The following is a 121,896-nucleotide window of genomic DNA, read 5'->3' on the forward strand; positions in this document are numbered from 1 at the left end:
CCACTTCATGGAAAACAAACACTTAGCACTTACCTGCTATGGACTAAGTATTGTGATAGGCACTGAGCAGAAAAGGCCACCTGAAAATCAAACAAGCAAATGATAATATACAGCCCCTGGTCTTTAGACCCTTACAGTCTGCTGGGGATGAAACATTAATCAGAGCCAAATAAAATTATGAAAGTACACCACTTCCCTAGTGGTCCAATGGTTAAAAGTTCACCTTCCAGTGCTTGGTTTGGGTTTGATCCCTGATTGGGGAGCTAAGATCCCACAGACCTCATGGCCAAAAACCCAAAACATAAAAAGAAAAAAGAAAACAGAAGCAATATTGTAACAAGTTTAATAAAGACAAAAAAAAAGTACAGGAGATTAAGAATTTAGTGGGAGCAGAACTTGATCTGGTCTAGAAGAGCAGGTATGATTTCTCTAAAGAAGCTACTTTATAACAGAGATTTAAAAGATAAATAGGTGTTATCTAAGCAAAGCAGAGAGAAAAATGCATTCCTGGGAGAGTAAACACCACTTGCAAAGGTCTTGAGATAGGAGGAAGCTTGATACTCTAGTGGAACTGAAAGATCAGTGAGAAACAGCTGTGAGCTGTCTGCTTTGACTGGGGTCACCATCTGGAGGTGAGAAGGGCCATGACAGACAATAGCAAGACTTGGAGAGTGTTGAGAAGTGGATTTAGATAATCAGATTTGTGCTTTTGAAAGCTTGCACTGGATCCAGGGAGTGACAGAGAGAAAGAAAGAAGAGATCTTGCATAAGCCCAGTTAGGGAGCCAAACATGACAATAGCTTGCACTACAGCAGTGCAATTACTTTGCCAAAAAAGGTCCATCTAATCAAAGCCATGGCTTTTCCAGTGGTCATGTATGGATGTGAGAGTGGACTATAAAGAAAGCTGAGTGCCGAAGAATTGGTGCTTTTGAACTGTGGTGTTGGAGAAGACTCTTGAGAGTCCCTTGGACTCTGAGGAGATCCAGCCAGTCCATCCTAAAGGAAATCAGTCCTGAATATTCATTGGGAGGACAGATGCTGAAGCTGAAACTCCAATACTTTGTCCACCTGATGCAAAGAACTGACTCATCTGAAAAGACCCTGATGCTGGGAAGGATTGAAAGTGGGAGAAGGGAACAACAGAGGATGCGATGGTTGGATGGCATCACCGACTCAATGAATGTGAGTTTGAGTAAACTCCAGGAGTTGGTGATGGACAGGGAGGCCTGGCGTACTTCAGTCCACGGGGTCACAAAGAGTTGGACACGACAGAGTCCAACTGGACACGACTGAACCGACTGAATTGAACAGCAGTGCCCTGGCACTAGAGAGGCGCCATAGGATGTGGTGATGTTAGCAGTGTCTCCTGGTTTGGACAGAACACTCCTTGCACTGTGGCATTGTTACTAAAGCATGAACTTCTTTTTTTTTTTTCAGAATATATTCGTTTTTATTTTATTTTCATTCACTTTTTTTTTTCTTTTCTTTTTTTTTTAAATTTATTTATTTTTTCAGTGGGTTTTGTCATACATTGACATGAATCAGCAATAGATTTACACATATTCCCCATCCTGATCCCCCCTCCCACCTCCCTCTCCACCCGATTCCTCTGGGTCTTCCCAGTGCACCAGGCCCGAGCACTTGTCTCATGCATCCCACCTGGGCTGGTGACCCATTTCACCATAGACAATATACATGCTGTTCTTTCGAAACATCCCACCCTCACCTTCTCCCACAGAGTTCAAAAGTCTGTTCTGTACTTCTGTGTCTCTTTTTCTGTTTTGCATATAGGGTTGTCGTTACCATCTTTCTAAATTCCATATATATGTGTTAGTATGCTGTAAATGTTCTTTATCTTTCTGGCTTACTTCACTCTGTATAATGGGCTCCAGTTTCATCCATCTCATTAGAACTGGTTCAAATGAATTCTTTTTAATGGCTGAGTAATATTCCATGGTGTATATGTACCACAGCTTCCTTATCCATTCATCTGCTGATGGGCATCTAGGTTGCTTCCATGTCCTGGCTATTATAAACAGTGCTGCGATGAACATTGGGGTGCATGTGTCTCTTTCAGATCTGGTTTCCTCAGTGTGTATGCCCAGAAGTGGGATTGCTGGGTCATATGGCAGTTCTATTTCCAGTTTTTTAAGAAATCTCCACACTGTTTTCCATAGCGGCTGTACTAGTTTGCATTCCCACCAGCAGTGTAAGAGGGTTCCCTTTTCTCCACACCCTCTCCAGCATTTATTGCTTGTAGACTTTTGGATAGCAGCCATCCTGACTGGCGTGTAATGGTACCTCATTGTGGTTTTGATTTGCATTTCTCTGATAATGAGTGATGTTGAGCATCTTTTCATGTGTTTGTTAGCCATCTGTATGTCTTCTTTGGAGAAATGTCTGTTTAGTTCTTTGGCCCATTTTTTGATTGGGTCATTTATTTTTCTGGAATTGAGCTGCAGGAGTTGCTTGTATATTTTTGAGATGAATCCTTTGTCTGTTTCTTCATTTGCTATTATTTTCTCCCAATCTGAGGGCTGTCTTTTCACCTTACTTATAGTTTCCTTTGTTGTGCAAAAGCTTTTAAGTTTCATTAGGTAAGCATGGACTTCTTTTCTTGAATCTGGAGCATAAAACCTTTTTATTCTCACTTTCATAGTGTCAACAACAAATTGGTGCTTGCAAAGGGCATTTTCCATCTGCCTCTACAGAGATTGGGCTTCCCAGGTGGCACAATGGTAAAGAATCTGCCTGCCAATGCAAGAGATGCAGGTTCAGTACCTAGGTCAGGAAGATCCCCTAGAGGAGAAAATGGCAACCCACTCCAATGTTCTTGCCTGGAAAATTCCATGGACAGAGGAGCCTGGTGGCCTACTGTCCCAGGGTTGCAGAGAGTCAGACACAACTTAGCGACTGAGCCCACACACACAGCAGAGATGGAACCCTGTGTCCCTGCAGCTGTTGACCTTCAACACACTCTGAAGGCAGTTCGGGGTGGAGAGTGAGGCACTTTGTGCTCCAGGGAAACTGGTGGAACAGGTCTGTAAGGAACTGATTTCAAGATTCCAATCTTTGCACCTACTCATACCCAAAAGTACTAAATCCCTTCAAGGTGACATCAGCTCCTTGTGACTAGCAGAAAACCTTTTGTAAGATAAGTGCTTGATTGTGTGAACTCTCCCTTCAACCAAAAGCACCTATATGAACCTTCCCCCACTGACTCTGGAGAATTTTCTCAGAGCTATCTGAGGTGCTGTCTCCCAGGCTGCAATTCTCATTTTGCCCCAAATAAACATTAACTCGCAACTCTCATATTGTCTTTTGTTTTGTTTTAGTTGTCAGTAGGCACATACTCACACTGTTCCTGCCTCTTCAAAAGTGGAAGTGTCTGGTTTCTTCTGAAAGAATTTGCATAAAATTTGTCTCCTAGGGTCTTCCCTGGCAGTCCGGTGGTTAAGACTCTACTTCTCCACTGCAAGGGGCACGGGTTCAATCCCTGGTCTGGGAAATAAGATCCCACATGCCACATGGCTTGGCCAAAAAGCCCCAAAATAAACCAAACCAAAAATTGTCTCTTACTGAAAGATATTACTAAGAGACTCTCATTAGAAATACAGGGCTTGCAGAGTTCCCTCACCTGCCCACTTGCATCTCTTACAAGTGTCCTATATTAATAAATCTACTTCTTGCCTATGGAAAAAAAGAAAGAAATGCAAGGATCTTATTCTTGCCTTGAAACCCCATGAACAGTATGAAAAGGCAAAAGGATATGACACTGAAAGATGAACTCCCCAGGTCAGTAGGTGCCCAATAGGTTACTGGAGAAGAGTGGTAAAATAACTCCAGAAAGAATGAAGAGACAAAGCCAAAGCAAAAACAATACCCAGTTGTGGATGTGACTGGTGATAGAAGCAAAGTCCAATGCTGTAAAGAGCAATACTGCACAGGAACCTGGAATGTTAAGTCCATGAATCAAGGTAAATTGGAAGTGGTCAAACAGATGGCAAGAGTGAACATCAACATTTTAGGAATCAGTGAACTAAAATGGACTGGAATGGGTGAATTGAACTCAGATGACCATTATATCTACTACCATGGGCAAGAATCCCTTAGAAGAAATGGAGTAGCCCTCATAGTCAACAAAAGAGTCCGAAATAATACAGTATTTGGGTGCAATCTCAAAAACAACAGAATGATCTCTATTCGTTTCCAAGGCAAACATTCAATATCACAGTAATCCAAGTCTATGCCCCAATCAGTAATGCTAAAGAAGCTGAAATCGAACGATTCTATGAAGACCTACAAGACGTTCTAGAACTAACACCCAAAAAAGATGTCCTTTTCATTATAGGGGACTGGGATGCAAAAGTAGGAAGTCAAGAGATACCTGGAGTAACAGGCAAATTTAGCCTTGGAATACAGAATGAAGCAGGGCAAAGGCTAACAGAGTTTTGCCAAGAGAATGCACTGGTCATAGCAAACACCCACTTCCAACAACATAAGAGAATACTCTACGCATGGACATCACCAGATGGTCAACACTGAAATAAGATTGATTATATTCTATGCAGCCGAAGATGGAGATGCTCTATAAAGTCAGCAAAAACAAGACCAGGAGCTGACTGTGGCTCAGATCATGAACTCCTTATTGCCAAATTCAGACTTATATTGAAGAAAGCAGGGGAAAACCACTAGACCATTCAGGTATGACCTAAATCAAACCCCTTACGATTATACAGTGAGTGTGACAAATACATTCAAGGGATTAAATCTGACAGGCAGAGTGCCTGAAGAACTATGGATGGAGGTTCATGTCATTGTACAGAAGGCAGAGATCAAGACCATCCCTGAGAAAAAGAAATGCAAAAAGGCAACATGGTTGTCTGGGGAGGCCTTAAGGAGAAACTGAAAGATATACCTATTTGAATACAGAGTTCCAAAGAATGACAAGTTAGAGATAAGAAAGTCTTCTTAAGTGATCAATGCAAAGAAATAGAGGAAAACAATAGAATGGGGAAAACTAGAGATTTTTTCAAGAAAATTACAGATACCAAGGGAACATTTCATGAAAAGATGGGCACAATAAAGAACAGAAATGGTATGGACCTAAGAGAAGCAATTAGGAAGAGGTGGAAGAATACACAGAAGACTATACAAAAAGATCTTCATGACCCAGATAACATGATGGTGTGATCACTCACCTAGAGCCAGACATCCTGGAATGTGAAGTCAAGGGGGCCTTAGGAGGCATCACTATGAACAAAGCTAGTGGAGGTGATAGAATTCCAGCTGAGCTATTTTAAACCCTAAAAGATGATACTGTGAAAGTGCTGCACTCAATATGTCAGCAAATCTGGAAAACTCAGTAGTGGCCACAGGACTGGAAAAGGTCTGTTTTCATTCCAATCCCAAAGAAAGGCAATGCCAACGAATGTTCAAACTACCACACAATTGCACTCATCTCACACGCTAGCAAAGTAATGCTCAAAATTCTCCAAGCCAGGCTTCAACAGTATATGAACCATGAACTTCCAGATGTACAAACTGGATTTAGAAAAGGCAGAGGAACCAGGGATCAAATTGCCAACATCTGTTGGATCATAGAAAAAGCAAGATATTTCCAGAAAAACATCTGCTTCATTGACTATGCTAAAGCCTTTGACTGTGTGGATCACCCCAAACTGTGGGAAATTCTTCAAGAGATGGGAATACCAGTCCACCTGACCTGCCTCCTGATAAATCTATATGCAGGTCAGGAAGCAACAGTTAGAACTGGACATGGAAGAACAGACTGGTTCCAAATTGGGAAAGGAATACGTCAAGGCTGTATTGTCACCCTGTTTATTTAACTTATATAGAGTATATTGTGCAATATGCTGGGCTGGATGAAGCCCAAGCTGTAATCAAGACTGCCAGGAGAAATATCAATAATCTCAAATATGCAGATGACACCACCCTTATGGCAGAAAGCAAAGAAGAACTAAAGAGCCTCTTGATAAAAGTGAAAGAGAAGAGTGAAAAATTTGTTTAAAACTCAACATTCAGAAAACTAAGATCATGGCATCCAGTCCCATCACTTCATGGCAAAATAGATGGGGAAACAATGGAAATAGTGGTAGACTTTATTTTGGGGGGCTCCAAAATCACTGCAGATGGTGACTGCAGCCATGAAATTAAAAGACACTTGCTCCTTGGAAGAAAAGCTATGACCAACCGAGACAGCATATTAAAAAGCTGTCTTTTTAACTTTGCCTGACATAACTTTGCCAACAAAGGTCCGTCTAGTCAAAGCTATGGTTTTTCCAATAGTCATGTATGGATGTGAGAGTTGGACTGTAAAGAAAGCTGAGCACTGAAGAATTGATGCTTTTGAACTGTGTTGTTGGAGAAGACTCTTGAGAGTCCCTTGGACTGCAAGGAGATCCAGCCAGTCCATCCTAAAGGAAATCAGTCCTGAATATTCATTGGAAGGACTGATGCTGAAGCTGAAACTCCAATACTTTGTCCACCTGATGCAAAGAACTGACTCATCTGAAAAGACCCTGATGCTGGAAGAGATTGAAGGCGGGAGGAGAAGGGGATGGCAGAGGCTGAGATGGTTGTATGGCATCACCGACTCAATGGACATGAGTTGGAGCAAGCTCTGGGAGTTGGTAATGAACAGGGAAGCCTGGCATGTTGCAGTCCATGGGGTCACAAAGAGTCAGACACAACTGAGCAACTGAACAGACTGATGTACAGATGAAATTCAATAGGGGCCTTTGGAAGTTAATACTCATGGGCATCTACTGCTACTGAGGATTTCCCCATTCATCAACATTTATCAGTGTTGACTTGTTTTGATTCTGTTTTTCTCTGTTAGCTCAATGAGTTATTTCCATGTCACAAGCTCCAGGAAATAAAAGGGGCAAATAGGAGATCAAAGCCTTTCTCTGTCAGATTTCTCCTTGTCCCTATAACTTATACCCATCACTGAGGAGCTCTATGGGTTCTTTGAGAGAGGACCAGTCACAGCCCTAAGTCCACCTAGGGAAAATTTTGGAGATGGGAGATGGTCTTAACCATGCTGAATGAGAGTGTAGCCATGACCATATGAAGGTGGCCATTTCCAGGGAGGAATCCCATGTGGACCAAGATGACAATGACAAGCTGTGGGTACATATGTTCACTCTATTAGTTGTGCACATTGTTTTGTGTACTTTATTAAAGTTAATAATTCACACACAAAAAAAGGAAATTATAACACTAATGAGGAAGGAACAAAAAGATTTTTTTTTACATTTGCTTTTTGTTTCGTTACGAAGCAGAGGAAACCAGGGTCCACATTTAGCTCAGTCAAGCATTCCACTGATTTCTTCCCAGAACATAATATCATTCTCTAGGCCTCTTCTGGCCACAGGGTCTCTTTTTTTGAATCCAAACTCTGTTAGGCTTCCCTTGTGGTTCAGCTGGTAAAGAATCCGCCTGCAATGTGGGACACCTGGGTTTGATCCCTGGGTTTGGAAGATCCCCTGGAGAAGGGAAAGGCTACCCACTCCAGTATTCTGGCCTGGAGAATTCCATGGACTATGTAGTCCATGGGGTCGCAAAGAGCCGGACACAACTGAGTGACTTTCACTTCACTCTCTTTGTTAGACAAGGGATTTCCATTATGCCTATGCATCCTCTGAACCTCCTTTTGGGCAAGGCATTTTTGCTGGGAATTCTTTCATGTCTCTTTCATTCTGTTGATAGGAGAAAATGAAGCCAGAACTAAAGTTTCCAAACCTTCTCCATTAATAGTTAACAGCTTTAGAATGACATGTATCTGAGTCCTGGCTCTGCCACTTACTAACCTTGTGATTTTGCACAGGTCACTTTCCCTCTGAGACAGTTTTCTTACTACAGAACAGGAATAAATACATTTACCTTCATAAGGCTGTTGTAGTAAATTGAGTTATAGAGTGGTTAGCATAGGGCCTGGTGTGTGGGATGCTCAAAACAGTCGATGTCATTGTTAACTTATGACAATTAGTTGTCTGATCCTCTGAACACATTCTTCAATACCGTGGCTTGCATCTCATCTCTCCACCAATTTCACAGTAACTGGCTATATTTGACTTCCCATCTCCTGTTGGCTCAGCAACTGGATCCAGTGCCAGAAATAATCTCATTTTCTACTTAGGCAGAATTCAATAGGCTGTAATTTAAATGGAATGTGAAAATAATTCAGCACAGAATCATCAAGCACTAGATAGATGAGATGACTCCTATCAAGTTAAGCAGTACCCTGACTTTGAGTTATACATCATCTACCAAAAATAAAGTGATTAATTTCAAAGAAATGATAAAATAACCAACCCCATTCAGAGGGCATAGATTTTGTCATAAAACTAATGTTGCCTTTGCTACCGTTGCAGAAGAATCTTCCCAGATGTCTACAGCACCAAGTCTTCAAATTCCCACAAAAATCTCAGATTAGACATCTCAGCCCACTGAAATGGTAAGCCAGCTTTGCTGTATCCTCTAGTTCACTGATTTTCAAATAGTTCGGAGAAACACAATGTGGTCCTGTTTTAGTTTCCTCCTGCTGATGTAACCGATTACCACAGATGTTAATGGTTTAAAATAACAAAAATTTATTCCAGGACCTTAGTCTAAAATCAAGGTGCTGGGACTTCCCTGGTGGTCCAGCGGCTAAGACTCCATGCTCCCAATGCAGGGGACATGGGTTCCATCCCTGGTCAGGGAACTAGATCCCACATGCCACAACGAATACAGAAGACCCCACGTGCCACAACTAAGACCCAGGGCCATCAAATAAATAAATATATTTTAAAAAATAAGTTAAAAACATAAAATCAAGTTGCTAGCAGGGCTGGCTGCATTCCTTCTGGAAACCTCAGGGGACAAGCTTTCCTTGCCTTTCTGAGGCCTCCTGCATTCCTGGGTTCCTAGCCCTTTTCTCACTTTACTCCAAAATCTTGCTTCTGTTGTCTCCTATCCTACTCTTAATACTGAGGCTGATCCACCTGGGCCCTTTTCATAAAGGCCCTGGCAACTACACTTAGGTTTATCTGAACCATCCAGGATGATCTCCCCATCTCAAGATGCTTTTACCATGTAAGGTAGCAGTCACAGGTTTTGGGGAAAGAATCAGTACTTCATGTGAGCTAAAAGGAGTGCCCAGAATCAAAACAATCCATCATGTTGGTACCTGGTCACTTTTCTGACTCAATTGTCATTTGGGAGAGTGTAGGTTAGTAACCAAACCACTGACCAGAGCTCTCTAGTTTGGTTTCCCAGCAGCTATTGCTTCCAGAAGATTCTCTGCATAATCAGTCTAATTGGAACCATCCTGGATTTTGAGATGGTAAGTCAGAGAACCTGTTCTGCGCTAGTTAGTATTTACATTGGATTTTAGGGACTCCAAAAATATGTCTCTAGTTAGTTGATTCCTGTCTTTGCAATCCACTGTGTATTCCATATTTTGATGGGCCAGAGTTTTAATAAAGTAAATTAACCTAAAACTTAGAAATAAGGTAAAAAGATTACCATACACTTTCAAAGTCATACTGTGGCGTTGTCCACCAAGTCCACTGAAAGTTCATCTGATTTCCTAGAGGAAGACATAAGTGATTTTTGCTTACTATCATTTAGGCCCCAGACTTTTTAAGTTAGATGGTAATGTCAGAAAATTAGCTTGCAAGTTTTTCAGATGTGTACTCCTTTGAATCAGCTTTGTAGCCTGCTGGTTCCTTAACCACTGACTTAAGTCTTTAACAAGTGATCACCATATAATTATATGAGTTATTTTTTAACTTTTTAAAATTATACTTTGACATCAGGCTTCCATGTTAAGGGAAAACAGACAATTTTTCTCTATGAAGCAAACATGTTCATTCCAAGCAAGCTTCAGTTAACGATTAGAAAACGGCATGGACTATATAAAAATTGCGTGCAGAAGCTATATAGGAATCTGTTAAGTATATTCAACCACATAATTAGCCAAAACCCATGTATTGATGCTCTTGTATTTTGCCATCTGTAAATTAAGTAGTGTTAAAAACAGGCAGAATGTTAAAAGGACATTGTTAAGAGAATAAAAAGGCAAGCCACAGACTGGGGGAGGACTGCAAATAACATCTGATAATAGCTTCTATGCCGAATAAGCAACTCTCAAAACTCAATCATAAGAAAATCCAATAAAAATGTAAGCAAAATATTTGAAAGTTTGCCAAAACAAGGATGGCAAACAAGCACTTGAAAAGATGTGCATCATTAGTCATTATAGAAATGCAAACTAAACTCACAAGATACCAATTACAATGTCTAAAATCAGAGTGACCAAACCAAATGTTGGCAAGAATGTAGAGCAACTGGGACCCTTATATACCAATAGTGGGAATGTAGTAGCACTTTGAAAAAGCTTGCCAGTTTCATAAAAAGTTCAATGGACACTTACCACATGTCCCAGACGTACCACTAATTTTCTTAGTTTACCCAAGACAAATGAAAGTAAATGTTTACACAAAGACTTACACGTAAATGTTCTAGCATTCCAGCAGTTTCATTTGTAATAGCTAAACCCTGGAAACCACCCAAATGTGTACTGACAGGGAGTACATAAACAAATTGTGTTACCTCTATACAGTGGAGTACTACTGAGCAATAAAAACGACTGAACCACTGATAGAATAAAATAAAATGGTGGTTTCTATTTTCTTAGGCTCCAAAATCACTGTGGATGGTGACCGCAGCCATGAAATTAAAAGACGTTTGCTCCTTGGAAGAAAAGCTGTGACAAACCTAGTTGTTGTTCACTCAGTCAAGTCCGGCTCTTTGAGACCCCATAGACCACAGCACGCATACTAAAAAGCGGAGACATCACTTTGCCAACAAAGGTCTGTCTAGTCAAAGCTATGGTTTTTCCAGCAGTTGTGTATGGATGTAAGCGCTGGACCATAAAGAAGGCTGAGCGCCAGAGAATTGTTTTCAAACTGTGGTACTGGAGAAGACCCTTGAGAGTCTCTTGGACAGCAAGGAGATCAAACCAGTCAATTTTAAAGGAGATCAACCCTGAATATTCATTGGAAGGACTGATGCTGAACTGCAATACTTTGGCCACCTGATGCAAAGAGCTAACTCATTGGAAAAAACCCTGATACTGGGAAAAACTGAGGGCAAGAGAAGGGGGTGACAGAGGATGAGATGGTTGAATGGCACTATCGACTCAATGGACATGAGTTTGGGCAAACTCCGGGATATAGTCAAGGACAGGGAAACCTAGTATACTGCAGTCCATAGAGTCACAAAGAGTTGGACATGACCTAGTAACTGAACAACAATGATAATCTGATGTCTCCGTTTCTTAAAGATAAAACTTTGGGAGCTATTATAAACTTGGACATTATATGGCTTGGGACTAGGAAACAGAAAAATCCAGTCTAGAAGTGGATTTGAGAAAGAAAAGTAAGAGAAAGGCAAGCTCTTGGTTTCTCCTCAGTGTTTCTCGGTCTCCAGTTCCAGGCTGTTCCAGAAGTCCAAGTGTATTGCTGACCTTGGGTTCCTTGAGAGCCTACCACCTCATTGTTTTGGGTTTTTTTTTTTCTTTTTTTGGTTATGCTGGGTCTTTGTTGCTGTATGCAGGCTTTCTCTAGTTGCAGCGCATGGGCTTCTCATTATGGTGGCTTCTCAGCTGTGGAGCATGAGCTGTAGGTGCCCGGGGTTCAGTAGCTGTGGCATGTGGGCTCAGCAGTTGCACCAGCACCTCATTTTGAATTATAAAAATTCCTCTACGTTTGCTTAGGTGAGTTTCTATCACCTGCAGCAAGACTATTAAATTTTATCTTAAAAACAACAACAAAAACACTGGGTTCATGTCATATTGGAAAAGTAATTATTTATTATGACAAAAATAAAACTGTTGACTGAAAACAATGTTACACTGTATTGCACCATGATTGCAAATGAGCCAAAACCTGTCTAAAAGATGAACATTCCAGAGCAAACAGCATCCTTTCACTTGGATAAGTAGGCATGCAAGCAATGTATTACAGCATAATTGCAGAAATAAAGTCATGAGTACCAGTAACCTAACCTTAACATATAGAAGCATTTTATGACAGTAATAAAACTATTAAAAATTTAAAATGTCTTTAAAACCCCACCATTAAAAGAACATGTTCTGAACCACTTTCAAGAAGTGATGATGTGAGTGCATTAAATAATTTGTTTGCTCTTTTAATTTTATGAATGCTTATATACTGAACCAATAGCACACATCTCAGTTGTTTGGTTGGGATTAAGAAGCAAGTTTGTGGCATGAAAGACATTTTTTTCCTCTGTACAATACCAGTGGACCCCCAGAGAGATCCAAGTCATAATTTTGGCCTTATTAACACCATCTTCATTTTACCAAGCTGATTAGCTAAGATATTGTTACAATGTTTGCAGAAAGCCTGAAGCTTCATGGATAACAATTTGTATAAATCTTAAGAAATGAACATAAACATACAGACACTTTAATGTAGTTTTACATTCTGAGGCAAGAAGTATATTATATAGGGCCTGCTGTTTCCTCTTTCATGCTCTAAAGCACCAAATATGTTAAGATGGCAATGTGCAATTATAATCATTATATTCTCATCAGAACTAACACAAAGCAAGGCTGAATGATTATTAGCTTTATTTTTTTTTTTAACCATCCTCTGTACAGTGATCAATAAGGTAAAATTTATAATAATTACATAATGGAAAAAAATCATAACCATCATTTTATTTCACACTTTTAATGAAATAGCAGCTCAACTTTTAAGAAAAATCAAAATGAAAAGTTTTCCTAACTACACTGAATAGTTTACTCCAAGAGAACAAAATAGGGGCTGCAGAGTCCCTGAATTTCCTGAAGGAAAATATAAGAAGATTAAAATGATTATAGTCTTTTATGAATATGGCCAAAAGATGAACCAATAAATGATATATAACCAACATCAACTGATAGTCATTTGATATCTTACCAACACTGATGCAAATATATTCACAGTATAATAAAAATCAATTAAATTTTAAAGTTTTTCCTTTCCCTTACTTGGTTTTAATTAAACTGATTAAATATTGACTAAGCACTTGGCCATGTGCTTTAATGAACAGTATGTGGATCTGCTCCACGTTAGTCTGCTGGTGGTAAACTAGACTAAAAGAAAACAGTCTTTGAGGAATGTTATCCTTTAGCTGTGAAATCTGTCTATTTCAATCCAGTCTGGGGGAGGGGGATTTAATGGGATGGTGCCACACCACATAAACTGGAGGACGACACCATATGGACTGAAAAATGAGATAATTTTTAAATTAAAATTTTACAAGTTTGTGCAAGAGAACATTTTTATTCTTCTAGAATTTTGTTTTCTATTCCAGAAGACATGTACAGCACATTATTTCTCCATTTCTAGGGGGAAAAAAGGCAGATTACTGGTTTATAAAAATGCAAAAGGGGCTTTTTGTGACTATACTCTCAAATTCTAGAAACCCGATCAGTCTCCAATCCTTTGGTCACATTAACAGGAATATAGGCCATCTGGTTCTACAGTAAGACTGAATTTTCTAGTAGTTTTAAGTGCCTTGAATGGGGGCAGTTCACTGTTTCCATTCAAATTTTCTACTGAAGATTTTAACCTCACATTATATCAAGTTTTCTGACTTTTGTTTCTACACATGCTTCTAAACCTCTAAATTAACATTTCTCAAATATCTCACAAGACTTTATATATTTAAAGCTGATTTTAGGTCTGTGAAACACATTATTTTTTCTATCTTGAATTTAAAACAAAGCAGCTAAAAAAATTTTTTTTTTTAAATTGGCCTTCTTCTGTATAACTCTGGTTACCTGAAACTCTTAAAATATACTTTTTGGGGACCTGGCTTTTAGATGCCAGTCTTCACAGTAATGCTAAATGAATAAGGATGAGACATTACTGAAAAAACTGACTTTGAATATAAACTACTTACAGATTTATAAAGACATTTGTAAAATATTGACATCCTGGCTGCACTATCCTTTCAATACTGGAAAATCAACACAGAACTGGAGTTTGGGGTAATCCTCTAAAGCCAATAAGCTCTGAACAAACTAACCACTTCCATCCAATTAGTAAAAGCCAGGAAAATAAGCAAGATATTTTCCAGAAGAGAGCACTTCCCAGTATACACTGGTGTTTTGTAAATAGCTTAAATATCTTAGCAATATGTGGCTCATTTTCTGTTTTGCATTTTCATTAACTATTAGCTCAGTTTAAGCGGAGTAGCAGTTACTAGTTAATTCTTTGCTTTCTTATTTGATTGTATCGATATACTAAATGAAATAATAATGAGGTGGGAATCAAATAATAGATTAAAATAAATGCAATTTCATATTACATGTCCTTCCTCTGTCTGGTTTGTTTCTTTTTTGTTGTTGTGTTTTGGGTGTTTTTTTCTTCCTTCAGTTTTTAATAGTAGTATATAAACTTTCAGAATTTTAAAACCAAAAGTTGCACTGCTGCTGTAGTTTTCTTCAGTATGGGAAAAATAGTAAGAAGGCCACAAACAATAGTAATTGTCCAAGGTCAAACAGGTCACGGCCAAATTGAGATTCAAATCTACTGCTTTAGATAGCTAGCCCTACATTCTACTGGCTACAAGCCATCACGCAGTATCATGAAGTGACTATACCCTGACAAGATAAAAAAGATCCTTTAGAACTGAACTAAGTATGAAATATGTTTTCGATCCAAAGCCAGTTAGGCTCAGAAAGTTGGTCTTCAAAGATAAATATCAAGGGAATTAATCTATTCTAGGAATAATACCAGTACATTTTTTCAACTGGTATTCTTTTACATAGTTAAGAATTCAATGAGCTCTAGGCAGAGACAAATCCATTTATAATTCATCCTAAGATACTACATCAAAAATACTTTTTTAAAAATAAAGCTTTCATTTTTTTAAAATTTTCTTTGCTTTGTGGCTCCCCATAACTCTTCAGAGAATAATGCTTACAGCACTGCCCATATCACTCATGGTTTCCATAGGAAAATAATTGTTTTCTCCTTAGGTTAAAGATAATGAAAGTTAATTTATGCTTAATCAAAATGACTATGGTTACAAGAGTAGCATCCGTTTAAAAAATAATTTTTAACAATGAAATTTCAATTTATCATCATTCCTCTAGTGAAGCTAGAATAAAATTATACCTTTAAGCATACTAACAAAGAACCTAAAAGCAAAAATGTGTACTTAATCACGTTATTCAATAGATTATAGATATATTATTTCAAAGGAATTAAATTACATTAACAAAATACGCAGCTATGTTCCCATATAAAAAGGCTTATTAATTCTAAAAGTTCTCAAATGGGATTTGATAAGAAAGATCGGTTTAAACAGGAAGAATGCAACATGTTCAGTATTAAGAATAATGCCTTGAACTTACAAGGGTAACAGTTACATTTTAGCTATAACCAAAGATTTGTTTAAATTTAGTTTCTTTATCTCAAATTAAAAACAATAGGTAGAATAATCTCCCAGAAGTAACATGGGTTACTTCTACCCCCTGCCTTCTACCACTTATTAGAAATTTTTCTAAGCAACTAAGGGATTGACAGGGAGGGTGAAACCTGAACTATTGTTAAATTAATGAGCTGCAAGTATGACTTCTAAAGAACAGGTATAATACAAAATTGAGAACTTATCTCAAAATACAGATAAAGGCACTAATCACAATTTACATTTTTTCATCAGACAGTATCTTATAGTTGACTGATTTTCAATAAATGTCAGAATCAATGCTTCAATGTTAAATACGTGCTTGGGTCAAAACATTCTCTTGGAGTAAAGGATAATCAGTTTTCATATTACTACAAGAGGAACTATCTAATGTGAACCCATAAAAAAACTTAAAAAGTCTTACATGAATTTTCTAATTGAACTTTTCCCAATCGTTGGCACAAAACTTAGCTGGACATCTATTTCATCTTCAACACACAGCTGACATAAATCATTTATAATCCAGAACCAACAAATATTTTTTAAAAAGCATTTAGAAAATAAAACAAATTGTATTTTAAAGATCAAATAGAAAACTTGAGTCTACACTAGTAGTCTGACAAAATACAATCGACTATTAACACTTTCAGTATAATGCTGATGTGGTAATATAAAAAAATAACCATATAATTTGATAGAAGAAAATGGAGCCAGCCAATCTTATTAGATACAAGAAGAAAGATATCACAATAAGAACAAATACAGGAGTATTAAATATGATTTTTCTCAGGAAAGAATTCAGAGAATTATCCCCAGTATTCATGGCTAAACTATACAACCCAAGATAGAAATTCTGGCAAAGTGTGCTTTAGGTAAATGGGATTTTCATAATTTCTCCTGCCCCTACTCTACCCCACATACACACCATGCTGATTCTTGTCTATTTTTCTCTCCTGTTCCTGATTACATATTATATTAAAACCAAAATTTACCCTCTACCTGGTACAATATCACTTAAGAAAAAGCTTGAAAACAAGTCCCAACTAGGTCCCAAAGCCCAGAGAGTTCTCCTCTGGTGATTTCCAGTTCCAGGGAGTACTACTACTAAACAGGAGTCAGAAAAATGTCACCACATTCAACTAAATTAATTAGACTATAACAAATCCAGTATACCTGAAAACAGCAAAATTTAAACAACCTACAGTAAAAATATTAAAATATCGCTTCTGAATAGGTATTGATATTTTTATGAACACTGAATCCTATTTTTGACCCAAATGAAAGAATACTGCAAAAATAAAGTATTATTCTCTATGTGTGTGTTTTATCCCTTTCATCATAGCAAAAGCACACATTTGAAATAAAGAGGATCAAAACTACAATACTTTTCCCCATTCTCTTAAGGTATGCACTATGTAGATTACTGTTCATATTAGACCACTGCCTTAAAAATGTTTTAATGCTATCCAATAAAATAAAGTTTTGCTAGATTATGAGTTTTTAACTAGCAAAAAAATCTTTTAAGTTGTTAGTGTATTAAACTTGAGTTTCATAGTAATATTCTAACAGCCACGATTAAGTTCAGCGGTTTCCTATAATCCAGTAAAAGATTTTAGAACACAAGGCATAATTACACAAATGGCAATTGTTTCAAGCCTATTACACTACAACAGATTTAAGGAAAGTCATACGGATTTTTTAAGTAATATACTGCTGGTGGTAGAGACACTATCATACAATTTCAAATTCTAAGAAATAAAATGAACTGTTTATTCTTCTGCTTTTTAACTATTGCCCAAAGCAGATGTGGTACCCTTGCAAATGAAACAGGTGAACTTTCTGCTGATAATAAAGTTGTTTGTAATTGATAGTAAAAATATATTTCAAGTGCCTTGTTATATTTTCAGTGCTGGTATACTTTAGTAATTTCTGATAGTTATACATGCATTGAATAATGTGACATTCTTAAAAATATCATATTTAATCAAAGTATTTACTATTGAAGTTGGGCTTTGAAATAAATATTTTACTATTATTAATTTTTAACCAAAACCAATCCTGTGTTGTAGGCTGAAAACTGAAGTTAATTCTTCTAAGATAAACAGCCTTCTTAATTGAGATGCTAATAGAAACTTAAAATTATTCCATGACTTGCAATAATGTGGGGTAAAGCAACTCATTTAAAAGGCAGGTCTCATGATGTTTCATCCACTCCTTAAATATATTTCTTTTAGGCATACTTCTTTCTCTATAATAAAGTTCTGTCCAAAAGTAAGTGGTTTACAGAGGGAGCAAATATTTAGTGCTGGGTAAGTTTGCAAACAGTACCTGACAATTTCCACAACTGGTAATTATCTGATGGGGGAGGGGGCAGTCAAGAAATGAAAAGAAAACTGGTCATTAAAGTTATTACAATACTTCAGAAAACATTAAACATATGACAAATATTTCTTAAAAGGCAGTCGTTGAATAATTAGAATAAGAAGTCTGAAGAATTCTGTTGCTGAAAACAGTTATACATTATGTTTATCCAACTGAAGATTAGTGCATTAAAAAAAAGTTAAAAAATCTTTTATGTTCCAGTTCAGCTGCACTTGATTCAAGTGTTGCTCACAGAGGTTTGTGTTGTTATAAATTAATTAAACATGCTGCTGCTTTAGCAGCCAAATGTACTAGGTTCATGTCACAGAATAAATAGAGTCTCTTTCGAGCAAAAAAGTTATCTCACACCAATCCGGGAGGTCATCCACTCTAGACCTTGGCATAACCTGAAACAGAAAGCAAAAGTCATTTCAAAATAAAGAAACTATGTATTAAAAACTGAAAGCATCCTTTAAGTCTACTCTAAGTATATTTTTACAAGTATAGGTCCAAACATCAACATATAGCTACTATATTACAAGTTATTTCTAGTATGAGAAATAATGAGAAGGTCAGTTTGATTTGAGGATAAATAAGTTCCTAGAAATAAACCAGGCAGTCCATATGTAATACAATGGGTTCTCCTCAGCCTACTATGCCCAAATGGAAGTTCTTTGAAAAGGAAGAATACATTAGAATGGCATTTTTCTTAATTGTTCATTGTTTAGAAGTGTGCCTTCCAAAATGACTCCTGATAAGAAAGAGACGCACTCTTGTGGAAAGCTGGGAGTTTAGACTTAATTTCTTTGACATCTCCTCTTTTATTCAGGTTACATTAGTTTTCTCCCAGTTAATGAATGACACAAGCAAGAAATGAACAACTGAAAATCTAGATTGTAAAAACTTTCTTCAAAAGTTTGTTCTTACCCTTTTTTGGTGAAACATTCCATTTATAGTAACAGTTACAAAAAAAAAAATTGTTGGTAACTTAGTTAAACTGTAATTTAACAGTAGCATTTGAGTAAAATTATTTCAACCTGAGACACCATAAGAACAAAAATGGAACAGGATTCAAAGAAGCAAGCAAGCTGGTGGAACACACTTGGGAGAAATGTGAAGGAAGCCACACACTCACCCTTCCCCTGTTAAAGCGCAGCAGGACTGGATGTGCCACGGATGGTCCTTAATTGAGCTGAGGGTGAGGTATTTAGAGATTTCAGCTGCAGTCATACACCCTTTCATATCCTGTTTGTTGGCAAAGATAAGGACTGCAGCCTTCCGTAAATCCTGCAATCAACATGAAATCTTCTATTAACTTTTAAATTTTATATTGGCGTATAGGCAATTAATAATGCTGTGAGAGTTTCAGGTGGACAGCAAAGGGACTAAGCCATATATACACATGTATCTATTCTCCCCCAATTAAATATTTATGTCAAATATCACAATTCAAAATAAAACTAATGAAGCAGGAGAGTAGAATAGGCCCTATGGAACAATTATAATGAAATCTCTGTACTTTAAAATAATCAGGCACTGATAATTTAAAATTTTTGTTGAAATAAAAAATGACTTCAAAGAACCATGATTTAATGATTCACTCTAACAAAGACATTAAACTAATATAAGCTAGATATTAAAAGTTATTTTTCTGTTGTTGGGCCACATGGGTCAAGCTAAAAGTAAAATAAACCTGAGTCTGAAATAATGACTTAAAATTATCTGAGCAATATTCTAACAGGTCAATATAGTATACTATAGAATCTCTCCAGAATTTAAAGGAGAGTACTGAAGGTGAGGGTTGGACAATAATACTAATTAGTCTGTTCAACTGAAGCTCACTGATTAACATTCACTGCAGAACTGGAAACACTGGAAGTAACTTTAATGTTCATTAACAGAAGAACAGATCAACTGTGGTAGATACACTAAGAGTAAAATACTATATAGTTGTTGATGGGTACACAAAATTGTAGTAATAATGTGCACAGTGACAATATGCATAATATTCATCACTTTTAGGATGGTGTAATCTTTCAGGGTCCTCTCAGAGAGAAGAGAAGAAAATCAGATTGGAGAGATCTCACAAGGTATTTAACATCTTATATTGAGTGGCAGTGACATAAATGTTTTACTAAGTCTTTTGTATATATGAACTATTTAGAATTAAGCAACCCCATGGATTGTAGCCTTCCAGGTTCCTTTGTCCATGGGATTTTCCAGGCAAGAATATTGGATTGGGCTGCCATTTCCTCTGCCAGGGGATCTTCCTGACCCAGAGATTAACCTTCACCTCCTGCATTGGCAGGAGGGTTCTTTACCACTGAGCCACCAGGGTAGCCCATTATAAACTGTAGGGATGAAAAGATCTTAAATTTTCCATTCTCTTGCCACAATTTATCAGACTTACAAGTAGTTTTAACTGTGAAAACTATTTTCAATTAACAGCATCAGTCTCCAGATTAATGTGTTGGGTTTTCTTAAGTTTGATAAAAGTATTAAAATTTTCTGACTTCATGACTTTCATCAGTTTGATATATAAAACTTTGTTAATGAAGAAATAACCAACAGCTGAGCACATTAATCTTTGTGAAAACACAAAACCAGTAAAGAGATACCTTACTCCATTTATGTTTGTTTTCAAAATTTACCTCGTGAGCCAACATTCTGTATAATTCTTCTTTCGTAATAGCTAGTCGTTCCCGGTCAATGCTATCAACCACAAGAATGATGAACTAGAAGACAAGTAAAAAGAAAGAAAATTGAATGGGATGTTCATGTTTTCTGCAAAACTACTCTATTGCTAGAAGTACTTTCTACTATGAACATCATCACTATAAAACTGGTATTTTTCATCATAAAGAATTTGTATTATACTGAATCACATCAAGCAGTAAAATCCAAATGTTAATGAGAAACATAACACAACTTCAACAAATAAAAACCATGCTGGAGTTTATTTTTTTAAAGTGATATTTGAATATATAATATGCCCTTAATATATATACTAAGATTTATTTTAAAATGCAGGTAGTAAAAGGTATTTTTAAAAAAGAAAGCCACAGTCTTAAAAAAGTCACAGTAATTTAAATAACTCACTAAAACTTAAAAGAAAAATTTTTTACATAAAGTATCAACAATAGAAGGGCAAGAAAAATGTGTTAAATGGAAATATATATACACACTTGGATGTTACTAATAGTCTAAGAGAACAGGAAAAAGCTATTGATAACAGTGTAAATAAAGAAAGGTGTGTTACATATTCAAAATAAAGCATCTTTGATAAGAAAAATAAGATACAATGAGAAATCATTCCTAACCTGAACATCTTATACAGAAGAAAAAGAAATGAGACTAAACACTTTGAGGGTTATAGAAGAGGAGTCAAATACACAGGTGGGGTAGAGTCATATTGTCCAAATGACTTTACAATTAGGGAAAAGAAACACCTAGAGCAACCCGAGCACAAACTAGCAAGAGCTTATAGAGAGATAAAAGGAATCTAAGAACAGGGGACAAATGTAAGAAATACAATCAGAATAGACAGAATATGGGAAGTAACTCTGTGAAGTTAAAGAAGGAAGGTGTCAGAAATTAGTCAATGACTGTGTAACTTGCTGTACTGAAATGGAGACATTTCAGCTTTTAAATGATGTAAAGAATTTAAGAAGCAAGATAAGAAGGGTGAACAAAGTGAACAAAAATCACTATGCAGATAAAATCTCTACCTAAGAACCTAAAACTGCAAATGCTATGTGCTATGCTACTGTGCTACATTACATGGAAGGTCAAAAAAGTTCTCTGTGGTAATTTTGATATTCTTGTAGAAATAGTTTCTAAGGACAATTCATGTAAGTGGAGTCACTAATAATGGATGTCTTTCTGGACCAATGTGAAGTCTTTTTGTGTCAACAAATTGAAAAACTACCATTTAGGAATGTTATCAATACATATGAATCAGCTGGAACCAACTCTGATCTATTCACCAAATGTAACTGCTCCCTTCAGACTTGGAGTTAACGGTAAGCTTTGACGAAATTACAGCTATGTTAAAATGTTGTTCTTCCCTTATTCTAACACATTTTATTTTCAGAATGTTATTTTACTATGTTATATAGAAATATATACTAATCTAACCTATAACTGTAAATATTAGCCTATCAACCTATCCTCCCCTTGCAAATAAAAATAATTAAGCACTACTACAACTGCTAAATATCTATGATATGCCATTATGGTTTGACCAGTCACACACTGCACTAGAATATATACACACATACACATAGGCTATTATATTATAAATCTAGAGGAATATTATGTTTTTTTTTATTTTAAAAGACAAGTTATTCACCAAAAATTCCTTGCATCAATACTCCCACCTCCTCTGCAACTCCTTCTCAAAAAAAAAAAAAAAACTCAATTTTTAAGAGGTTTCATTACAGAAAGAGTAACTGGTTTGGTGTACCTCTTTGTAAATAAAAACTATAGATGCAATTGTGCATTAGTATTCCTGAAGATAAACCTCTCTCAATAGCACTGCACTTTTAAAAAAAAAAAAAATTTGCCTCTAAAAAGATTAAATAAACACAAATATAAAAGATACTCCAGATTTGCTTCCTGGGTTGACTCAAATAATGAAATAAGTGAAAGCAAATGCTGGGAGGATGGCTTGCAAATCATTTGCTTTTTATTTAAAATATAATCTCATCAAAAATGTGAATGCTCAATTTATGTGATTTAAAAATCCTATATTAAATTATGCTTAAAATACTGTATTTCCCCCTAACCACAGCCTCTTTTAAGGTTGGGAAAGGTAATATAGCTCATCCTAGTGTCCACTTTCTCCAGCAATGGAGATATTACAGTATCAGCCTAAGGATGAATTGAGAGAGCCGGACAACAGTAAGCACTCCACTATAATAGCTCCCATTATTCTCCCAACTTGCCTTTCCTCTTTAATTTGAAAACCTCAAATTCCTTACAGAGAAAGAATCTTATTAAAAGGGAACTGTCACTATGCCTTCTGTACAGCCTATCTGTTTTCTGGGTTTACTCTTTGGTTCTTCTCATTCAAATTCAGAAGTAACCTCAGTATACCTCTGTATTTGAGTAATACGTATTCCAGGATGATCGAAGTGACTCTTGACCACCAATATCCCACATAAGAAAATGAGTGTTCTTCACAACTATTTCTTCAACATTGCTTCCTATGGTTGGAGATGTATGAACCACTTCATTCATTAAGCTGTTAAAAGACAGATACCATAAAAACCCTTGTAAATCTTGAGAACCCAAAGCAACTGTTATTTCTGTATTTTCATATAAATCAACCTTTTTTACTTGCACCAATGACGGTAATCACTAGCGACAAAAATAGAACCTTGCAGAACATTTGTAAAAACAAATACCTAGACAAACAACAACTGAAGGAATGCTCTTTGGTTCTTTTAATAGAATAAACTACAGGCTTGATCTGGACAGAACTGTGTGGTGTGAGAGTGCATTTTTGTGGCCAGAATTCCAATAGTTCCATGTCTTCTTATCAGTTAGAGGAGAACCAATCCTCTACGCTGAAAGAGCAAATTTCTAGGTGACTGTGTCATCTATACTTGTAAAGTAGTAACCAATGAATAGTAAGTAGGCTATCATTTTTTAAAGACTGTCTACATGAGAAAACTGACACTTGGTTCAGCCATAAGATTACTGGATGTCTATTAACTAAAACTACAGTCGATGTGCCATCCTGTTCTGGGCTTGAGTATGGTGGTTGTTTAGTCACTAAGTCATGTCCGACTGTTGCGACCCCACAGACTGTAGTCTGGCAGCCTCCTCTGTCCATGGGATTCTCCAGGCAAGAATACTGGAGTGGGTTGCCATTTCCTTCTCCAGGGGCTCTTTCCCACCCAGGGATCGAACCCGGGTCTCCTGCATTGTGGACAGATTCTTTACCAACTGAGCTACAAGGGCTTGAGATCATTTTAAAGACTGTCTATGCCAAGAAAGCTAAAACTTGGCTCAGCCATAAAGATTACTAAATGTCTATTAACCAAAACTATAGTCGATGGGCAAATGAAAATACACTGATGCTCATATCACGTGTATTATCATAATCATCAGTTAAGCTAAATTAATCAATTAATTCAACAAAATTTATCTGCCTATGTCAGTACTGTGTTGGAAGAAGCCTGTAATTCTCCCCTTGGGTTTAATGTACGTATTTTTGAAGCTATATGCAAAATTACTTCAACAATGACGACAGGTTTCTGAAATGTTTATTTCTAATGGCCAAAGGCTAAGGCATACTAAATTACATAACGACCAATGGATGAATGTTTCAAAGAAAAACAAGTAGTTATTCAACTCTGAAACAACAAGCCGTAAGTTGGTAGCTTTTCAGAAAAGCGGCCGAAAAAAAAAAAAAAAAAACATTAAGCATTGCTTAAGTGAAGTATTTCTGGAGAGCTGTCAGCTGATGTACTTAAGATGAGGTGGGAAGAGACAAGAAGCACACAATGGAGCACTGTATTTTATAATTATGTGTTAAAATGCCTGGGACACAGATCCATTTCCACTGTTTAACCAGGATCACTGCATTGGCACTGAGAGGATAATGGGAGGCAGTCTGACAAGTGGATTGATGGGCTGTTAAAATATCCTGAAAGTAGTAATGTATCTCTCTGGAAGTCTCACGCCTCTTGTTGCAAGCTGCTAAAGCAGTATTTTCAGGTGCGATCTTCATTTCTTTTGATTTGACAAGTCTGGGTATGTTAAACAATTCCTGAGCTATTAGTCAGGAGAGCAGTAATAGCTTCAAGATATCACTCTGTTCACACGGACTCAGAGGAATGACCTCAGCAAAATGCACTTTAACCCATCCTTCCCTCACAGGAATGTGTGCTTACATTATTTTTAGTTTAATATTAATTCTTTCTTTCAAGGCTGGAAAAAAATGAGTGTAAGGTTGTAGCAAACATACAGCAAATTTACCTTAAAAACTGCTTAATAAATTTTGTGTTTGGCTAAATACAAAACCGTATGTTTAAGTTTTCCCCTTATAATGGCATCTCATTCTTATTAATTATACAAAATTAGCTCCAATATTGAAAATAAAAACTGCTTAATCAAACACCCATACTTACAATTGATAAAGAATGGTGGTTTTCCCTGCGTTATCCAGTCCCACTATAATTACTTTGTGTTCTACAAAAAGAAAGCAAACCAGAAACATTTAACACTGCTGCACACTTCAATTACACGCTTTCAACAATGATTATTACTTAGCTCTCTAATGAGAATCATTCACTGGATATTTATTCCTGGATTAAGAAACAGACAGAAAGAAAGCTTTACAATATCAAGGCTACTTGCATTAAGTGAGGCAATCTGTTATGCCGTTCTCTCTCTCTTATAAAACAATCTGGGCGATGGGTAAGATGCAGGCACAAGAGAACTTTGTCACTTATACTGAGTTTGGGGAAAAAACCCAAATAGTAATCTTGACGAGACAGCATGACTTAGAATGTAAGTTTAAAAAAAAGCGTTGTACACACCTGCTTGCCCTCTCTACCAATCAAATTAGTTTTTTATCAAGTTGTTTTTACAGTTGGATGTTTTCCCATCTACACATACCAAGATTTTTTTTCCTTTCCACTTAAAAAATCAAAAAAACTGAAAAGTATTCCCTGTCAATAACAAGATGTACAGTTTCTTTAAGACACATAATTTCAACCAGACTTTTTTCCTCATGTTAATTTACAGACAAATAAGCAATTACTGAGTTTTTCATGCTTTTTCAACTGTTTCCACTCTTCATACAAGAAAACTCTTCAGTTCCCCTCTTCTGGTGCCATGCATTAGAAGTGTCATTTCTTTCATAACACATTTTTAAGGCCCAGCTAATTATTCTGTTAAGTAGTAGATATTTGGGAACTGCCTTAGAATTCAAAAAATACTTTACATATCATCTTTGCTAGACTTTTAACCTATACAGAATGTATGATTCCTCTTTCCCAGGGCAGAACGTTTAAAAAGTTACCAGCGAACTCAACAGGGTATTTAAGGAACTTGCCCTAAGAACAGCCACATAATCAACTGATTTGTAGTAAATCTGCTACACTTCATATCAGATCCCTGATGCTCTTGGTAACCTCTGATGAATGTCAAAATTCTGATTATACATCTAATCAAACAGTATCAATACTGCACCCGTCAAAAAGAGGAGCCATAATTCACATACGAGTTCTCATGTGACAAAACATGTCTATCTCCTCATGACCCGCACGCTACACAGGCACTGTCTATGGTACTGCAAGACAAACGACATGGTCCTCTGGAAAGCCTATTTTCTCTATGGCAGGAGTTACTTTTTAAAAAAAAAATACAACTTCTTTCCTTATCTTAACTCACTATCATTCTTTTTCTTTTTTTGACTTTTGATTTGTGTCCCGTAATTTCTGATGGACTCAATCTTCAAGTGTTGCCCTGCTTCTGTCCCTGAGAACAGTACAAGAATGACAGCACTCTTTTTAGTGAAGGAACAGAGATCCTAAATTTTGGCGACAGCTGGAAACTCCACCTGCCCCGGATCTGGAGACCACGTGGCCCTAGCGGACATGAGAAGAAGCCTCTAATATAAAGGTGCACTCAACCTGAACTGGAGAAGGGTATGCAAAGACAGTACCATCATTACTGAGCAATTCAAGTGAACACACAGGGCCATTTACAAACAGGCCTGCTCTCGGCTTTACAGTTGTATTATAATCACTGTTATGGTACTGAAGACTTGTAATGGTAAACTCATAAATAACCCATCATTTTGAAAAGACTGGCCCCGAGTTTAAACTGTTAGGAAAGAAAACACTGAAGGTAGATGGAGTATGAACTTCATTAAAGTTTCAAATGCTTAATTAACTTAAGGTTAATCAAGATTAACCTTTTCAGACTCCTTTCTCCCTCAATGATATGGAATTCTAGCAATTAAGACAAAACATAAAATTTCAACTCTGTCTTATGATGAAGGGACGTGTATCTATCCTTCAGGCAAACTGAGACTATCTTCTGAGGTTAAAATTGAGCCTCTATAATAAAGCACCATTAGGAAAAGAACGGCGAGGTGCTTTTTAAAAGCATGAAATCACCAAAAGTTTATCTGAAATCTTTTCTTTGAAAAATCTCTATAGCATTATCTATAAAATAAGAATAAAATCAAGTTCAAAGAGCATTTAGTAAAAAGTATAAAATAAAAGCTGTTTGTATTCTATGCACACCTGTAATTCCTCCTTCTTTCAAATGCCTCTGCTGTGTCTAGCTGCTACTTGAGTATGTCAATGACCAAAGATTGAATTCAGTTTTCAAAGGAATACTGAGAAAAATATGGAAAGTGACACATATTCTCCTTATCATAGCAGAAAAATTTAACACACTGCTTTAAATGTCCAGCAGTGGGTGTCTAGATTAATCAAGTATAAAGTTTCTTGAAACTACTGAATCACAGTGCTCTATCAAATTTTCAAATCAATACATATCAAAAGCCTAACTACCATCATAACTACCATAGTGTATGGTATGACCTGATGTTAAAAGGGGGCCATCACGCTTGCAAAATATGACACAGGGAGTTTGTTCTGTACTGCTGTCTTTTTGGTTAGGCATAATCAACAAGCCATATACAGTTCTTCTTTTATGTGCTGAAACCCAAAAGATCAGCTAAGAGACTAAGCTATGTAACTGTCAGTGATTTCCTGTAGAGTAGCTTCGATTAAAAACAATTTCCTTTGCCTTTCATTTGATGTGCTTTTATTATTTATTTACCTAGTAGGCTGAAAAAATAAATTTCAAAATATATCAGTTATGGTTCCAGCGAGTCTCAACTTAAGGTGAGAAAGGATTTATGCCAAAGGTTGAACTGCAAACTGCTGCCTCTGAGATGAACTTGAAATATTTTAATGTCATTTTTATCTACAGAGCAGGGAGTAGAGATTTCCATTTCACTAAAATTGCTATTTCTCAAGTTATGAGGAGAAAATTTTACAATTGTATATTTTTATAACTGCAACTTCTCCTCAACATGTATATGTAAGCCATATATTCTTATCTTCCAGCTCTTCAAACTACTCTCCATGAATACAAAAGTTAATTTTCAGTTAAGCTTAAAGAGGACAAACCATAAGATGTATGACACTAAATTCTTTATTTCAAATGGACTTTACAAATGTAATTAAATTAAGATTTACTGTCTTTTCCCCAATGTTTCCGGATAGCATTATTTATTTAAAAAAACATGTTGTCATAGAGTAATAGGCTGCCCATGCTTAGGGAAAGGAATGTGTGTTTTGAGCATGGTTATGTGTGGAAAACCAAGTAATTCTGGGGTTAAGCCATAACAATCAGAATGATAAGGAATCCAAATGTTTTAGAACTGTGTCACACCCCATGAGATGGTCTCTGTGGGCATCTTACTTCACTAGGAATCTCTCCCAAGTGACCAAGCTGCACCTCTACCCTCAACAAAGGTCTGCGAATAATTGTTTCCAATGCTACTAGCTGATGAATCTCCAGAGCCCAGCACAAAGCAGGTTTATCTATATTAAATGAAGGAAAATGCTCAATCATAGAACTTTTGTTTAATTTTGACCAAGTGTTTGCACAGAAGTTTTTCGACAGGCTTGGCTTTGGTGTTTATTCTCTTGGATTTCCTTAAAAGCTGGCTCCCCCCAACCCCCCCACTCCCCAGTAAGGAAGACAAAAAGACTATACAGGATGAGGCTTCAAAGAAAATTAGTACGCACACTGGCTTGTAGACAAATACAGGTAAAATGGCTAACAGGAAAAATATGATGAAAAAGGAACTTCAAAAAAATAAGTAGGAAAAAGAAAACAAAAAAGTTTCTTCCAACTAAAAAAATTTTTATATACTCAATTTGTAGTTTTAGTAAGGATAACAAATAGAATTTGTAGTTTTAGCATAGACTATTAAACAATGAAAATGGACTAACACAACAAAAAGTATTGGAGAGGCAGTAAATATTGACAGTTAATAAACAGTGAAATAATGTTAATATTTTATCATGCTAAAATTGGATATTATTAAAATATAACTGATAAAATGACCAACTTTTAATCTTAAGACAAAAGATAGCCACCTAAATATCATGAAATAGGGATTGCTATCTTCTAGATACATAACATCTGCGCTAAAATTGTCATATAACCAGAACAAGCCCTCTAGGAACACAGAGAATGTGAACAACTATGTAACTAAACAAATAAAGATGCACTATGCCAAAATTCAGTGACTTGGACATTTAAAATACTGCATGTATAGAAAATAAGTTTCCATTATTGAAATAGGTAGGGAATAAAATGTCAGAGGACACGATGTCACAACCTGAGACCTGAAGGCCTGGACAGCAATGAGGCACAGTCTGCCTCTTGGAGAGGGCAAAAGAGAGAGCCTAAAAAACCCTGTCCTATATTATACTATTATAGAATCATAAAATATCATAGCTTTATCCACTCCTTCTCTCCCACCTCTTCATTAATGAATGTGTTACCTCTACGGCAAATCTGAGGAAACCAGGTCTCCAAAAATGCACAAAAATACTGACCTGGGCCACCTTGCATACTTTATAGATTAAGAAATTACAGGCCTATGAAGTTAAAAAAAACTCAAGATTCTATTTTCTGCAAAAATACACTTTAGGAATGAAGGCAAAACAGACATCTTCAGATGAAAGAAAACTAAGAGAACTGATTTACCAGCAAAACCACACTACAAAAATGGTAGTGTAGTTCCTTTAGCCTGAAAGGAAATTATACAAGATGGAAATTCAAAACATGAAAAACAGGAATGTGGGTAAATATAAGAGAACATTTTACCCTCTCTTAAAACTGAATGCAATACAATATATTAAAATCTGTGAAATAAAGCCAAGGCAGTACATAAGAGGAACATTTACAGCTTTAAGATGTTTATATATGAAAGGAAAAAGATAAAAACAATGACACCCTGCTGCTGCTGCTAACTCACTTCAGTCGTGTCCGACTCTGTGCAACCCCATAGACGGCAGCCCACCAGGCTCCTCCGTCCCTGGGATTCTCCAGGCAAGAATGCTGGAGTGAGTTGCCATTTCCTTCTCCAATGCATGCATGCATGCTAAGCAGCTTCAGAATACTGGAGTAGCACCCAACCAACCCTTAAGAAGGTGGGGATAGGGGAGGAAAGGAAACTCAAAAGTAGATAGGAGGACATGAAAAACAAGAATTAGTGAAACAGAAACAAAGAAACAAAAGAGAAAATTTAAACCTTTTCTTTGAAAAGGCCTAACAAACCAAAGGGACTAATACCAGCTTTAAAATTTTTCATGAAGTCACTGCAAGAGAAGAAAAGAAAGTCTAGAGGTAAGAGATGGCTCAGAGGGTAAAGAATCTGCCCACAATGCAGGATTCCTGGGTCACAAAGAGTCAGGACACTGAGTGACTAACAAATGAGAAACATTTGTGTTTCAATAAAGACTCCAGAGTAATCAACTGGGGGAAAAAAGTCTTCAGTAAATTCTACTGGGGCGAATATCCACATTAATAAAATAATAATAATGAATCCCAACCCCTACTCACATCATAACCCCAAAACAATCTGAGATGGCTCACAGACCAAAGCATCAAATCTAAAGCTTCTAGATGAAAGGAGCAGGATACAGAAAGTAACAATCACTTAAATAATAATATATAGAGAAATGAGACTTCACCAAAACCAAAACTTCCACTCAGAAAAATCTCCATTAAAAAATGAATAGAGAAGTCATAGGCTGGGGGGTTAGGGTGGGGGGGGTGGATATATTCACAAAACACAGCTGACAGAAGACTTAATTCCAGGATTCATGCTAAGTCGCTTCTGTTGTGTCCACCTGTAGCCCACCAGGCTCTGTCCATGAGATTCTCCAGGTAAGAATACTAGAGTGGGTCGCCATGCCCTCCTCCAGGGAATCTTCCCGACCCAGGGATAGAACCCATGTTTCTTACCTCTCCTGCACTGGCAGGAGGGTTCTTTATCACAACGCCACCTGGGAAGTACAATTCCAGGATAAATAAAAAGTTTTTTGACCCTCAAAAAAGGGGCGGGGCAAAGGATTTAAACACTTTGCAAAGAAAGATACACAAACGGCCAGTTAGCACATGAACAAGTGTTAATACCCAAAAGTCATCAGAGAAATGCAAATTAAAACTAAAATGAGACACCATTACACACCCAACAAAATAGCTAAAATTAAAATACTGGCAACACCAAACGTTGGTAAAGATATGGAACAAGTAGAAGCCTCAAATGTTGCTGGTAAAAGAAAAAAAGTAAAACCACTTTAGAACAATCTAACAACCCATCATGATACAAATGAATAAACAGACTGTGGTATATTCATGCAATTGAATTAGTTATAACAGATCTATAGGGAAAGCTTCCACACAGAAACAGAAAATAAATAGAAACAGAAACAAACCTAAGACACTTAGAAGACATAGCATTGTGAAGCAATGACATAAGAACAACAACAAAATAACATTTAGCAAATAGTAAGTTTTTATAAATTAGAAATATAACAGCTAAAAATAGTCAATAGGATTAGAAGACAAAGAAACACCCCAGAACTCTCTCTCACACACACACACACACACACACACACTCTCAAAAGAAAGAAAAATAGAAAGAACATTTAGTACCATATGACCAATAAGATTTACAGATTAGTAGAGGAAGAAATCCTAAATTTAAGTAGAAAGAAAACAGATTTCCTAGAATGAAAAATACTGGGAGCTGGAAGACAGTAATACCTTCAAAATTCTGAAAGAAATGCTTTCCAACTTGGAATTCTATATCCAGCCCAAGTATAAATCAAAAATGAGGACAGGCCAAGGTGTTTTCAGGTATCTGGAATCACACACACAAAATTATCACTTTGGACACCTTTGCAGGAAATTTCTGAAGGATGTACTTCATCAAGGAGTACGGCCAGGAAATAAGAAAAAAAAGAAATTTCTAATAAAATGGAAAAGCAAAGGAAATTCCTAGAATGGTAGCAAAGACAAGTCCAGAATAGCAGGATAGCAGTCAAAGATGAGAAACAGGTCCAACTAAGAGCAGGATGGAATACTGACGGGGCAAGTAGGAAGGTTAGATCATGATAGGTGTGATGTAGAAACTCTTCTGTTCTTGCCTGGAAAATTTCATGGACCAAGGAGCCTGGGGGGCTACAGTGCATGGGGTCACAAAGAGTCAGACACTACTGAAGCGACTTAGCACACAGCATGCACAAAGAAAACTAACGCAATGGATGTGATTATTCAAGGGGGGAGAAAGCTGCAGAAAAAAGGGAAACATAACTATAGCATATTGCAGCTCAGCAGTAACAAACCTTTACAGTCACAAAAATGAAAAGACAGGGTGTGGATTAACCCAAAATACTATCCTGGGATAATGAGGGAAAAGGGTATAAAAATACTAATTTCTCTTCTACCACAATAAGACAAATAATTAGAATAGCTGTAACAAATATAACATTATGTGTTGATTATACCTCAATTCTTTTAAAAACCCCAATTATGATGAAAATTTCCATATTATCCAGAATATGCATATTATCCAGAAACGTGTGATTTGACTAATACACATCATTTACAAACTTTAGAACTATATAACTTTTTAAAAAGTGTGTTACTTTGATATAAAATTTTTGTTTGAAAAACAAAACAAAAAAAATTGAACAAAGTTTTTTTTATATTGGGGATACAATTACAAATTAGACAAAGTTTATGCCTTGAGGAATTCATTTCTACTGAAACAAACAGACAAGTACTATAAACAACTAAACTTATATTATTACAAGGAGTGATAAGCGTTACTCAGAAAAACAAGGGGGGTAAAGACTGAATGTTGGGGTAAAAGTGGTCAGGGAAGGGAAGGGCTCTCTGAGGAATGACATTTGATCAGAAATCTGAACCATTTGAAGGTATGGATAAAGCAGGTTTTAGAAAACGGGGCAGACAGTGATAAATTTAAGTCTGGTGTGTTTGAAACTAGCAAAAAATCCAGAATTAAGAGCAAAATACTAACAGGAGACATCAGATGTAAGCCATCAGAAGTGAAGAACAGTAACAATGCTATACAAATTGGCTATCATTGCTCAAAATGATAGCATGAAATTAACCAATGAGAAGGAAATGATGAGTTAATGAAATTAAAATGTCATTGTTCTTTGATTCTGAAAATGAACTACAATTAACATCATATTCCACTCATTCCTAAGAGAGTTGGGAAGTTTTAAAAAAAGAAGAGTGCTCAATTTCTGAGGTGACTCTAAAGACAGATATCTACATATGCATTTTACACAGGCATAACCTCATTTTATTGCACTTCACAGGTATTTCATTTTTTACAAATTGAAGGTTTGTGGCAATCCTGCATTATCAGATGATGGCTAACAATTTTCAGCAATAATTAAATTAGGATATGTACATTGTTTTTTAGACATAATGCTATTGCACATTTAATAGACTACAGTATGGCCTAAACATAACTTTTATGTGCATTGGTAAAGCAAAAAAAAAAACTGTGTAACTGGCTTTTTTTGCAATATTCGCCTTATTCTGGTAGTCTGGAACCGAACTCAGACTACCTCTGACATATGCTTGTACAAAACACATAAACAACCACAAAGATATACACAATAGTTTGCAAAGATAATCAGATTTAAAATTACTTCCTTCGTTGATAAGTGCATTGAAGTAATAAGTCTCCTCGCTTAAAATAAGGGAACACAAAAATCACAGAGATTAAGCATGCACTTTGTCATAGCTTTATTTAGCCAACACATGCTGTTATTTTACTTATTCCCAGAAAGATATTACATTTATGAGAAGATGCTTGGAAACAAACGTTGGAAGAAAGATAAGAGAAAGAACTATTAAAGGCAAGATAAACAGTCAAGTCCATCTTTATATTCCAGTCATCTTGGCACTGACACCCAGAGCCACTCCTTCCCCTTCTGATTCAACTGGTCTGAGGTGGAGCCTTGGGCATATCATTCTAATATGCAACCAAGACCGAGTGATTTGAGTATCACTGGATGCCTCATAGCGGTGAAAATGGAAAATGCTGAGATTGTCAGATGATACAAATAGAAAGCAAAAATACAGAACTAAAGTATCAATCTGATCATATTATTCCCCTGCTCTAAAAATAACATACAAGGACCAAACTCTTGAAGGGCTCTATGGCTAGCTGGTCTACACACAAGGCCTTCTGTGATCTGGTTCTCCCCATTACCTCTCCAACTTCATCCAGGCAAACTAGGATACAGCCAAACAAAATTATGTACCCCACTATTTCATTCCTCTCCTATTTGCATATCAGTACTTCTACTCAGACTGCTTAGCATGCCTGGTAAACACCTATTTATCACTAAAGTCCAAGTATATCTTTTCCTGTAATGTATTCTAGGAACGACCTGAGAAAAAATTTATTGCCTCCTTCTCGGTGACCATCACCATGCTTTTATTACATTATCTGTGAAATAATTTACCATGCTGCATCTTTTTTGGGTACTTTGAGAGCAAGTAACTACGTTAACTTCAACTTTTCTGTTTATTTTTAACCTTTGTCTCTCCTATGTCTAAATCTCATGTCTGGCTTTATGGCCTATGACTAAATGTTAGTCGTATGAATGAATACAATGACAGAATAACCATTACGTAGTTCTAAATTTTCTAAACAAGGAAGTTAAAGGAAAAGAAAAATTCCTAAATAGTAATGGGAATTTAAAAGGATGAAACAAGTATATGATTTATAGAAGTAGCCCATTGAATGTCTTTCATCATCTGAATTTTCCCTCTTCATCCTTCATTCCCTTCTAGTCTGATTAAGAAGCCTCAAAAAAAAAGATAAACAGGGTCTTCCGTGGCGGTTCAGTAGTTAAGACTTCATCTTCCAATGCAGAGGCTGTGGGTTTAAGCCCTGGTCAGGGAGCGACGGTCCCACATGCCCCAGGACCAAACATAAAATGGAAGCAATACTGTAAAAACTTCAATCAAGACTTTAAAAATAGTCTACATCCAAAAAAAAACCTGTAAAAAATGATAAACACAGTAATAAAACAGAAAGGAGAGAAAAGGGGATGGGACAAATTACAGAGAACTCAAACTATGAGAAAAGATAAGCAGGTAATTATTAATCTCTATACTTTGAAACATGTCTTAAAATGTTGCTTTACATGGTAAATTCATGTAATGAGGATTAGAAAACATACACTGCTGAAAAAATACTGTATTAAAGTTACGGATAATATCCATATGGAATTAAAACTCTGGCCACTTTGAAACCTGCAGTAATTTCGTTTATACACATACGCATATGTGTATGGATATATCCATCTTTATTAACTTGTAACCTTGAAAAAGACTATTTTAGTTTTCTTATCGATCTACAGAACAAGTGACTAAAGTCATTTCATTCTTCTAACTTCTTAAATCCAGAAAAAATAAATCACATTAGCAATAACTGATTGCTACTATCATAAAACACTGGCTTTTATTATGCCCGGATGGTAAAAGCAAAATAAAACTATTTGTTTTAGAACTGGTTTTAATTACTGAGATAACAGTTAAAAGAATGCCTAAAACTTTACCTATAGCCGGCCCTTTTGTCTGGGTATATTCTCTTCAGAAGCCATCACGTCTTATTTACTCTGACTGAGAACAGGTTTTACAACTTCTTGGCCGTTTGGACTTGCAACTTTTAGACATCTCAGAACCAGTTTCTAAACGAATCACCGACACGCAATATCCTCCACAGAACCAAAAGCATTGAGCCTTTCAATATCGAAGAAAGGAATAAAGGGTTTAGGACGAAGATTTCCAGAAACCCGTGTGTCTCAATTCATTCCCAAGTCCGGGAAAGCAGGCGAAATCAGAACGTGACGGCGAAATGGATAAAACAGCAAGGCGGAAAACAAAGCAGCACTAGTAACGTTGTTTGTTTGTTTGTTTTTAAGTTGATAGGTTTCTGGGCGAACACATCCTGGGGAAAAACTTAGGATACTTAATTAGAAAAGGAAAAGGCCCGCCAAATGCCTCCGGGTATCATTAGGTTGCTTTCCGCTTTCCTTTGGCAACATTTCCAAATTCTTGGTTTGGATCCCAGGAGACCAAATGCCCCCTCTTCTGACTTTCCATTTCTCGCAACTATCATTCCGTTTCTCGCAACCATCACTTGCACCTTCTTCCAACCTAAAACAGTGAGTTTCTACCCACCCCCTTGACTAAGTCACTTCTCTGCGTCTCAGAACGTTTGTGTCCACCGAGGGCCCTGCCTTACCTTCCCCTAACCCCCACACAGCTGTCCCCTCCAGCGGTTAGACCCTCTGTCTCGGATTCGAGCCGTTGCGCAGCTCCATCCTTCTCACCTTGGTTACAGAAGAGGCTCCATAGTTTCGCGAAGATCAGCCCCATCATGAGCACCTGGGCGGGCCGCGGGGTCCCTCAGCAGCAGGTGCCGCTGCGCCGGGTCCCCCACCGCGGGACTGGCCGTGGGGCACCGAGGTAAAGCCGACTGGGACCGCGCGGCGAGGGCACTGGTTGGCGGAGAAGCCGCGATCTGCCGCTCAGCTACCGTCAGAAGGCACTGCGCCGAGTCCCTGGCCGAGAGTCCTTTGTTCGAGCCCACTGAGCCCAACGCCGACCCGTAGTCCCCTCGGTCTGAACCCACCTACCCACCAGAGCTTCAACCAGCCCCAAGCCCCGCCTCCGCCCCGCCTCCCTTCCCGATCCGTGGACCACCCATCGCCGGAAGAACGGCGCCGGACGTCGGCGCGCTTACGTCAGCCCACGCCTTCGATGTGGCGTTTCCTCAGTTTCACTTCCGGTGGGCGGGCTCCGAGCTACCCGAGGGGTGGAAAGCGGGGGTGTGCGTGGAAGTCGCGGAGTTTCCCGGGAAGAACGCTTCTTCCGGCGTCTTCCTGTTTAGAAGCTGTTGCTGAGTTACGTTTCTTGAGTTTCTGTTGACTAGCAGGAGCCTTCCTGGTCCTTAAACCTGGGTACAGACTACAGTTACTCTGAGCAGCTGCCGTTTGCTGCACTAAAGGGAGGAATGTTTCAACTGTCAAGTTCAGGCTTGCGGGCAAGCTTCGATTCTGCAGTGATTCTTAATTCTGAATAGAATTGATTACGAGAGGATACATGGAATGCCTGTAGCCGCAGAGCTCGACTGTGTGATTAATTTGTGCTCTGTGTGGTCTCAGTCCTATCCGAGTCTTTGCTACCGCACAGAATCCCGCCAGACTCCTCTGTCCACGGGATTTTCCCTTCCCGGCAAGAATACTGCAGTGGATTGCCAATTCCTTCTCCAGGGGATCTTCCCGACCTAGGGATCCAGCTCTCCTCTCCTGCGTCTCCTGCTTTGGCAGACCGATTCTTTACCACTGGCATGCTTTACCTGGGAATCCCATGCGATTAGTTTAAGGTTCCCCTATTTTCCAAAGTATTCGGTGTTTTCGAGAATCTCCAGCCCACAAAAATAAACGTTTTTTGTGAAGTGTTGATTGGAAATGAGTTCCTTTAGTTAAAATGAATTCTAGGAATCGATCTTTCCAGTTTAACAAAACAAGGAATAGCTACAAAGTGCAAAACAAACTGAAATTTCAAGGGGAAAAGTTGGACAACTAGGAATTATAAAAATGTTTATTATTATCTATTATCTAATGTTCTTGAATAAGAACTATGGACTTTCCTGGTGGCTCAGATGGTAAAGCATCTACTTTCAATGTGGGAGACCTGGGTTCAGTCCCTGGGTCGGGAAGATCTCCTGGAGAGGAAATGGCAACCCACTCCAGTGTGCTTTCCTGGAAAATCCCATGGACGGAGGAGCCTGGTAGGCTACAGTACATGGGGTCGCAAAGAGTCGGACACGACTGAGCGACTTCACTCACTCACTTACTGTAAACTGACTTAAGAAAAGGCTTGGAAGAATTGGCTGCACCTGGAATTGAATTCAATTTATTACTCAGTTAACCAAGAAGTCCGCATATATATAAGCCAATTTTCTACATACTAGTTTCATTTCCTCGCCTTCCCCCCCCCCCCCGCCCCCCACGGTCGTTAGGTTTTAACAAATATGATCGCTTCACAGATTGGGATGAAATGTAACAAATACCCATGAAACTGAAGGAGAGAAATAAAAGACTATAGACTTAAGTGGTAGATTTTAACCTCAGCAGTAGGGGCCTTTTGAAACAAACTATTTTATTACTTGTACAAGTGTTTTCTTATTATGTGATTCCAGTGTTATGTTCAAAGACCCTTTAAGAGTTATATGTAAAATAGTGTGTTTCAACATTCTGATTTTAAAGGTAAGTTTAAATCTCTCATACGAAAAGGTATGTACTAAGTCTATGAAAATCAGTTTAATTTCATGACTCTGAATTGGCCCATTGTATATATGTGTATATACAGCAACCCCATGGACTATAGCCCACCAGGCTCCTCTGTCCAGGGAATTTTCCAAGCAAGAATACTGAAGTGGGTTGCCATCTCATTCTCCAGAGGATCTTCCCAATCCAGGGATCAAAACCGAATCTCTTGAGGCTCCTGCATTGGCAGGCTGATTCTTTCAACACTGTGCCACCTGTGAAGCCCCATATATATAAATTTATATTCACTGTTTTTGTGTTTGAACATAAAGTCTTAAAGGGACATTTCTAGTCCTAGTTTCAAGATAAAGTCAAAACAACTAGGGAATTAAAAATATTTTTAAACTACATATTTTTTTAAATTATCTTTTAATTGGTGGAAAAATGCCTTCCAGTTTTGTGTTATTTCCTGCCATACAACAACATGAATCAGTCATGATTATTTTAATATATATCCCTTCCCTCCTGAGCCTCCCCCCCATCCAACCCCTCTAGGTTATCACAGAGCTCCAGGCTGGGCTCCTTGTGTTACTCAGTGATGTCCCACTACCTACCTATTTTATACACGATAGTGTATATATGTCAATGATACTTTCTCAGTTTGTCCGACCTTCACCTTCCTCTTCCTCTGCTATGTCCACAAGTCCGTTCTCTACTAGATTAATCAGTACCATTTTTCTAGATTCCATATATATGTGCTAATATACGATACTTGTTTTTCTGACTTACTTTACGCTGTATAAGAGGCTTCAGGTTCATTCACCTCATTACAGTTAACTCAAATTTGTTCCATTTAATGGCTGAGTAATATTCTGTTGTATAAATGTACCATTGCTTCTTTATCCATTCATCTGTTGATGGACATCTAGGTTGCTTTCATGTCCTGGCTGTACAACTACCTATATTTAATATTCCCTACAGGGAACTATTCGGAGAAGGCAATGGCACCCCACTCCAGTACTCTTGCCTGGAAAATCCCATGAACCGAGGAGCCTGGTAGGCTGCAGTCCATGGGGTTGCTAAAAGTCAGACACGGCTGAGTGACTTCACTTTCACTTTTCACTTTCATGCATTGGAGAAGGAAATGGCAACCCACTCCAGTGTTCTTGCCTGGAGAATCCCAGGGACAGGGAAGCCTGGTGGGCTGACGTCTATGGGGTCACACAGAGTGGGACACGACTGAAGTGACTTAGCAGCAGCAGCAGAGGGAACTATTATAAACTAACTCTAGATAAAGCTGAACTGGCCACAGCTGGAATTGAATACAATTTATTACTCAGTTAACTAAGATATAGTGCATGCATAGCTTTAACTAAGGATCCAGGGACAGCATGTTCTGTTGACTAGGAATGAAACTTAAAAAAAAAAAACAAAAAAACTTCTGAATCTTAAAAAATTATATTCACTGTTACCTTAGAATTCTCCATCAGTCTTTCATGTTTCTGCATATCTTCTCATACCTTTTTGATTTGGACTATCTTTTCAAGGATATTTGTATAGCAAATATTTTTTTAGAAATTTAACATCCCTCTTTGGGGCAGAGGGCAGATTTGTTGACTCATCATGACAGTGGAAACAAAGTCTCCCACTGAAAAAAGATGAGGTTTTCAGAAAAGATGAGGGATAGGTTGGAGGGAAGCTCATGGGTGGGGCTACGAGCTGAACAGGTTTAGTCATTCTACCCCACAGTCTTTGGGAAGGTGCGAGACAAGGACCCTCCTTCAGGTTCAGGGGAGGTGAGGTCCCAGAGGGGGAGAAAAGATAGGGCTTTCCTAAACAGGATTCCTCTCAAGCTCTACAAGCTCAGCTCTATTCTACAAGCATCAGCTGGCCACCATTGCTTTGTAGGAGTCAGGGCTTTGGGAACAAGCACAAGTGTTACTATTCTGGCTGCTGCTATTGCAATGATTAATAAACTTTCCTTTGACTCTGGCACGAGAGTCTCACAGCTTCTGCGAAGATCTATGATACTGTGGTATGCTGACTTGTTTTCTAATGAATAAGCAAAACTGTAGACCCTTCCCAGTTGTTGGCAGTTTCAGTGACAAAGAAGGAACAAGACATGACTTCCTGGAACAGGAAATATAAGAACCTCTCCACAGTCCATTTAGTCCATATAACTGGAGATCAAACCAGTCAATCCTAAAGGAAATCAACCCTGAGTATTCATTGGAAGGATTGATGCTGAGGCTGAAGCTCCAAAACTTTGGCCACCTGATGCAAAGAACTGACTCACTGGAAAGGATTCTAATAGTGGGAAAGATTGAGGGCAAGAAGAGAAGGGGGTGACACAGGATGAGATGGTTGGATGGCATCATCAACTCAATGAACATGAGTTTGAGCAAACTCTGGGAGATGGTGTAGGACAGGGAAGCCTGGTGTGCTGCAGTCCATGGGGTCTCAGGGAGTCGGACACAGCTTAGTGACTGAACAGCACCAGCATGATTTGAAAAAAGTCCTTGGATTTAGTAACAGCTATATTATTCAATCCAGCAATAAATAATCTCTACTCTCACTGAGGAGGAACTAGGGATAAGGCTGTGAACTGAGCACTGGGAAGCAGGTTCAAAGACAGCTGCCTGAACAGTGACTTGATTGTTGTTATCCTTGGGATGAGGGCTAGAGGGTCCATATGATCATATGATCAGCCTCACACCCATCCTAACCAATGCTAAGATTCACCCTGGCTTAGAGGAAAGTTCTGATCCTTTTCAGACAATAATTACACTCACCTATGCCAAATGCAAAAAGAGGGAAATTTGTGTCTGCTCTGAGTAGAAATCTTGCAAATTTACAGAACTTTGACTGATTAGCTTGGGAGATAAAAGGACGGCACACATACTATTCGTTAAGGAGTCAGATGTGTGAAAAGGAAGGAATAGCTCTTCCTAGGGTGCTGTAAGAGACAGTTTGGTTCAGCACTCTAGGCAGAACTATTTCTTTTCACAAGCTATTTGATGGGAATAGCTTGGCCCTCTTAACAGCTCAACTTCTCCTGAATTCTATCAAGCCAGTATCAGATCCTTTCAAAGATGACACTAAAAAGCCTCAAAGTTGTTGTTGTTGTTGTTTGAAGTGGGTTTTGGTCATAAGGGCACTCTGGTCCTCTTAGTAAAAGTTCCCTGAGATAGAAAAATCCATGAGAAGTCACAGATGAAGCACTGCATAGTATTTGGGCACATATTGTCCTGTCTTTTGCCTTTATGCTCCCCTATACTGGCCCTCATGGGCTGAAAGACAGAGACATAATGGATCTTTATAAGTTTTATAAAAATCCTCTTGTCGCTCTTGCTCCTGACTGATTCTTCCAGATAAAAACTTCCGTAACAGTAAAGGATTATTGGAAAGACGTAGTTATAGTTCCTGGAATGGGACACATGAATTTTGTGGCAATGGAAAGACAGGGGGAAAAAAAATAAGCATCTGGGGAGGGAGCAACTTAAGCACTGAGAAGTAGAGGGAAATGAAGGGACATTAATATTTTTTTGTCTTTTAGAACAACTCTAGGACTCTTCCCCACAAAGGAAAATGCCTTAGTGCCTCTCTCCCAAACTACTGCAAGTTCCTTGAATTTAACTGACTCCTAGGTTGCTGTCTGTTAGACAGCTTTGATTTCAGCTTGACCGCCGTTCTCTTAATCTTACTTCTCGGTATTGGAAATAGCAGCAAATGGCCCGTTTCTTCACCTCCCGTGGTATCTTTAAAATTCCATTTTAGCTCCTTTTTACTTTTGAGTCACTGGTTACAACTCTTTTCTGTGTTATTTTATGGTTCACTTTAGGATCGGATAGTAAAGACCCTGCCTGCAATGCAGCAGACCCAGGTTCAATCCCTGGGTTGTAAAGATCTCCTGGAGAAGGGAATGGCAACCCACTCCAGTATTCTTGCCTGGAGAATCCCATGGACAGAGGATCCTGGCGGGCTACAGTTCATGGGGTTGCAAAGAGTTGGACATAACTGAACAACTAACACTTAGGTTTTAGAGTATCTGTCTTTAACTTACTACATGTATTAGTTTCTTATAGCTTCTGTTCCAAATTATTACTTGGTGGATTAAAACAAAATAATCTCTCATGAAATGTGAAATATTTAACTGGGCTAAAGTCATTGTGTTGGCAGGATTACACTACCTCTAGAAGTTCTAGAAGGGAATTTGCCTCTTTCCTCTTCCAGTTCCTGGTAACTGGTGACAATCCTTGACTTATGAACACATTGCTCCAATCTTTGCCTCACTGGTAACATTGCATTCTTTTTTTTCTACGTCAAATCTCCCTCTGCCTTTTATTTCCCCCTTGGCCATGCCTGGCGTCATGTGGGAATCTTAGTTCCCTGAACAGGGATGGAACCCGCCGTGCCCCTTGCAGTGGAAGAATAGAGTCTTAACCACGGACCACTAGGGACATCCCCCTTTGCCTCTTTCTCACTTGCTGACACCAGATTATCCCAGATAATCTCCTCATGTACATGTACAGTCATCATGTACGGATGTGAGAGTTGGATCATAAAGAAGGCTGAGTGCCAAAGAACTGGTGCTTTTGAATTGTGATGCTGGAGAAGACTCTTATTCCTTGGACACCAAGGAGATCAAATCAGCCAATCCTAAAGGAAATCACCCTGAGTATCATTGGAAGGACTGATGCTGAAGCTCCAATACTTTGGCCACCTGATGGGAAGCGCCGACTCATTGGAGAAGACTCCTCATGCTGGGAAAGATTGAGGGCAAGAGGAGCAGGGGGGTGACAGAGGATGAGATGGTTGGATGGCATCATAGACTCAAAGGACGTGAGTTTGAGCAAATTCTGGGAGATAGACACCGCTCTCCTCCATCCGGGCAACTTTTGATTGCATACTTAACTGATTTTTACCTTGTTGGGTACTGGATGTTTTAATATGCCTGTAAATATTCTTGAGCTCTTAGTCAAATTATTTAAAATATCTCACTCAGGTATTACTTTGAAGATTCATTTTTGCCAGGTCGAGGGAACTGTTTAGTGTAAGACTAGTTTTGACCACCTCCTGAGGCAAAATTCTTGTACTTAATGAGTACCCATAAATTATACGCTTCTCAGGCTTCCCTAGTGGTAAAGAACCCGCCTGCCAATGCAGGAGATAGAAGAGACGTGGGTTCAATTCCTGGGTGAGGAAAATCCCCTGGAGGAGGGCATGGCAACCCACTCCAGTAGTCTTGCCTGGAGAATCCCCATGGATAGAGGAGCCTGGCTGGCTATAGTCCGTGAGGGGTCACAAAGAGTTGGACATGACTGAAGTGACTTGGCAGGCAAATCAATTATTTCGCAACAAAACATTTAGTGGTCTAAAATAGATAAAAGTGTGGCAACTGACTCCGCAACACTTCCCAGTGAAAACTTTAGCTGGTGCCAGAGGAGGGCCTGGGACTCAGATTTTGCCAGTTAAGCCCAAGCTGCCAAAGCACCACATTGGATGGTGTTTTAGCTCTCCAGGCCGAAAGCCTAGAAGCACCTGAGCACGGGAATCATCTGGAAGGAATCAGCTAGGAGAGCGGGCCGGGCGTGCGAGTAGGGGGCGCGGACGCCCTCGCCTCTCCCTCTCCCGCAGGTGATTCTCGGCTCGCGCCGCCGGCGCTGCTACTGGGGCGACAGCGTCGTGACGTAGCGTCAACGGCCGTCGGGCGACGGCTGGCGTTCGGCGCTGGTAGCTGCTGCCGCGGGTAGTGGGAGCCCGCCCTTTCCTTTCAGCACAAATGTCCGTTTGTAAAACAGCAGGGCTGGCGTCTGCAGGATTTGCGGGCTTCAGTCCTGCAGTAAGTGCGGGAGGCTCAGAATTTCCAACGAGTTCACCTTAGAGCCAGCCAGGGCAGCGCCAGCCTACCCAGTAACCTGAGTGCCCGCAGCGTCAGCAGCTACACCGAGGGGTGAGCTACCTCCCTCGTCCTCTCCAAGCGTTTCCACTATTTTCTCTGGCAGAAGCATCCTTGTTTTTCTCTCCGTTTTCTTATCTTGATGCACACTTTAAGGCCAGTCGTCCATGGGCTGTACCCACATCCCGCCTCCCCTCGCTCCCCCTTTTCTATAATGTCTCTTTAAAGTATCAAGGGAATCCTTGAAGGAACACCGTACATTTGTCTTCGTGGTGAAAAGTGACTGGTGGTGGTTGTTGCTCAGTCTGACTCTGTGTGACCCCGTGGGCTGTAGCCTGCCAGGCTCCTCTTGTCCATGGGATTCTCCAGGCAAGAATACTGGAGTTGGTTTCTTTGTCCTCCTCCAGGGGATCTTCCAGACCTAGGGATCAGACCCGCATCTCCTTCATTGGCAGTTGGTTTCTTTACCACTGAATCAGCATGACTGGTAGCCTTGGGTAAATTTCTGGTGAGACAGAATCAACCTCCTGGCACTGTTCAGTTCAGTTCAGTCGCTCAGTCGTGTCCGACTCTTTGCGACCCCATGAATCGCAGCACGCCAGGCCTCCCTGTCCACCACCAACTCCCGGAGTTTACTCAGACTCATGTCCATCGAGTTGGTGATGCCATCCAACCATCTCATCCTCTGTCGTCTCCTCCTCCTCCTCCTGCCCCCAATCCCTCCCAGCATCAGGGTCTTTTCCAATGAGTCAGCTCTTCGCGTGAGGTAGCCAAAGTATTGGAGTTTAGGAGGGTTAAATGGAACAGAAGTGTAAAATTATTAAGTATTTTCTTGTAAGTATTCGCCATATGTAACTTTTAAAAAATTATGGTGAGCTTGATGGAGTGGTTAGGTTAATTACTAGCACCTGCTGAATTTCCCATCCTTTTCTGTTGGTTTCTTAAAGTAGCCCATTATCTCTGCCTTCCCGTCTTCTATTTTAGGTAAACTTACTCTGTTCCCTCCTCTAAAGTGTGTTGGCCCATTGTGCCTTAAAACTCTTTTCTTTTTGTTTATGTAAGGACTTCTTCACAGCAGTTCCCTCTCAGTCATACTTTTTTCTTTCTATTGAATCATTTCAGTCAGCAAATTACTTTCTAGGACTGTGGTACCAAATTGCCACAAATAAGGTGACTTAAAACAATTTATTAAAATTATTTTAAAATTTATTTGGTTGCGTGGGGTCTTAGTTGTGGCACGTGGAATCTTTAGTTGCTGCAGGAAGAATCTTTCATTTCATCATGCAAACTCTGAGTTTCAGCTTGTGAGATCTAGTTCTCTGACCAGGGATTGGGGAGCACAGAGGCTTAACTGCTTGGGCCACCTGGGAAGTCCCTGAAACAATTTATTGTGAGAGAAATTTATTCTTTCACCATTCTGGAGCCTGAGTCTGAAATCAAGATGTTGGCAGGGCTATGCTCTGCTTAAAAGTTCTAGGAAAGAATCCTCTTGCTTCTTCCCAGCTTCTGGTAGATGGTGGCAATCCTTAATATTCCATGGCTTGTGGCTGCACCCCTCCAATCTCTGCCCTTGTCATTTCATGGCTTTCTTCCTTGTATGTCTATGTGCAAGTGTCTTCGGGTATTCCTTTCTTACAGTGAAAGTGAAGTCGCTCAGTTGTGTTGACTCTTTGCGTCCCCGTGGACTGAAGCCTACCAGGCTCCTCCATCCATGGAGTATTCTCCAGGCAAGAATACTGGCGTGGATTGCCATTTCCTTCTCCAGGGGATCTTCCCAACCCAGGGATCGAACCCGGATCTCCTGCATTGCAGGCAGACGCTTTAACCTCTGAGCCACCAGCGAAGCCTCCTTTCTTATAGTAACACCAGTCAATGGGTTTAGGGCCCACCCTAATCCAATATGATTTAATTTTAACTCGATCATATCTACAAAGACTTTTCAAATATGATCATATTCCCAGGTATCAAGGGTTAGGACTTGAACATGTGTTTTTAGAGGACATACTTCAGATCACAACTCTGGGACTAATCTAGGTGTAGAGTGCTTCAGACAACAGGGAACCAATGCTATTTCATCTTAATTATGCCAGTCTATCAGACAACTCCCAGGGTCAAGCACATGCTTTTAAATGTTGGGGAGGAGGCATTGTCCTGAATGTTAATCACCTTTGGACAGAGAAAAGTAGGCAGATGAAAATTTAAGGCCTGCCTTGTCTTACTTCCTTACTTATTCCAGCATGACTTTGGTGCTGCCCTGATATTGCTCTGCTGAAAGGCTATTACTTTCTGTGGAAATAATAATATGCATAAAAGGCATGTGTTAGCTTAAGAATGGGAAAAAGGTAAAAATAAAATTTTTAAGTTTTCTAAATACATTCTTTCACTGTTGCCACTGTCTTCTTCCTGCCTTTCAGCACCTGTCCTAAATGCCCACTCATAAATCACACGTCTAGGGGTTTTTCACAGGGGTTTTAGTTGTTGCTGTTAGGAATGTTTCCCTCTCCATTTTGTAGTTTCTCCAGAGATGATTTTAGGATTCACCATCTTCATATCAGTTGATAATCCTGCTACCCTTTTTGTTTCTTTAAAAATTTTTTTGTTTTGTATTGAAGTATAATTAATTTATAATGTGTTTCAGAAAGTTAGCACTTAGCAAATTTATTGAGTTAGTGTGTACATATATATCTATTCTTTTTCAAGTTCTTTTCCCATTTAGGTTATTACAGAGTATTGAGTAGAAGTCCCTGTGCTATACAGTAGGTCCTTGTTATTTATTTTAAATATAGTAGTGTATACGTGCCAATCCTAAGCTCCAGATTTATCTGTTCCCCCCACCTTTACCTTTTGGTAACCATAAGTTTGTTTTCTGGTGATTTTGCTTCTGTCTTGTAAATAAGTTCATTTGTATGTTTTGTTTTTTTTTTTAAAGATTCTGCAGATAAGTGATTTCATATGGTACTTGTCTGTCTGACTTACTTCAGTTAGTATGATAATCACCATGTCCATTCATGTTGCAAATGGTATTTTTTCATTCTTTTTAATCTGCCATTATTTTTAATCTGAAATCTTAATGTTTTATTCACAGGGAGGAATAGAAATTTTTCATCCATAATTCAGAAGCTAAGTAAATAACAAAATGAAGCCAGTAAAGCATCTGTTGACCTCTAGTAGTAAATTGGTAAACGTTCCAGAATTAACATTTAAAAAAGGACTATTTAATTCACCATTGTCACCTAAACCAAAGGAAAAACATAGTGCAAAATTAGCACGTGAGAAACTTGAACCGATGGTCTTAAAATCTCCACCAACAGGAGAATCCATTGTAAGGTATGCTTTGCCCATTCCATCAAGTAAGACAAAGGAGTTAATAGCAGAAGATGAATTGATCAGGAAAATTACCAAACATCTGAAGATGGTAAGATACTTGTTGATGCTTGATCCCCATAACCATTTCCAGGTTTAGTGATTTTCTGAGAAGACTCACTGGACTCAGCATATGGTCATATTGATAGCTAAGATATCGTGAAAGAAAAGGAAAATCAGCAAAAGGAAAAGGCACATGGGATGAAGTCTGCAGGAAACCAGGTCCAGGCTTCCTAGGTTTCTTTACCTTTGGAGTCACACAGGACATGCTTAATTCCCCCAACAGCAAATTGTGGCCACACATGTGAAATGTATACCAGAAGAGTTTATTAGAGACTCAGTGCCCAGGGTTTCACTGGAGGTTGGTCACCTTGGTACTCTCTGCCTTTTTGTTGTTAACTAGCTCAGTTGTATCAGATTCTTTGTGAGTCCATGGACTGCTGCACACCAGACTGCCTTGTCCTTCACTGTTTCCCAAAGTTTGCTCAAACTCATGTCCATTGAATCAATATGCCATCCAACCATCTCATCTTCTGTCGCCCCCTTCACCTCCTTCCCTCAATCTTTCCTAGCATGAAGAGTCTTTTCCAATGAGTTGGCGCTTCCCATCACGTGGCCAAAGTTTGGAGCTTCAGCATATGTCCTTCTAATGATTATTCAGGGTTGATTTCCTTTAGGATTGACTAGTTTGAACTCCTTGTTGTCCAAGGGACTCTCAAGAATCTTCTCCAGCACCATGATTCAAAGGCATCAATTCTTCAGTGCTCAGCCTTCTTTATGGTCCAACTCTTACATCTGTACCTGACTATTGGAAAAGGCAGAGTTTTGACTCTACAGACCTTTGTGGGCAAAGTGATGTCTCTGCTTTTTAATAAACTGTCTAGGTTTGTCATAGACAAAGAGCAAGCATCTTTTAATTTCGTGACCGCATGTACCAAAATTCTATACTCCCTGAAGGAAAGCAGGTGTTCAGCATAAATCATACAGTTTGTACAGTGAATTTAGGGACAGTGAGCCATTATCATCAGTCAGTAAACAGTGGGAACCCTCCTGAAATACAGGTTCTGAGACATAAGCAGGTCTTTCTAAGAATAGGTCTTTCTAAGTTTCATGCTTGCTCTGTTAGCTCTTCTCTGCACTTTAGAAACTCTAGCTCTCAGTGATGGGGAGGGAGGTGGTGGTAATCTCCCTTTCTCTGAGTTTCTTTTTTGCACATTGATCCAGAATTGAGTTGTGCATGTACCCAATACCAAGTGAGAACAGTGAGGGATAGCACAAATATGCAAAAAGTATAGATCATCAAACTTCCAAAGTACAAGTTTGCTCCAAGTTCAAAGGGTTAGCTCAGAGAATTTCCTTTAAAAACGTATTGCCTTGTGGTCTCCATCTCTCTATTTTCCCTACTCCAAGGAAGAAAGGAAAGTCAAGTCAGATTTTGAGGAATACATTGGTGGTAAGCAAAGTTGATGCTTCAGCTGTTCATAGACTCCCTTCAGTGCAGAAATGGAAGAGTCATAGGGCCTGTCTTCATTGAGAGGAATCAAGGACTATGGCTTATACTGCTTCTTCAGGATGATATGAGGTGGGGCATGAGATGGAAAATTTAAGTGTATGGCACTGGCAGAAATAAGTCTTACTGCTAAAATGATTCTGACATGGTTGATTAAGTACATTTTTATGTTTAATGTATTAATAAAATTTTTACACCATAAGTACATAATTTGCTTTGATTTTTCTCATAGGTGGTTTCTAGTTTGGAAGAAGCCTATGGATATGGCACTCAAAATGGAGAAAAAGCAGTTGTGAAGCCTGAACTTGAAGGATTAACCTCTTCTGTAAGTGTATGTAATGCTAATGTAGAGACATTAATGCTGTAAAGGGCTGAGAGTTTCTTTTAGAATCTGTGTATGTTCTCAGAATGAATTTGCCATCCAGGAAAATGATCGTCTTCGGAAACCTGAAAGTACTGTACTGATTTTTTCCATCCTCTGCCAAATACTTATCTTAAAGTTTAATTAAAGCATATCTGTATCTTGAGCTTACTTTTGATGCTAATGTATCTCCTACTTAATATTTAAGCTTTGGTTGGAGTTGATTTGCAAATGTATAGTCTTTATTGGGTTAAGAAATTATTTTTCTATTTTTTGGTTTGCTAAATAAAAGAGTCCCGAATATTGAAGAGGTTATTGAATTTTAACGAATTTGTTGTATATATTGAAGTGATGTAACTATTAAGGTGATTCCATTTTATAATTAATTCTGTTAGTTAGGGATTGGGTTTGGCTTCATGTAATAAAACAACTATGTTGGATCTTTTAAACCCAACCACTGTGTTGGGTCTTTCAAACACAGTATGTTTCTTGGTTTATTTGATTTCTTGTTTGATTTATTTTTTCAGCATTCTGTATTTTCATCATACAGATCTGGTATCTTTTTCTTGAGATCTACACATTAATATCATGCTACTTGGAATGATTTTTAATGGCATTGTGTTTTTAATTTTTTCCTTGTTTGTTATTAGTGTATATAAATATGATTGATTTTTCGTGTGCTGATCTTATATCTTGCAAACTTGCTCAATGTACTTTTTTCATTCTAGGATTTTTCTATAGATACTTTGGGGTTTTGTACATAAGCAATTATGTCATCTTCAAATAAGGACAATTTTACTTCTTGTCCAATCTGAATGTTTTTATTTCCTCCTTTCTCTCTCTCTTTTTGGCCATGCTATATGGCATGCAGGCTCTTAGTTCCCCCACCAGGGATCTTACCCCACATCCCTGTTATTGCAAGGCAGATTCTTAACCACCGGGAAAGCCCCTATTCCCACTTTCTAAAGAGTTTTTTATCATAAGTAGATGTTGAATTTTATCAGAAACGTTTTCTGCATCTTTTGAGATTATCATATGGTTTTTATTCTTCAATTTGTTAATATGGTGTATCACATTGATTGCAGATATTGAAAAACCCTTGCATCCCTGGGATAAATCCCACTTGATCTTATTTTATGGTCCTTGTATTGTTGGAGTAGGTTTGCTAGTATTTTGAGGATATTTTTTGGGGGGGGATTTTTTTATCTATGTTTATCAGTGATACTGTCCTATAATTTTCTTTTTCATGGTGTGTCTGATTTTTGTATCAGGGTGATGATGGCCTAGTAGCATGAGTTTGGAAGTGTTGTTTCCTCTACAGTTTTTTGGAATATTTTCAGAAGGATAGGTGTTAATTCTTCTCTAAATATTTGGTAGAATTCACCTGTGAAGTCATCTAATCCTTTTGTTGGGAGTTTTAAAATTGCTCTTTCAATTTCATTTCTGATAATTGTTCATATTTTCTATTTGTTTTTTATTTCTTTGAGGTTGTCCGTTTTATTGGCATATAGTTGCTCATGGTAGTCTCATAATCTTTTGTATTTCTATGGTTTGGTTGTAACTTTTGCTTTTTCATTTCTGATCTTATTGATTTGTGTCCTCTCCCTTTTCTTGATGACTCTAGCTAAAAGTTTATCAATTTTGTTTAATTTTTCAAAGAACTAGCTTTTAGTTTCATTGGTCTTTTCTCTTTTTTTTTTCTTTTAGTCTATAATTTATTTCAGCTCTGATTCTTTATGATTTCTTTTATTCTACTAACTTGGAGTTTTATTTGTTCTTTGTAGTTGTTTTAGGTATAAGGTTAGGTCGTTTGAGATCTTTCTCCTTGCCAGAGATAAGCTTGTATTGCTATAAACTTCCCTCTGTAGAACTGCTTTAGCTGCATTCCATAGGTTTTGGGTCATAATGTTCTCATTTTCATTTGTTTCTGGGTATTTTTTTATTTCATCTTTGATTTCTTCAGTGAACCATTGGTTGTTTAGTAGCATATTGTTTGGCCTCCATGTACTTGTGTTTTTTGCAGTTTTTTTTCCTTGTAATTGATTTCTGGCATCATAGTGTCAGACAGTTTGCTTGATACTATTTCAGTTTTCTTATATTTGGTGAGGCTTACTTTGTGGCCCAGCATGTGTCCTGGATAATTTCCATATATACTTGAAAAAGAATGTGTATCTTGATCAAATTTATCTTCACCTTCTATTTGTGACCTTAATGTAGGTGGGAGGAAATCCCCAAGTATTCAAATGGTCTCATTTTCTATTGGTGAATAGTAATTCTGGTTAATTCATTTTACCACTCTCCTGAATGACTAGTTTCCCCCTCTGTCTCCTATATGACTATAGGTTTTTACCATGATAAAAAAAGTATGAACTTGAGTGTGTTTAAAATGTAATGTTGAGGGAACATATTCCTCCTGGAGAACATTCTGTTGAAAATGTTGTAACTGTGTATAAGCATCTGAGATTTTTTAAAAATCTTTGGTCAATTGTCTGATTTACAAATCAGTGCTCTACTAAAAGAGATTCAGTCATTGTGACATTTTAATATATAACTTTTTCTTCAAAAATTTCTATTGCTCATTAAGAGAGGATGAAAAACTATGCCTCTTGGCAAGTATACTTATAATCAGAAGTCATAGTCAGCATTCGTTTTTAACACAAAGCATTATTATAATGCATATTTAAGTGTATATATATTTTTTACTACCCCTAAATTTTAGGAGTCTGAGGCTGGAATGCCTGATTTTCTGCATCTGTGTAGAGGAAAATGTAAGGAGAGGCATAGTTGGGTTTATGTCATTATTGAACCACTTCTCAGAATGTACTTTCTTTGCGGGAGAATTTGCTAGTGTAGTGAACATGGTTTCCTATCTTGATGCATTTCAAGGGACATAACTTACATATACAAACTATTTTCAAAAATAGTTAAATATACTGAAATATGGATGGATATGCCTATGAACTTCGAAATAAAAATGACTGTGTTTTGCTGCTTTTTTCATAAGGTTGGGGATGATCTGACTTCATTCTTAATATGTTGTTCACAATTTGCAACTCAGTTAGAAGCAGCAGCTAAGGAAGAACATAATGTATGTATTCTGTGTAAACTGCCAAGTATAAGATATTACTTAATATTTTAATCATAAGTTAAAAACAGTATTAATAATAAAACAATATAAACTGATAATTACTAATTAAATTATTAGTTATTAGTAACATTTTAGTAAAAAAATACTTAGTTATATTTGCTGTTTGATCTTAAATATGACAATCCAGTCAGCAATATTAGTTTAGATATAGTGCCTTTAGTTCAGTTCAGTCGCTCAGTCACGTCCAACCCTTTGCGACCCCATGAATCTCAGCACACCAGGCCTCCCCTGTCCATCACCAACTCCCAGAGTTTACTCAAACTCATATCCATCAAGACGGTGATGCAGTCCAGCCATCTTATCCTCTGCCGTCCCCTCCTCTTCCTGCCCCCAATCCCTCCCATCATCAGGGTCTTTTCCAGTGAGTCAACTCTTTGCATGAGGTGGCCAAAGTACTGGAGTTTCAGCTTCAGCATCAGTCCTTCCAGTGAACACCCAGGACTGATCTCCTTTAGGATGGACTGGTTGAATCTCCTTGTGGTCCAAGGGGCTCTCAAAAGTCTTCTCCAACACCACAGTTCAAAAGCATCAATTCTTCAACACTCAGCTTTCTTCACAGTCCAACTCTCACATCCATACATGACCACTGGAAAAACCATAGCCTTGACCAGACGGACCTTTGCTGGCAAAGTAATGTCTCTGCTTTTTAATATGCTTTCTAGGTTGGTCATAAAGCCTTAAGCTGTTATAAAAGGCATTGGAAAGCATTATTTGTTATCATAGGCATTTATTTCTGTGACTTTTCCTTTATGAACAGCATTGACTGGGTCATTAGTATTTTCATATGTAGTATTTACATTTTATTGTTTTTAAAGTAAGTATGGACTGCCAGGAAAGTCCCTATGCTTATTCTGATTTCTTTCAGTGAAGCAACTTTTCTTCTGCCTGAATGTATGTAATAAAATTTTTCTTTAATAGTGTAATTCAGAAGTTTTACTTGGTTGTGATTGAGTTTGGTTGTTTTTTGTGGCAAAGGTTATCAGTTTAGCATTACATTTTGAAAGTGGTAAATATTGGTATTTTAGACTGTGTGACGGGTTTTGTGTATTCATTTTCTCTCAATCTCCCAAACTAGTTCTTTGCATTTTCCACTAAAGAAAAAGCAAGTAGTAGTGTAGTATTTTATATCTTGATTCTTAGACCTTTTAGTATAGCAAAGTTATATTTAAGAAATAGTGATGATAAGATATGCTTTTCATTGTTGTACTATCTGCTCTGGGGGAAAAAAAATGCTTTTCTGAGAGGAATTTAAATTTTATTTCTTACCTGTATTAAGAAAATACATGAAATCATAAATGTGAATTGAGTTTTTTAAATATAGATCTATAAGGATGGAAAATTCTTTCTTTTCTTAGAACTAAATTGTCTTGGCAAGATATGCTAAAAACCATCTGTAAATATAAAATTGTTGTGATTTGGATTTGTTTGTGATTGGATTATAGATTTGTTTGTGATTGGATTATAGATTTATAGATTATAGATTTATTTTAGTAACTAGTGTACTTTGGTGATTAAAAATGTCAAGAGACTTGAATTAGATATTTTATGTTGTGAGAATTTTATTTTTAAGTGTTTTAATTAAAACTTTATTTTCCAGATTTTGGAATCTCTGTTTAAGGTATGTTCAATATATTGCTTACTATAATTTAATACAGAAATGCATAAAATGAGTTTTCTAAGTTTTGAAGAAATAAAACATAAAAGCTTGCAAACTTGCTGCTATATATATTTAAAAATTTTATGTTTCAGTTTTATGTGGCATCAGCGCCATTCTGAACACTAGGATAAAATGATATTTGATGTAGGGCTAATATTTGATACACAGACACACACATACACATAGACATATGGACTCATTTATTTCACTGCAGAAATTAAGTTGTCAATATTTCTTTTTGTTTTCTTTTTTTTAAAGTGGTTTCAGCGACAGGTCAATCAGATGGAAGAGGTAAGCATAGCATTTCTTATTAATTAAATTAATATTTTGTCTCATTTGAAAATCAGTGTGAAGTATAAATTTAAGAATTTTAATAACCATTGGTTATAATCTTTTGACTTAGAAAGAGGAGGAATAAATAGGTAGAATACAATGTATTTTAGTGATTTATACACAATATTCTTGCATTGTCTGGCCTCCTCTGAATTTGACTTATTATTTTTTCCATAATTTACTTAAAATAGTAAATAAGTGACAAGAGGCCTTATCAACTTAAAGATTTCTCCTGTGTAAAAATTAATTCATAGTATGATGTATGCTTATTCATAAAATTTTATATTTGTTTTTCTTTGAATTTAATGTTACTTTAATGATTTTTTAATACTTTCATTTTCACATTTTTGCCACCAGTTTGAAGAATACTGGTCCCTATCCTTATGGGCTTTAAATTCTACTTTGAAAAAGATTTTATATATGTTATTAATACAGCAGAATGATCTCCTGGGTAGCTTTAGGGAGTTAGAGAATTATACTAGTTCTACCTTGGCTGTGTTTATTGTTTAGTCCAATTAAAGTTCTGAGAGAAGATGCCTGTGGGGAATGTGTCATACCAGGGACCTGCCAGAAAGCCATCCGTGGGGGTGGGTGCTGTTAAAACTTGCTGTAGGTGAGTACTACTAGTTACCCTGTGTACTGCCCTAGGATTAAGCAGAGAGAGATGACAGAACTTGGAAGAAAAGCTTTTTCCTCCTCTGAAGTTTTCAGGACCCTCTGCTGACAAAGGTTAATATCATGCTGCCTGTCAAGTAGAGATGTTCCACTGCTATAAACAGGGACAATGGAGAGTGGATTTTTGATGACAGGCAGTATATGGATAATTGTAGCTGATTGCTTTGTCACTTTTTAGGTTAGTTTATAATTGGTGTCCTCTTATTTGGGATCTTGCCTTTGTCCATAAGGTATTTATCTCCTGCTTCCCTTCCATTTATTCTTCATCCCACAATCTCAGACTTCCAGTACATTGCCTGGTACTTACTTCGTGCTGTTACATCTTTAATCCCATTCCAGGTAGCTGTTACTAAGGTGAAGTATCTGTTTTAAGTTCCCAGTGTTAGAATTTCTCTTTGTTATGCCCGCAAAACTATGGCTAAACTGCTTTTTTCCCAACTTATCCTCTCATCACAAGGATTAGCATTCTTTTTAAAATATTTTGAGTTGCCTTTAACTGATCCTGCTAAAATTGTTATTTAACGTACTTAAAATCCCTATATATTAAAAAAATAGAAGATTGGATTTGAGTTTTGACATATTAAAACCAACACTTACTGTAGTTCTGTTGCTAGGCAGTTGCTCATTTATTTGTAAAATTAGTATTTGATTATAGCTATAGATTGATAATATAAAATTTACTTAGATATGATAAGTGATATGAAGTTTTTTTGAGTATGGGAGCAAAATGTGTATTTCCCAAGTAACTGGATAATTTTATTATTTTTAGATAAGCAAAGATCAAACTTTTTCAGAAGCAGAATTTCCAACTCCTGATAAAACAGTCAGTTTAAGCATTGCACAAATAGTAAAGCAGGTACACAAACTTGAAGAACTGAAAAATCGCCTTAAAGAAGGGTCTAAATACACCTTCAGAGAACTGTTGTCTAAACCCAAGTAAGTAAAATGTTAAAAGCGTTAAAAGAATTGAAAACAGTAAGAGTAGGTATATAATTAGTGACACATATAAGATAATGGTTCAGGTACTATACTGTACATAGAGCTTCTAAATCACATTAGAAGGTATAATTAGCTTGCTCCTACTTGAAATTTTTAGTAGTTTGAAATGGTTCTAGGCACCTGTGCCTATTAAAATTCAGTTTAATTAAAAAAACAATTTTTTAGTCATACTTGCACATTTCAAGTGCTTAGTAGCCACATATAGCTATTGTTTGACAGTTCTGTTGAATGCTGCTGGCTTTAAAATATCTGGTTTATAAACTCTCTTCTCAGTTTGATTTGGTAGCTTCCATAATATATTTAAGGCATAGTGAAATATTTCATTGTTCAAGAACACCATCACTGGTGTTGCATACGAACAGGGATATGTTCCAAAGAATGAATTACTACTTTTTTGTTGAGAAAAATCCTTTTTTTCGGTAGGTGGGAGGAAGATTAAAATGAATGATTACAAGAATATTTCTGTTGTCTGAGGTTTAGCTCTCTGGAAATGACATAGATGAGTAAATCATCATATAATATCTTCATAGGGTATCTTCATAGAATATTTTGTACCTCTGTGGTTATTATTTTTCCTTGAGAACACTTCGGATCTACTCTTTCAGCAACGTCAGGTATATGATAGCAGTAGTATTATGAACAGTGAACACCATGCTGTACATTAGATCTTTAGGACTTTTTCAACTTATAACTGAAAGTTTGTACTTTTTGACCAACACTACCCCATCTTCCTAACCCCCTTCAGCCCCTGGCAGCCACCATTTTACTTTCTGTTTCTAAGAATTTGAGTTTTTAGCCTCTACATGTAAGTGAAATAACACATTAATCATCTTTCTCTGACTTACGTCACTGGGTGTAACATCATCCAGGTTCATCCATATTGTCACAAATGGCAGCATTTCCTCCTATATTTGACATAAAATATTTTTACTCTGCTTTTATTTCCAACCCAAACTATAATTTTCCTTTTTAAAATTTTTTTGGTACTAGAAAAGTGTGCATGTGTAATTTATATTCTTTAGGCACGTACTGTTTTGTTCTTGGTGGTAGTGCCAAATATGTGAAGAACCAGGATAATATGGGCACCAACTGATTATAATAGATATCCTGTATGTGCTAAGGATTACTCCTTTAGGTGCTGGATCCTGGGAAGGTGGAGGGGCCAGGGCAGTTGGCAGAAACTTGAATGGCTCAGGGCAGAGCTGTTTTCCAATTGGGTCAGTGGAATTCCAGTGTTACTGTTACATAATACCACTGTATGAATATCAGACCTTTTCTCCCTTAGTGAGAAGTTAGCTTGAACAAAGTTCCAGTTTTGAGATATTTCACTAGTATATCTGATTTATAATCTTCAAAAACTTCATAATTTGCCCAATTATTTCCAATTCATTCTGCTAAACTTCCTCAGTACTTTCTATCCCCTTTCATTGTAGCTTAAAACTATTTTTCAAACATACTTTTGTTTACATTATTGGCAAGCAGGCAGCCCTGAAGTAGCAGCACAGTGGTAACTATGAGATTGGCTTATCATACTTTGGAATATTAGGGTAGTACGGAGACAGTGGGCACAAATTGTCTTGAATTACTTAGGCCAACAGCAAGAGCAAGATCAGCACGGTGTCAGCTCCCTGTGTTCCTTGTTCCACAGGACGACACAGAGCAGAAGGGACCAGATGACAGGCTAGAGAAGCAATTTGTTGCTGAAATGAAGGAGCAAAGTCTAAGCTAGAGCCATGCATCTTTATAATGTTTTTATTTTTGATTATTTTTTATTGGAGTATGGTTGATTTGCAGTGTTGTGTTAGTTTCTGCTGTTTGCATCTTTATAGTCTTAACGGAAGCCTTCAGGTGGGCTGTAAGGAAGAGAGGGATAGAAAGCCCGGTGTTCAACTGAAAATAGGGGATAGATGAAAAATGAGTTTGTGTCAGTCTTCCATGAGACAGGAATGAGAAACTCTTCACCAGGCTTATCTTCTCTTTCTCTCACAGAAATTTTAGGGCATTCTACTAAGATTTGGATCTGGCTGCTGTCAAGTCTTATTTATGTAGATTTTATAGACCTGTGTAATATTGATAGAGTGCCCTGGTAGAGCTTCTTTATAGCACTGATTCTCACATGGGGGCTGTTTTGTGCCCCAGGAGACACTTGTATGTAGACACTTTGATTGTCACAACTAGGGAGTGGGAGAATGCTCCTGGCACTTACTAGGTACAGGTCAGAGATGCTGCATTCTAAAATACACAAGACAGGCCCCTACAACAAAGAATTATCCAGTCTAAAATGTTGATAGTAATGGGGTTGAGAAATCCATCCTGTAGTGATCTCTTCTTTTTTTACTTTTTTCTTGTCCCCTATTGTTTGACAACAAATAATATACCTAATAGTTTTATTGTGAATTAATCAATGATTAGCTACCAAGTTAACTTCATAAGTTATTGATTATTCATATGTAAGTTTTCCTGTCAAGATTGTTAACTTTCTTAAGATCAGAACCAGTCATGCTTGTCTACATATTTCCTATCACATGTAATAAACAGTAAAGAAATAAAAGTTTTTATGGATACCTGAATTCAACTCATTTGTTCCCCATCCCTAACCGTATCTGGTATAGTAACTTATCCTAGTAAAACTTTCCGTTTATCAACAACCATTTTTTTTTACATTAAACATTAACAAAACGCTTTCACCTTACAATGTTAAAATAGAAAATATCCATAATTGGGAGAGGCTACTATTTATTATGTAGTAACTTCATTGATATCTCCATCTGTCAATGACTAGACTTAAAGGAATGAAGGGAATGATACTTGTGTTGGTTGACTTCAATGGGAACTGCATAACAGAGCCTTGGTTCTGAGGTTCAGTTATAAATTCACCTGTGCTATCTATTGTGAAGCATGGGATTAATTTCATATGTTACTATTAGTACTTGAAATTTAAGCATCAGATGTGTGCTAGGTATTTTCCTAGTAACTTTATGTGTGTCTTTTGGTCCTACTTTATGAAATACGTACACTAATACCCAATTTTGATAGATTAAGAAACTGAGGCTCAGGTTAAATGACTTACCCAAGATCACATAGTTAGTAAATGGATAAAACAGGTTTTGAGCCAAGCTGTCTGACTCTAGAAGTCTGACACTTGTGCTCTTAACAATTGATTACATATTAATAATACACTGTTACAAAGAAATCTCATGCTTATACCAAATATATTTTTACTGGTTTCATTTATGTGGTTGTTGGTATACCTAATTATATTCATGGAATACATCATATACATGGTATGCCTAATTATATTCATGGAATATGCCCAATTCATGGAATACATTCTGTGAATATATAGAGTTCAAAGAATTACATAGTTTGATACTTTTTACTTATTTACTAGGTAATTTACCTTAATGTCTGAATAAAGGTTAAAACATTAAATTTTATTTTACTAACTGCATATGTCTAAAGCATGTATTCTGGTTCTTAAGTGTAATTTAAATTGTTTGATAATATGTTTTATTTATTTAAATTTTAACAGGGATAGGGAAATGCCACCAGAAGATGTGCAAACTTATGAAACTGTGAAGCAGAAAATTGAAGGTGATAATATTTTGCACAAGTCGAGCCTTTATAGGGTTTCCTAAATACACTAACATTTTGAGATTTCAAGTGTAAAAATTTATAGCCATATAAATTATACAATGATAAATTTAAAGATGTTCAATAGTAGTTGACCTTTTCAGTAAAAGTTTATGTTTCAGATTCTGGGAGTATACAAAAATAATAAAACTTGGTTTTTACCCTCAACATCCACAACATGTTCTTGATACAAGCACATTGTGTATTATCTTAATATAGTGTAATGCATGAAAAAGATATGTGTTATTTGCAGTGATTCCACAGAAAAGAGCCAACTTGTTCAGCCTGAGAGACTTAAGGTTTTATGCAACCTTAAAGGGCTTCCCTGGTGGCCTCAGTGGTAAAGAATCTGCATACCAGTGCAGGAGATGTGGATTTCATCCCTGGGTCTGCAACATCCCTTGGAGAAGGAAATGGCAACCCACTCCAGTTTTCTTGCCTGGGAAATCCCATGACAAAGGAGCCTGAAGGGCTACAATCCATGGGGTTGCAGAGTCAAACACAACGTTGTGACTAAACAACGATAATAGATCGGTAAGATTTTGTCAAGTTGAGAAGGGAGATATTTGGTATTTTAAGAAGAGGGTATAGCATGAGAAACAGCATGAATAGGGAATTACTGCCTGTGCATGCTCATTTGCTTCAGTTGTGTCCAACTCTTTGCGACCCCACGGACCATAGCCCTCCAGGCTCCTCTGTCCAGGGGATTCTCCAGGCAAGAATACTGGAGTGGGTTGCCATGCGCTCCTCCAGAGTATCTTCCTAACCCAAGGATCAAACCCACGTCTTCTCTGTCTCCTCCATTGGCAGGTGGGTTCTTTATCACTAGCACCACCTTACTACTGGTATGGTATTCAAGTATGGAGTAATAGGAAGGGATAAGATAGGAGAAAGCCAGTGCCAAGGGATTAAATGCTGTGCTAAGGAACACTTTCTCCCCCCCACCCCCATATTTAATTAGGGAATCATTGAAGACTTTTTTTAATAGGGAAGTGACATGTTGAATTTTAGATTATTCTGGCCACATTGAGAAGCTAGATTTGGGGGGTGGGAGTAAGAAAGGGAAGTTAACTGCTGTGTCTTAAATGTGTGATAACTGCCTGTATTAGAAAAAGGGGGCAGATTTGGATATGAAAGGAAGGGAGATTAGATGATGGTAACCGTAACTGGGAGATATTAGAGGAAAAACAGGTTTTGCTGAGAAAATGGTGAGTTCACATCACTCAGTTGTTAATGCACATTTTTTTAGATGTTACAATTTGTTGCCTGATTTAGAGCCTCTACAATATTGGCAGCTTTGTTGCTTTTCTTAGGCTTTTTGTGTTCTCTTTTTTAAAAAATATTTACTTAAATTTGGTTGTGCTGGGTCTTTGTTGCTGTGCAGGTGTTTTCTCTAGTTGGAGAGAGCTGGGGCTGCTCTCTAGGTGCAGTGCACAGGCTTCTCTCTGTTGCAGAGCGTGCTTGGGCTTCAGTAGTTGTGACTCACAGGCTCCTGAGTTCAGACTCAGTTGTGATGCAGACTCAGTTGCTCTGCTCCATGCAGCATCTTCCCCAACAAGATTGCACCTGTGTCTCCTGCACTGGCAGGCGGATTCTTTCCCAGTGAGCCACCAGGGAAGCCCAAGAATTTTCTCTTGAATGAGTTATTAAAAAACTATGAAATCTAAATTCAATTGATATATATGATTGATATTGAAACTTACAACTATTAATTATTTCAGAATTCATAAAAACACAGTCAACTGAAGAAATTACAGATGTTTCTGTGACTGAGCCACGTAAGTTTCTACTCATTGAACATATTGTATTAATAACCTCTTTATGTATATTAATTTCTATAATTTTCTATAATTCAAAATAATACTTGTTAATTTAAAACATAAATTCCCTGGAGTTTGGAGTCGTACAGTTGAGCTGACTATCAAGTAAATATTGAAATTCCTAGTTAGCTACCTACCAAAAATACTGTTTTTTTTTTTTTAACAGACTCATTTTTAAGGCGTTCCATGTTATTACTTGGAATGGAGGATTTTTAATTATGATTAGACTATGCTACAAAAGTGTTGCAGAGGTGGTAGACCTTTGAGGAAGGAGCAGTGATAAATTTAAGAGGTCATTTGTAGACTATGTTACTGTGAATTACAGATCATCCCATATATACTTATACTTTGACTGTAGCTGAGTACCTATTAATTCATGAATATAAAGAGCTGCTAGAACTCAAACTTCTGACTACTTATCAACAGAAAGGAGAAACTGCCTTTTTTTATGTCTTAATACTGGGGAGAATTTTTAAACAATCATGTGTGCTGTGGAATACTGTTTTGAAAGTGGGAAATAAGACTTGGTTAGAAAAAGTTGATGGTAATCCTGTTCTCTTTCAGCTTCAGCTATAAACTCTAACAGTGTCATGTTTAAATGAAGGCCTGCTATAAATTCTACGGTACTCCCAAGATCTATAGAGACTTCTGATGTGAGGCAGCCCTGACTGACTAGGTTGGATAGAAAGATATCTAGAGCTTTGGAGTAGACAGTAAAAGTCTCTGTCTGCTTTAGGGGGAACCATTTGCATGTCTGTGGAGCTCTGTCTTCCTCAATCTGTGCAGCTGCCTTCTGTCTACTACTGCGCCCTGTGAATTCTGGCTGCTTTGGCCTCTCCAGTCTCTAAACCTTGTCTCTGAACTCAAGGAGACCAGTAATTTATCTGGGTTTCCCTTCCTTATGCTGTGGTCTGGGACTTCAGGCAGTAAGGTAAGCTCGTCACTGAGCAATTCCTTGTTTTCCTTCTGTGAGGGATTACTGCCTTATCCCTTCTGTTTTCTGGTGTCTGAATACTATATCATATATTTGTCCAGTTTTTAATAGGTTTAAAGTGAAAGTGTACCTCTGGTCCCTGATGCACCATCATGGACAAAAACAGAGGTCTCTGTGCCCACTTGTAGACCAGTGGAACACATCTTCTAATCATAAAACCATTCTAAAATAATAAAATATACAAGTAGAAATTTTACTCATAATTTTTAAGGAAAAATTTGTCTGCTTTAAAATAACTTTTAAACCACTTTGTTAGCCAGAGACACTCTGCTCGGAAAAGGGTCTTAACTATAATAGAACAGTTCAATGAGACTTGGATTCTCTGATCTTTTTTGTTCTGTTTTAAGGTCATTCATAATGAGGTCTTGAGGAAGCTCAATTGAATGATTTCCCAAGCTGTTCCATTTGGCAATGGATGTGTAATATTCCCATCTACATGTTCTATGCTACTGAGTTGAAATTCCTGAACTAGTAGAATTGTAGATATGGGCCCATTATAGGGGCTGCCATAACAAATTGCCATAGACTGAGTGGATCAAGCAATAGAAAGGTATTTCTCATGGTTCTGGAGGCTGAGAAGTTCAAATCAGGGTTCCATCCTGGTCAGGTTCTGGTGAGAGCTTTCTTCCTGTATTGCAGATGGACATCTTGCTGTGTCCTTAAATAATGGAGAGACCATGAGGAGAGAGCAAGCAAGCTCTCTTGTGTCTCACATGGCTCTATTCTCATGATTTAATTGTCTCTCAAAGACCCCGTCTCTAATTATTATTGTATTGGAGATTAGGATTTTAACATGAATTTGGGTGAACACAAATATTCAGTCCATAGCAGGGTCCTTTCTCCCTCTTGAGAACTGTTTTTCAGATTGTGGCATAAATAATACTTCATTTTTTGTAATCTTTTACTGTATACAGGACATAATTTAAAATTATGTGCTATGCTTTTATTGGATTAATTTTAAAATGTTGTTTGTTACACCATATTACTTTCTGTACAAGCATTATTAAATACTCTCTTACCTATAAGAAATTCTGAATTTTATTCTTCTGAAGCTGACTTCTCCCAATATACTCTTTGAATAATCAGGGAGCTAGGTCTCTGGTTTACTTAGCTTCTTGATATACTTGATTTTTTTGGTCCCCTTGTTATGTGTTGCATATTTCTGCTGTTTCCTCATTGTTTGGTTCTCACATATAGCAGTGAGTTTTGTCAGCATATACATATAGCCTCTGCCATTTGTAATACCTTTAAATGTTTTCCTTTTTTTTTTTTAACAATAGAAACTTCTCCTGTAACTAATCAATTGAATACCATGTTGAGAATATTTGAAAATCAGGCAAATAAATTAGAAAGGTAAGCTTCTAAAATAACTCCTTTTCCTCATTATAAAGACAAGTGCATATTTATTTCAGATAAATTGGAAACATAGAAAATAAAACTACTGTTAAACATTTTAATTTTGTTAATTTTTATGATATGTTTAATTTTGAAGCTTAAAATTATAATCATACAGATTGTGAAGCTGTATGACCACAACAGAAAATACTATGTCAATTCCTCAAAAAATATGATTAGTTTTTTTGGATCATGAAGTGGAGATACAGCAGTTTCATTTCTGGGAATGTAACCCCCCACCCCAAATTGAAATTACAGTCTTGAAGAGATATTTGTGCAGCCATGTTCACTGTAGCATCATTCACAATAGCAAAGAGGTGGAAGCAACCCAAGTATCCAGTGATGGATGAATGGATAAAGAAAATGTGTCGTCTACATACAGTGGAATATTATTCAACCTTAAAAGGGAAAGAAATTCTAACGTATGGTACAACATGGATGAATCTTGAGGACCTTAATGCTGAGTAATTATAAGCCAGTCATAAAAGACAAAATTGTGTGATTTCACTTATGAGGCATTTTAAGTAGTCAGATTCACCCAGAGAGAAAATAGAATGGTGGTTGCCAGGAGGGATGAGGAATGGGAAGTTCTTTCTTTATGGGTATAGAGTTTCAGTTTTTCAGGATGAAAAGAGCTCTGAGAACTCAGAATAGTCAAAGAAATCTTAAGAAGAACAAAGTTAGAGGTCTCATACTTCAGTGGTTTTAGCTCTGTATACACCTATAGTACTCAAGACAATGTAATACTGGTGTAAGGATAAACCTATATAGATCAGTGGACTAGAATGAATGGAAATAATGTCCAGAAATAAATCATTACATTTATGGTTAACTGATTATCAACATGGAGGTCAAGACCATTCAGTAAGGAAAGAATAATTTTTTTTAATAACTGTGCTTAGAGAACTGAATATCCATATGCAGAAGAATGAAGTTAGATCCTTTTCTTTGTGCCATACACAGAAATTAATTCAAAATTACCAGATGTAAATTTCAGAGCTAAAACTAAACCTTTTAAATACAGGAGTAAATATTTTTACTTAGAGTTAGCCAGTGGTTTCTTAAGATATCAAAAGAACAACCAACTAAAGAAAAAATAAATGAACTTAAAAACTTGTGCTGCAAATAATACCATTAGGAACATGAGAAGACAATCATAGAATGTGAAAACTGTTCATAAATCATGTATTTGATATGGGACTTATACCCAGAATATACAAAAGCACTCTTAACCTCAATCATAAAAAAGATAAATAATCATATTTGACAATGGGCAAATAATCCAAATAAGTATTTTGCCACACAGTATACACAAAGGGTCAATGAGCACAGGAAAAGATACTGAACATCATTAGTTACTAGGGAATCAAAACTATAGTCATATACCTCTTCATATCCACTAGCACTGTGATGGCTATAATATCAATGAAAACAATGGACAGTAACCAGTATTGGTAAGGATGTAGAGAAATTGGGACCCTCATACATTGCTGGTGGGAATTTAAGTGGTACATCTGCTATGGAATAGTTTGCCAGTTGCTCAGAATATTAAATATACAGTTGATATATGACTAAGAAATTCTGTTTCTATGTTTATACCTAATAGAAATGAAAATATTTGTCCACACAAAAACTTGGGCAAGTATATTCATAGTAGCATTATTCATAATGGCCCCAAAGTGGAAACAACCCAAATGCCTATAAAACTGACAAATGAATCAATAGAGTGATTATATCCATACAATGCAATGTTATTTGCAATAAAAGGAACGCTGTACTAATATGTGTTACAAACATTATGCTAGGTAAAGAAAACAGTCTCAAAAGACCACGTATTTTGTAATTCTTTTTATATGAAATATATAGTGACAGAAAATAGACTTGTGACTGCCAGGACCGAAGTAGTGCTGGGAAAAATGGCCAGTGAGTGCTAATGGCTACCACATTTCTTTCTGAGGTAATTAAAATGTGCTAAAATTAGATAGTGGTAATAGTCACTGTTGGGCTTTACTGGTGGCTCAGCAGTAAAGAATCCACCTCCAATGCAGGAGACACAGGTTCAATCCCTGGGTCAGGAAGATGTCCTGGAGAAGGAAATGGCAACCAACTCCAGTATTCTTGCCTGGAGAATCCCATAGACAGAGGTGCCTAGTTGGGTACAGTCCATGGGGTTGGAAAAGAGTTGGACACAACTTAGTAACTAAACAACAATAATTGTTACTCAGTGAATATGTTAAAAGGTATTGTATACTTTTAAGTGAGTTAATTTTATAGTGTGTTAATCATAATAAAACTTAAAAAAATTCTGATTATAATTAATAAAAAGCTCATTAGTCCAAAAAATAGTTTATCTGTACTATGGAACAGTTGTCAGCAAGCTGCAGTCCATGAGTCAAATCTAGCCGGCAGCCTGTTTCTGTTTATAAAGTTTTGTTAGAACACAGCCACATCCACTACAGAGCTGACTGGTAGTGACAAGACCAACTGGTTTGTAGAGTGTAAAAAGACTCACTATCTGGTTCTTTATGGAAAAAGCTTGCCAAATCTTGATATGGAATCAGAAGTTGTATTTGAAGGGAGTGAGAGGAATCTATATTTACTTATATAAATAGATCTCAGAAGTTGTGTTAAGTGAAAAAAATGTTGAGAACAACATATCCAGTGATGTCATTTATGTCAAAAAGGAAACAAACATCCAGCTCATTAAGAAAAAGTATAGAATAGGAATGTAAAGTATCATATAAATCCATGGAGCAAGTCCTGGAAAGATACACAGCAATCGAACAGTGTCTCTGGGAAGAACATTGAAATTTTGGAATGCTAGTCAAAGTATACTCTAACCTTATTTATATTAATTTTTTTACATAGAAAATACATGATATTACATAAAAATAAAATTTTAAAATTATAATACATTATAGGTATTTTTGGTTTGTTTTTCAGAGCTATGAATGAGCAACTGATGTTAGAGGCTGTAAGTATAGTGCTCTCAGTTTGAATTTGCACTTTGTCCTTGATGTTGCTGATAGATTCTAGAAATTGTCAGGATATGTAATGTTAAATAGAGATCTAATGCTTAGTTTATTCAAGAGAGTTTTATGCATATGACAGTTGGAAATTTTTGTCTATTCTTTTGATTTTAGTAGACTTTATTATCACTCAGAAACACTTAACTTTTGAAATACTGAACTATAACATCCCACAGTCTGAACTTCCATTGTCAACCATAGTACCTTTGCCTCTTTCAGCACCTCTTATAACTTCACTATGCAGATTAATACCAGTGGTTCATGATTTCTATGAGTTAATAAAGACTTTTTTACTTTAATAATTAAGCACCCAAATAACCTCTCCATATTAAATGCTTGCTTTTCATTATTAATGAAGTTATAATATTTGTTTTTAGAAATATACACAGATTCAAAGTAATCTCCAAGTATTATCAGAGGAGAAATTAATGCTGGAAAATGAACTACAGAAGTTGAAAAGTACAGAGGTTGGTTAATTTTAGTGTCTGAAAATGGCATACATACCAGTACTAATAATTGGTAGCCTGTGCTCAGTTATCTCCGACTCTGCAGCCCCATGAACTGTAGCCTTCTAGGCTCCTCTGTCTGGAATTTTCCAAGCAAGAATACTGGATCCGGTTGCCATTCCCTACTCGAGGGGCTCTTCTCGACCCAGGGGATTCAACCTGGGTCTCTTATGTCTCCTGCATTGGCAGACAGATTCTTTCTTACTAGTGCCACTTGAGAAGCCCTATTAATTGGCAGCAGCTGTGTTTTGAAAAAAAAGAATGCTGTGTTCTAAATTACCATCAGTCAGTTCAGTCGCTCAGTCGTGTCTGACTCTTTGCGACCCAATGGACTGCAGCATGCCAGGCTTCCCTGTCCATCATCAGGCTCCCAGAGCCTACTCAAACTCATGTCCATTGCGTCGGTGATGCCATCCAACCATCTCATCCTCTATAGTCCTCTTTTCCTCCCGCCTTCAATCTTTCCCAGCATCAGGGTTTTTTCCAATCAGTCGGTTCTTCGCATCAGGTGGACAAAGTTTCAGCTTCCGCATCGTCCTTCCAGTAAGTCAGGATTGATCTCCTTTAGGATGGACTGGTTGGATTTCTTTGCAGTCCAAGAGACTCTCAAGAGTCTTCTCCAACACCACAGTTCAAAAGCATCGATTCTTCAGTGCTCACCTTTCTTTATAGTCCAACTCTCACATCCATACATGAATGCTGGAAAAACCATACCTTTGAATAGACGGACCTTTTTTGACAAAGTAATGTCTCTGCTTTTTAATATGCTGTCTAGGTTGGTCATAGCTTTTCTTCCAAGAAGCAAGCGTCTTTTAATTTCATGGCTGCAGTCACCATCTGCAGTGATTTTGGGGCCCCAAAACATAAAGTCTGTCACTGTTTCCATTGTTTCTCCATCTGTTTGCCATGAAGTGATGGGACCAGATGCCATGATCTTAGTTTTCTGAATGTTGAGTTTTAAGCCAACTTTTTCATTCTCCTCTTTCACTTGCATCAAGAGACTTTAGTTTTTATTTGCTTTCTGCCATGAGGGTGGTGTCATCTACATATCTGAGGTTATTGATATTTCTCCTGGCAATCTTGATTCCAGTTTGTGTTTCATCCAGCCCAGTGTTTCTCATGATGTACTCTGCATATAAGTTAAACAAGCAGGGTGACAATATACAGCCTTGACAGAGGACGAGATGGTTGTATGGCATAATGAACTCATTGGACATGAGTTTGAGTAAGCTGTGGGAGAGGGTGAAGGACAGGGAAGCCTGGCATGCTGCAGTCCATGGGGTCACAAAGAGACACCACTGAGCGACTGAAAAACAGTCTGCTGACTCCTTATTTATTCCTTTCCTGTTATCACCTGGCTTTCTCCTATAGCTTCCTAAATAGGATCTCCTAGATATGTATGTTTTGGTATGATGTTGCTAGAGAGTATCACTGCATAAAAAAATCTGTTTCTGCTCTCTGTATTCTTTTCTGTTGGCCTTGTCTATTCCTATACCAATACTTGAGACCTTTAATGATTTCATATTTAGAGTAAGTCCTGATATTTTGTAGGGCAAGTGAATCCACCTTGTTACTTATGAGAATTTATTTATTTTGGGCCTTTGCACTTTCTTGTAAATTTTAGAATTAACTTGTCAAATTCTACACTTGCACTGAAGTGCATCACATTTGAGAGATATATAGGCTATCAATATACATCTTTTCATTAACAAATAGTAAATGTCTCAATTTTGGAATGTTTCACAACGCTTAAAATGAATATTATGATTTTCTTCTTAAAGGTCTTAGATGTCTTTGTTATGTTAATGTTAGGAGCTTTTATTTCTATGCTAAGTTAGTTGGTATATTAAAATATTTTAAAGCTATTGCTAGGGAAATGTATCAAATTTTTGTGTATTGTATTTTGCATCTACAAACCTAGTCACACTATCATAATGGTTAGATTTTTATTTTCTACTTGCATAATTGACATATCTTTATTCAGAAGATATGGGTAAACGATAGCCCAAATTTTCTTTCTTACACTGGCAAAGATCTCTAGAATAATACTGAATGGACATGTTGAAAGTGGGCATTTTTTATTCCTGATTTCAAGGGGAATTTTTTTTATTCTTGTGATCAGTCAGCCTGCCTTTCTTTTTCTCTCTCTGTCTCTCAAAACAATGTATCAGGTTAAAGGATTTTTTCTTTTGTCATATTATTTTTTCATGAATTTCCTTTTATACTCCATAAAATTCCTCCAACCTCTGCCCAATGCCTTATTTCAAAACCACTTCCACAGTTTTAATTGTGTTGCAACAGCACCCTGCTTTCAGGTAGCATTGTCTGTATTACTTTTTAATTTGCTGCTCAGTAGGTTGCTTTATTGATTGCTTTAGAGTTTGCAATCTTGTTTTTAACTTATTGTAGTCCCTATTCATGTGATATTAAATTACTTTATGTATAAGAACCTTAAAACATACTTTCATTTGTCCCTTTCCAGCTTTTGTGCTATTGTTTTTAAACATTTTACTACTGTACAACACATTGTTATTAGTTTTGTTGTAAAATATTGCCCTTTAAAGAGGTTTAATTAACAGGAAAATAGTGTTTATATTTACCCAAATAATTATCATTTATTGTATTCTTTATTTGTTTATTTCCTTTATTTCTATCTGATATCATTTTTCTTCTCTTTGAAGGATTCTTTGTCATTTTGTTGTGCAGGGTTGCTGCTCTTTGATTTCTGGACAAAATATTTTGCCTTCAGTTTTGAAAGATATTTTTACTGAATAAAGAATTCTAGGTTGACCTTTCCCCCGCTTTCCAGTGCTTTAAAGATGTTGTTCCTTTCTCTTTAGGCTTGCATTATTTGTTACAAGAAGTCTGTGTTCTCCTTATTGTGTCTGCTTTTCTCCTCTGTCCACTTTTAAGATTTTCTTCTTATTACTGCTTTAAAGTAATTTGATTATATGTGTCTTGGGGGGTGGTTTTCCTTATACTGTTGTAGATTTGCAGATATATAGTTTTCATCAAATTTGAAAAAAATTGGCCATTATTTAAATATTCTTTTCCCACCTGTTTTCTCCATCATGAACTCCAGTTGTAAGCATATTAATCCATTTGAATTTATCTCATAGCTCACTGATGATATGTTCATTATTTTTTAGTTCTTTTATCCCTTTCATTATTTTAGTGTGTTTTGATTGCCCATATATTAGATTTTTCTAAATAGGAAATACATACCAAAACTCAGATTTAAGCTGGAAAACTATTTGGCAATCTTAACAATTTTCATTAAAAATGTATTATTATACTAACTTTCTGTGTTTTATGGAAATTATCACACTTGGTGTTTAACTTGTGAGAACTTTGCTATGGTGAATTTCGTATCTGTTGGAAGTTGTGGTCTGAAATAGGAAATAACCTCTCAGTATCATAATAGGTCTCTATTATTAAGCTTGTCTAAAATTTTTAGTAATCTAATTTTCAAATTTTTTATACTTTCTTGTATAAAATAACCTGGTACTACATAGTAGTTCAAAAATAGTTTAAAACATGTCAGTTCTGCTATAATATTTGTTTTGAAATGCAAACTTGTTCCAACATGACTGAACAGTTTGAGCATAATGTGAATTTTACAATTGCTTACACACAAATTCATCAGCAAATAGTACTAGGTAAAAGTAGAAAATAGCTTCTGCAAGCTTCCTTAGTTTACCAGGTATAGAGTGTACCACACCAATCCAGGCATTAGAAATTTTTGTTCAATTTCAGATAAGCTTCCTTCCAATACTGCTTAATAGCTCTTAACTTGAAATATGTTTGATGCTCATTTCCACAAAGAAACTTGATTTCTTTTTCAAGATAAAGAGCTATGTTTCTCATAGTATCTTATTTCTTAATCATTTAACTATGTAAAACTGAAGTAATGTTCCTAATAGGTTTTGATTTTTGACATGTATCATTGACAGTGTTTTTGCATAACCTAGACTCTTCCCCCCCCCATATATCCTGCAGTTTTTATCATATGATTTTTCACAGGGAGGTGATTTTCAAGATGGCATATACAATGTTATAGAAGAACTGACTGTAATTTGTCAGAGGAATTTGTTTGATATGCATTAGCTTATTTGGTGAATTATATTCTATATAGCACTATAACAAACATTCTGGCTACATCATTAATTTTGTTTCACTTTTATTTGATAATTTCCCTTGAAACACAGTATAGTGATTCTCAGAGTAAAATGGAAATCTGAATAATGTATATTATAATGTATTTATTTATAATTTATTTTCTTCCTATTTATTTCTGGCATATATAAAACTATACAGAAAACAAAGGCTACAAGTGAGCGAACAAAGAAAATTATGAAAACAGAGAAGAAAAAGGACAAAGGAAAATCTGAAGATTCAGAAGCGTAAGACAAAAAGATACTTGTTAATATTTTTTACTTATAAATTTATATTTTCATTTTACACAATTTAAAGTCATATAAACATAATTTATTAACAGGTTTCTAAAAACACAACATTAGCAAACGTATAGTTTTATAAGCAGACCAGGATATGGGTGGGAGAAAGCTGAGAAGGGAAGAACAAAGAACTAAAAATGGGTTAGAGAGAATTACAAGATATTCAGATATAGGTAGACAAAATTAAACCCAAATAATTTTAGAGATGAACGAATTTACAATATTTCATTGATGTGTTAGCTCATGATTCGTGATTTGTATGTTAACCCCTCTCCCCAGTATGGGCTGTTCCTATTTACTGCACTTCTTACTTGTCTTATTTTATGAAGAAAAGTATCTGATTTTAATGTAGGTTATTTTAAAGTGGCCTTATTAAGAGAATATTTTCCTTATTAATATAAAATAATTTATGCCACTGGAATTTTCTTGATCAAACCCTAACATAAATATATAGTGTAAAAAGGAAACTATCAATTCAATCTTTATAGAGTTCTACAAAGTCTAAAAAGAAACTTACCAGACTAATGGCCTTTTCTTAAGAGAGGAAGAGAAAATCAGAGAAGAAATAATGACCAGTGTACTTTGAAAATCCTTTTCCCATCTCAGCTTAGCATATTTTAATCATACCAATGAGATGTTAGATTGACAAATGTTATTCAGTAATTTAATATTTAAGCTTTATGAATTTTATGACTTTTAAAAGTATGAATTTCTTTTCTTAAATTGAAGTGTAGTTGATAAAAATATGCATTCCTTATGAAATTTTATTTCTTTTTTATGAAGTATCAATTCAGTTCAGTTGCTCAGTCATGTCTGACTCTTTGTGACTCCATGAATCGCAGCACGCCAGGCCTCCCTGTCCATCACCAACTCCCAGAGTTCACCCAGACCCTTGTCCATTGAGTCGATGATGCCATACAACCAATCTCATCCTCTGTCGTCCCCTTCTCCTGCCCTCAATCTTTCCCAGCATCAGGGTCTTTTCCAGTGAGTCAGCTCTTCGCATCAAGTGGCCAAAGTATTGGAGTTTCACCTTCAACATCAGTCCTTCCAATGATCAACCAGGACTGATCTCCTTTAGGATGGACTGGCTGGATCTCCTTGCAGTCCAAGGGACTCTCAAAAGTCTTCTCCAACACCACAGTTCAAAAGCATCAATTCTTCTGCACTCAGCTTTCTTTATAGTCCACCTCTCACATCCATACATGACTATGGAAAAGCCATAGCCTTGACTAAACAGACCTTTGTTGACAAAGTAATGTCTCTGCTTTTTAATATGCTGTCTAGGTTGGTCATAACTTTCCTTCCAAGGAGTAAGAGTCTTTTGATTTCATGGCTGCAATCACCATCTGCAGTGATTTTGGAGCCTAGAAAAATAGTCAGCCACTGTTTCCACTGTTTCCCCATCTATCTGCCATGAAGTGATGGGACCAGATGCCATGATCTTAGTTTTCTGAATGTTGAGCTGTAAGCCAACTTTTCACTCTCCTCTTTCACTTTCATCAAGAAGCTCTTTAGTTCTTCTTCACTTTCTGCCATAAGGGTGGTGTCATCTGCATATCTGAGGTTATTGATATTTCTCCCGGCAATCTTGATTCCAGCTTGTGCTTCCTCCAGCCCAGTGTTTCTCATGATGTACTCTGCATATAAGTTAAACAAGCAGAGTGACAATATACAGCCTTGGCGTGCTCCTTTTCCTATTTGGAACCAGTCTGTTGTTCCATGTCCAGTTCTAACTGTTGCTTCCTGACCTGCATACAGGTTTCTCAAGATACAGGTCAGGTGGTCTGGTATGCCCATCTCTTTCAGAATTTTCCACAGTTTATTGTGATCCACACAGTCAAAGGCTTTGGCATAGTCAATAAAGCGGAAATAGATGTCCTTTTGGAACTCTCTTGCTTTTTTGATGATCCATCAGATGTTGGCAATTTGATCTCTGGTTCCTCTGCCTTTTCTAAAACCAGCTTGAACATCTGGAAGTTCAAGGTTCGCGTACTGTTGAAGCCTGGCTTGGAGAATTTTGAGCTTTACTTTACTAGCGTGTGAGATGAGTACAGTTGTGCAATAGTTTGAGCATTCTTTGGGATTGCCTTTCTTTGGGACAGGAATGAAAACTGACATTTCCCAGTCCTGTGGCCACTGCTGAGTTTCCATATTTGCTGGCATATTGAGTGCAGCACTTTCACAGCGTCATCTTGCAGGGTTTGAAATAGCTCAACTGGAAATCCATCACCTCCACTAGCTTTGTTCATAGTGATGCTTCCTAAGGCCTACTTGACTTCATATGCCAGGATGTCTGGCTCTAGGTGAGTGATCACACCATCATGATTATCTGGGTTGTGAAGATCTTTTTTGTACAGTTTTTCTGTATATTCTTGCCGCCTCTTCTTAATATCTTCTGCTTCTGTTAGGTCCTTATCGTTTCTGTCCTTTATTGAGCACATCTTTGCATGAAATGTTCCCTTGGTATCTCTAATTTTCTTGAAGAGATCTCTAGTCTTTCCCATTCTATTGTTTTCCTCTATTTCTTTGTGTTGATCACTGAGGGAGGCTTTCTTATCTCTCCTTGCTATTCTTTGGAACTCTGCATTCAAATGGGTGTATCTTTCCTTTTCTCATTTGCTTTTCACTTTCTGTCTTTTTCAGCTGTTTGTAAGGCTTCCTCAGACAGCCATTTTGCTTTTTTGCATTTCTTTTTCTTGGGGATGGTCTTGATTCCTGTCTCCTGTACAGTGTCATGAACCTCCATCCATAGTTCATCAGGCACTCTGTCTATCAGATCTAGTCCCTTAAATCTATTTCTCACTTCCGCTGTATAGTCATAATGCATTTGATTTAGGTCATATCTGAATGGTCTAGTGGTTTTCTCCACTTTCTTCAATTTAAGTCTGAATTTGGCAATAAGGAGTTCATGATCCGAGCCACAGTCAGCTCCTGGTCTTGTTTTTGCTGACTGTATAGAGCGTCTCCATCTTTGGCTGCAAAGAATATAATCAGTCTGATTTTGGTGTCAACCGTCTGGTGATGTCCATGTGTTGAGCCTTCTTTTGTGTTGTTAGAAGAGGGTGTTTGCTATGACCTGTGTGTTCTCTTGGCAGAACTCTGTTAGCCTTTGCCCTGCTTCATTCTGTACTCCAAGGCCAAATTTGCCTGTTACTCCAGGTGTTTCTTGACTTCCTACTTTTGCATTCCAGTCCCCTATAATGAAAAGGACATCTTTTTTGGGTGTTAGTTCTAGAAGTACAATTGATACATTAGTTACAGGTATACAGTGTAGTTGGAGAAGGAAATGGCAACCCACTCCAGTACTCTTGCCTGGAGAATTCTTTGGACAGAGGAGCCTGGTGGGCTTCAGTCCGTGGGATTGCAAGAGTCGGTCATGACTTAGCTACTAAACTACCACCACCACCATACAGCATAGTAATTTGATATTTTAATGTGTTTCAAAATAATCACACCTGTCTGTCAGACAGTTACTTATGATATTAATGACTATATTCCCTATTCTGTACATTATATCTCCGTGACTTTTACTGATTTTATAACTAGAAGTTTGTACTTTTTAATTTTCCTTACCTATTTTAATTATCCCTCTGTCCTCCTCCCTTCTGGTAACGACCAGTTCTCTGTATCTGTGAGTTTGCTTGTTTTGCTGTGTTTGTTCATTTGTTTTGTTTTTCAGATTCCATGTATAAGTGAAATCATACAGTATTTTTCTTTACCTGAGTTATTTCATTTAGCCTAATACCCTCTAGGTCCATCCATTTTGTCACAGATAGCACGATTTCATTCTTTTTTATGGATGAGTTATTTTCTGTCATATATGTGTGTGTGTGTGTGTGTGTGTATGTATGTATGTATGGATACACACACATATATATATGGGGCTTCCCTGGTGGCTCAGATGGTAAAGAATCTGCCTGCAGTGTGGGAGACCTGGGTTCAGTCCCTGGATTGGGAAGATCCCCTGGACAGCCTACTGCAGTATTCTTATTTGGAGAATCCCCATTGACAGAGGAGCCTGGCAGGCTACAATCCATGGGGTCACAAAGAGTTGGACATGACTGAGTCACTAAGCACATATACATATGTGTGTGTGTGTATTTGTGTGTATATGTCACACATACATACACTATATCTGTATCCATTCATCTGTTGATGCGTACTTGAGTACTTGCTTTCATTACTTGGCAATTGTAATTAATGCTACAATAAACGTGGGGCATTTTGTGGAGAGTATTTTTGTTTTCTTTGGAAAAATACTTGAAGTAGACTTTCTGGATCATGTGGTAGTAGTGTTAATTTTTTGAAAAACTCTTGCACTGGTTTTCATAGTGACTTCACCAATTTACTTTCCCCACATCAAAGCACTATGGGTTCCCTTTTCTTTACATTTTTGCCAGTAATAGCCATTCTTATGGGTGTAAGGATATATCATTGAGATTTTAATTTGTGTTTCCCTGATGATTAGTAATGTTGAACATCTTTTGTCAGCTGTCTAGATACCTTGTTTAGAAAAATGTCTATTCAGATTCTCTGCCATTTTAAAATCAGGTTTGGGGGTTTTTTTATATTAAGTTGTGGGAGTTTTTTGTATTTGAATATTGACCCTTATCAGATATATTTGGAAATTCTTTTTCTATATAGTAACCTGACTTTTCATTCTATTCATAGTTTCCATTGCTGTGCAGAGCTTTTTAATTCGATGTAGTTCCATTTGTTTACTTTTTCTTGTTTCTCTTGCCTGGGGAGACATATGCCAAAAATATGGCTAACATCAGTGTTAGAGTGTACCACTTACATTTTCTTCTAGGAGTTTTACGGTTTCAGGTCTTATATTTAAGTCTTTTTTTTTTTTTAATTTATTTTTTCAGTGGGTTTTGTCATAGATTGACATGAATCAGCAATAGATTTACACGTATTCCCCATCCCGATCCCCCCTCCCACCTCCCTCTCCACCCGATTCCTCTGGGTCTTCCCAGTGCACCAGGCCCGAGCACTTGTCTCATGCATCCCACCTGGGCTGGTGATCTGTTTCACCATAGATAACATACATGCTGTTCTTTTGAAATATCCCACCCTCACATTCTCCCACAGAGTTCAAAAGTCTGTTTTGTATTTCTGTGTCTCTTTTTCTGTTTTGCATATAAGGTTATCGTTACCATCTTTCTAAATTCCATATATATGTGTTAGTATGCTGTAATGTTCTTTATCTTTCTGGCTTACTTCACTCTGTATAAGGGGCTCCAGTTTCATCCATCTCATTAGGACTGGTTCAAATGAATTCTTTTTAATGGCTGAGTAATATTCCATGGTGTATATGTGCCACGGCTTCCTTATCCATTCGTCTGCTGATGGACATCTCGGTTGCTTCCATGTCCTGGCTATTATAAACAGTGCTGCGATGAACATTGGGGTGCACGTGTCTCTTTCAGATCTGGTTTCCTCAGTGTGTATGCCCAGAAGTGGGATTGCTGGGTCATATGACAGTTCTATTTCCAGTTTTTTAAGAAATCTCCACACTGTTGAGTTTATTTTTGTATGTGGTGTGAGAATGTAGTCCATTCTTTTACATGTAACTGTTTAGTTTTCCCAGCAATGTTTACTGAAAAGGATGCTTTTTTCCCATTGTACATTTTTGCCTTCATTGTCTTAGATTCATTGACCACATACATATGAATTTATTTTTGGGCTTTCTATTCTGTTTCATTGAATTGTGTGTCTGTTTTTGTGCTCTGATTTCAAACTATATTACCAAATCTTGGAATCTGGGTACATGATAACCACCAGTTCTGTTCTTTTTTCTCAAGATTGTTTTGGCTATTTGTGATCTTTTGTGTTACTGTAGAAATTTTAGGATTATTTGTTCTAGTTCTGTGAAAAATGTCTGCAGTATTTTTATATGGATAGATTTCTCTGAATAGTATGGTCATTTTAACAGTGTTAATTCTTCTGATTCATGAACATGAACTATTTTTCCACTTGCTTATGTTATTTTTAATTCTTTTATCATTTTCTTATGGGTATCAAGGTACAGGTCTTGTACCTCCTTGAGATTTATTCCTAAGTACTTTATTCTTTTTTGATGCAATTGTGACTGGGATTGTTTTCTTAATTTCTCTCTTTTTTTAACTTTCTATTTTGCATTGGGGTATAATTAACAATTAACAATGTGGTTGTAGTTTCAAATGAACAGTGAAGGGAATCGCCTTAATTTCTCTAATAGTCTGTTGTTAGTGTATGAGACACATCAGATTTCTGTATGTTTATTTTGTATCCTTTAACATTACTGAGTTCACTTTAATAGTTTTTTTAATAGCATATTTAGGATTTTCTAAATAAAATATCATGTCATGTGGAAACAGTGACAGTTTTTTCTTCTTTTCCAATTTGGATTCCTTTTATGCTTTGTCTTATCTGATTGCTGTGGCTAGAAAATACTGAATAAAAGTGGTAGGCATCCTTGTCTTGTTCTTGATGTTAGAGGAAATGTTTTCAGTTTTTTCTCATAGAGTATGTTGTTAGCTTTGGGTTTGTCATATAGGACATTTATTATGTTGAGGTATATTCCCTCTGTATCTACTTTGTTTAGAGTTCTTCTCATAAATGGATTTTGAACTTAGTCAAAAGTTTTTCTTCATCTATTGAGATGATAGTATAATATTTATTCTTTGTTGTTAATGTACTTTATCATGTTGATTGACTTTTGGATGTCAGATTATCCTTGCAACAATGGTTAGGATTCCACTTGATCATGGTGTATGATCCTTTTTTTAAAAAAAAAATTATCTGTGGCTGCACTGGGTCTTCATTTCTGCCTGCAGGCTTTCTCTGGTTGCATTGAGCAGTGTCTGCTCTCTAGTTGTGGTGCACAGGCTTCTTATTGCAGTGGCTTCTCTTGTGGCACACAGACTCTAAAGCATGGGTTCAGTAGTTGTGGTGCATGGGCTTAGTAGCTGCACAGCATATGGGATCTTCCCGGAGTAGGGATCAGATCCATGTCACCTGCCCTGGCAGGCAGACTGTCAACTACTGGGCCACCAGGGAAGTCCTGTAATCCTTTTAGTGTATTGTTGAATTTGGTTTGCTAATATTTTGTTGAAGATTTTTGTATCTATATTTATCAGTGATGTTGATCTGTAATTTTCCTTTTTTGTAGTATCTTTGTCTAGTTTTAATATCAGGGTTTTGCTGGCCTCATATAATGAGTTCAGAGTGTTCCTTTCTCTTTAAATTTTTGAATAGTTTGGGAAGGCTAAGTGTTAATTATATCTTAAATGTTTGGTAAAACTAACCTATGAAGTGATTTGATTGTGGACTTTCGTTCATTGGGAGTTTTTTGATTACTGATTCAATTTCATTTCTGGTAATCATGCTGTTTGTATTTTCTATTTCTTCCTGGTTTAGTCTTGGGAAATTGTCTGTTTCTAGGAATTTGTCCATTTTTTCCTAAGTTGTCCATTTTATTGTGTATAATTATGCTAATCTCTTATGTATTTCTGTGGTGTGTGTTGTAACTTCTTTAATTTTTTTATAACTTCTCTTTCACTTTCTATTTGGGCCCCCTCTTTCTTTTTTCTTTTAGTTTGGGTAAAGTTTTATCAATTTTGTTTAACTTTGCAAAACCAACTGTTAGTTTTATAGATCTTCAAAAAATTTTTTTAATCTTTATTTCATTTATTTCTGCTCCAACTTCTTTTTCTTTTCTTCTACTAATTTTTGGACTTTGTTCTTTTTCTAGTTCCTTTAGGTGTAAGGTGAGATTGTTTATTTGAGATTTTTTGTTTCCTGAGGTAGGGTGCTAGACTATGCCTTGTGTAGTGGCTGCTGGCCTTCTGGTGGACAGGGCTGGGTACCCAGGCTGGGGTTCAGGGATGTCTTGGATTAGTGTCAGTTGGCTGGTGAGTGGATAAGCCAATTAGACTATTAGACTAACTACTAATAATCTAGAGGGAAGACTCCAAAATGGTTCTGCCAGCACTTTGTCCTCATGGTGGAATGAGCTCACAGAAATGGCTGCCACCACCTCTGTGTCCTCAGAGGAAGTCTCAGCTGCCTCCTGCTTCTCTAGGAGGCTCTCCAAGATCAACCGGGTCCAACCCTGGCTTCTTTTAATTTTTTAAAAAATATTTATTTATTTAATTTTTGACTGCATTGGATCTTAGTTGCAACTTGTGGGATCTTTGTTGTAGTGCTTGGGCTCTGTAGTTGTGGCACGCAGGCTTAGTTGCCCCATGGCATATGGGGTCTTAGTTCTCTGACCAGGGATTGAACCTGTGTCCCCTGCATTGGAAGGCAGGTTCTTAACCACTGAACCACCAAGGAAGCCCCATGGCTTCTTTTAAATTACTGCCCCTGTACTGGGGACTAAGAGCATGTGAGATTTGTATGCTCCTTGTAAGAGTAGGCTCTGTATTTCCTACATAGATTCAGCCCTCTTGCTCTCCAATATGCAAGCTCTATTGTCCTTCACAGCCAGATATTCTTGGGAGTTGTCTTCTCAGTATAGCACCCATGGGGTAGGGAGCCTGATGTGGAACCCAGACCCCTCATTCCTTGGGGGAGAACCACTGCAATTGTGATTATGCTGCCATTTGTGGGTCATCTACTCAGGAGTGTGGTTCTTCACTATACTGTCTTTGCCCTTCATATTCATCTCATTATAGTAATTAACTTCATTATATCTTTGTTGGTGGAAAATCTTCTCTGCTGGTCTTCATGTCATTCTCATCAATAGTTGCTCTGTAAATAGTTCTAATTGATGTGCCTCTGGGAGGAGGTTAGGTTCACAGTGTTCCTACTCCATCGTCTTGAGTGCACCTCTCAAAATTTCTTTTCTTTAAAATGATTTAAGTACTCATCAAGAAAGCATAGTCATCAGATATCATAAAACATTATGATATATTTAAAAATATTTCTTTTTCAGGAAGAAGTCTGTAGGGAAAGAGCTTAAAGTAAAAGAAAATGTGCCTCAAGTCCAGGTAACACAGAATCTCTCCCTGTGCATCTAAATTTGATTAATAATGCTCTGATAACTGTTTATATAGACAACATATGTATGTGAATACAGGTGTATGTGCGTTTGTGTATGTGCATGTGTACTAAATTTCTTCTTATAATGCTTCTTTACTGTTGGTTGACTTTTTTCAGCAAGTTTTAGAAAATCAAATGGTGAATTCAGATATGTTTACTGTCAAGGTTATGAAAATGACTGTTATTCACTCAATTATAGGCAATGTCACAGAGGAAAGAACACATATTATGAGTCAGAACAGACTTACTAGTTAAGTGACATTGGACAAGTCCCTTTAACCTACTTGAACTTTGTCTTTCATCACTAAAATGGGTAAAATAATAGCTGTCCCATCTATCTCAGAAAGGTGTGAGATGCAAGAGGTGAATAGAAAAATATTTCGGAGATTGTTAGTATAGCTCACTCTTTTTCATGTGATCCATGTGTATTCTGAAAAGAATACAAGTAACCCTTTATTTTATCTTCTCTTTGATAAACTATCTTTTGCTGAAAGTTAAAACTTCTTAACCATCAGAGCATCATGTCACCCATTTGGTCACTCTCTTCCAGTGAGTGACTGGACTTAAGTGTCCCACAAGTATATACCTGCATGTTTCAAGAATCAAATAACATAAATTTGGGAAGAAAATGAGAGTACTTCTTGAGATACTGAATATAAAAGGAACAACTTTATGGTATTAGTTTTCTATTCCTGCATAACAAGTTACCTCACATTTTGCAGCTTAAAATAATTAAATTGTTTTCATGGTTTGAATGGCTTAGAAGTTTGACCATAGCTTAGCTGTATCCTGTGCTCAAGGACTCACCAAACTGCAATCATGGTGTTGGCTAGGCTTTTTTTTTTTTTTTGTGGTCACTTGGGGGTCCTCTTCCAAGCTCAAGTGGAAGTGGCAAACTTAAGTTCTTTGTAGTTGTCAGACTGGGGCACTTAGCCAGTGGCCTTCTCCACAAACAGTTTATATTATAGCATCTTATATCTTCTTAAAGCCCAGCTGAGTCTCTTTCCCTCTTTCTTCTTTTTTTGCTAAGAGAGTCTTATGTAATATAACATGAATAACATGATCGTGAATGATACCTTTTCACGGTAGCTATATAATTGATCCTTGAACAACATGGGGGTTAGGGATACCACCCACTCCCTCACAGTTGAAAATTTGCATACTGCTATCTCTGCCTCAGAAACAAAAGAATTGATAAATGACTCACCAAAAGGCACAAAGGTAAAATGACTTGGATAGAATCAGGACTCAAATCCTAGTTCTTTTGATTCCACATATTGTGATCTCTAACCAGACATAAACTTCCCCCACATTTAGTTAAACATCTGTAAAGTGAAAATATGGGTACTATATTCATTGAAAAATATCTTGTATAAGTGGACTCATGTGGTTCAAACCCATCTTGTTGAAAGGTCAACTGTATATTAGACTGTATAGTGCAGTCTAATAAAGTGGCATCTCATCACTGTGCATTATCTGTTGGCTAAAAGCAAGTCTTTGGTGGTATCCACACTCAAAAGGAGTGGATTATACAGAGCATAACCTTAGGGATGGAGATCCTGGAGGCCATTTTAGAAATCTGTCTGGTGATTTTATATAGAACAGCATTTTGTGTATTTAAAAAAATTATAATTCCATCATGTTATTAAGTCTTTAAACTGGCATTTTAGTTTATTTGGGCCATGTCTTAATCCCTTCAGACTGCTTTAACAAAATATCAGGGATTGCAGTGAACATAGAGGTGCATATATTATTGAATTAGTGGCTTTTGGGGGGAGGTGGTAAGTACCTAGAAGTGAAATTACTGGATCATATGGCCATTCTATTTTTAATTTTTTGAGGAATCTCGATTCTACTTTCCACAATGGCTGTACCAATTTACATTCCCACCAACAGTGTATTTAGATTCACTTTTCCTCATATCCTTCCCCTTGTTATTTCTTTTCTTTTTGATACTCATGATTCTGACCAGGAAAAGGGAGTATCTCACTGTGGTTTTGGTTTATATTTCCCAGATTATTAGTGATATTGAGTATCTTTTTATGTATTGGTTGTCTGTCTGTCTCCTTTGGAAGAATGTCTGTTTAGGTACTCTGCTCAGTTTTTTTTTTTTTAATTCATTTATTTTTTAACTGAAGGATAATTGCTTTACAGAATTTTGTTGTTTTCTGTCAAATCTCAACATGAATCGTCATAAATACACATATATCCCCTCCCTATTGAACCTCCCTCCCGTCTCCCTCCCCATCCCGCCCCTCTAGGTTTGATCTTTTGATGTTGACTAGTATAATTCCTTTTATATTTTGGATATTTATCCCTTATTGGATATATCATTTGCAGATATCGTCTCCCATTTACTAGATAACTGTATTGTTTTGCTGATACTTTGACATGAAAACTTTTTAGTTTGATGTAGTTCCATTTATTTTTACTTTTGTTTCCTTTTGTTGAGGAGTCATTTACAAAAAATATGGCTAAGACCTATTTCAGAGAGCTAACTGCCTGTGTTTTCTTCAAGATGTTTCATGGTTTCAGGTCTTATATTTAAGCCTTTAACTTATTTGAGATTATTTTTGTATATGATGTAAAAGGTAGTCCAGTTCCACTGTATTCCAGTATTCCAAATACCAGTTACTGAATAGGCTCTTTTTTCCTCATTGTATATTCTTGCTTCTTTTGTCATAGTTTAATTGAGCACATGTAAGCCCATGTTTAAGAGGGAGTCTGAGTTTTCTGTAGCACTTTGGGACCACTGGATGTCAGCCCTATTGCTTTTCAAAGCCAGGCATTTCAGGGCTTCCTCTCTCTGGTGTAGATCCAGGAGCCAGGGTTCCTGACGTGGGCACCAGCCCTTTGCTCCCCTGGCAAAAGTGCCTGTCTGGTGAGATCTCTCTCTGTTGTGTGCCATCATGCTGGGGGTATGGTTTTTAGTGAGAGTGTTTCTTTTCCTTTACTACCTGTCTTGATGTAGTCCTTTTTATTCTTTGTTGTGGAGCATGTTTGACTAGTTCTAAGGTTCTTTTCACAGGGAGTTAATCTCTTTGCAGGTGTATATTTGTTGATCCATGGGAGGAGGTTCTTGCTATGCCCCATCTTCAATCACCTTTCCTGTAGATTTTCTTTTAAGAGTAAGTCTCATTTTCCTGTTTCTTCAAATTCGAATTACTCTTAATTGTACCTTGGACGTTGGGAATGTCATGTTGCTGGAGCTCTGGATTCTGCTATATTCTTAGGAAAGTGACAGTGAAAGTCGCTGTCCAACTCTTTGTGACCCCCATGGACTAAACAGTCTATGGAATTCTCCAGGCCAGAATACTGGAGTGGGTAGCCATTCCCTCCTCCAGGGTATCTTCCCATCCCAGGGCCAGGGATTTGAGCCCAGGTCTCCCACATTGCAGGCGGATTCTTTTATCAGCTGAGCCACCAAGAAAGCCCAAGAATACTGGAGGGTAGCCTAGCCCTTCTCCAGATCTTCCCAACCTAGGAATTGAACCGGGGTCTGCTGCATTGCAGGCAGATTGTTCACCAGCTGAGCTGTAAGTTATCTGTCATTGTGCCTAAGAAGTATGTAGTAAATGTGTGTGCTCAAGTCATCATCTTGGCTATCTATGGGTTTTAGAAAGATAATAATTATGACAATAAATTAGTTAAAAAAAACAAATGAATACTTTTCTCCCCCACCCCATATTACATCCTAGAAAGTAGCACATGCTCTGGAAATTGAGAACAAAGTTCTTCGGGAACAACTGAAACAAGCTTTACAGGTAAAAGATGTCATGTTCCTTCGTATTGTGAAAAATTGAAGAAAATATCCTTAAACAACTTTTTAAATGAATAATTTTTAATTTGTAAACCAAGAATCTATATATTGTATTGTTTTGCCAGCTTATAGTATTTCCATTTAATGTAGTAGAAATATATTGATAAAATTTGATGTTTATTTTCTCCAAAATAGTAAGCTAGAGAGAGAACTGATATACACACTTAAAGTAATTTATTTCTAGATATAGGTGGAGTCTTTTTGAGCTTAGCAGAATTATAAGATATATTGAGATAAGAAACTGGTTATTTTACAGAAGAACAATTATGATTTTCTCATCAAAAATTAATATAAGACATAAAAATATATTACTAAAGCAGTGTGGTTCTAGATTTGGTACTGAATGAAAAGTCCAGAAACAGATTCGAATGAATATGATAATTTTGTATTTTGTTGTTTTGCTTATTAAAATTTTTATAAAAGGATAAAAGTCACAAAAGTAAACTACTATGAAAAACTTGTGATTTCTAGTTGATTTAATATACTGAAACAAATTAAAAATTGATTTAAGATCTAGGCATAATAAGTGAACTATGTATAAATTGGAAGAAGCACTGAATAACAATTACATGTCTTGGCTAAAGCAGGGCTTTCTAAGCATTATACCAAAAGAATATGTGTATATATTTGGCTATAAATATATAAAATAAAACTTTTTATGGTTAAAATGTTGTAAGATATAAAGATAAATGGAAGATCTTTATAAAATGTTCCATATCAAGGTCTTTTATGTATCTACAGAAAATATGGATAGTCTTCCTCCTCAATAGACAAAGGACATAGGCAAGTCAATTGAGAAACATGCATTGCCAGTAAACATACAAATATATTCAGCTGTACGAATTACCAAGTAAATGCAATTTAAAAATAACAGCAAGAGGGTGGTTCAGTGGTTAAGCCTCCATGCTTCCAGTGCAGGGGGCCTGGGTTCAATCCCTGGTTAGGGAACTAGATCCTGCAGGCTGCAACTAAGAGCCCACATGCTTCAAAGATCCTGCACAGGGCAATGAAGATCCTGTGTGCTGCAACTAAGACTCAGTAATAAAAAACATTAAAATAGCAGCAATACAGATATATTTTACCTACTATTTTTTTTAAAAAATTGAAGGAACAGATATATTTAATATTTGTGGACTTATGTTGAGATGAGGAGGTCTTTCATATACTTCTATTGTCAGTATGGATTGATACTTCTCTGGAAGAAAATATATAGCAAAAGTCTTGGAAAAACAGAGTCTTTACAGTGAACCATTCCACTTCTAAAAATTTATTGTAAATAATAAAAAGGTGTACAAAGTTTGTACAAGTATGTAGAATAGGAAATTTTTAATAGCAAAAGTTTTTAAATTACCAGTGTGTTCACTGATAAGCAATTTGCTAAATTAGTTAAGATATATTATTAAAATTTACTTATTACCTAGGGCTTCCCTGGTAGTTCAGCTGGTAAAGAATTCACCTGCACTGTGGGAGACCAGGATTCAATCCCTGGGTTGGGAAGATCCCCTGGAGATGGGAAAGGCTACCCACTCCAGTATTCCACCCTGAAGAATTCCATGGACTGTATAGTCCATGGGGTCACAGAGTAAAACAGAACTGAGCGACTTTCTTTCTGTTAGCTGTTCTAATTTGGATGCATATTTATCATCATGGGAATCTCTCTCTCTCTTTAGCCGCTAAGTCACATCTGATTCTTGCAACCCCGTGGACTATAGCCCGCCAGGCTCCTCTGTCCATGGGATTCTCCAGGCAAGAAAACTGGAGTGGGTTGCCATTGCCTTCTCCAATGAGAACATACTGTGACAGAATTTAATGAAAAGCGCATATATGTGTGTGTGTATAGTATGATCCAATCTGGATAAAAATTAAAAATTCATATATACATATGCACTAGCATATTTAGATATAAAAAGTATATGTGTCAACAGTACATTTTCTGTTTGTGGGGAGATTGTGAACTTTTTTTATTGATTTATATATTCTTTTATACAAGTAATTTTATGAAATAAAATTTATTAAAAGTGACTTTTAAAGAAAGATTTAATTCTAGAAGAAATAAATTATTTCTCATATTTACTATTTTATATTATAGATCTTAATTATCTTGGGTACATTCTATCACCTATAATGTATGCATTTTATTAACTTTTATTGTGCCTGTATTATAACTAGAACCTTAAACAGTGGGCAGGAGAACCTCTTGGGTATAAAAATAGCTGTTTAAGTAGAAGAGATTCCTTCATAGTTTTTAATTTTAATTATGGATCTGTTAAACTATGTATTATACCAGTGGTTTAATTTAGCTTTCTTTTACTCTGTAAAAGTAAAATTGAGAATTAGTGTGGACATGAATATATGAAGATTTCTGAAAATTATAATATTGGCAGGAAAATGTCACAGAAATGATACTTGACAGTTACTCTTTTAAAAACAGGAAGCTGAAAGAGCTAAGCAGCAACTTGCCTATTTCCTAAATCAAGAAAAGGAGTTACTTAAAAGTGAGGCAAAGACCAAGACAACCACAGAAATGGGTACTGGTAAATTAAAAGTTAAAGGTGAAGATTCAAAATATATACCATTGGAAAATGAAACAAGAAAAGCAGTAGTGGGAGATGCAGGTGGACAAAAAACAAATGATAAAATTACACATCCACAGGTAAGGAAATAACCAAAATAGAAACAGTAATATGTGCAGTAAGAAATGTATCCTTTTAATATATTAACTTCATTTGTATATTATTTTTTAAGTTTTTCTATGGTTTTTTTTTTTTACAATTCTAATTGTTCCTTTTGAATGTGTCAGTTCATTAACATCTTAAATTCAAATCTAAATTAAATGCGTATTGATTTTTGTGGGTATTTGGTAATCCAAATATTTGCATTTTTCATCAGGATAGTTGATACGGTAGACTTGTCAGATATAAAATTATGTTTTATATTTAAAAATTTTTATTGAGATATAATTGATATATTTTCAGGTATTGAAAATTAATGAGTTAGTATTTTGTATATACTGTGACTGAATCACCACAATAAGTCTAGTTAATAACATTGTACATAATTACAGAATTTTTTTCTTGTGACAAGAACTTTTAAGATTTGCTGTAGTAGCAACTTTCAACTATGCAATGCAGTATTATTAGCTGTGGTCACTGTGCTGTACTTTACACCATTTGGAATTGTTTAAAGTAGAAGTTTGTACCTTTTGACTCCTGTCACCCATGTTCAGTTCAGTTCAGTCGCTCAGTCATGTCCGCCTCTTTGCGACCCCATGAATCGCAGCACGCCAGGCCTCCCTGTCCATCACCATCTCCCGGAGTTTACTCAAACTCATGCCCATCGAGTCGGTGATGCCATCCAGCCATCTCATCCTCTGTCGTCCCCTTCTCCTCTTGCCCCCAATCCCTCCCAGCATCAGGGTCTTTTCCAATGAGTCAACTCTTCGCATGAGGTGGCCAAAGTATTGGAGTTTCAGCTTCAACATCAGTCCTTCCAATGAACACCCAGGACTGATCTCCTTTAGGATGGACTGGCTGGATCTCCTTGCAGTCCAACGGACTCTCAAGAGTCTTCTCCAACACCACACTTCAAAAGCATCAATTTCTCGGCACTCAGCTTTCTTCACAGTCCAACTCTCACATCCGTACATGACCACTGGAAAAACCATAGCCTGACCAGACGGACCTTTGTTGGCAAAGTAATGTCTCTGCTTTTTAATATGCTACCTAGGTTGGTCATAACTTTCCTTCCAAGGAGTAAGTGTCTTTTAATTTCATGGGTGCAGTCACCATCTGCAGTGATTTTGGAACCCAAAAAAATAAAGTCTGACACTGTTTCCACTGTTTCCCCATCTATTTCCCATGAGGTGATGGGACCAGATGCTGTGATCTTACTTTTCTGAATGTTAAGCTTTAAGCCAACTTTTTCACCCATTTTGGCCACCCCCAAATCCATGCCTCTGGCAACTACCAGTCTGTTCTCTGTATCTATGAGCTTAGTTTTCATTTTGTTTTAGATTCCACATATAAGTGAGATTGTATGGTATTTGTCTTTTCCTGTCTGACTTATTTGACTTAGCACAGTGCTCTCAAGATCCATCCTTGTTGTCACAAATGGCAAAGTTTCATTATTTTTCATGTCTGAATAATATTCTATTGTATGTATGTGTGTGTGTGTTTGTGTGTGTTAGTTGCTCAGTCATGTCTGACTCTTTGCAACCTCATGGACTGTAGCCTGCCGGGCTCCTCTGTCTATGGAGTTTTCCCGGCAAGAATACTGGAGTGAATTGCCATTCCCTTCTCGAGGGGATCTTTCCAACCTAGGAGTTGAACCCAGGTCTCCCACATTGCAGGCAGATTCTTTACTGTCTGAGACACCAGGGACTTTATGTACATATATGATGTTTTCTTTATCCATTCACCCATCAATGGATGTACAGACTGTTTCCACATCTTCACTAATGTAAATAAATAATGCTGCAGAGAACATAGGGTACATATATCTTCTCTAGTTAGTATTATCATTTATTTTGGAAAAAGATCTAGAAGTGGGTGTTGCCTGGATCATCTGGTAGGTCTAGTTTTAGATTTTTTGAGGAATCGCCATACTCTTCCATAATGGCTTCACCAATTTACATTCTCATCAACAGTGTGCAAGGGTTCCCTTTTATCTACATTCTTGCTAATACTTGTTATTTCTTGTTTTTTAGTTAATAACAGTTCTGACAGGTGTGCAGTAATATCTTGTTTTGGTTTTGATTTATATTTCTCTGATGATTAGTGATGTTGAGCATCTTTTCATGTATCTGTTGGCCACCTGTATGTTTTCTTTCATAGAATGTCTATTCAGATCATCTGTTCATTTTTTACTCAGGTTGATTCAGTTTTTTTGTTTGTGTTGCAATTGAGTTGTATGAATTCTTTATGTATTTTTGGATATTAACCCTTTATTAGATAAGTGATTTTTAGATGTTTTCTCCCATTTAGTAGGGTGCCATTTCATTATGTTGATGGTTTCCTTTGATGTGCAGAAGCTTTTTAGTTTAATGTAATTATTTTTGCTGTTGATGTCAAACACTCAAATTCAATAAGACCTATGTTTAGCTTATTGTCTTATGTTTCTTTTAGAAGTTTTATAGTTTCATGTCTTACATTGAAGTGTTTAATTCATTTGAAGTTAATTTTTGTGTATTGTGTAAGAAAATGGTTTAGTTTCATTCTTTGCATGTGATTTTCCAGTTTCCCAACACCATTTATTGAAGAGATTGTCTTTGTTGTATATTCGAGGCTCCTTCATCATAAATTGATTGACTGTGTGTATGTGTGTTTACTTCTGGGTTCTCTACTCGGTTCCATTAATCCACATGTTTGTTTTCCTCCCCACATCTCAGACTAATTTGATTGCCATAGAATATGACAACTATAATATGAAATTGGGCACATGATGCCTCCAGCTTTGTTATTCTTTCTCAAAATTCCTCTGACTATTCAGGGTCTTTTGTGGTCCCATACAAATTTGAGAATTATTTCTTCTATTTCTGTGAAAAATGTCATTGGAATTTTGATAGATTGCTTGGATTCTATAGATTGTTTTGTATAGTATGGACATTTTAACAGTGTTAATTCTTCCAATCCATGAGCATAGACTATCTTTCCACTTATTTATGTCTTCTTCCATCGGTATCATATAGTTTTTGGTGTATAAGTCTTTCACCTCCTTGGTTAAATTTATTCCTAGTTATTTTATTCTTTTTGATGCAATTGCAAATGGGATTGTTTTCTTGACTTCTCTTTTAGATAGTTCATTTTTACTATGTAAAAATAGAATAGATTGCTATTCATCAGTTGTATATCCTGCAACTTTATTTACTCTAACAGTTTTGGGGTAGTCTTTAGGGTTTTCTCTATCATGCCATCTGAATATGGTGACAGATTTATTTCCTTTTTTCCAATGGAGACACCTTTTGTTTGTTTTTTGCCAAATTGCTCTGTCTAGGAATTCCATTAATATGTTGGATAAAAGCAGCAAGAATGGGCATCCTTTTCTTATTCCTGATCTTAGAGAAATTGCTTTCAGCTTTTCACTTTTGAGTGGGATGTTATCTATGGGTTTATCATACATGGCCAGTTTTATGTTGAGTATTTTCTTTCCCTCTGTACCCACTTAGTTGAGAGCTTTCATCATAAATGTTGGATTTTGTGAAATGCTTTCAGGTTTTTTTTTTTTTACAGTTACTGAGATGATCTTCCAAATTATTCATTTTGTTAATGTGGTATACCTCATTGACTAATTTCTAGATACTGAATCATTTCTGCACCCCTGGTAGAAATTCCTCTTGCTCATGTTGTATGATCCTTTTAATAGATTGTTAAAATCGGTTTGCTAAATTTTGTTATTTTTGCATCTTTGTTATCAGGGATATTTGTAATTTTCTTTTATTGTAGTGTCTTTGGTTTTAGTATCTGAATAATGCTGGTATTGTAAAATGAGTTTGGAAATACTGCCTTCTGTTCTATTGTTTGAAAGAGTTTCAGAAGAATTGGTATTAATTCTTCTGTGAATATTTGGTGGAACTCAGCGGGAAGTGTCCTGGTCCTGTACTTTTGTCCATAAGGAGTTTTAAAATTACAGATTCAATATCCTTAATAGTAGTAATGAGTGTGTTCAATTTTTGTTTCCCTCATGATTCAGTCTTAGAAGATTGTATGTTGTAGTTATTGATTAATTTATTCTTAATTGTTAATACTATTGCTGTATAATTGTCATACTAGTCACTTCTGATCCTTCTATCTCTGTGATATCAGATGTCATATTTCTTCTTTTATTTATTTGTCAGCTAATTGTCAGTTTTGTTTATCTTTTCAAAGAGCCACTTCTTGGTTTTATTGTTTTTTTTTTTTTATTTGTTTGACGTCTTGTTAGCCTCCATTTCACTTATTTCTGCTGTAATTCTTTATGATTTCCTTTCTTCTACTAAACTTGGACTTTGTTCTTCTTTTTCTAATTCCTTGGAGTATAAATTTGTTACTGGTTTGAGACTTTTCTTATTTGTAAAGTAGGCATTTATTACTATGAACTTTCCTTGTGAAATAGCTTTCACTGCATCCCATAAATTTCAGTATGTGGTATATCCATTTTCTTTTGTCTCAAGGTACTATTTTAATTTTGGTTTTGATTTCTTTCTTGATCCATTGGTTGTTCAGTAGCATGTTGTATAATCTCCACATATTTGTAAATTTTCCAGTTTTCTTCTTGTAATTGATTACTACTTTCATAATATTGTGGTCAGAAAAGATAGTTAATATGATTTTAATCTAATCCTAAATCTGTTAAAACTTGTCTTGTGGCCTAACATATAATCTATTCTGGAGAATGTTCCGTGTGCACTTGAGAAAAATCTGTATCCTGTTTATTTTGGATGGAATGTTCTATCTGTTTATATATATTTGTCAAGTTAATATGATCAAATATGTCATTTAAATATGATACTTTCTTATGTTTTTTGTTTGATTTTGTTATTGTTTTTGGCCACACCACACGGTTAGTGGGATCTTAGTTCCCTAGCCAAGGATTGAACCTACACTCTTGGCAGTGAAAGCATGGAGTCCTAACCACTGGACCACAAGGGAATTACTGACAATGGTTTCTTATTGATTTTCAGTTTGGATGCTCTATTTGTTGATGTAAGTGGGGGTATTAAAGCCCCCTACTTTATTGCTATATATTTCTTCCTTTAGGTCAGTTAACAGTTGGTTTGTATATTTATTGCTCCTATATTGAGTGCACAATGTTCCATCCTGTGGTTGAATTGATCCTTTTATCTTTATGTAATACCATTCTTTGTCACTTATTATGGTTTCTGTTTCAAATTTTATTTGTCTGATAGAAGTACAGCTACTCTACCTTTTTTTTGGTTTCCACTTGCATGGATTATCTTTTTGGATCCCTTCACCTTCAGTCTGTGTCTTTGGATTTGAAGTGGGTCTCTTGTAGGCAGCATGTAGGGGTGTGTGTGTGTTTATTTTAATCTATTCAGTTACTCTGTTTTTTGATTGGAGAATTTAATTTATTTAAAGCGATTATTGATAGGTATATTGTTGTTGTTCAGTCACTCAGTCATGTCTGACTCTCTGCGACCCCATGGACTGCAGCACACCAGGCTTCCCTGTCCTTCACCATCTCCCAGAGCTTGCTCAAACTCATGTCCTTTGAGTTGGTAGTGCCGTCCAATCATCTCATCCTCTATCATTCCCTTCACCTCCTGCCTTCGATCTTTCCCAGCATCAGGGTCTTTTCTAATGAGTAGGCTTTTCATATCAGGTGTCCAAAGTAATGGAGCTTCAGCTTCAGTATTAGTCTTTCCAATGAATATTCAGGGTTGATTTCCTTTCAGATTGACTGGTTTGATCTTTTTGCTGTCCAAGGAACTCTTTTAACAGTCTTCTTCAGTATCACAAAGCATCAATTCTTCAGCGTTCAGCCTTTACAGTCCAGCTCTCACATCTGTACATGACTTCTAGAAAAACATTAGCTTTGACAATATGGACCCTTGTTGGCAAAGTGATGTCTCTGTTTTTGAATACACTGTCTAGGTTTGTCATAGCTTTTCTTCCAAGAGGCAACCGTCTTTTAATTTCATGACATAGTCATCATCCACAGTGATTTTGGAATCCAAAAAAAGTCTGTCATGGTTACATTTTGCCCCCATCTATTTGCCATGAAGTGTTGGGACCAGATGCCATGATCTTCGTTTTTTGAATGTTGAGTTTTAAGCCAGCTTTTTCACTCTCCTCTTTCACTTTCATCATGAGGCTCTTTAGTTCCTCTTGCTTTCTGCCATAAGGGTGGTGTCATCTGCATATTTGAGGTTATGGCTATTTCTCCGCGCAATCTTGATTCCAGCTTGAGCTTCAGTCAGCCTGGCATTTCTCATGATGTACTCTGCATATAAGTTAAATAAGCGAGGTGACAATATACACCCTTGACATACTCCTTTCCCAATCTGGAACCAGTCCATTGTTCCATGTCCAGTTCTAACTGTTGCCTCTTGACCTGCATACAAGTTTCTCAGGAGGCAGATCGGGTGATCTGGTATTCCCATCTCTTTCAGAATTTTCCACAGTTTGTTGTGATCCACACAGTCAAAGTCTTTATTTAGCAGTCAGTGAAGCAGAAGTAGATATTTTTCTGGAATTATCTTGCATTTTCTATGATCTAACAGATGTGGGCAATTTGATTTGGTTTCTCTGCCTTTTCTAAATCCAGTGTGTACATCTGGAAGTTCTTAGTTCACATACTATTGAAGCCTTGCTTGAAGGATTTTGAGCATTACTTTGCTAGCACGTGAAATGAGTGCAATTGTGCAATAGTTTGAACATTCTTTGGCATTGCCCTTGTTTGGGATTGGAATGAAAACTAACCTTTTTCAGTCCTGTGGCCACTGCTGAGTTTTCCAAATTTGCTGCCATATTGAGTCAACACTTTAACAGCATCATCTTTTAGGATTTAAAATAGCTCAGCTGGAAATTTCATCACCTCCGCTAGCTTTGTTCGTAGTAATGATTCTTCAGGCCCACTTGATGTCACTCTCCAGGATGTCTGGCTCTAAGTGAGCAATCACACCACTGTGGTTATCCAGGTCATTAAGACTAATAGTAGCTATTAATCCACTAATCTTATGTTGCCCCTCCACCCTTCCCTCTCCCCACTGGTAACCAGTAGTTTGTTCCCTGTGTCTGAGTCTGCTGCTTTTTTCTTATATTTACTAGTTTGCAGTATCTATTTATTTAAGCATTTTTCTGTTTCCACTGGTACTTTTTAAAAAATAAGAAAATTTTAATGCAATTTTAAAGGTTAGATTCTATTTACAGTTATTACAAAATATTGGATGCACTGTACAACATGAGAAATAAAGCCAATATTGTATAATAATTATAATTGGAATATAACCTTTAAAAATTGTGAATTACTGTATGGTACACCTATAACATATACTGTATAATAGTATACATCAATTTTAAATAGTATACCACTTTAAAAATTGGTGTATAATAGTATACATCAGTAGTAGAAAACTATATACTTCAATTTAAATATTGAATAAAGCAACACACACACATATATATCTATAAAATTATAAATCACCTCTACCTAGGGGTGGAATTATTGAGTCATATGGAAGTTCTGTATTTATGTTTTAGGAACTTTCCATACTGTTTTCCACAGTGGCTGCAGTGCTGTTTTGATAGGGATTGCATGGAATCTGTAGATTGTCCTGTATTGTATGTTCATTTTAACAATATTAATTCTTCCAATCCAAGAACATGATATATCTTTCCATCTCTTTTTCTTTATTTCATTAGTGTCTTATAGTTTTACTAGTGAAGTTCCTTTGCCTCCTTATGTAGGTTTATTCCTAGGTATTTTATTCTTTTTGACATGATGGTAAATTAGATTATTTACTTAATTTCTCTTTTTGATAGTTCATTGTTAGCATATAGAAATGCAACAGATTTCTCTATATTAGTTTTGTATCCTCCAACTTTATGAGATTCATTAATGAGCTCTAGTAGTTTTCTGGTGGCATGGTTAGGATTTTCTGTGTATAGTACCGTGTCACCATGTCACCTTCAAACAATCACAGTTTTACTTCCTTTCCAATTTGGACTTTTTAAACTTATTTTTTATTGAAGAATAATTGCTTTACAGAATTTTGTTGTTTTATGTCAAACCTCAACATGAATCAACCACAGGTATACATATATCCCCTCCCTTTTGAACCTCTTTCCCATCTCCCACCTCATCTCACCCCTCTACATTGATACAGAGCCCCTGTTTGAGTTTCCTAAGCCGTACAGCAAATTCTTATTGGCTATCAACTTTACATATGGTAATTAAGTTTCCATGTTACTGTTTCCTTATGTCTCACCCTCTCCTCTCCTCTCCCCATATCCATTAGTCTATTCTCTATGTCTGTATCTCCATTCTTCAGTTCAGTTGCTCAGTTGTCTCCGCCTCTTTGTGATCCCATGAACCACAGCATGCCAGGCCTCCCTGTCCATCACCAGCTCCCGGAGTTTATCCAAACTCATGTCCATTGAGTCGGTGATGCCATCTAACTATCTCATCCTCTGTCGTCCCTTACTCCTCCTGCCTTTAATCCTTCCCAACATCAGGGTCTTTTCAAATGAGTCAGCTCTTCACATCAGATGGCCAAAGTATTGGAGTTTCAGCTTCAACACCAATCTGTCCAATGAACACCCGGGATTGATCTCCTTTAGGATGGACTGCTAGGATCTCCTTGCAGTCCAAGGGACTCTCAAGAGTCTTCTCCAACACCACAGTTCAAAAGCATCAATTCTTCTGCACTCAGCTTTCCTTATAGTCCAACTCTCACATCCGTACATGACCACTGGAAAAACTATAGCCTTGACTAAACGGACCTTTGTTGACAAAGTAATGTCTCTGCTTTTAATATGCTGTCTAGGTTGGTCATAACTTTCCTTCCAAGGAGTAAGTGTCTTTTAATTTCATGGCTGCAATCACCATCTGCAATGATTTTGGAGCCCCCAAAATTAAAGTCAGCCACTGTTTCCACTGTTTCCCCATCTATCTGCCATGAAGTGATGGGACCGGATGCCATGATCTTAGTTTTCTGAATGTTGAGCTTTAAGCCAACTTTTTCACTCTCCTCTCACTTTCATCAAGAGGCTCTTTAGTTCTTCTTCACTTTCTGCCATAAGGGTGGTGTCTCTGCATATCTGAGGTTATTGATATTTCTCCTGGCAATCGTGATTCCAGCTTATGCTTCATCCAGCCTAGCGTTTCTCATGATGTACTCTGCATATAAGTTAAGTAAGCAGGGTGACAATATACAGCCTTGACGTACCCCTTTTCCTATTTGGAACCAGTCTGTTGTTCCATGTCCAGTTCTAACTGTTGCTTCCTGACCTGCATACAGGTTTCTCAAGAGGCAGGTCAGGTGGTCTGGCATGCCCATCTCTTTCAGAATTTTCCACAGTTTATTGTGATCCACACAGTCAAAGGCTTTGACATAGTCAATAAAGCAGAAATAGATGTTTTTCTGGAACTCTCTTGCTTTTTCAATGATCCATCAGATGTTGGCAATTTGATCTCTGGTTCCTCTGCCTTTTCTAAAACCAGCTTGAACATCTGGAAGTTCAAGGTTCGCGTACTGTTGAAGCCTGGCTTGGAGAATTTTGAGCTTTACTTTACTAGCGTGTGAGATGAGTACAGTTGTGCAATAGTTTGAGCATTCTTTGGCATTGCCTTCTTTGGGATTGGAATGAAAACAGACCTTTTCCAGTCCTGTGGCCACTGCTGAGTTTTCCAAATTTGCTGCCATATCGAGGCAACACTTTAACAGCGTCATCTTTTAGGATTTGAAATAGCTCAACTGGAGTTCCATCACCTCCACTAGCTTTGTTCGTAGTGATGCTTCCTAAGGCCCACTTGAGTTCCCATTCCAGGATGTCTGGCTCTAGGTGAGTGATCATACCATCGTGACTATCTGGGTCATTTCTCCATTGCTGCCTTGTAAATATATTCTTCAGTACCATTTTTCTAGATTTCATATATATGCGTTAGAATACAATATTCATCTTTCTTTTTCGACTCACTTCACTTTGTAGAATAGGTTCTAGGTTCATCCACCTCATCAGAACTGACTCAATTGCGTTCCTTTTTATGGCTGAGTAATATTCCATTGTGCGTATGTACCACAACTTCTTTATCTGTCAGTGGACATCTAGGTTGCTTCTATGTTCTAGCTATTGTAAATAGTGCCACAATGAACAATGGGATACACGTGTCTTTTCAACCCTGGTTTCCTCAGGGTATATACCTAGGAGTGGGATTGCTGGGTCACATGTTGGTTTTATTCCTAGTTTTTAAGGAATCTTGATACCGTCTTCCATAGTGGCTGTATCAGTTTACATTCCCAGCAACAGTGCAAAAGCATTCACGTTTCTCCACACCCTCTCCAGCATTTATTGTTTGTAGACTTTCTGATGATGGCCATTCTGAACGGTGTGAGGTGATATCTCATTGTAGTTGTGATTTGCATTTCTCTAATAATGAGTGATGTTGAGCATCTTTTCATGTGTATTTTAGCCATCTGTAATGTCTTATTTGGAAAAATGTTTTTGGTTGGGTTTTTTGTTTGTTCTGGCATTGAGTTGTATGAGCTGCTTGTATATTTTGGAAATTAATCCTTTGTCAGTTGTTTCATTTGCTATTATTTTCTCCCATTCTGAGGGTTGTCTTTTCACCTTGCTTATAGTTTCCTTTGCTGTGCAAAATCTTTTTAAGTTTAATCAAGTCCCACTTGTTTACTTCTGTTTTTATTTCCATTACTCTTAAGAGGTGGATGATAGAGGATCTTGCTTTTTTATCAAATACTTGTCATCAAGTGTTATGCCTCTGTTTTCTTCTAAGAGTTTCCTAGTTTCTGGTCTTACATTTAGGTGTTTAATCCATTTTGTGTTTATCTTTATGTATGGTGTTAGGAAGTGTTTTAATTTCATTCTTTTACATGTGGCTGTCCAGTTTTCCCAGCACCATTTATTGAAGAGGCTGTCTTTGTCCCATTTCTGCCTCCTTTGTCAAAAATAAGGTACCCATAGATGCATGGATTTATTTCTGGGCTTTCTGTCTTGTTCCATTGGTCTATATTTCTTTCTTTTGTGCCAGTTCCATACTGTCTTGATGACTGTAGCTTTGTAGTATAATCTGAAGTCAGGCAGGTTGATTCCTCCAGTTCCATTCTTCTTTCTCAAGACTGCTTTGGCTATTCAGGGGTCACTTGTGTTTCCATATGAATTGTGAAATTTTTTGTTCTAGTTCTGTGAAAAATGCCACTGATAATTTGATAGGGATCACATTGAATCTGTAGATTGCAATTGGTAGTATAGTCATTTTCACAATACTGATTCTTCCGACCCAAGAACATGGAATAATCTCTCCATCTGTTTATGTCGTCTTTGATTTCTTTCATTAGTGTCTTATAATTTTCTGTGTACAGTTCTTTTGTCTCCTTAGGTACGTTTATTCCTAGATATTTAATTCTTTTTGTTACAATGGTAAATGGGATTTGTTCCTTAATTTCTCTCTCTAATTTTTCATTGTTAGTATATAGAAATGCAAGTGATTTCTGTGTATTGATTTTGTATCCTCCAACTTTTCTAAATTCACTGATTAGCTCTAGTAATTTTCTGATAATATTTTTGGGCTTTCTATGTACAGTATCATGTCATTTGCAGTGAGAGTTTTACTTCTTCTTTTCCAATCTGGGTTCCTATTATTTCTTTTTCTTTTCTCATTGCTGTAGCTAGGACTTCCAGAACTATGTTGAATAAAAGTGGTGAAAGTGGACACCCTTGCCTTGTTCATGATCTTAGGGGGAATGCTTTCAGTTTTTCACCACTGAGAATAATGTTTGCTGTAGGCTTATCATATATGGCCTTTCCTATGTTGAGGTAAGTTCTTCTATGCCCGTTTTTTGAAGTTTTAATCATAAATCAGTGCTGAATTTTGTCCAAGCCTTTTTCTACATCTATTGAGATTATCATATGGTTTTTATCTTTCAGTTTGTTAATATGGTGTATCACATTGATTTATTTGCATATATTGAAGAATCCTTGCATTTCTGAAATAAACCCAACTTGATAATGGTGTATGAGCTTTTTGATGTGTTGCTGAATTCTGTTTGCTAAAATTTTGTTGAGGATTTTTTGTATCTATGTTCATCAAGGATATTGGCCTGTAGTTTTCTTTTTTTGTGTTTCTCTGGTTTTGGTATCAGGGTGGGTAGTGGCCTCCTAGAATGAGTTTTGAAAGTGTTCCTTCCTCTGTTATTTTTTGAAAGAGTTTTAGAATAATAGGTATTAGCTCTTCTCTAAATATTTGATAGAATTCTTCTATGAAGCCATTTGTTCCTGGGATTTTGTTTTTTGGGAGATTTTGGATCACAGCTTCAATTTCAGTGCTTGTAATTGGGTCGTTCATAAATTCTATTTCTTCCTGGTTCAGTCTTGGAAGATTGAACTTTTCTAAGAACCTATCCATTTCTTCCAGGTTATCTATTTTATTGCCATATAGTTGTTCATAATAGTCTCTTATAATCCTTTGTATTTCTGCATTGTCTGTTGTAACCTCTCCTTTTTCATTTCTAATTTTGTTGATTTGATTCTTCTCTCTTTTTTTCTTGATTAATCTGATTAAAGGCTTGTCAATTTTGTTTATCTTCTCAAAGAACCAACTTTTAGTTTTATTAATCTTTACTATTGTTTCTTTCATTTCTTTTTCATTTATTTCCACTCGGATCTTTATAATTTATTTCTTTCTACTAATTTTTGGGTTTTTTGTTCTTTTTCCAGTTGTTTTAGGTGTAAAGTTAGGTTGTAAATTTGATGTTTTTCTTGTTTCTTGAGATAGGATTGTATTGCTATAAACTTCCCTCTTATCAGCTTTTTCTGAATCCCATAGGTTTTGTGTTGTTGTGTTTTCATTGTCATTTGTTTCTAGAAATTTTTTATTTCCCTTTTGATTTCTTCAGTAACCTGTTGGTTATTTAGAAATGTATTGTTTAATCTCCATGTGTTTGTGTTTCTTACAGTTTTTTTCTTGTAATGGATATCTAGTCTCATAGTGTTGTGGTCAGAGAATATGCTTGATATAATTTCAGTTTTCTTAAATTTGCTGAGGTTTGATTTGTGACCCAAGATGTGGTCTATCCTGGAGAGTATTCCATGTGTACTTGAGAAGAAGATGTATTCTTCTAAATTTGGATGGAATGTCCTGAAGATATTGATGAGATCCAGCTCATCTAATATACCATTTGAGACTGTGTTTCCTTATTGTGTTTAGATGATCTGTCCACCGGTGTGAGTGGGGTGTTAAAGTCTCCTCCTATTATTGTGTTACTGTCAATTTCTCCTTTTATGTCTGTTAGTGTTTGTCTTATGTATTGAGGTGCTCCTATGTTGGATGTATAGATATTTACAAATGTTATGTCTTCCTCTTGGATTGATCCCTTGATCATCATGTAGTGTCCCTTCTTAACTCTTGTAGTCTTCTTTATTTTCATGTCTACTTTGTCTGATATGAGGATTGCTACTCCAGCTTTCTTTTGCTTCCCATTTGCATGGAATATAGTTTTCCATCCTCTCACTTTCAGTCTATATGTGTCTTGAGGTCTGAAGTGGGTTTCTTGTAGACAGCATATATGGGTCTTGTTTTTGTATCCCTTCAGCCAGTCTGTGTCTTTTGGTTGGAGCATTTAATCCATTTACATTTAAAGTAATTATTGATATACATGTTCCTGTTGCCATTTTCTTAATTGTTTGGTGTTCATTTTGTAGATCTTTTTTCTTCTTTTGTATTTCTTGACTGTCTAAGTCTCTGTAACATTTGTTGTAAAACTGGTTTGGTGGTACTGAATTCTCTTAACTTTTGCTTGTCTGAAAAAGCTTTTTATTTCTCCATCAATTTTGAATTAGATCCTTGCTGGTACAGTATTCTTGGTAGTAGATTTTTCCCTCTCGGTACTTTAAATATATCCTGCCATTCCCTGCTGGCCTGCAGAGTTTCTACTGAAAAATCAGCTGTTAAGCCTATGGGATTTCCCTTGTATGTTATTTGTTGCTTCTCCCTTGCTGCTTTTAATATACTTTCTTTGTGTTTGCTGCTGCTGCTAAGTCACTTCAGTCGTGTCCGACTCTGTGCGACCCCAACCCTGGGATTCTCCAGGCAAGAACACTGGAGTGGGTTGCCATTTCCTTCTTTGTGTTTAGTCTTTGTTAATTTGATTAGTATGTGTCTTGGTGTGTTTCTTCTTGGGTTTATCCTGAATGGGATTCTTTGTGCCTCTTGGACTTGATTGACTATTTCCTTTTCCATGTTGGGGGAAATTTTCAATTATAATCTCTTCAAACATTTTCTCATACCCTTTCTTTTTCTCTTCTTCTTCTGGGACCCCTATAATTTGAATGTTGGTACATTTCATATTTTCCCAGAGGTGTCTGAGACTTTCCTCAGTTCTTTTCATTCTTTTTATTTTATTCTGCTCTTCAGAAGTTATTTCCACCATTTTATCTTCCAGCTCACTGATTCATTCTTCTGCTTCAGATATTCTGCTATTAATTCCATTTAGAGTATTTTTAATTTCAATAATTGTGTTGTATGTCTCTGTATGTTTGTTCTTTAATTCTTCTAGGTCTTTGTTAATTGATTCTTGCATTTTCTCCATTTTGTTTTCAAGGTTTTTGATCATCTTCACTATCATTATTCTGAATTCTTTTTCAGGTGGTTTGCCTATTTCCGCTTCATTTATTTGGACTTCTATGTTTCTAGTTTGTTCTTTCATTTGTGTAATATTTCTCTGCCTTTTCTTTCTTTTTTTTTTTTAACTTACTGTGTTTGAGGTCTCCTTTTCCCAGGCTTCAAGGTTGAAGTCTTTCTTCCTTTTAGTTTCTGCCTTCCTAAGGTTGGTCCAGTGATTTGGAAGCTTCATATAGGGTGAGGTTTGTGCTGAGTTTTTGTTTGTTTGTTTTGTTTTTCCTCTGATGGGCAAGGCTGAGTGAGGTGGTTTTCCTGTCTTCTGATAATCGGGTTTGTATTTTTGTTTTGTTTCTTGTTTAGATGAGGCATCCTGGAAAGGGTGTTACTGGTGGTTGCGTGATGCCAGGTCTTGTATTCAAGTGATTTCCTTTGAGTTCTCACTATTGGATACTCCCTAGGGTTAGTTCTCTGGTAGTCTAGGGTCTTGAAGTCAGTGCTCCCACTCCAAAGGCTCAGAGCTTGATCTCTGGTCAGGAACGAAGATTCCACAAGTGGTTTGTTATGGCATTAAGTGAGATTAAAGCAAATATCCAAAAATGAGAAGCCAAAGATGAACCCCAGACACATGGCAGTTACAAAATCAGGCAAATAATAATTAAAATAATGGCATATACACATATATACCCATGAGCAAAGTCAAAACAGTCCAACAAAAATAATGTACAGTAGACTGACCTTGCGAACAAAAGAAATAAAAAATTATATTTACCAGTTAAGAACAAAACTAACTAAAGCACAAACTGGAAAACAAAGTTAAAGCAAGGTGCCAAGTGGGGAATAAAACAGTGAAAACACAACTAAGAAATATGTTGAGAGGAAAGGAAAGAAAGAATAGATATGCAAAGTTAAATAGAGGTAGATGAATAAGATTTATATACATTAGTGATTAAGTGCAAGGGGAAAAGAACAGTAGGAAAAGCAAACAAAGGAATAAATGTAGAAAATAATAGGTTTAAAAAATTAAAAAAAGAGAGAAAAAAAAGGGAAACTCCACAGAATTGCAAAAGCCCAATGTTGAGGCAGAGGTTTATAACAACAATTAAAAATGTGACTGAGAAAAAAAAAATGCTCAAAAGCTTAATTAGAATTCATAGTACTTACAAAATCGACAACTACAACAGAGGGGGACAAAAAAAGAAAAAAGAAAAAAATCCAAAAGAATCTACAGAACAAGTCAAAACATAGTAATAAATGTTTTTCTTGAGTCACTGCTGTCAGAGTCCTTTCCCTCGCTGGGAGTGACCATCCACCTCACTACCCTAGGAGGCCCTCCAACACTGTGCTGGTCTCTGGACCTGCTGTGGGGGCAGCTCAGGTTCTAATCTGGTCCTCCTCCTGTGTGTTCTTGCCTCCAGTGTCCACAGCTATCAGAAGTAGTGCATTTTCTTTTGTGGAAGCTCTCAATGACCTTTTATATATTCCTAGACACAGAGTCTTCCTAGTTGATTGTGTGGATTTAATCTTCATCTTGTATAGCTGGTGGGAAGGTTTTGGGTCTTCTTCCTTAGCCACACTGCCCCTGGGTTTCAATTGTGGTTTATTTCCACCTCTGCATGTGGGTTGTCCACTGGGGTTTGCTCCTGAGGCTGCCTTGGAGGACTTGGGTTTGCCCCTCTGAGGCCCAGGTATGGAGGTGATACAGCTGCTTGGGTTGCAGTGGTTCTTGCAGCACCAGGTACTCAGGGGAGTTGGTGGCTAGGGCAGCAGGAAATATAGTGCTCTAGAAGGGTATGGCAACCAGTATTGGCCAATACGCTCCAGTATTCTTGCCTGGAGAAACCCCTCCCAGACAGAAAAGCCTGGCAGGCCACAGTCTACAGGGTTGCAAGGAGTCTGACACTACGAAAGTGATCCTGCGCGCATAGATGTAAGACTTTTTTTGCCTATGGCAGCTATGCCTCAATGAGAGTTTAACATGAAGGTGGCGCAGCTGCTTGGCTTGCAGGGACCCTGGTGGCTCCAAGTGTTCAGGGACATGGACTGCCTCCACTGCAGAAGTTATGGCCCTATTAGAGTCTTTTTTCTAGCCCCTTGGAGCTGGCCATCAGAAGGCCTCTTTGGCCAGTCTTTCTCCATAGCTCTGCCTGTTCAGGCACCTAGAGGGCTTCCTTGCCTGGGGTCCTTCTCTGTTTTTCAGCGCTTCAGGCACATAGAGGGCCCCCCCCCCCGCCCCGGCTGGGGTCCTACTCTGTAGATCAGTGCATCAGGCACTTAAAGGGGCACCCTAGGTGAAGTCCTACTTTGTAGTTCGGTGCACCAGTCACTTAAAGGAGCACCCTGGGTGGGGTCCTACTTTGTAATTCAGTGCCTGAGGTGTTTGATGGGCCAGCCTCTCTCTTGTTCAGCTGCCAATGCTGGCATGTGGGGAGAGAGGCTAGGGCGATGAATCCACTCCCTACATGTGACTCAGCAGTATCTCCTTGCCTCCATGGCTGCCCAGCTTTCCTCCACAGGCATTTCCCACCACAGTCTCCTTCCTCACATCCCCTCGATCATCTCTCCACAGTCAACAGCAGCCCTCACTCTGGGATTGCTCCACAATCCCCAAACTCCAGCTTCCAGCTGCTGCACCTTCCAGGGGACCTGCATTCTTGTCTGAGATATGTATGGCTGCAGCAAGGACTGTCTGATTCTCATTCCATTTAGGCTGCCACAAATGAGCTGTTTCGCTCTCAACCTGAAATGTTTCTCCTCTGACTCAGTTGCCCCGATGGGGGGATCGGACCCCTGCTTTAGTTCCCTCACCTGCCGAGTTCAGGTCCAGTCCTACTAACACTCCTGTTTTTCCCCATAGTTCCTTCATCCTACCAAGTTTTGCATGGTTCTGTATCTTCTTTTCCTCTGGTCAGGTACTCCTGTCCGCTCTCAGCTGGTTTTTTGCATGCACTTCTGTGTCTGAAGGTGTATTCCTGATGTATCTGTGAAGAGAGAGGTACTACACATCCACCTACTCCTCCGCCATCTTGTTCTCTCCAATTTGGATTTTTTTAAATTTCTTTTTCTTTTCTGATTGCTGTGTTCAGAACTTCCCAGAGTGTGTTGAACAAAAATGGCAAGAGTGGGCATCCTTATTCTTTGCCTGATACTAGAGAAAATACTTTCATCTTCTCTGTTGAATATAATGCTAGCTAAGGTTGTCATATATAGCCTTTATTATGTTGAGGTGTGTTCCCTCTAAGCTCGCTTTCTGGAGAGTTACTTAATCATAAATGGATGTTGAATTTCATCAAAGGCATCTATTGAGATAATCATATGGTTTTTATTCTTAAATTTTTTAATGTGTTACATATCACACTGATTTGAAGATAATGAAAAATCATTGGATTTGTGTGATCAGTATCAGTTCAGTTTGCTCAGTTGTGTCAGACTCTTTGAGACCCCGTGGATTGCAGCACACCAGGCTTCCCTGTCCATCACCAACTCCTGGAGTTTACCCAAACTCATGTCCAAGTTGGTGATGACATCCAACCATCTTGTCCTCTGTCATCCCCTTCTCCTCCTGCCTTCAATCGTTCCCAGCATCAGGGTCTCTTCACATGAGTCAGTTGTTCGCATCAAGTGACCAGAGTACTGGAGTTTCAGCTTCAGCATCAGTCCTTCCAATGAATATTCAGGACTAATTTCCTTTAGGATGGACTGGCTGGATCTCCTCACAGTCCAAGGGACTCTCAAGAGTCTTCTCCATCATCACAGTTCAAAAGCATCAATTCTTCTGCACTCAGTTTTCTTTATAGTCCAACACTCACATCCATACATGACTATTGGAAAAACCATCTCTTTGACTAGACAGACCTTTGTTGGCAAATTAATGTCTCTGCTTTTTAATATGCTATCTAGGTTGGTCATAGCTTTATTTCCAAGAAGCAAGCGTCTTTTAATTTCTGCAGTCACCATCTGTGATGATTTTGGAGCCCCCAAATTTTTTGAAGCCCCCCAAAATAAAGTCTGTCACTGTTTCCATTGTTTCTCCATCTATTTGCCATGAAGTGATGGGACCAGATGACATGATCTTAGTTTTTTGAATGTTGAGTTTTAAGCTAGATTCCTCTGATAAATCCCACTTAATCATGTATTAATGTATTGTTGAATATAATTCACTAGTATTGAGGATTTTTCCATCTATATTCGTTAGTGATTTTGGCCTGTAACTTTCCTTTTTTGTGGTATCTTTGTCCAGTTAGAACTGGACATGGAACAACAGACTGGTTCCAAATAGGAAAAGGGGTACGTCAAGGCTGTATATTGTCACCCTGCTTATTTAACTTATATGCAGAGTACCTCATGAGAAACTCTGGGCTGGAAGAAGCACAAGCTGGAATCAAGATTGCTGGGAGAAATATTAACAACCTCAGATGTGCAGATGACATCACCCTTATGGCAGAAAGTGAAGAGGAACTGAAAAGCCTCTTGATGAATGTGAAAGAGGAGAGTGAAAAAGTTGGCTTAAAGCTCAACATTCACAAAACTAAGATCATGGCATCCGGTCCCATCACTTCATGGCAAATAGATGGGGAAACAGTGGAAACAGTGGCTGACTTTATTTTGGGGGGCTCCAAAATCATTGCAGATGGTGATTGCAGCCATGAAATTCAAAGACGCTTACTCCTTGGAAGGAAAGTGATGACCAACCTAGACACCATATTAAAAAGCAGAGACATTACTTTGCCAGCAAAGGTCCGTCTGGTCAAGGCTATAGTTTTTCCAGTGGTCATGCATGGATGTGAGAGTTGGACTGTGAAGAAAGCTGAGTGCTAAAGAATTGATGCTTTTGAACTGTGGTGTTCAAGAAGACTCTTGAGAGTCCGTTGGACTGCAAGGAGATCCAACCAGTCCATCCTAAGGAGACCAGTCCTGGGTGTTCATTGGGAAGGACTGATGCTGAAGCTGAAACTCCAGTACTTTGACCACCTCATGCGAAGAGTTGACTCATTGGAAAAGACCCTGATGCTGGGAGGGGTTGAGGGCAGGAGGAGAAGGGGATGACAGATGATGAGATGGCTGCATGGTGTCACCGACTCAATGGGCATGAGTTTGAGTAAACTCCGGGAGATGGTGATGGACAGGGAGGTCTGGCGTGCTGCGATTCATGGGGTTGCAAAGAGTCGGACATAGCAACTGAACTGAACTGAACTGTCTGGTTTTGATGTCAGGTTGATGCTGCCTCATACCATGAATTTGGAAGTCTTCCTTCCTCTGCAATTTTTTGGAATAGTTTTAAAAGCATAAAGGTTAAGTTTTTAAGTGTTTGGTAGAATTCACCTGTGAAGTCTCTGAAGCTGGATTTTTGTTTGTTGTGAATTTTAAAATTATTGATTCAGTTTCAGTACTGGTAGTTGGTCTGTTCATATTTCTCTTTCTTCCTGGTTTAAGTTTAGGAGATTGTACCTTTCCAAGAATTTGTCCTGAAAAGCTAGGTTGTCCATTCCCGAAGTGGTAAAGAATCTACCTGCCAATGCAGGCTCTGCAGGAGAGGCAGATTCGATCCCTGGGTTGGGAAGATTCCCTGCTGTAGGAAATGGCAAGCCTCTCCAGTATTCTTGCCTGGAGAATCCCATGGAAAGTGGACCCTGGCGGGCTACAGTCCATGGGATTGCAAAAGGGTTGGACACAACTGAACACTAAAGAACAGTAGCAAGTAGTCTCATGATTCTTTTTATTTTTGTGATGCTGGTTGTAACTTCTTCTTCATTTGGGATTTTATTGATTTGGATACTTCCTTTTTTTCTTGGTGAGTCTGGCTAAAGGTTTATTCATTTTGCTTATCCTTTCAAATAACCAGCCTTTAGCTTCATTGATCTTTTTTTAAATTTCTATTTTATTTACTTCTACTCTAATCTTTATGATTTCTTTCCTCTGACTATGGGTTTTATTTGTTTGTTTTTTTCTGTAGCTCATTTAGGTATGAGATTAGGTTGTTTATTTGATGTTTTTCTTCTTTCCTGAGGTAAGTATGTATTGCTGTTACCTTCCCTCTTAGAGCTGCTTTTGCTACATCCCACAGGTTTTAGATTGTCATGTTGTTGTCTTTTGTCTCTAGGTATTTATTTCCTCTTTGATTTCTTCAGTAATTCATTGGTTGTTTAGTAGCATATTGTTTAACTTCCACATGTTTGTGTGGTTTTTTTTTGCAGTTTTTTTTCTTGTAGTTGATCTAGTTCATAGTGTTGCAATCAGAAAAGAAGGTTGATATAATTTCAGCTTTCTTGAATTTGCTGAGATTTCTTTTGTGGCCTCACATGAGATCTTTCCTACAGAATATTCCATGTGCAGTTGAAAGAATATGTATTCTGCTGACTTTGTATGGACTGTTCCATGTATATACATAATCCATGTGGTTTAATGTGTGATTTAAGTTAGTGTTTCTTTATTGATTTTCTGTCTGGGTCATCTGTCCTTTTGATGTGAGTGGGGTGTTAAAGTCCCCTACTATTTTTGTGTTACTGCCAGTTTCTCTTTATGTATTATTAATATTTGTTTTATGCATTTAGGTGTTCCTACAGTAGTATTCTTGCCTGGAGAATCTCACGGAGGGAGGAGCCTAGTAGGCTACAGTCCATGAGGTTGCAAAGAGTCGGACATGACTAAGCGACTTCACTCACTCACTCACAGTGGGTGCACATATAAAGTTTTATGTTCTTGTATTGATCCCTTTTTTGTTGTTTAATTCCTTTCTTTGTTTCTTATAATAGTCTTTGTTTTAAATCTATATACTTTTTTGTAAGTATTGCTATGCCAGGTTTCTTTTGATTTTCATTTGCGTGAGACATCTTTTTATATCACCTCACTTTTAGATGGTTGGATGTCTTAGGTCTGAAGTGAGTCTCTTGTAGGCAGTGTGTGTGTGTGTGTGTGTGTGTGTGTGTGTGTGTATCTTGTTTTGTATCCATTCAGTCACTCTGTGTCTTGATTGGGTCATTTATTCTATTTACATTCAATGTGGTTTCGATTGGTATGTTCTAATTGCCATTTTATTAATTGTTTTAGAATTGGTTTTATAGGCCTTTTTTCCCCTTTCTTTCATTCTCTTGTGTTTTGACGACTGCCTTTAGTGTCATGTTTGGATTCTTTTGTTTGTGTGCGTGTATCTAGAGTAGATTTTTGGTTTGTGGTTACCATCGGTTTTATATGTAGGAATCTCTCAATATACATGTGATTATTTTCAATTGCTGATTTCTGCATTTCAGACATTTTAACAACCCTGTGTTTTCACTTCTCTCCACCACCGCCCCCCCCATGATTACGGTTTTTGACATCGTCTTTTAGATCTTTTTGTGTCTCTTAACTGCTTATTGTGACTATAGAAAAGTTTACTAGTTTAGTCTTTTAATCTTCCTACTAACTTTGTATGTGGTTGATTTACTACCTTTACTGTATATTTGCTTTTAACAATGAACTTTTCACTTTTGTGCCTTTTATGTTTCTAGTTTTTGCCTTTTCTTTTCACTTGGGAAGTTCCCTTAACATTTCTTGTAATGCTGGCTTGGTAATGCTGAACTCTTTGCTTTTGCTTGGTTGTATAATTTTTTATCTTGCCATCAAATCTGAATGAAAGCATTATGGGGTAGAGCATTTCTTATTGTAGGTTTTCCCTTTCGTCATTTAAAATACATCATGCCACTCCCCTCTGGCCTATAGAGTTTCTGCTGCAAAGTTAGCTGATAGCCTGGCCCTATAGGAGTTCTCTTTTACCTAACTTGTTGCTTTCCCTTGTTTTATTGTTCTCTCTTTATCTAAAATTTTCTCATTTTAATTATGGTGTGTCTTGGTGTGGTTGTCTTTGGGATGATTGTATTTGAAACTCTCAGTGCTTCCTGGACCTTGATACCATTTCCTTTCCCAGGCTATGGGAGTTTTTCAGCTATTTTAACTTCAGATATGTCCTCTTCTCCCTTTCTCTCACTTCTTCTGAGATTTCTGTAATGCAATATTAGGAGGTTTGATGTTGGGCTGGTTCATGATACAGCTGGCTGCGGGATCAGTGGTTATCTGAAGCTTGTTCCAGCCTGGTTAGGGGTGTGGCCAAATCCCTGGGCAGCTGGCTGAGAGGCCCAAAATGTTTAAATACTTGGTATTGGCCTGCTGGTGAGTGGGCTGGGTCCTACCATGGCAGGCTGCAGGCCACAGTGGTCCTGGGGCTGGTGTCTGACTGCTGGTAGATAGGGCTGTGTCACAGGGTGACTGTGGGCTCAGGTCCTCTGAAGGCAGCTACTGAGTAAGTCCTTCCTGGCTAGTTGCTTGGCCTGAGGGGTCCCAGTTCTGGTTCTGACAGACTGGGCGGGGCTGAGTCCCAATAAGCTAGAGGGAGTATTCCAGAGTGGAGCTTGGTTTGCCGGTGACCATGTGTTAGAAAGAACTTTCAAAATGGCCTGCCACCAGTGTCTGTGTCCCCATGGTGAGCTCCAGTTGCCTTCTGCCTCTCTGGTAGGCTCTCCAAGAGCAGAAGGTGGGTGTAATCCAGTCTCCTTTTAAATGACTGATTCTGCTATGACTCTTAGAGTGTGTGAGATTATGTGTATGTTTTCTTAGAAGAGAGTCTCTATTTCCCATGACATTCTGACTTTCCTGAAAGTAAGTCCCATTGACCTTCAAAGCCAAATGTTCTAGGTGCTTGTGTTGGTGTAGGATTCCTGGGCTGGCGACCCCAGTGTGGGACTTGGACCTCTTGCTCCTTGGGGATAACCTCTGCAATTGTAATCATCCTCCCTTTGTGGGTTACTCACTTGGGGCTGTGGATCTTGACTATAGTGTGACTCCACGTCTTCTCCCTATCTTGTTGTGAGATCTTTTCTGCTAATCATCCAGTTTTTCTTATCAATAGTTGCTCTGCAAATGGTTGTAATTTTGGTATGCCCATTAGAGGAGGTGGGCTCAGGCTGTTCCCACTCTGCTGTCTTGGCCAATTTGAGACTCTTTGTCTGTATTTTAAAATCCATGAGATATATTATCCTTAGCTTGTTATCTAGCATCAATTTTACATTTGTATTACTATTAATTAGTGAATAATTGTAATTGCCCACTTAATATCCTTATAGATTATGCAAATGATTCTTTAGTTAAAAATAAAAAGTGTTGTTCATATAATCTAATACCAGATGTTTTGTAATTCTAAAGCTCAGAGAAGGAAAGAGCTAGCCCTGCTATTTCAGATCTTTCACAGATCCTCAAGTCTCAAGATGGATCACCTTTTTTAAAGACTCCAAGTGAAGGTTTAACTGATGAAGATCTGTCCCATATACTTTCATCAAAGAACTATGATAAAACATTCACAACAATGTTATGGCATGAAGAAATTAAAGATGCACAGTCTGTTGGAAAATTGCTTCAAGGGAATGAAATGTCTGCAGCATCATTTATCTCACCCTCTGTTAAAAGAAGGATGCTGGGTACTGACATCTCAAAGGTGGTAATGTACAGCATAATAAATTGAAACCTTTTTATTTTAATTGCTATACTTCTTCAATATTTTCAATCAATGTTAATGTAAAACATCAATATTTTCTTATTTAAATGGAATTTTAAATTTGCCATTTGATTCATTATTTTTTTAATTTATTTTGTTTTGGAGTACAGCCAATTAACAATGTCATGATAGTTTCCGGTGGACAGTAGAGGGACTCTGCCATACATATACATGTGTCCATTCTCCTCCAAACCCCTATCCCATCCCGGCTGCCACATAACATTGAGCAGAGTTCTATGTGCTATACAGTAGGTCCTTGTGGTTGCCCATTTTAAATATAGCAATGTGTATATATTGATCCGAAACTCCGTAACTATGATAAAACATGTTATATATTTAGAATTTTAAAGGGATATTTGGGGATCAATATTTTAATGTAAAAGTTCTAATCTGTACCAACAAAGAATTTGTGGCTAGAATTATAACTTTAATGATAAATTGAAAGATATGTGATTTCTGAAACAGAGAAATTATTTCATGTTCATCTATAAAAATTTTTGTATATTAAGATAGTTGTGAGAGCATAGTTGTTTTGAAATAATTTTATATACCTTAAACATATCTTAGAAAATTACTAGAATTGCCTTTGCTAAAAAACTGTTCAGGAAATTCTTAGTTAAAATTCTGGGAAAAAGAAAAATGATAATGATATTTGACATATATTCATATATATATAAGTGACATTTAACATTCACAATATTTTTTATCATACAAGCTATTAAGTGGCATTATAAAAATAATTTTTAAAGCCATTTGAGTTTGCCTAGAGATTAAATTAGGTGAAAATATAAATCTAAACTAGAATCATAATTTTAAAATATTAACTTGATCTGTTTGGAATTATTTATGAAGAAGATTCACAATTTTGCTTGGGAAAGGTCCTTCCACACTATTAAAAGTGTTCCCAAATGTCCCTCAGATCCATTAATTGTTCTCATTTTTAAGTTTGATACATTTAAGAAATAATGAGAGATAAAAAGTTTCTGTAATGACATTGTAGATATAGAAGAAGGTAATTAGAGTTCTATGATGTATAATTTGTAATTACCTGTTTTAACTTTTGTGATTAAGGCTGATATTATAGAAGAGAATTTACAAACTAAGATTGAAAAACAAACTTACAAAGAAGCAAGAGAATTTCAAGGTAAAAAGATTTTTTCTTTTGTAAGAAAAAGATGTTAATGATTTCGTGTTCCCATGTTAAAGTAAATGAAGTGAGAACATTACTAAGTATAGAAATAACTTCTTAGACAGTCATGAGAGAATATCTAAATATACTGACCAATGTGTAAAGATTAATTTGGTGAGTTAACATACTGCTCAGTTTATCTTAACTAAATTTTGTGTAAAAGGAAAGTGATAGCTTTGTCTCAACCAAATAACAGTATTTGGCAACATAATATTATACACCAAATTCATCAGAGTATAGCAGGAAAAAAATATGCTTTGTGTTATAAATAATGTTTTAGCTGGGTTTTTGGGTGTTCAATGTATATTTTATAAAACATCAGTTTATTCTTTTTTCCCAACATACATAGCTTTTATTATAACCCATCCATATCTTATTGCATTGGCTGAAACTTTCAAAGTAAATTTTTTTAAACAGTTATGATGCAAGGAGATCAAACCAGTCAATCCTAAAGGAAATCAGCCCTGAATATTCATTGGAAGGACTGCTGCTGAAGCTGAAACTCCAATACTTTGGCCACCAGATACGAAGAACTGACTCACTGGAAAAGACCCTGATGCTGGAAAAGATTGAAGGCAGAAGGGGAAGGGGACAGCAGAGGATGAGATGGTTGGATGGCATCACCAACTTGATGGAGTTGAGTTTGAGCAAGCTCCAGGAGTTGGTGATGGACAGGGAAGCCTGGCATGCTGCAGTCCATGGGGTCAACTGCATTCACAGTGTTGTGCAATCATCACTACATCTATATCCACAACTTTCATCACCCTGAAAAGACACTTGTTAGGAAGTAACTCCCGTTCCTGCCTCCATCCAGCCCCTGGTAACCTCTCACTTACTTTCTGTCTCTGTGAGTTTGGCTATTATGTTTCATGTAAGTGGAATTATGTATTTGTCCGTTTGCACCTGGCCTGTTTCATGTAAGTGGAATTATGCTGTTTCACTTAGCATCATAATATTTTCAGGGTTCACCCACAGTTTAGCATATGTCAGAATTTTGTTTCTTTTTATGAACTGTGGTGTTGGAGAAGACTCTTGAGAGTCCCTTGGACTGCAAGGAGATCCAACCAACCAGTCCATCCCATCCTAAAGGAGATCAGTCCTGGGGGTTCATTGGAAGGACTGATGTTGAAGCTGAAACTCCAATACTTTGGCCACCTGATGCAAAGAGCTGACTCATTTGAAAAGACCCTGATGCTGGGAAAGATTGAGGGCAGGAGAAGGGGACGACAGAGGATAAGATGGTTGGATAGCATCACCGACTCAATGGACATGAGTTTGGGGAAACTGGGAGTTGGTGATAGACAGGGAGGCCTGGCATGCTACGGTTCATGGGGTCACAAACAGTTGGACACGACTGAGTGACTGAACTGAACTGAATGTATTATTGTATGTGCATACCACATTTTGTTTATCCATTCATCTGCTTATGGACATTTAGATTGTTTCCACTTTTAGCTACTGTGAATAATTCAACACTGAACATGGTATAGGATATCTGTTTAAATCTCTGTCTTCAATTGTTTGGGTAGGAGTATATTTGCTGGATCGTAAAATAATTTTAAGTTTAGCTTTCTGAGGAACTGCACAACTGTTTTCCACAGTGGCTGCACCATTTCCTGTTCCCAGTAACAGTGTACAATGGTACACACCCTTGTTTTCTGTTTTGTTTGAATTATGTTTATTCCAGTAGGTATGAAGTGTATCTCATTACAATTTTGATTCACATTTACTTAATTATTAAAGATTATAAGCATCTTTTTGTGTGCTTATTGTTAATTTGTATAGCTTCTTTGGAAAAAATTTCTTTACAACTCCTTCACCATTTTTTTTAATATTTAAAGTGTTTATTACCCACTGAACTTTAAACCAAGTCTCAATAAAACACAACAAAATTGTGCCACCATATAAATGATATCCTCTTATCAAAATTAAATTAACTTGGAAATAAATATTTTAAAATCATGTATTTGGTCATTCAAAATTTTTATATAATTTTTATAAATTGTATATAATTCATTAATCAAATAAGATATAAAAATGGAATTAGAAAATAGTAGAACTTTTAAAAATAAGGAAAATATTATATATCCAAATGTGAAAAATGTTGTTCAAATATTTTTAGAGAAGAATTTCAAAATTTAAATACTTATATTTTATTTTTTATTAATTTATTTATTTTAATTAGAGGCTAATTACTTTACAATATCGTGGTGGTTTTGGGCGTACATTGACATGAATCAGCCACAGGTGCACATGTGTCCCCCACGTCCTGACCCCAATCCCTCCCCATCGCATCTCTCTGGGTTGTCCCAGGGCACTGACTTTGAGTGCCCTGCTTCATGCATCAAAGTTGGACTGATCATCTATTTCACATATGGTAATATACATGTTTCAATTCTAGTCTCTCAAATCATCCCACCCTCACCTTCTCCCACAGAGTCCGAAAGTCTGTTCTTTACATGTATGTCTTTTGCTGTCTTGCATATAGCATCATCATTACCACCTTTCTAAATTCCATATATACTGTATTGGCGTTTTTCTTTTTGACTTACTTCACTCTGTGTAATAGGCTCCAGTTTCATCCATCTCATTAGAACTTAATGAAATGCATTCTTTTTAATAGCTGAGTAATATTCCATTGTGTATATGTACCACAACTTTCTTATCCCTTTGTCTGCTGATGGACATCTAGGTTACTTCCATGTCCTTGCTATTGCAAACAGTACTGCAGTGAACATCGGGGTACATGTGTCTCTTTCAATTCTGGTTTCCTCAGTGTGTATGCCCAGCAGTGGGATTGCTGGGTCATATTTCCAGTTGTTTAAGGAATCTCCACACTGTTCTCCATAGTGGCTGTACTAGTTCGCATTCCCACCAGCAGTGTAAGAGGGTTCCTGTTTCTCCACACCCTCTCCAGCATTTATTGTTTGTAGACTTTTTGATGCAGCCATTCTGACCAGCATGAGATGGTACCTCACTGTGGGTTTTGATTTGCATTTCTCTGATAACAAGTGATATTGAACATATTTGCATGTGTTTGTTAGCCATCTGTATGTCATCTTTGGAGAAATGTCTCTTTAGTTCTTTGGCCCATTTTTTGATTGGGTCCTTTATTTTTCTGGTATTGAGCTGCATGAGCTGCTTGTATATTTTTGAGATTAATTATTTGTCAGTTACTTAATTTGCTATTATTTTCTCCAATTCTGAGGGCTGTCTTTTCACCTTGCTTATAGTTTCATTTGTTGTGCAAAAGCTTTTAAGTTTAATTAGGTCCCATTTGTTTATTTCTGCTTTTGTTTCCATTACTCTGGGAGGTAAGTCATAGAGGATCCTGCTGCAACTTACGTCGGAGAGTGTTTTGCCTATGTTTTCCCCTAGGGGTTTTGTAGTTTCTGGTCTTTCATTTAGATCTTTAATCCATTTTGAGTTTATTTTTTTGTGTGGTGTGAGAAAGTGCTCTAGTTTCATTCTTTTACAGGTGGTTGACTAATTTTCCCAGCACCACTTGTTAAAGAGATTATCTTTTCTCCATTGCCTATTTTTGCCTCCTTTGTCAAAGATAAGGTGTCCATAGGTGCATGGATTTATCTCTGGGCTTTCTGTTTTGTTCCATTGATTCAGATTTCTGTCTTTGTGCCAGTACCATACTGTCTTGATGACTGTAGCTTTGTAGTATAATCTGAAGTCAAGCAGGTTGATTCCTCCAGTTCCATTCTTCTTTCTCAAGATTTCTTTGGCTATTTGAGCTTTTTTGTATTTCCATACAAATTGTGAAATTATTTGTTCTAGTTCTGTGAAAAATACTGTTGGTAGCTTGATAGGGCTTGCATTGAATCTATAGATTGCTTTGGGTAGTATATTCATTTTCACTATATTGATTCTTCCAATCCATGAACATGGTATATTTCTCCATCTATTTGTGTCCTCTTTGATTTCTTTCATCAGTGTTTTATAGTTATCTATATATAGGTCTTCTGTTTCTTTAGGTAAATTTATTTCTAAATATTTTATTCCTTTTGTTGCAGTGGTGAATGGGATTGTTTCCTTAAATTCTCTTTCTGTTTTCTCATTGTTAGTGTATAGGAATGCAAGGGATTTCTGTGTATTAATTTTATATCCTGCAAATTTACTTTATTCATGGTAGCTCTGGTAATTTTCTGGTGGTGTCATCAGGGTTTTCTGTGTAGAGGATCGTGTTATCTGCAAACAGTGATGGTTTTACTTCTTCTTTTCTCATCTGGATTCCTTTTATTTCTTTTTCTTCTCTGATTGTTGTGGCTAGTACTTCCAAAACTATGTTGAATAGTAGTGCTTCACCCATTTTTTAATTGGGTCATTTCTTCTTGTTGATGAATTGTAGAGGTTCTTTATATATTTGGGCCATTAAACCTTTATCAGATATATGGTTTGCAGATATTTTCTGTCATTCTCTAGGTTTTCTTTTCACTTTCTTGATAATATCCTTTAATGGATAAGAATTTTTAATTTCATGAAGCTTGATTTATCTTTTTTTTTTAATTCCTTGTGTTTTTGGTGTTATATGTGATAATCCATTGCAAAATCCAAGCTAATAGAGATTTATTCCTATGTTTTCCTATAGGAGATTTATGAATTTAGTTTTGAGTTAATTGTTTTATATCATATGTTCTGCAAAAGTATCAGTATATGGTTTTCACTCACTGATAGCAACTCATACCTATTAATGGTTGGTTAGAGCAGTGACTTGGCATCTGAAATGGGATGTAGAGCAGCAGTTCCAGTCCCATAAATGGTAAAGGTGCTGTAGAATCCTGATTCTGGAGAGCAGTTGGGACCAGTGGGGTTAGTCTCACTGCACTGCCAGCTCTAGCCCCTGGTAGAAGTTGCAGTGGCAGGAACTCCAGTTATCTCTGAAAGCTGGCTACAGTGTCTTCCATATGCATTTAAGGAGGGTACAGACTTAGCTGTTGTTGGATGGAATGTTCTATAGAAATCAAAAACCTCTGCAGAATTCTTAATTTATAGTTTTGTTCAATTCTGTTACCCTTTTGATCTTAGTTGCTTTATTCATTGTTTAAATTTGGACTATTAAATTCTCTGAATATTATTGTTGTAATGTCTGTCTGTAATTGCATATGGTCAGTCATGAAATATCACACATAAGATTTTAGTCTGGAGGTGGACTCCTCAATATACATACACAAATATAGATACACATATTCATACACATATATACCTACATAGACATAAATGCATATACATAGATACATTTTGAAATCATGAGTTCTCATGAATGTCTTCGATTCTAATTTATCCTCTCAGGTCTTATTTTTTCCTTCCTTTGTTTTGTATGTGTATGTCCTTTCTTCTGCAGTGTTAACTTGACTCTAAACAACAGCAGCACATTTACTCATTTGATGTATCCTATAATGCTGCTAAGTTTCTTTGAGAATTCTTTGCCGTTTTACTTCCATTTTAGTATTTTGTTGATTTTATTTTGCAGGCAATACGTACAACATTAACCTACTTCCCAAAGTATAAGCATGCAAAAGATGTGCAGTTGTTCCTTGGTACCCACAAGGGATTGGTTCCAGGACCCCCCTAGATACCAAAATCCAGAGATGCTCAAGTCCCTTATATAAAATGGTGCTATATTTGCAGATAACTTATGCATAGCTTCCCAAATAATTTAAATCATCTCTTGCTTACTTATAGTACCTAATACAATGTGAACACTATGTAAATAGTTGTAACTACAATGGAAATATTATCTAAGTAGTTGCCAGCACATGGCAGAGTTTTCCTTTTTGGAACTTTGTGGAATTTTTTCTGAATGTTTGCAACCTGAATTGAATTGATTGAATTGCAGATGTAGTACCCACAGATACAAATGGCCAACTGTACTTAGAGAACTGTCATTCCTCCTGTACTCCCTGGACCTACTGTCACCCCCTTGAAGGCAAATAAGTATATTGTTTTCTGGTTTAACTTTCTAGTGTTTTGTATTGTAGATTAGTGTCTCTGTTTCTCTCCACTTTACCCCCTCATTTCCCATGTGTTCTTACTCAAATGGTAACATACTGGATATCTTCTTTTTCTTTTTTTTTCATTTAATATTATGTCCTAGAAATAATAAAATACAACCCCATTAAAACTATTTTCCTGTCAGACCTAGCGTTATGGTAATTTAGTTGTTGCTGTTCAGTCACAAAGTCAGGTACGACTATTCACAACCCCATGGACTGCAGCATGCCAGGCTCTTCTGTCCTTCTCTGTCTCCAGCTCCTGGAGTTTGCTTAAATTCATGTCCATTGAGTCGGTGATGATATCTAGCCATTTCATCCTCTGCTGCCCCCTTCTCCTTTTGCCTTCAATCTTTCCCAGCATCAGGTTCTTTCCCAGTGAGTCAGCTCTACCCATCATGACCATAGCCAAAGTATTGGAGCTTCAGCTTCAGCATCAGTCCTTCCAATGAATATTCAAGGTTGATTTCCTTTGGGATTGACTGGTTTGGTCTCCTTGCTGTCCAAGGGACTCTATAAAGAGTCTTCTCCAGCACCACACTTTGAAAGCACACTTCAGTGCTCAGCTTTGTTTATGGTCCAACTCTCATGTCCTCACATGAATACTGGAAAAATCATAGCTTTGACTATATGAACCTTTGTCAGCAATTTAGTTATAACTTTTAAAAAATGAGAGAAAATTTGCTGTATATTTGTTTTAAATATAGAGATTTCACAATAGTTCTATCTATCTAGTAGACTAAAATGTATCTCTTTATGTATCTTCTGGTAAAGAATTAGATGAAAATCCTCTGCTTAAGAATGAAACACCATCAGAAACTGAAACTCGGTTGTTGTATCAGGGAACTACTAGAACAAATAGACGCAATGGTAAGAATTATAGACATCTTTAAATTATTTGGGCTTCCCTTGTGGCTTAGCTGGTAAAGAATTAGCCTGCAATGCAGGAGAGCTGGGTTCAATCCCTGGGTTGGGAAGATCCCTTGGAGAAGGAAAAGGCTTCCCCACTCCAGTATTCTGGCCTGGAGAATTCCATGAACTGTATAGTCTGTGGGGTCGCAAAGAGTAGGACACGACTGAGCATCTTTCACTTTAAATTATTTGAAGTTAAGCTCACTAAAAGATATTTTTTCTTTAATTTTCATTAAATAATGGATAAAGCAACAAAGATCAAGAAAGAGAAAAAAATTGAACAACACATTATAAATATTTGTGCATATATTTTATAGAAGTTTTATGCTTTGATGTAAGTGTGAATACCCTAAGATAACTAGAAAACTAAATGAAGCCTTTGATCAACTTTTGTTTGCTATTTGCATGATTAATGACTAGTATATAACAAGACTGCCCCCATACACACTCATGAAAACTGCTCACACAAATTGCCTACTTCCCTTCCAGAGTCTGTTTGAATATGTATTATAATTCACTGCTTTGCAGTCCTCCTCCTTTAGTGTTGCATGAATTAGAAGAAATTTTGCTGATTACTTGGTATATTCAGAAGTTTTATAATAGATCCATTTTTCTGTTTAGCATTTCTTATAACTGAGCCAAAAGCTATGACTATTAAAGATCAATTGCATGAGGATATAGCTTCAGTTTTAAACAGGCAGTTTCAAATTAACCGTGAAGCTTCAGGAAGTGGCAGTTTTAACAGTAAGTAAGTAATTTAAAATCTTGAAAAATATTTTCAGTTAAATTCAGGAGAGCATTGATCCATGGTTCATGAATGTATCTATAAGTATTTTGTTCATTGATTATTTGTGTGTTCTATAATTCCTGAGTTGGATGGGTTAAATTTCCTGCTATGATTATGAATTACTCTGTTTTGTTCTTATGTTATGTCAAGTCTTGTCTTATGATACTTTATCATTAACATTCATATAAAGTTAAAATGAACATTTTTCCTAGAATTTTGAGGCAAGAGTACTGGAGTGGTATTTCCTTCTCCAGGGGATCTTGCCAACCCAGGGATCAAACCCAGGTCTCCTGGATTGCAGGCAGATGCTTTACCATCTGAGCCACCAGGTAAGCCCCAAGAGGACAGACCCTTTTCTAATAAGGGACCCACTTTATCACTTTTATAGTTTTGTTTTTTTTTTTTTGCCATAAATAACTACCATGCCTGCTTTTAATGTGGCTTTAACTTCTGACTGGTATTCTCATGACACATTTTTTTTCTGTCCTGTTGTTTTAATCATTTTGTATCATTATGGTTTTTCTGTTTCTTTTAGTGTGAAGATTAGAACAGTATTTTTCAAATTCAGCTTGATATGTTTGTCTTTTTTTCTTTGAATATTTGTTTATTTGGCTTTGTTGGGTCTTAGTTATGGCACATGGGCTTAGTTGTACCATGCGTGTAGGATCTTAGTTCCCTGACCAGGGATCAAACCCAAGTCCCCTGCGTTGTAAGGTGGAGTCTCAATCACTGGACCACAAGGGAAGTCCCTATATCTTTGTCTCTTAATTAGCACTCATAGTCACACTTCATCAAATTTTGATGATTTGAGATTTAAGTTATACTGTTTTCTTTGTGCTTCAATTCTTCCTACTTTGTAAGTTTCTTTTACTCTCTTTCTGATATATATTTTTGTATCATTACGTATTTTTTCTTAGACATATCTAACACTGCAAATTTTAACTTTATTCTAAAGTGTGAATATGCCAAGAAGGTGAAATAATATTTTAAATAGTGTTAGCCAATATTAAATTATTATTCACTTTAGATTATTGATATCTCTGAATAAACAAGGCTGATTCTATTTACAGAAGTGAAAAATGTAGTCACATATGTTTACTCTTTGATAATCTTTTTTAATACTTTGTTGCCACAGAGTGTGATTTGTTTATATTTTAATAAATGAGATAAAATATTGTTGGGTAATTAACATATATTGCATATAGTGCTTACAGCACAAATCTGGTTGTCTAGTGCATATGAAAGTCATCTTATAGCTCAGAGTATGCATGAAGTATCAGATAAAATATTTTACATAGTACTTAGAGT

General features: G+C 37.0%; 2 protein-coding genes across 2 annotated transcripts; one reads left to right on the plus strand and one right to left on the minus strand.

The window, feature by feature from the left end:
- Positions 1–12,652: 12,652 nt before the first annotated feature.
- ARL5B (ADP ribosylation factor like GTPase 5B) lies at positions 12,653–36,652 on the minus strand. The gene is made up of 6 exons (XM_043479523.1): positions 36,311–36,652; positions 25,001–25,061; positions 22,959–23,106; positions 20,513–20,596; positions 18,997–19,148; positions 12,653–18,268 (listed from the first exon to the last, which is right to left on the minus strand). Exons 1-6 carry the CDS (start codon positions 36,357–36,359, stop codon positions 18,220–18,222), a joined length of 543 nt encoding a protein of 180 aa, XP_043335458.1. The 5' UTR covers positions 36,360–36,652; the 3' UTR covers positions 12,653–18,219.
- Positions 36,653–44,008: 7,356 nt separating this feature from the next.
- Positions 44,009–120,848, plus strand: LOC122448446 (coiled-coil domain-containing protein 7-like). The gene is made up of 20 exons (XM_043479753.1): positions 44,009–44,204; positions 47,236–47,565; positions 49,256–49,348; positions 52,389–52,472; positions 54,130–54,150; positions 54,448–54,480; positions 55,967–56,133; positions 59,729–59,790; positions 61,551–61,607; positions 63,924–63,996; positions 66,982–67,012; positions 67,445–67,534; positions 71,891–71,976; positions 80,957–81,011; positions 84,762–84,827; positions 87,315–87,536; positions 111,350–111,638; positions 112,770–112,842; positions 119,664–119,759; positions 120,801–120,848. Exons 2-17 carry the CDS (start codon positions 47,287–47,289, stop codon positions 111,368–111,370), a joined length of 1,440 nt encoding a protein of 479 aa, XP_043335688.1. The 5' UTR covers positions 44,009–44,204; positions 47,236–47,286; the 3' UTR covers positions 111,371–111,638; positions 112,770–112,842; positions 119,664–119,759; positions 120,801–120,848.
- Positions 120,849–121,896: the final 1,048 nt, after the last annotated feature.

This window comes from Cervus canadensis, chromosome 10 (genome assembly GCF_019320065.1).
Source record: "Cervus canadensis isolate Bull #8, Minnesota chromosome 10, ASM1932006v1, whole genome shotgun sequence".
Lineage (NCBI taxonomy): Eukaryota > Metazoa > Chordata > Mammalia > Artiodactyla > Cervidae > Cervus > Cervus canadensis.

Coding starts and splice junctions, on each gene's coding strand:
- ARL5B (XM_043479523.1), bottom strand. CDS start 36,359: ATGATGGGGCTGATCTTCGCGAAACTATGGAGCCTCTTCTGTAACCAA. Junction 25,062..36,310: donor GAGCCTCTTCTGTAACCAAG/GTGAGAAGGATG, acceptor TTCTTTTTGTAG/AACACAAAGTAATTATAGTG. Junction 19,149..20,512: donor ACAGAATGTTGGCTCACGAG/GTAAATTTTGAA, acceptor TGTTGATTGCAG/GATTTACGGAAGGCTGCAGT.
- LOC122448446 (XM_043479753.1), top strand. CDS start 47,287: ATGAAGCCAGTAAAGCATCTGTTGACCTCTAGTAGTAAATTGGTAAAC. Junction 71,977..80,956: donor AAATCTGAAGATTCAGAAGC/GTAAGACAAAAA, acceptor TTTCTTTTTCAG/GAAGAAGTCTGTAGGGAAAG. Junction 87,537..111,349: donor ATAAAATTACACATCCACAG/GTAAGGAAATAA, acceptor GTAATTCTAAAG/CTCAGAGAAGGAAAGAGCTA.